The following is a 144179-nucleotide window of genomic DNA, read 5'->3' as shown; positions in this document are numbered from 1 at the left end:
TTCTCTCTGCTTCCGTGCAGCTCCCAAACCACACGCAGAGGCAATAAGATAAACTGCTCTCAATGGAACTACGATAATGTTGGTGTAATGAATCTATCTGCACCCAGTCTTACAGCTATGTTTTGACAGATGGTGATCTAGCAGGCATGCTAGGTCACAATGACCTTATCAGCAGGCCGGTTTGAGCCGGCAGAAGCCAAGAGAAGAAACCTGCTGAGTCAGCATGACAGTGCACAGCCTTGATTGGCTAGTAGGACTATAAGTAGACTGTGTGTGGACCACACAGGTCTCTCTTTGAGAGTTGGTGTGTAGGCGGAGCATTTTGTCTGTTGGAGTAAGATATTGGACTGCACTAGTGAGCACTTATTGTATATATCTGTAAATACACTATTTTGGCACTAGTTGCAGGTGTCTGGCTGATTTCTTTCCTGGAGCCCTGTGTTGGGCAGGTCACCACGCTCACTCTGCTAACTCCCGCACCGACAGGGTTATGGGCCCAGCACGCTTCCGCTGCGCGGAGGAGCACCGTGAGAGTTGAGCCGACCGAGAGTTTGGAAAGAGCCGGAGGCGAGGAACGCCGGTTGAAAGACAAAGCAGCACCAGCTATCTCGTTTTGAGAGCCAGAGGGATGACGGCAGCCAGCTGTGTGGAGGAGTCGGCATCATGGCTCAGCAGCAGCTCGCAGTGGCCGTTGAGAAGCTCAATTCAGCCAACTACGCGGTGTGGAGCCTGAGAATGGAACACTACCTCAAGCGTGAAGGGCAATGGCTGTTTGTGAGTAATCCCCCTGCAGCGTTATCTCCTGCCGAGACTGTGTTAGCCGATAAGGCACTGGCAAACATCGTGCTGGCTATAGGAGATGACCAGCTAGTATATGTGCGAGGGAAGGACACTCCCAAGGCTGCCTGGGACGCGCTCAGTGGGGTTCATGTTAGTACCACTGCTGGCTCCCTCATGGCCTTGGCTAGGAAAATGTTTCGCACTGTTATGCCAGCTGGAGGGTGTGTGAAAGACCACATCAAGAAGCTAACGGACTGTTTCGTTGAGCTTGAGGCCAGAGGCAAGACTGTAGCTCCAGATGACAGAGTTTACATTTTGCTGTCATCGTTGCTGCCTGAGTTTACTCCCCTGATAACTTCCCTGGAGACAGTGGACGTAGCGACCCTGACAATGGAGTACGTCTGTGCCCACCTGCTTGATTTCCAAGAGAGGATTGTGGCAGTGAGCTGTCCGGGGGTGTCGGCCCAGGAGCGTGCGGCTATCGGCTCGTCCGGGAAGACAGCCAACAGAGAGCCAGCTTTTGCTGCTGGCAGACGGCCAAAGGCTGAGAAAGAGGAGCCGACTGCAATGGCAGTCCGACGCTGCTATGGCTGTGGGTCGCCACAACACCTGCTTCGAGCTTGCCCAGAGAGGGGGAAGAAGCGGCGTGGATGGAGGCAGCGAGAGCGGAGGACCACCAGCCCGTGTGAGGAAGGAGCCCGGCTGGTCACGTCTGCAGTAGAGAGCACAGGGTCTGCTTGGATTTTAGACTCTGGGGCAACGAGCCATCTCTGCTGCAAGAAGGAGTTGTTGAACAATGTTGACATTCCTGAACACAGGCATGTTAGATTAGCTAACGGGACCGCGGCCAATGCTACTTGCTCAGGCAATGTGAAGTTTCCTGTGTTAAATTGCACTTTGCAAAATGTATTATGTGTCCCCACACTACAGTCAAACCTGCTAAGTGTGAGCATGTTAATTGACCAGGGATACCAGGTGAGGTTTGAAAGGACCTGCTGTAAAATCCTGGGAGGTGGGGGAAAGGTGCTTGTAACTGGAAAAAGAGAAGGTAAACTATATGTGGTCCAGAATGTATGTGCCCAGGTGGCACAGGTGTCAAATGAGCCTGTGCACAATAAGTGTATACATTTACTGCACCGGAGACTGGGGCACTGCGGGTTTAGAGCGTTGAAAAAAACCCTGGAGTTGGTGCCTAGTCTAAAAGTGAAACCTTGTAAATGTTACTTGGATTGTCAGGTCTGCAAGAAGACCAAAAGCAGGGCATGTGCTGTTTCTAAGCAAAGCACGAGAGAAAGTAAGCGTGCCCTAGAGCTAGTTCACTTAGACGTGATTGGCCCATTGCCAAAAAGTCTGTCGGGGAGGAGGTACTGCTTAGTGGCCACAGACGACCATACGAGGTACTCTTGGGTCTTTGCTATGGTGCATAAATCTGAAGTGTACAAGGTGTTCACAAAATGGGTCAAAGCAGTTGAGAGGCAATTAGGTGTAAACCTCCAGGCTATTCAGACCGACAGAGGTGGGGAATTCTTGTCAAATGAATTGAAATGTTGGCTGGAGAACAAGGGCATTGCCCACCGTTTAGTGAACCCAGCCACGCCCCAAGAAAATGGGAAAGAAAATGGGCTAGCGGAGCGCACAGGAGCTGTGTTGCAAACGATGTACAGCATGCTTGAAGATGCAAGGTTGCCAATTTGTTATTGGGCAGAAGCGATGTATTGTGCTGTGTTTATTCATAATCATACTTGGTATGAACCTGTAAATAATTTGCCCTATAGGTTGCTGTATAACAGGTATCCAGATTTGAAATTCTTGAGAGTCTTTGGGACACAGGCTCGGGTTGGCATCCCCTCCGAGAGCAGCAGGGAGAGGGATGTCCGGGCAGAGAGCCTGACTTTTCTGGGCTACAAGCCAGAGGCCAGGTGTTATCGCTCCTGCGATAAGAGAAAGAAAATAATCCTCAGTCAAACTGCCCAGTTTAACGAGCTGTCCAGCTGGCCTCACTTACACTCTGATAAGAGAGAATTTGTACTCCTGCCAATTACTGATAATGATGCTGGAGTCCTGCCCAGGGTAATTAAGCAGGAACATTCTCCCGACCGGGGGCTGGCAAGCCGAGGGGCAGAGAAAGGTGAGCCCAAAGCTGGCACAGAGCATCAAATGCAAAGTCAGGAGGCAGAACTTGAGAGTCAGGAGGTGCAACCCCTAGATCATCAGGAGGTGAAACCTCTAGATCAACAGGAGGTGGAACTTGAGAGTCAGGAGGTGCCAGGCCAGGAGGTGGGAACAGATCAGCCTGAAGAAGATAAGGCCGGTCCTAGCACAGAGCCACGGGTGTCTGCTAGAACCACAAAAGGCAAACCTCCTGCCAGGTATAAGGTACCCTATGTCACTCTGACAGTTAAACCAGACCCACCTGGGTTTGAAGAAATGCTAAAGGAAAAGGCCAAGAAGTGGAAGGCCTGGGTGGCCGAGTGCGAGGCAAAGAACAGGGAGGCTGAAGCCAAACGCCAGAAGGAACTGGCTGACCAGGACAGTGATGATATTTTCTATCACCCAGACGAGTTCCTGGACTGGTAATGATGAAGGTGTAAATATGCAAATGTATGTTACTGTCTGCATGTGAACATGAAAACTGTGTACAGTGGTTGGGTGTACTGGGTTCAATAGATTAGGAAGTGTGTTGGTGTAATGAATCTATCTGCACCCAGTCTTACAGCTATGTTTTGACAGATGGTGATCTAGCAGGCATGCTAGGTCACAATGACCTTATCAGCAGGCCGGTTTGAGCCGGCAGAAGCCAAGAGAAGAAACCTGCTGAGTCAGCATGACAGTGCACAGCCTTGATTGGCTAGTAGGACTATAAGTAGACTGTGTGTGGACCACACAGGTCTCTCTTTGAGAGTTGGTGTGTAGGCGGAGCATTTTGTCTGTTGGAGTAAGATATTGGACTGCACTAGTGAGCACTTATTGTATATATCTGTAAATACACTATTTTGGCACTAGTTGCAGGTGTCTGGCTGATTTCTTTCCTGGAGCCCTGTGTTGGGCAGGTCACCACGCTCACTCTGCTAACTCCCGCACCGACAGATAAAACGCAACCAGCAGACTCCCTGACAGTTGTAGTGATCTTAAGAGTCTTAAGTAGTATAATCGTTGCTGGGCCTTTTTCTCTAGAGCTAAAGTATTTGCCCCCCATGTTAGATCCTGTTTCATGGTAATTCCCAGAAACTTCCATTCTGTCACCTGTTCTACCATAACACCATCAATAAACAACGGCTGGATGTCCAAACTACTCTTCCTGTAATCCACTATAATTTCCTTCGTCTTATTTATATTAAAAATAAGATTATTTGCTTTACACCAAAGGGACAGCTGTTGAACTTCCCTCCTATACGCAGACTCTGTCCTCTTGCAGTGCCTTTTCAAGTGCTGAAACATCCACTGTGGGGTGCAGCTGTTTTAGGGTTGCAAAGTCCAATTCATGAAATATCTGGGGACTTTGGGGTAGAGCCAGGAGACTTTGGGGGTGAAGTCAGGAGCAAGGGTGTGAAAAGCATATTTGAATTCCAACGGGAGTTCTAGCCATCACATTTAAAGGGACCGCACATTTTTTAAATGCCTTCCTTCCATTGGAAATAATGAAGAATAGGGGCATCTTCTTTTGGGGCTCATAAAATTGGACTAATCTTTTTGAAACTATTGGGGGATTTCTATTGTACCCCCAACAATATAAAACCCCAAAATCAAAACCTGCAGTAACCAAAACAACCTGCAGTTATCAGAAGGCTAATACATACTCACTAACAAGTTTTAAGACCTCGTAGATAAACTTTATTAGACTTCAAGTTTAGAAAAGCAAACAGTTTATTAGACTCCAAGGTTCTTTTTAGACAGAAGGCTTCAAATGGATGGATAGAAAACAAAACAGGTAAACTTAGTACATCTCAGTTTCTCCTTTAGATAGAAGGCTTAAAATATATGCCTAGAAAACAAAAAAGAAAAAAGCTACACAGTTAGAATTCTGTCAAGCATAAAGCATAACATACAATAAAGCAATAATGAAAAATATGACTTCCCCTATTAGTTACATTTTCCCATTTAAAATCTAAGTACCATTCTATATTAGAGATCTCTAATATAAGAGTTGTTAAACCCATGGCTTGACCATGAAGTCAGTTCAGAGTCTAAGTTCTGATTAGCATGGTATGATCTAACACAGATCTCTCTCTCTCTCTCTCTCTCTCTCTCTCTCTCTCTCTCGGCTTGACTTCGTGAACGAAGATTTAAGAAGGGTGCAGTAGTCCACGTCTGCTGCAGGAGATCTAACACAGCAGAATTCTGGTACAGATCAGCAATTTGTGTTCAGAAATCCACAGCTTTTAGAAGAAGAAGAAGAAGAAGAGATTGGATTTATATCCCGCCCTCCACTCCGAAGAGTCTCAGAGCGGCTCACAATCTCCTTTACCTTCCTCCCACACAACAAACACCCTGTGAGGTGGGTGGGGCTGGAGAGGGCTCTCCCAGCAGCTGCCCTTTCAAGGACAATTTCTGCCAGAGCTATGGCTGACCCAAGGCCATTCCAGCAGGTGGAAGTGGAGGAGTGGGGAATCAAACCCAGTTCTCCCAGATAAGAGTCCACGCACTTAACCACTACACCAAACTGGCTCTTTTAAAGGTTCCAGCGATCTCTTATCAGATCTACTAGGTTACACAGCTGTGGTTCTGATGTCAACAATTTCACAGCCAATTGTAAACAATTTCAGCTAACTCAAAACAATCACGGTTGAGATTGTCCCCAGTTCACTTCTACCTTTCACCCACTTTCTGGGTCTTTGCAAATGACTGCCTCCTCCATCTTGTTTCCTCCTTGCCATATATTTACCATATATGGAACTTCCTGCTTGAAGAGGCAGTTTGAACCTTCACCCAGTTACCTGGAGAGCCGGTTTGGTGTAGTGGTTAAGTGTGCGGACTCTTATCTGGGAGAACTGGGTTTGATTCCCCACTCCTCCACTTGCACCTGCTAGCATGGCTTTGGGTCAGCCATAGCTCTGGCAGAAAGGGCAGCTGCTGTGAGAGCCCTCTCCAGCCCCACCCACCTCACAGGGTGTCTGTTGTGGGGGAGGAAGGTAAAGGAGATTGTGAGCCGCTCTGAGACTCTTCTGAGTGGAGGGCGGGATATAAATCCAATATCTTCTTCTTCTTCTTCTACCTCATCTAGCCCTAATAGAGATGCCCCATGGTGCTGAAAGACTGAGACCTCTAGTGGCCAAATTCCATAACTGCAGCTAATAATCATAGAGAAATATAGAGGCTTCTAAGGTGTTTGAAGAGCTTAGTGCTCATTTCATAAGAGCATGGCTACTTTCAGAAAGAGTTTTTGTAGCCAATTGCATAAAGAGTATGTTTAAGAGTATGTTTAAAATCATAAAGAGGCCCAACCCGAAATAAATTCTGCCACATAAACTTGGAGGATGTTCTGAGAAGAGACATTGAATGCTATGCTGCAAATTTGGTGCCTCTACCTAAAAAAACAGCCCCCCCCCCCAGAGTCCCAGATACCCACAGATCAATTTTCCATTATATCCTATGGGAATTGGTCTCCATAGGGAGTAATGGAGTTCTTAGCAGACATTTCCCTCCCCACCCCCCTGCTTTCTGATGACCCTGAAGTGGGGGGAGGGCCTCCAAACCAGGGGATCCCCTATGCCCACCTGGGGATTGGCAGCCCTAGGCTGTTTAGGCACTTGATAAGGTGAGGGCGGAGGGAGCTCAATGCTGCAGACCCAATCAGGATCATCCCCTTACAGTATTTTTAAATGACTTTAAAATGTTGGTGGCATCTTCATGGCAGCCATGAAGACACCATCATCTCTAGTTTGGCCCTTATTGTGGCTTTATATTATGATGACTGCTTAAAATATTTTTCTGAAAAGCTAAATGAAGATAAAATGCCTAGAACTCAGGCAAGGCCAGATGGAAAAAGGGAGGAAGATCAAGTTATTATTATTTTAAAAGAATTATTGCACTGATTTGATCCATAAAGTTTTGCATATCCTGGGAGATTCATTGAGTCTTTTAGTAGGTCTGGTAGGTCTGCAGTGCAATCCAAAGAACATTCTCCTTTCAATGGGTCCCACTGAATAGACCTGAGTAGGCCCACTAAGAATTGTTTGGTAAACAGGCACTTCAGTATGAGAGCAATCCTAAGCAGGTCTACTCCAAATTCCACTATGGTCTATTCAATAGGGCTTACTCCCAAGAAAGTGTCCTTAGCATTGCACTGTAAGCTATCGGAGTTCCATTTGCTCTTCCAATCAATATTTTTATGGTGGCCTCAGGGCTGGATTAACAATTAGGCAAAGTAGGCACTGGCCTATGGGTCCCCATGCCTTTAGGGGCCCTGGGCCGGCTCCCCCATCCATTTCCCCCCTGTTTGCAGCCCTCCTAGCCTGCACGCACAGCCGGCAACTGAACCACTCTTTGCCTGACTTGCCTCATGTGGCTCCTGGCATTGTTTCCAAGTTTGCCTCTCTCTTCTTCTCCCCCACAGCTTTGTTAAAGGGGATTTTGAGAAGGTGCTTGCAGGCAGCAGTGGGGGCTATGGGTAGCGGGGCGGGTGCTCCAGCTCTGAGATAATTTGTGAGGGGCCCCCCAGGATTTTGATTGCCTAGGAACCAGCTCAGGGTTTAATCCAGCATTGGGTGACCTGATGACTTTGGAAAAGCAACAGTAGTTTCTTCTTGCTACAGAGTAATTTTGATAGGTATCACATATGGAATATTTTCTGCTTCAAAGATTTTTGTACATTTTTAAATTATGTGGCAAACTGTTATTTTGGTCTGATGATGATTTTAAGGCCTGTGCATTTTTAAAATTCATATGTAGACTGAGGCAATTATGCTAAATGTAGGTCAACTACATAAATAGCTACTGTTACCATAGTCAGTTATATTCTGTCCAGAAGGAAAGTTGGATTAAGATCAAAGTAATAACAAATGGATGCTTCCCTGAAGTTTATGCTGACTTGTATAACATGCCTTGTGCCTCAAAACCACTTTTTTTGTTGTTGGTATAAAATATGTTCAGTAGTCAATCTTATTAGTCTGCACACCATGTGGTGTGAATGTTTCATTTACAAAGAATTTAGTGACAATTTGTGTTTTATCCTTCTAACAAGTGTTTTTGATGAGAGAGGTTGCTGAACAAAGTATTCAGCAAGAAGTTGCAGATTTTAAAGCTAAAATTTTGATAGTTGTGTTATATTCAATGTATGAAGTAAAAGCAAGTATCCGTTTCCCATGGACAATCCTCCTGCTTAGAAACTAGCTCTCATTATTTTGTGATGTATGAAGAAAGGCATGCTTGCTAAGCAAAATTTAACCCCCTCCTTCCCAAATAGGAATTCTCTACCAGGGTTTAACCCAGGCTTTAGATTCCATCTTTATGGTTTGTGCAAGAAGGGAGGAAAAAGATATGTGGATGCATCTAGCAACAAACCACCTCCATGAACATTTTAATTTAACTATGATAAGGTAATGGGGGAATTATATCAGATTCAGGAGTAGAATTATGTTATTACTCCAAGGAGGACAATCTAGAAATCAGACCTGGTTGATCATGTTGAAGACATTAGTACTTTATCAAGGAGAATGGAGAAAACAGACTTCTGGGATCTGCTTTGGTGACCAGCTGAACAAGGAACTCTGACTAAGAAATATAAGATGACACTAGAAGATAAGCTATGGACAAATGGGCTGCCTCGGATATAACTTGGACGTAGAAACTAAAGGAACTTAAAAGTTTTTAACTCTGGGGAAGAAGGACTTTGGAATTTGGGTCTTTTAATGTTTTTTTTTTCTCTTTCTCTTTCTTCTTTCCCTGGTGAATAGGAAAATATTGATAGTCTGCCTATTTAGAGAGATTGTTGCTAATGGGGTGAAAATAGGATTAGCGGTGGAAAGCTAGATAACATAATGGCTGCAGAATTTGAACAACTTGATAATTTGGTAGACTTGCTTCAACATGCCTGTAGGAGAAATGTTTTAGATAGAGACTGATAAAGTAATTGACTGCATTTGAGGTACTTTATGCAATTTGCTATGAACAAAGAAAATACATGTGCTTTCTCTGATAGGGTTTTTGCTAAATTAATAACCTAATTTGTGCTTGTTATAACCTAATTTGTGCTTGTAAGTTAATTTAGTAAAATTTGAGGATGAGACAGTCTGATTTGTGTTTAAGAAGAATTGTTTAGTTGTACAATGCTTTACTAGTTTATTAAAAGAATTATGGTATTCTTTTTTTTCTTTGTCCTGGTAAAAGAAGAAAGGAAGGCAACATTTAATGGAGATTTTTATACTTGTAGGTAGAAAGATTAGAGTATTATATTGAGAGGTGGAATCATAACTGATACATTTGTACTGGTATCTGGTTTCTGTTTTTCCCATTCTGTATGTCCCTTTTCCTCTTTCTCCCTTCTTCTATGTATACTCTGCAATGCTTCTGTCTTGTAGTAGTTTAAATCAATAAAACTTTTTTTAAATTCGAGAATGGGGAAAACAGTGGATAATGAATGGACCATTGGAGAACCAAACAGAAGTCCAGCGTCACCATAAAGAGTAACTACATTTATTCCAGCATGAACTTTTGTGGGTCAGAGCTCACTTCTTCAGATGACATGGAAAGAAAGTAAGCATTTCCTCTTGTATTTATCCAGAAAATTACAGAAGATAAAGGGGGAAAGTGGAGGATCTGGCTGGAACCATAAATCAGATGAGATTCTCTGTCAGAGACTTGGATGGCTTAGTGCATCCCATTGCAGCAGACCAGATACAGAGAAAGAGATAGGTCAAGCGAAAGGGAGGGAGGGAAAGCGCGCGAGAGAGAAAGAGAGAATGAAATCCTGTGCTTAAGTCCAACAATGTTATCAGAGAGAGAGTGTTGGTCTGAAAGGTCTTTGAGAGAGGCCTTTGAGAGAGAAGTCATTGGGGCCAGTCCTGACTAGGGATGCCAATTCCAGGTTGGTGGAGTTTCAGGAGGGCAGGGTTTGGGGAAGGGAGAGCCCTCAGCTGAATATAATGCTATAGAGTCCATCTGCCAAAGCAGTTATTTTCTCCAGAGGGAGACAGATCTGTTGTCTGGAGTTCAGTTGTAATACCAGGAGGTCTTCAGGCTCCACCTCAAAGCTGGCTACCCTAGGCCTGGCAGCTCCCTCTGGGTGACTTGATGCCTCCTGATTGGCATGTCTTAACTAGGCTTGACTACTTGCTCCTGTTCAACAGCAGTCCCACTATGACAGCCAGTGGGGCATAGGAGTTAGGGCTTCAGAGTGGGGTTTGCCAGCCCCAGGTTCTTGCTGTAGAAGCTGATTGGGTGATTTCAGACCAGTCACAGACTTTCAGCCTAATCTACCTCACAGGGTTGTTGTGTAGATCAAAAGGGAGAAAGGAGAATGATGTAAGCTGCTTAGGTCCACACTGTGGAGAAAGACTGTACTTCTCTTAGGTAGAGACTGCAGGGAGGGGGGAGGAGATGGAAAGCTGTACTCAAATCAGTTCTCCTTCAGAAAGCAGCTGCCTTGGGTGGGTATGAAGCCAATAAGGGGAGACACTTTCCCAGAGCCTCTTTCTAGAGCCCATTGTATTTTTCTTCACAATGGGCCTTATTCCTAGTATATAATAAATGTCTCAACAATCTTATTACATAGATTTCTCAGTATGATTTTTTTCCCCCTTGCTATTCCTGTTGCAGCTTTCTGAAAAGGACACTGATTTTCTGGCTATGCAAATGAAGAGAAAGGGGGAAATAGAAGGTACCTATGGCTGCTATGGTTGCCAAGAAGGAAGGCATGCCAAATGCAGGCAGTGGGTGGGAGTCCTGGTGTATAAACATGCTGAATGAGGCACCAGGCTTCTGGTGGAGGAGGCACAGAAGGGAAGTGGTGCTCCAAGAATGGCTTGCTGCCCCTGCATGTACCAGAGAGAGGACTAGCACAATGCATCTAACCAACAGATTTTACATCAGGTAAGTGCCATTTTCTCTCTATTTGTATAACATTTTGAAATGAACATGGATTCTTTTTATGAGTAAAGGATTGCAGATAATTGAACAGATATCAGTAGTACCTTCATATTTTCTCCCATCTTTCATTGTTTCGGTACTGTTACCATAGTACTGGAAGGTCTTTCTTTAGTTTATATTTCCAATAATAAAATAGTGTTCTGTTTATGATAATGAAGCTTCTGACAGTACTTGGGCAAACTAGTATGATAGCATAGAACGTTCAGAAATGTTTCCCACTGATTTAAGAACAAAGAAATTGGAATGCTGCAGTCCAGTTTCTGTGTGCACAGAGGAAGTTCTTAGTTTGGCAGAGTTTAAAAACTTCATTTAAAAAACCCCCCAGTGGAATAGTTTAATATGACCAAAGACCAATCAGATAGAATATACATTCTAGATCAGAGGTGTCAAACTCATTTATTATGAGTTATGACATAAATGACACCTTGTCGGGCCAGGCCATGTGTTTCATAAAATGTAATGCCAGGAAGTGGAGATAACAACTTTATAAAGGACACAGAGGTTCTTTCTTTTCTTAAAAGGTTCTTTCTTTGTATCTCTCATGTGTGATTGAGGAAACTGGGCAAAGAAAGCTCTGGCTCTTTCTTTTCTTCCTCAGGGGACCAGGAGGTGGAGAAGCCTCAGCCAATAGGAGGAAGAGGGGCTTGGCTCAGTAGCTCTGCTGTGCGATTGAGAGAGCCTGGCAAATCCAGCTCTTCTTCTCCCCTATTCCTCCCCAAAGGAGGAGCCTCAGCCAATGGAGAAATAGAGGCTTTGCCCTGTAGCTCCTGTGTGACTGAGCAAACCTGGCAATGCAGGCTGTGACGTAGAAGGAAGCAAGAGAGAGGGAGAAGGAAACAGACTTGCTCGCGGACCTGACAAGAGTCCTTTGGGGGCCTGATCTAGCCCCCGGGTCACATGTTTGACACCCCTGTTCTAGAAAAAAAACATACATTCAGAATAGAACATATATGAAATTAACCTCAATTATATGCATTGAGTTTCAGCTTTTTAAGTCTTAGGGTTAAGTACTTCCCCTGATTATTTGCTTCTGGGATCTTATAGCTTGGATAGCAAATTTTGCCACTTTTAGGGTAATTTTTGGTCCCTATCAGCTAAAAAGCTTATCTAAATAAAATTTGATATTTCTTCCTAGAAAGTAATTACAGATTGAAGCTATATAGGCAGCTGTGATACTTTGGTAAAGCCTGCACTCAAACAAAACATGTTCCCTGTGTTATGTATTGAACATAAGTTACCCGGCCGCATGGCGATCGCTGCCAAAGGCGATCCCCTGGGTCCCCGGATGGAGCTCGCCATTCTCCTCGCCCATCAAGATCTGTGGTGGGAAGTTTGACCGACCAGGATTGGCCTGGTCGGAGGAGGGAGGTTGTTCCGGGTACTGTATATAAGCGGGGCCCGGCCCGCGTGTTCCCTCTCTTGTAATGTGCTACTGAATAAACTATGTTGCCTTCAAACCATCTCGGTTCTCAGTACATTACACCCTGGAATGCAGTTTCCCATCTCCACAGATACAGTCTTTCCTCACATGGCTGCCTTGTGTATTTACCCTCCATGACTGCTGACGATAACATATCCATTCTGAGGAGGGTAAATGCTTTCCTATACTCAGTTTTATCCAAATTTTGCAAGTATAACATCTATGTTATTTTATTTAGCTCTCCTATTCCTGGCAAGTAACCTTTTACCTGATTCAATTCATTGATGCCTAGATCGATCGCTCTCCTCAACACTGAGTAAAAATCCTCCAGAAAGTGAGTCCACTTGCGATATATGGGAAAGTCAACTAAAAATCCAGTCCACAAACAGCTTCCCAACACAATCGGGGCATCCAAAAAGCCTGTGAGTGGCTATTTCCTCCAGAAAATAGCTGCAGAGAAAAGCGCAAAAGAGATTGACGCCACAAAAAAAAATGGTGGACAACAACAGGGAAGATATGGAAGCACAGAGCCAGACCACAGTCCTCACAAAGGCTGATCTATCAGAACCTGAGAAAAATCTATTCACCAGAATATTGGCCCTGCCATCCCCTATGCAGGCTCAACTAACAGACATTACACAGACCTTATCTGAAACCCCAAAACAGCGGAAGGTGCTGTTGCTAGCAGAGGCGCTATAAGAGGAAACATGAGCCCTTCATAATGAAAATGACATAGGCAATAAAATTCTCTCTCTGGAAATGGCCACGTGCCAGAACAATCTTAAACTGAGGGGATTTCCTGAATCAGTCCCAGACTAAACTGATTTACAAGACTTTTTATTATTTTGGTTCCAAGCAGAATTAAACCTTGAACCCTCATTTGATCTGACAATAACAAAGACATATAGACTAGTATGACTAAGAGACCCCAATTTCAGTTATATATGGACATCGTAATCACCCACTTGGTTACCAGAGTGTCTGGCGATTCACCTTACACACATCTGCTATAGAACGTGGGTTTATCCACCAGGTTACAAAAGACTTATGTGAACAATCTCAGCGTTACAACTAGCACACTATATCTCCGGAAGAATGCTAGATGGGTTTCTAGCCGCTCCATGCATACACCATCTCAGGTGTTGCAGTGGAAGAAGTTGCGCTGCCAGGAACTGTCCGGGCAAAAGGCTTTCAGCATCGATCACGAAAGCCACTGTGGTAAGCTAACACCACCAGCAACCATCTTTCTGAAATACCAGACTCCATGACAGCAAAGCGAAAGGCTCATGTACTCAACAGCTGTGGCGTTTGCATAAGGCAATCAAGCTTAACTTAAGTACATACCCTGCCAGTTTAAGCTTTTATTCAACGGAAGCCAAGACAATAGATGATGCCAGTATGAAGGTAAAGAAGAGGAAGAACATCTTCAGCTAGAGTCAGACTTCCTTGTATAAATAGAGTGTCACCTTAGGTAACAATTTGGCCCTCTATTGTCATCTTTAGATAAGTTTGATAGCTTGTTAATCACTTCCACCCCAATAACCTCATCCATTCTTTACCCTAATAGTCACCCTGGAGCCTCCCCTTCTGCCCATTGTTACCTGGAAGCCCAATCAGGTAACCAGGGCCAGGTCCGCTCATTGGTCAGGTATGGGTATCCAATCAGGTGCCCCTAATAAACTGGCCATTGGCTACCACACAAGTCCAGCCCTTATGGTCATTGCGGAGCCTCCCTTTTCTCTGAGGTCATGTACCAGCTGACCACCTGTCATCCGCCCCTGCACCTCCTACCCCCTAAGGGCTCAAGGTAGTCCTTATAACCTCTGACCCAACTCCTCACACGTGTGCATCTGACAGTACCCCATACCCCACTGTTAGATACTCCCCCGATTCCTGATCAGTTGAGGGTCCATCTCCCATCTCCTTTTTGTCGTCATTGGAGCCTTCCTTGAAGACTACAATAGGTAATTATTACCCTGTCAATCCTTTTATGTACCCCTTTTATTTTCATTTGGACTGTATGTGTGCTGTGTGACCTTATACTCTTGTATGTTTGTTTTTATTTCATAATAAATCTTTATATTATATTATATTGTCTTGTTATTGGGTAAGTTCCAAAGCAGACACCTTCTGTATAAACAGGTTTTTGATCTCACTAAAAGGCAGATTGCCCTCCACTCTAAATTCCCCAAGATCCTATTTTTAGGACAGTTGCTTAACACTAGGCCCATCAAATAATCCGAAAAGGAAAAGTCCTAGGGACATTGTGACATCTTTTATGGACCTCAGAATTAAACAAGACATATTAAAGGAGTCTCGACAACATGGTTCACTAGCCTATAGTGATTTAAAAATAGAAATATTTCCAAGTGCCCTTGGATCGACACTGCTCAGGCCTACAAATAAACCACACAAAATCACAAATATTAAAACTATACTTAGACAAAACACAATCAGATTATATTAACCAGTATCATAATGCCCCTGTATAAATCGATGGTGCGGTCTCATTTGGAGTACTGTGTGCAGTTCTGGTCGCCGCACCTCAAAAAGGATATTATAGCATTGGAGAAAGTCCAGAGAAGGGCAACTAGAATGATTAAAGGGCTGGAGCACTTTCCCTATGAAGAAAGGTTGAAACGCTTGGGACTCTTTAGCTTGGAGAAATGTCGACTGCGGAGTGACATGATAGAGGTTTACAAGATAATGCATGGGATGGAGAAAGTAGAGAAAGAAGTACTTTTCTCCCTTTCTCACAATACAAGAACTCGTGGGCATTCGATGAAATTGCTGAGCAGAAAGGTTAAAACGGATAAAAGGAAGTACTTCTTCACCCAAAGGGTGATTAACATGTGGAATTCACTGCCACAGGAGGTGGTGGCGGCCACAAGTATAGCCACCTTCAAGAGGGGTTTAGATAAATATATGGAGCACAGGTCCATCAGTGGCTATTAGCCACAGTGTATGTGTGTATATAAAATTTTTTGCCACTGTGTGACACAGAGTGTTGGACTTGATGGGCCGTTGGCCTGATCCAACATGGCTTCTCTTATGTTCTTATGTTCTAACTCTATATATAATTTCCAAAATGTGAAAGAATACTTATCTTACTTAGGAATCAATATCATAAGAACATATGCTGGAAAAACTTGCTGGAAAAACTGCTCTGAAATAGGCACCTATCTTCATTGCTGGATAGAATGCCCAACAATTACTACATTCTGGCGCCAAATTTTAAAGAGAATCCAACAAATCACAGGAACATTCATCCCTCTTATGTCTGAACATATTTTACTAAATTACAGAAATTGACTTAAATTAAGCCCTTGAATGAACAAAAGAATAGCCTTTTTATTACATACTGCGAAATTGTCAATAGTTCAAAGATGGAAATCGGATAAACCACCAGACATAAACCTATGGCACTCAAAGTTATGGCACTTACACATAATGGCGAAAGTTACAGACAACATTAAAACCCAATCCCAACCACAATCTGAGTACACTGATTTCTTTACAATATGGAACTCAATACTTGAATATTTGCAAGACCAAAATGAAATACCAAAAGTGGTAACAGATCTACAGCTTTGGTAAAAATTGCTAGTAATTCATCATTAACAGTAATCATTGATATTGTATTTTTGTAATGTATAATTACTTTTTAAATGTTCTGAATATATATATATATATATATATATATATATATATATATATATATATATATGTATGTATTGTAGTTAGCCCAAGAAGTACTAGAAAATATGTGTTGTAAGGGTAGTATTATCTTACCTTAGCAATTTTATAACACAGTCAACACAGTCAACAAAAATTATTTTTAATCAACAATTTCTTTTACGTATGCAAACACTATATTCATAGATATTACATAACAACATTTGTAAAAATTTAATACTGTTCTTAAGTGAAATAATGAAAACAAAATGTTGCTATTACTCTCATTTATTTTGTTTATTGTAATTTTGAATGAATACAGCAACTGCTATAGCAATACTTGTACTGCTTATTAAAACAATAAAAACATATTTGGAAGACGTGCTAAACTGGTGGGGATGGTCATTAATTTAACCCAGTAGAGGATAGTAGTAATCCACAGTCATGCTTTAATGGTAACGGTACCAGTTTCTAATCAGATAGATAGATTTTGGATACAGGAAGGGACCTGCAATATGTGTCTTAAAATTTTTGATTGCATTTTTTTTTAGTAAATGCCAGTGGGACTGATATGATGTTATATGCAAAAGTGCCCCATAAAGTATTTGGGCAAGAGCCTTTACTTTGAAGACCCTGACTGCACATTCCATTCCCCTGTTGTCCAATAAAATTTCTCTATAGCACCCGCACATGCATTTTTCTGAACCCTGATACACTACCCCTAGATATTTGAAGCAGCAAACCTGTTCTATATAAACAGCATTAATCCTCCATTGATATGTCTTGGATCTATTTGCAAAGGCTAAAACATCTGATTTTTGATAGTTAATTTCAATATGATTGACCTGAGTAAGACGTGGCAATGGTGCGACCGAATGTCCGGCGGTGTAACCGGATGGGCAGGCTGGGCTCACCAACCTCGCCAGCCAAGAGAAGGAAAACTCTAACATCAAACCCGGGCAGATAGAGCTCGTTAATGTATCACCTACCACCTGGAGGACTCGCTGCTGGCGTCCCGGGTTAATGGGCCATGGCAGATGACCCCAAGGTGAAAGTGTGGAGCCAGTACCGCGCACACTGTGCTTCACCTAAAAATTCCTCTGCGCAGGCCTGAAGGGCATATCCACATCCACAACCCACAACACACCAAGTCCTGCAGCGATGGGCAAGGGGCGAAACGGCAGGTGGAAGATGCCACTGGAAGCCGCAGTCCCGATCCTGCATGTAGGAGGTTCAGGGTATTGGTCGCCTGATGCTGACCCGGAGACGAAAGCACCCTGAACGACCAAGCAGCCTTATCTAGGGACAGCACTGCTTGCTCCACACGGAGAGGGGCCTAGAAAAGGTGGCCTAAACAAAGCTCGTCTCCCCCACCCCAGTTGGCTAGCCGCGGTCAACGGGCATCCTTACTTGCGGTCAAAAAATAACAACAAAGAAAAGGCATGCACCTGCCTCACAAAGTGTGCAAAGACTAAAGCTTGCGTGTTGGAACATCAGAACCATGCTTGACACAGTAGACAGTGGTCGCCCTGAACAACGCTCTGCTCTAGTTGCCCACGAACTTCTCAGGTTGAATATTGACATAGCAGCTCTCAGTGAGGTCCGTTTTCCTGAGGAAGGTAGTCTTCAAGAACATGGTGCTGGCTATACCCTCTACTGGTCGGGTAAGTCAAAGGCTGAGAGCCGCCTTTCTGGCATTGGCTTCATGGTCAGGAACTCCATTGCCTCCAAACTTGAAAACCTGCCAACAGGTCACTCAGATCGCATCATGTCCATGCGCCTCCCACTTCAAAACAAGCAGCAGTGTGTATGCCCCAACTCTTCAAGCAGATCCTGCAGAAAAGAACAAGTTCTATGCTGATCTATGCAACCTCGTATGGAAGACCCCTACAGAGGACAAGGTGATCATCCTTGGCGACTTCAATGCCAGAGTAGGTAAAGACTCGGAAGCCTGGAAAGGAGTACTTGGCAAACACGGCATTGGCAACTGCAATGATAACGGGCGCCTCCTGCTAGAATTCTGCATGGAGCACCAGCTCACCATCACCAACACTATCTTTCAGCAGAAGAACAGCCTGAAGACAACCTGGATGCACCCACGGTCCAAGCACTGGCCCATCATATCAGGCTCAGAGTCCCTTGCGTAGTGCAGACGGCCAAGTGCTCCTCACAGACAAGGCATCCATACTGAACCGGTGGTCGGAGTATTTTCAGGCTGTCTTCAGTGCCAACTGCGTAGTTCAAGATTCAGGAATCCACCTCACCCCACTTCAACCAGTGAAAACAGAGTTGGATGAGATCCCCGCCCTAGAAGAGACTGTTAAAGCCATCAAGCAACTGAAAAGTGGCAAGGCAGCGGGAGTTGATGGAATCCCACCAGAGATCTGGAAGCATGGGGGCACAGTACTACATAGCACACTTCACGAAGTACTTGTCACCTGCTGGGAACAAGGCAAACTACCACAGGACTTTCGCGATGCAATCATCATCACTCTACACAAGAACAAAGGAGAAAAGTCAGACTGCTCCAACTACCGGGGGATAACCCTGCTCTCCATCGCAGGCAAAATCCTTGCCAGAATACTCCTGAACAGACTGGTGCCCACCATTGCAGAAGAACTCCTCCCAGAGAGCCAGTGCGGCTTCAGAGCTAACAGGAGCACCACCAACATGGTATTTGTTCTCAGGCAGCTCCAAGAGAAATGCAGGGAACAGAACAAAGGTCTATATGTGACTTTTGTCGACCTTACCAAAGCTTTTGATACCGTTAGCAGGAAAGGCCTGTGGCAAATCTTGGAACGTTTAGGATGTCCCCCTGTCAGAACTTGTAACTTTATTATTGCTAGCTTAATGTAGAACCAGTATAATTGATGGTTGGCAAGTATGCATAGAGTGGACCTGAGCGTTGAACCAGACCGACCCCATATTGTAACCTTTCTTAACCTGAAGTGCCTGAGTAGTAGTTAACCCTGCCCCGATGGTATCCAAAGTATTTGGGGGCTGTAGACTGAATAATGTTGTATCTCTGTACTTTCTCACACTGACACCCTTTGAAGCCGAATCGTGTGGCCTTCAGAGTAAGGAGGCAACGTCTTTGCTGATAGCACTGGTGGGAAGACAGATGTGCCTGTAACGGTGTGAATTAAAGCTTTGTGGGTTGTTTGTTTTACTATATAAAACTGGGCCAGTGCTGGCTCTCGCCATCACTGTTATCTTGTACCTTGTATCTAACAGTTCTTAGTTCTCTCTAATAAAATCCTAGCTTGGAAACTAAGTATGGGATCTGCCTGGAGTTCTTAAGTTCTGACACCCCCCAAGGTTCCTCAGCATGATGATCCAGCTACATGAAGACCAGCGAGGCCAAGTCAGACAATGCAACGACCTCTCGGAGCCCTTCCCAATATGCACAGGTGTAAAGCAAGGCTGCGTTCTCGCGCCAACTCTCTTTACGATCTTCTTTAGCATGATGCTTCAAAGAGCCGCAGTAGATCTAGATGATGACGATGGTGTCTACATCCGCTATCGCACCGATGGCAGCCTGTTCAACCTGAGGCGACTAAAGGCTCACTCCTAGACAATGGAAAAACTCATCCGAGAGCTACTATTTGCTGATGATGCTGCACTCGTCTCCCACTCGGTATCAGCTCTGCAGCATATGACGTCCTGCTTTGCAGAGGCTGCCAAGCTATTCGGCCTAGAAGTTAGTCTGAAGAAGACAGAAGTTCTCCACCAGCCTGCACCCCAGGAAGATTATCACCCTCCCTGCATCACTGTGGGTGAATCAGTACTGAAGACAGTCCAGCAGTTCAGCTACCTGGGGTGCATCATCTCCTCAGATGCCAAGATTGACAAGGAGATTAACAACAGGCTGGCAAAGGCAAACCGTGCATTTGGCCGACTGCACAAAAGAGTGTGGAGCAACAAGCATCTGAAAAAAGGCACAAAGATCAATGTTTACAAAGTGGTTGTGATGACAACCCTCATCTACGGCTCCGAATCGTGGGTTTTATACCGTCATCACCTGCGACTCCTTGAGCGCTTTCATCAGCGCTGCCTTCGCACCATCCTCAACATCCACTGGAGTGACTTTGTCACCAACACTGAAGTCCTCAAGAGGGCGGAGGTTACAAGCATCGAAGCACTGCTGTTGAAGACGCAGCTGCGCTGGGCAGAGCATATTTCTAGGATGGAAAACCACCGCCTTCCCAAGATTGCTCTGTATGGCGAACTTTCCACCGGCCATTGAAATAGAGGGGCACCAAAGAAGAGGTACAAGGACTCCTTGAAGAAATCCCTTGGCACCTGTCGCATCAACCATCACCAGTGGTCTGACCTAGCCTCAGATCGCAAAGCATGGAGGCACACCTTCCACCAGGCTATCTCTTCCTTTGAGAACGCACGCATAGCTGGTCTTGAGGAGATTGAGGAAGATTGAGGAAGAATCGCACTGCTGCAAAAGGAGATTGAGGAAGAATCGCACTGCTACAGCACCAACCCCAAATCAGACTTTTCCCTGCAGCCACTGTGGCCGAATCTGCCTGTCCCGCATTGGTCTTGTCAGCCACCAGCGAGCCTGCAGCAGACGTGGACTACTGCACCCTTCTTAAATCTTCGTTTGCGAAGTCAAGCCGAGAGAGAGAGACCTGAGTTTAATGTGCTAAATTTTCATAGCTCACTTGAGCCCAATGCAGGTCCTGGAAATTATCACCACATCATCTGCATACAACAGTAGAGGAATATGCTTGTCAGCGATCTTGGGGGCATATACCTCAGAGCAGCTTAAGTGTTCCCCCAGGTCATTTATGAAGAGATTAAATAAAGATGGTGCCAAAATACAAGGAAGGGGATGACATCGAGGCCTACCTGAAGAACTTTGAACAGGACTTCATAGACTACAAGGTTCTCAAAGAATAGTACATGGAAAAGCTGAGACCACAGCTGTGTGGAGTCCTGGCTTTCGTGTCTGGCCAGATGGTAGGTAAAGAGAGGACCAATTATAAACTCATCAAACAAAGAGTGCATGAGAGAGTGGGATTCACCAAAGAAGGGGCCCGTAAGCGCTTTAGGGAGATCAGGCTGGAGGGTAAAGAGCCCTACCCACAGCTGATGTATAGGCTGGGAAGAGCCTATAACTTATGGGTAGAGGTTGCTGAGGCCAAGACCATGGATGACATCAAGGCCCTGATGTGCATCAACCAGTTCCTGACTCTTCTGCCAGAGCATATTAGGCACCCCCTGGTGGACAAGAGCCCTTCTACTCTCCAGAAAGCAGGACAGTGGGCTGAACGACTGGCTGAAGCCTACAGAGGGCAGAGGTACGACTTCCATTGGAAGTCTAAGAGGCAGTCTCCTAAGTCTCCTCCCCAGCTCAGGAAGCAGCCTGAAGAAAAAGGGGATAAACAATATAAGATAACCACTGGAAGCAATGAACCTTTACAAAAAGCATGTAAATATGTGTATTTAATGAGATTAAACAAAAACAGAACTAAGGAACACTGAACATCCTTGAAAATTTTCCCGCAATGTCTCTCAACAGTCACAAAGAATGAAAGCCTCTTCAAATAGAACTTAGTGAAGACATGGGGTGAAGTCTTTAATTTCTTAGTGTTCCACTCGTGATGGTGTGGAGAGAATAAGGAACCACTTTTAAAAGGACTCCTCATAGGGGTATCTTACATTTTCATACAAATTAGTTACTTTTTATACATATAGCATTTTTAGGAAACAAGTAATCTTCCTTGCAACTAAATAAGGTAGTTTTTCAGCATACACACTCCATACACCCAGCCTCAGCAGCTGAACACAGCTACGATCTGTCTCTTGCTCTTTGCTTCCTCTTCCCCCCCCCCCATGCTATCTCTGAAGATCTTAAGGAGGCACACCTGACTCCCCTTCCACTGTCCCAACCCCATCACCAATTCTGTGAGGTGGGCCAGGCTGAAAGACTGCCCCAGGGTGACCCAGTTGACAGGGTTCTGACTCAGGAGGAGGAGGAGTCTGATTCAAATCTTCTACCCCCCATTCTCATCCCTGCTGTGTTTCTCACATAAGTGACAGGGATTAGGTGAAGGCCTGACAAAAGAGGCTGTTTCCAAAACCTCCAGGGAGTGTTTTTTATCCTCCTGTGACCCCTTTTGCCTCACAGGCTGAGAACAGGTCAGGAGGGAGAAGGGAGGTTGCTATCCCCCACCCAACCCAACCCTCCATCTGCTTCCAAGCTCCACTGCTGTTCCGATGTGTAATGGCAACAGCTGTGCCCCTTTTCCCCTTTGCTCCTCCACTCATTTCTGAGGCCAGGATGTCTTTCCCCTCAGGGCAGCATGCAAAGACAGCCCAATTGTCTCCTAATCCACACAGTGGCCCTCTTCCTTCTCTCTCCCCTGCTGGGCACTGTCCCTTTCTCAGCCAACCACTGCTCTGTATGCCTGATCTTGCTAACTCCATTAAAGTCATTTGAAAGAATGTGAAACGGTTGGTGCAGTGGTGGCAGGGCCAGCTGTTCCATCCCCCACATGTATTGGCTTCAACAATCCTCACTGAGCTGCAGTTGGAGGAGGTAGGAGGGAAAAATCCACTACGCCTCCTCTTTCTCCGCCTTTGCTGCCATTCCCCCCACAGACTATTTTACCTCAGCTTCTTAGGCCCACCCCCTAGCTATTTCCACTCTATTTCTTGAGAACTTCAACCACATACACCTCACCATGTGCTTTTGATCACCCACTTACCCCCTCCAAGCAGCCTCCTGCCTTCCATGTCTTGCACTAATTGTTTGCAGGATGAATAAGAGCCCTGGACAGGGCGGTTCAGTCCCACACGTTATATGTTTGACACTCCTGCTTTCCTGTGGCATTTCTATTTCCATTTGTTTCAGTCAGGATGTTTATTGGGCTTTTTGTCTGTAAAATGCAGGTTCCCAATGGTTTTAAAATGGAGTATCAATTTGAAATTGAGTGATATGTCAAATTATAACTGAATATACTTGAAATTTCCTTTACTAAGAATATGTGGTATGTGCAAAGAAAGAGAGAAGAAGAATCAGGAGTCTGCTTGAGTGTGAAACTAAGTGAATTTCTCAAGAAATGCTGCCCATGTGACTTACACATTTTGATTGTACATTCATGTAAAGGTATCAGAATGCTGCTGCATTTCAATAAGGGCAGAGATGACTCCATCCATAATCTTGGAGATATCTGTTTGTTTTTTTGCAATAAATCCCAGACATCCACAAAGGTAGCATGCGAGTATTCAAGTGAACTGGATATTGTTTTCTTGATTTCTCCTGAGGCTGAGAATAGATACATTGTTTATTGTGGCATTTCTATCCATCCTGCATTTGAATGTGGGGGCGGGGGTGGGGGGGACATACAAGCACATCATTCACAACATTAGACTGTTCAGTTTCACATAAACTAACCCATGTATCAAGGTCAATAAAGCACATTGGAGTTTGACATCTGAGCAATGCTCTGTACTTTGATAACGTAACTGTTGCTTATATTGTATAGAAACAGATAACTATTTTCTGGAGATGGCCAGATCTTTTGCTCATAGCTGCTTCTTGTCATTGTGGACAAAGCAAGCTATTCCAGTATTAGAGAAATGTACAGCTTGAGTGATATGAACACGGCATTACATAACAAAGGTGTTGCTTGGGTAGTGCATAAAGAAAAGCTGGTGACCCAGAGTAAATCCGGCCACGTTCATGTCTTGTGACTCTCAGACATCTGATGTTTATTCTTTGTGGCTCTTACATTAAGCAAGTTTTGCCATCCCTGATATAATGTCTCATCCAAGATTACCCAAAGTTGAGTAGCCAACACTTTTTGCAAGATTTCACGCAGTAGACTCTAACATAGAGGTACATGTGGTGAAATGACATTCCATCTCAGGTCTCTTTGTAAAAATTTGCAACTCTATGAGGTGAATATTGAATTTCCACCCTGTAAACTCTCAGATGTTAACATCAGATAGTCATTTGAAGAAGCAGATCCTTTTCTGACAGCAGAATGTAGCAGGATATCTATTCATATGTTATAGGAGCTGGCAAAAAGAACAAAAGACTTTCCAGAATCTAATAATTATCCACTAGGTAATAGGAAAGCAGCCTCAAATTCTATAGGAGGATGTCTGTCCTTTATTGGGGAGGGGGAACATGTTAAGGCTATGTCTTGGATACCATTTAAAAACTGATTAAGCCAATGGTGACCCTGTTCCCTGATCTCCAGGTGAAAAGGTTTTGAATGTGAATGACATCAAAATTCTAGGCATTCCCCTCATATTTGCATTTTTCTTCCATCTTGTTCTGATTTTTTTTCCTCTTTGGTGCACTGAATAAAGGCCAAAATAGACATTACAATATCCATGGTCAGACCTGTGGGTGTTGATGGCATTTTGGAGAAGAATTTGGCTAATTAAAAATGTAGTAAGAGTTCATGGTGTGTCAGGCCCAGGCAATCTTTTTTCTTGCCAACACGCTCTTTAAGCATTGAAACAGTCCCCCACCAGCTGTTCTGGCACTTGAAAAGATGCAGATCACCTGGTCCCACCATTTCCCCCCCATAGTCCCTCATGACATTTTTAAATTTCCAAATTCTTCTCAAAAATAGCATTGGCACCCACAGGACCAACAATGCTTTAACATTAAGTTTGGTTCTAGCTTGGTTTTCTGGTGTTATACCCCATGGCAGCTTTTCAGTAGTTTTTCATGGGAAATTAAAAATGCTGATAATTCAGTATGGAATTGATAAATCCATAATCCATAACACAAGTGTGTACACTTAAGACCAATGAATGTGGCCTTAGCATTTTCATTGCAATGGAGAGGAACATCTGGAAATGCTATGCTATTGGAATGTTGCATAAAAATAGAACATACTTAAAAAATAAGAGTATGTTTTTAAAACCACAGTATTCTCCAAAATATTGAAAAACTGCAAATCTGTTTATTATCTTGGAATTTCAGATTTTCTTAAGTCAAATATAGCTATTCCATTCTTTTTACCAATTAATTAATCATATTTTGTGTATATATATTTTTAATCTGACTAATTTTTTAAAAGTAGACATCGTTGATATTAGATGAGGGAATACTAGTGCCAGTCAGCTGTTTGTAGTTGGGATATGGGAGGGATCTTGATGCAGATTTTTGCTGTACTGCCTAAGCGTATCTATTAGTATGACCACCAATTTTCTTATTGGGATTATATGCACATTGCTTGCTACTCTAGCAACTGATAGAGCAAGGAACTGTGGGCACTTATTTTCATGCTAGACTTTTCATTCAGCTAGGTGCCCATGCCTGTAAACCTGTTATTGTTTGGATTGGGATGGGATATGTACTGTCAAAAGATGGAGAGAAAATGTCTCTGCATCCATCTTTCACTGTAATCCTGAACAACTAAAGTTAGTATAATTCTGTTCATGAGCGGACTGTTAGTTTTCTGCTTCAGTTTCTTTTCTTTTTTAAAATTATAAGCAAGTTTCACAAATATGGCCTGAAATATCTCCAAGGTACAGTTGCCAGCTTTCGATACCGTTAGCAGGAAAGGCCTGTGGCAAATCTTGGAACGTTTAGGATGTCCCCCAAGGTTCCTCAGCATGATCATCCAGCTACACGAAGACCAGCGAGGCCAAGTCAGACACTGCAACGACCTCTCAGAGCGCTTCCCAATAGGCACAGGTGTAAAGCAAGGCTGCGTTCTCGCGCCAACTCTCTTTACGATCTTCTTTAGCATGATGCTTCAAAGAGCCGCAGTAGATCTAGATGATGACGACGGTGTATACATCCGCTATCGCACCGATGGCAGCCTGTTCAACCTGAGGCGACTAAAGGCACACTCCAAGACAATGGAAAAACTCATCCGAGAGCTACTGTTTGCTGATGATGCTGCACTCGTCTCCCACTCGGTATCAGCTCTGCAGCATATGACGTCCTGCTTTGCAGAGGCTGCCAAGCTATTCGGCCTAGAAGTTAGTCTGAAGAAGACAGAAGTTCTCCACCAGCCTGCACCCCAGGAAGATTATCACCCCCCCTGCATCACTGTGGGTGAATCAGTTCTGAAGACAGTCCAGCAGTTCAGCTACCTGGGGTGCATCATCTCCTCAGATGCCAAGATCGACAAGGAGATTGACAACAGGCTGGCAAAGGCAAACCGTGCATTTGGCCGACTGCACAAAAGAGTGTGGAGCAACAAGCATCTGAAAAAAGGCACAAAGATCAATGTTTACAAAGCGGTTGTGATGACAACCCTCATCTACGGCTCCGAATCGTGGGTTTTATACCGTCATCACCTGCGACTCCTTGAGCGCTTTCATCAGCGCTGCCTTCGCACCATCCTCAACATCCACTGGAGTGACTTTGTGACCAACACTGAAGTCCTCAAGCGGGCGGAGGTTACCAGCATTGAGGCACTGCTGTTGAAGACGCAGCTGCGCTGGGCAGGGCATATTTCTAGGATGGAAAACCACCGCCTTCCCAAGATTGCCTTGTATGGCGAACTCTCCACCGGTCATCGAAATAGAGGGGCACCGAAGAAGAGGTACAAGGACTCCTTGAAGAAATCCCTTAGCACCTGTCACATCAACCATCACCAGTGGTCTGACCTAGCCTCAGATCGCAAAGCATGGAGGCACACCATCCACCAGGCTGTCTCTTCCTTTGAGAACGCACGCATAGCTGGTCTTGAGGACAAAAGGAGATTGAGGAAGAATCGCACTGCTACAGGACCAACCCTAAATCAGACTTTTCCCTGCAGCCGCTGTGGCCGGACCTGCCTGTCCCACATTGGTCTTGTCAGCCACCAGCGAGCCTGCAGCAAACGTGGACTATTGCACCCTTCTTAAATCTTCGTTCGCGAAGCCAAGCCGAGAGAGAGACAGTTGCCAGCTCTGGGTTGGGAAATGCCTAGAGATTTTGGGGGTGGAGTCTGAGAAGGGTGGGGCATGGAAGGGGAGAGACTTCAGTGGGTATAAATGCCATAGTCTACCTTACAAACTGGTCATTTTCTCCAGGTGAACTGATTTCTGTCACCTGGACAGTTATAATAGCAGGATATCTCCACTACCACCTCCAGCTAATCCTACTTCAAACCCAACCCTCAAGTTATGGTTCAAATACCTGGGTGTGAATTACTGTGTACTGAACTCAAGATAAAATATATAAAGATTTTATTGTGAGACTCAGGGGTTGTTTTGTAGAAAAATAGGTAGTGGAGCTCATCCAGGCATTGTTATACAGGTGCACCTATTCAATGGACAAGTAGATAGGTGGGGAGGAAGAGGGGAACCCTCAGAAAGGTTTAGGAGCTGTGCTCTTGTGAGCTCCTGCTGAATTCAAGGCCTGGTGAAACCTTATGTTTGCATAGAAAACATGACATTGCCCTTTCTCTAATGCTGTGACCTTTGCAGGATATCCTGGTTGTGTGAACCATCAATCTGATTAAAAGCTTCTAATTTGCATTGGCTAGCAATGTTAATGGCCTGTTGCCAGGGATCATTTTGTAGAAAAATAGGTGGTGGAGTTCATCCAGGGATTGTTATGCGGCTGCACATACTACTCAATGGACAATGAGGTAGAACTCTCAGAAGGAGGAAGTGGAACTCTCAAAAAGGTTCAGGAGCTGTGTTCCTGTGAGCTTCCACTGAATCCAAGGCCTGCCTGCTACTCTTGCATGGTCAGATAATGCCAGCCCTTGAAGAAAAGGTAGGTGCTGGTAGTCCTTGTCAAAGACACACAAAATATAACATTATGCATAATCATCATTGAACTTGCACTGGAGAAATTTAATTGAAACAGAATCAAGTTGCACAAGATCACTTTTCCGAGATTGGTACAGTTCCCAGAAGATTTCCTTTCTAACACTGGCAATCTGGAGATCAGAGTCAGCTTTTCTTTTAATTTTATTTTTATTGGTGTGATTTGTAGTCCACCTTCATCACAGAGACTCAAGGAGGATTACACATAGTGACTCAGTACAATCAACAAACTAGGTCATTCAATAACCAGTGCCTGGAACCACCAGAAAGAATAGAAGCATAGCACAAGTATTAACATGGCACATTAAGTGGTACAGAAATAAGATTCTACTTGCAATAAGCTATAGAAAGTAGTTCTTTCTTTCCATCTAAAATTGTTATAGGTACATCACCACCATTTTCAGCAACATAGGGCTATGCAAAATTTAGCTCAAAATGTTTTTCAACTCTACTGGAAATAGATCCCAGTAGGCAGCCATGTTGGTCTGCAGCAATAGAACAAAGCAGTAGACAACTGCACCTTTAAGACCAACTAAGTTTTATTCAGAATGTAAGCTTTCATATGCTCTTAAGCAGACTTCATCAGACAAAATGGGAATGGCAATCAGCAATTCTTAATATAAGTGGGCAGTGAGTTGGTATGTAGAATCATGGGGATGTTTTTAGCAGATTAAAAGAATTACAAATAGGGATCTGTGTTTGTTAGTGTTAGAACAAAGCAGGGCTGAAACAACACTGAAGGGTGATAAAAAGCAGACTGCTGTTGTAGGTGCGAAGTGCCATAAATCTAGGTAACATTCTACTGGAAATAATATGCAAGGCTGAACATGCAAAACTGAGCGCTACAAAAATAGTGGACCAAATATTTGTTGAGTGCATTAAATTGCAGGATTATTTTTTGATACTGGGAAACCTTTGGATTTTCTTGACCTTTCACTGTGGTAAAATTTTCTGCTGTCTGATCTGCAGAAACACCCAAGGAAGTGGTACATTGCCTGGTAACTGCAGTTCAGGCAAATATCTTGTGTTTTAATCTGTCTTTGAAGCCTTTTCCCAAACCTTTCATTCCCCTCCCCCTGTTTCCAATGTGTAAGTGAAAGACAATGTTAGAACAGTTTGTAATATATTGGAATATTATGAGACCCATCCAGAGAAACAACTGGCACTAATTTGTCTGGATGCTGAGAAGGCCTTTGATAATGTTCGCTGGCAATTTATGTTACAATAATTGAAAGGTATGGAATGTGGTGAAAATTTCTTGAGAGCAATAGAATCAATATACTCTTCCCAAAGAACAAAGGTGATGGTGAATGGTGAACTAACAGAAGTAATTGACATTAAAAAGGGTACAAGACAAGGTTGCGCATTGTCATCACTCCTTTTTATCTTATGTTTGGAGATATTGAATAACCTGATAAGAGAAGATTCAAGTATCAAGGGAGCGATGGTAAAAGGTGAACAATACAAATTGAGAACCTTCGCAGATAACCTGGTTTTTATATTAGAGCAACCAATAGATTCAATTGACTGTCTTATAAACAAGATCACTCAATTTGGTTACTGGGCAGGACTGAAGATCATTTACCATAAAACAAAATTTTTGGCAAAGAATATGACGATAGAACAAATTCAATCTCTTCAACAAAAATCAGGGTTTTTGTATGAGAAAAGAATCAAATATTTAGGTGTACTTATCTCAAACAGATGTAGTAGTTTAAAAATGGACAATTATGATAAACTACTCAAAGAAATTAAAAAAGACTTGGAAAAATTGCACGATTTGAATTTATCCTTAACAGGAAGAATAGCCTCAATAAAGATGAATATCCTGCCAAGACTACTATTTCTATTTCAAACTATCCCAGTACTCTTAAATAGTGGGTTTTTTCAAGAATTGAATAAGATGGTTTCTAATTATATTTGGCAAGGCAAAAAACCAAGAATTAAACTAAAGATACTGCAAGATTCCAAATTGAGAGCAGGTATAGGCCTTCCAGATTGGCAATTGTATTATAAAGCTTCTGTGCTCTTGTGGGTAAGAGACTGGATACTATTGAATGATAAGAGACAATTGCTGTTAGAGGGACATGATCTTAATTTGGGCTGGCATATGTACTTATGGTATCAAAGACTTGAAGAACATTCTTATTTTAAGAATCATTGGTTTCGGAAATCTTTGTATCACACATGGTTATGGCTAAAAACGAGAATTTACCAGAAAATTCCAAGATGGGTATCTCCAGTGGAAACATTCACTCATCCAAATCTTCTGAAACCTAACCAGAGTTATAGATATGCTGGGAAAAGATAATCAACTGAAAACCAGAGAAGAGTTAGAAAGCATGGACATTAAAATGAGTTGGTGGTTGAGAATGCAAGTTGAATCTAGGTATGCCAAAGACAAGATGATAGGCTGTAACACAGAGCAATACACATTTGATAAAATCCTTCTAGGTCCTCAAGAAAAGCTAATCTCCAAATTATATGCATACCTACTACAGATGATGCAAGATGAAGTTGTAAAAGATTGTATGGTCCAATGGGCGAAAAACTTGGGAAGGGAATTGAAAACAAATCAGCCAGTATCATAATGCCCCTGTATAAATTGATGGTGCGGCCTCATTTGGAGTACTGTGTAGAATTCTGGTCACCGCACCTCAAAAAAGATATTATAGCATTGGAATTAGTGCAGAAAAGGGCAACTAGAATGATTAAAGGGCTCAAACACTTTGCCTATGAAGAAAGGTTAAAACATTTGGGGCTCTTTAGCTAGGAGAAACGTTGACTGCAGGGTGACATGATAGAGGTTTACAAGATTATGCATGGGATGGAGAAAGTAGAGAAAGAAGTACTTTTCTCCCTTTCTCACAATACAAGAACTCATGGGCATTCAATGAAATTGCTGAGCAGTCAGGTTAAAATGGATAAAAGGAAGTATTTCTTCACCCAAAGGGTGATTAACATGTGGAATTCACTGCCACAGGAGGTGGTGGCGGCTACAAGCAGAGCCAGCTTCAAGAGGGGATTGGATAAAAATATGGAGCAGAGGTCCATCAGTGGCTATTAGCCACAGTGTGTGTGTGTGTGTGTGTGTGTGTATTGGCCACTGTGTGATACAGAGTGTTGGGTGGGCCTTTGGCCTGATCCAACATGGCTTCTCTTATGTTCTTATGGAAACAGCAGAGTTGGACTACTTATCCCAGCTGTTGGCTGGGAAATCTAAGGAAGAAGCAAGAAAACATTGGTTGAAATTCTATGCTTGGTTAGATACTCAAGACTCTTAAGATTCTCTGGTGTGAACTTATATCTCCTTTTTCTTGTACTTTGTACTATAAGATTGCTTTTACTGGAAATGTCGAATTAAACAGGTATTTTAACAAGAAGATTTACAATACAAAATATCAAAATGCTGATGGTGTAAAGCTAAGAGATAATAACTTTATTTTGTACAAACTGAACAAAAATAAGATGTTTTACTCTTTGTTGACCACTTTGTTGGATTTTTTAAATTTGGCAATGAGAGAAGCAAACTAATATGGAACATGAATTCCTGGGACTGATTGTCAGAAGCCTGAGCCAGTCCAGAAAGGTAAAATAGATCAAATTAGAAGTATTTATAAACCTTGGTTTTGGATTGGTTGTTCATTGTGGTAATGGCTATAAATATTTCAGTATATTTGTGTTCATGATGGATAATTTATTTGAATAGTGAAGCCTGAGTCATAAAGAATAAGGGAGCCTGCTGTTATTCAAATGGTGATTTCAGAGTTGCAGAGAAGTTTCGATATTTTACTTTTTGATTATGCACCTCATTTTAGAAAGCAGCTCCCTGTTCTGTGAGAACCACTAAATGCAGAGAGATTTACAAAAGTAAGTGATGTCAAATCACAAATGTCTTATTGAAACCCCAGCAAGGGGCTTTCAAGGCAAGTGAGAAGCGGAGGTGGTTTGCTATTGCCTTCTTCTGCAGAGTCTTCCTTGGTGGTCTCCCGGCTTAACTTCTGTCAAGCTGGGTGTATAACATCCCACATTCCCTCCCCTAGGAGGGTCTACTTCTGAATAAGTACAGTTAGAATCACAGTTCAGTATTTCAGTTAATTTGACTGAATAGCCATATTTATATTATTATTGTTTGTTTAATGATAATAGAAAAGTGAAGAAACTGAACTGTAAGGTCTTCCAGATTTATCATACCACTTGGGTTAAAAATATTCATCAGTTTTACCCAAGTATCATTAATGAAATGTTTGTCTTCCATGATTTATTCTGCTAATTGTATTCCCATTTGGAACCTCTCATTTTGCAGATTTTTATCATTTAGTGATTAAACAAACAATGCTGTCAGCCTAAACAACAGAGTAATTTTTAAAACCAATCTCATATCTAAAACTGTTCTTTCTGAAAGTTATATGTTAGAAAGCAGCTCCCTGTTTTGTGAGTATTCTTTGGCTGTTTCAATTATAATAGGCCAAAAATTATGAGGCAGAAGTCTAAGGCTGACATTAACCATCCCTTTAAATAAAAAAGCTGCTGTGAGCAGAGCCGTTTTTAGCATTTTGTGAGAATCAGTAAGATGACTTTGAGCCTTACTTCATTTCCCATGAAGTTACTGTACGTATTAATGTTATAAACGAAGGTACAGAAATACATCTCCTGTCAGCAAACAAATGGAAACTTAAGCTTGTGCTTTACTTTTTAATGCATGCATTTTTGAAGTGACATCTGGGTATACATATGACATGATCCACCTTGAGCCCATTTATGGGAAAGGGCAGAACATAAGCTTACTAAATAAATAAATTTTAGATGTTACATTCAAATTGGGAATTCAGAAACACAAGAGATTTGCATCTTGACTACCATAAAATATCTAGATTGGTCACAATCAAAGGATTTGAATACTCATATCTGTTAGCATGATAGAAGAGGAAGATCAGTTTCACTGAAGAAGAAACCTAACATGTGGTCTTGGGACAGGGGAGGAGCATTCCATTTGTGGTAAAGAACTGGAGACAGATAGGAAGTCTTTGTTTTAAAGATAAGAAGTCTTTGTTTTCAAGGGTACAACAAGGCATTGGGGCTAACAATAAATTTTGCATTGCAAATTATTATTAATAGATTTTTGTCTTTAAAAAGAAGCACAGAGTTAAAGTTAATTACATTTAGTTAATTGGCAGATTAAATTAATTATTTTAAAGTTGTTATGCTCTGTATTTTAACAGCTTTGCTTGGATTGCAATTTAAAATGGTTGTTTTTCTTTTTAAAGCTGTTTGTTTTGGATTGTCTAACACTTTCTTAGCTACACAAAGCTAAATGAATAACTTGCTGTCTTACTGCTGTCAAAATTATCTCAAGAAATGTACATAAATAAGTTGGGGGTGGAAGAAAGAAGAATTTCATAATGTTTATCTTCCATAATCCTTGATTTTTTTTTCAGCAGATGTCATGTGTTTTGCAATCTTGTCATCTTTGTTAAGACATCCTTTATCTTTTCATTTCATCCTGGAATGAAACTAAGGAATGAAGGAGGAAATTAAAATAGTATAGTGACAGTTTGAAATGAGTTTTTTTTTTAATATAATGAATTATTAAAAAGACATTGTATGATTCTGCCTACTTTGCTACCATTACAGAATAAACACCAATTTCAGAGCAAGACAAGACAAAAATATATTAACTGAAGAGGCAATATGATATGAATGTAAAGGCTCTGAAATGCTGTAGCACAGCAGACTTTAAATATTCTTTACCAATATCTCTGCACAGATACATAACTAGATTTATTTTTTTCAAGCAAATTTTCTCTTTCTCCACAAGAGACCCAAAGTGAGTTTGTCCAGTGGTGGCAATCAAGTAATTCTCTTGCTCCCACTGGTGTTGCTGGCCAGTTACACATGACCCATACTCAGGCAATTGAGGACACAATCTGTAGCATCTGCTCTATCACCATTTTTTTGCCAGTTTGACATCCACAAGTGGATAGGGCTTCAGGCATTAGGGACTAAGTGGCCACAGTTTCCTTTTTGGAAAAGCAGAACCAAAAACCTCTGTAAGTGAAATTAATCTGTGAGATTCCCTGTACCAGTTAAGGAACACCTATAGTCAGTCAAGACCTTTATTGGCATAGATTTTTTAAAAAACGTAATTAAAACAACAAATTTTAAACATACAAAGACAGTCATCCAACCAGTGCTCTAACCTTGTATTCTCTAATCCATACAGCAATAGAGAGGAACCTCACCACTGCAGAGGTAATATGGGGGTGATGTGATAGAAGGAAGGATACAAGTCTCTCTTCTGGGCAGCTGTGTCTATTGAGCAAAGAGGGGCTAATTAAGACCCCGCATTTTGTCATAGAATTTACAACTAAGCAAGATGTGAGAAATCAATTCTGTTCTCCTGCTACTGCATAGACAAATTCTTTAAGGTTGGGACATTCACAAGTCTACCTAAAAGGACTGCTGATTGCTCTCCTATAGAAGCATTTACTCAACCAAATTTATTGGATTTTCAAAAAATATGGAGATACAATTCTCTTCTTTCAGATACAGATGAATTAAAGACAGATGATGAATTAAGCCAACAGGCTAAAATACTAGATTGGTGGATGAAATTACAAATTAAATATAGATTTGTAAAGATAAAGTGATAAGCTTTGCTAAAAAAACAATCACTCCTTGATAAGATAATGTTTGGACCAGAAAACAAATTAATAAATTTTATAATTTTCTCTTAAGCTTAAATATGCAAGATGAGACTGTAAAAGATTGTATGAACAAGTGGGCTCAAAATTTGTGACATAATACAGACTTGAAAGCCTGGGAGAAGGTTTGGAAATGTAATTTAAGAAAGGTGCAGTAGTCCACGTCTGCTGCAGGCTCGCTGGTGGCTGACAAGACCAATGTGGGACAGGCAGATCTGGCCACAGTGGCTGCAGGGAAAAGTCTGATTTGGAGTTGGTGCTGTAGCAGTGCGATTCTTCCTCAATCTCCTTTTGTCCTCAAGACCAGCTATGCGTGCGTCCTCAAAGGAAGAGACAGCCTGGTGGATGGTATGCCTCCATGCTTTGCGATCTGAGGCTAGGTCAGACCACTGGTGATGGTTGATGCGACAGGTGCCAAGGGATTTCTTCAAGGAGTCCTTATACCTCTTCTTTGGTGCCCCTCTATTTCAATGGCCGGTGGAAAGTTCGCCATACAGAGCAATCTTGGGAAGGTGGTGGTTTTCCATCCTCGAAATATGCCCTGCCCAGCGCAGCTGCGTCTTCAACAGCAGTGCCTCAATGCTTGTAACCTCCGCCCTCTTGAGGACTTCAGTATTGGTCACAAAGTCACTCCAGTGGATGTTGAGGATGGTACGAAGGCAGCACTGATGAAAGCGCTCAAGGAGTCGCAGGTGATGATGGTATAAAACCCACGATTCGGAGCTGTAGATGAGGGTTGTCATCACAACCGCTTTGTAAACATTGATCTTTGTGCCTTTGTTGCTCCACACTCTTTTGTGCAGTCGGCCAAATGCACGGTTCGCCTTTACCAGTCTATTGTCAATCTCCTTGTCGATCTTGGTATCTGAGGAGATGATGCACCCCAGGTAGCTGAACTGCTGGACTGTCTTCAGAACTTATTCACCCACAGTGATGCAGGGAGGGTGATAATCTTCCTGGGGTGCAGGCTGGTGGAGAACTTCTGTCTTCTTCAGACTAACTTCTAGGCCGAATAGCTTGGCAGCCTCTGCAAAGCAGGACGTCATATGCTGCAGAGCTGATACCGAATGGGAGACGAGTGCAGCAAACAGTAGCTCGCGGATAAGTTTTTCCATTGTCTTGGAGTGAGCCTTTAGTCGCCTCAGGTTGAACAGGCTGCCATCGGTGCGATAGCGGATGTAGACACCATCGTCATCATCTAGATCTACTGTGGCTCTTTGAAGCATCATGCTAAAGAAGATCGTAAGGAGAGTTGGCGCGAGAACGCAGCCTTGCTTTACACCTGTGCCTATTGGGAAGGGCTCCGAGAGGTTGTTGCAGTGTCTGACTTGGCCTCGCTGGTCTTCATGTAGCTTGATGATCATGCTGAGGAACCTTGGGGGACATCCTAAACATTCCAAGATTTGCCACAGGCCTTTCCTGCTAACGGTATCAAAAGCTTTGGTAAGGTCGACAAAAGTCACATATAGACCCTTGTTCTGTTCCCTGCATTTCTCTTGGAGCTGCCTGAGAACAAATACCATGTCGGTGGTGCTCCTGTTAGCTCTGAAGCCACACTGGCTCTCTGGGAGGAGTTCTTCTGCAATGGTGGGCACCAGTCTGTTCAGGAGTATTCTGGCAAGGATTTTGCCTGCGATGGAGAACAGGGTTATCCCCCGGTAGTTGGAGCAGTCTGACTTTTCCCCTTTGTTCTTGTGTAGAGTGGTGATGATTGCATCGTGAAAGTCCTGTGGTAGTTTGCCTTGTTCTCAGCAGGTGACAAGTACTTTGTGAAGTGTGCTATGTAGTACTGTGCCCCCATGCCTCCAGATCTCTGGTGGGATTCCATCAACTCCCGCTGCCTTGCCACTTTTCAGTTGCTTGATGGCTTTAACAGTCTCTTCTAGGGAGGGGATCTCATCCAACTGTTTTCACTGGTTGAAGTGGGGTGAAGTGGATTGCTGAATCTTGAACTACGCGGTTGGCACTGAAGAGAACCTGAAAATACTCCGATCACCAGTTAAGTATGGATGCCTTGTCTGTGAGGAGAACTTGGCCGTCTGCACTACGCAAGGGACTCTGAGCCTGATATGATGGGCCATATACTGCCTTCAGAGCTTCGTAGAACCCTCTTAAATCACCAGTGTCTGCACACAGCTGGGTTCTCTCTGCAAGCTTGGTCCACCACTCGTTCTGAATGTCTCGAAGCTTGCGCTGGAGGTTGCTACATGCAGCGTGAAAGATTGCTTTTTTCCCGGGACAGGAGGGCTGAGCAAGATGTGCTTGGTAGGCAGATCTCTTTTTCACTAGTAATTCTTGGATCTCTTGATTATTCTCGTCAAACCAGTCCTTGTTCTTCCTTGTGGAGAACCCGAGGACTTCTTCAGAGATCGACAGGATGGTAGTTTTTAGGTGTTCCCAGAGTGCTTCTGGAGAAGGGTCTGTGGGGCAACTGGGGTCCTCAATTCTTGACTGGAGTTTTGCCTGGAAGGCAGCTTTAACTTCGGCTGACTGAAGGCTGCCAACCTGAAGCTTCCTCCGAGGGATACCTCCTCTCCTGGGTGTGGGTTTAAAGTGAAGACGGAGATTGCAGTGTACAAGACGATGATCCGTATGACATTCCGCACTGGGCATTACTTGGGTGTGTAAGACATCTCGAAGGTCTCTCTGGCGCACCAGAATGTAGTCGATAAGGCGCCAGTGCTTGGACCGTGGGTGCATCCAGGTTGTCTTCAGGCTGTTCTTCTGCTGGAAGATAGTGTTGGTGATGGTGAGCTGGTGCTCCATGCAGAATTCTAGCAGGAGGCGCCCGTTATAATTGCAGTTGCCAATGCCGTGTTTGCCAAGTACTCCTTTCCAGGCTTCCGAGTCTTTACCTATTCTGGCATTGAAGTCGCCAAGGATGATCACCTTGTTCTCTGTAGGGGTCTTCCGTACGAGGTTGTGTAGATCAGCATAGAACTTGTTCTTTTCTGCAGGATCTGCTTGAAGGGTTGGGGCATACACACTGAAGAATGTTGCATGTTGCTTGTTTTGAAGTGGGAGGCGCATGGACATGATGCGATCTGAGTGACCTGTTGGCAGGTTTTCGAGTTTGGAGGCAATGGAGTTCCTGACCATGAAGCCAACGCCAGAAAGGCGGCTCTCAGCCTTTGACTTACCTGACCAGTAGAGGGTATAGCCAGCACCATGTTCTTGAAGACTACCTTCCTTAGGGAAACGGTCCTCACTGAGAGCTGCTATGTCAATATTCAACCTGAGAAGTTCGTGGGCAACTAGAGCAGAGCGTTGTTCAGGGCGACCACTGTCTACTGTGTCAAGCATGGTTCTGATGTTCCAACACGCAAGCTTTAGTCTTTGCACACTTTGTGAGGCAGGTGCATGCCTTTTCTTTGTTGTTATTTTTTGACCGCAAGTAAGGATGCCCGTTGACCGCGGCTAGCCAACTGGGGTGGGGGAGACGAGCTTTGTTTAGGCCACCTTTTCTAGGCCCCTCTCCGTGTGGAGCAAGCAGTGCTGTCCCTAGATAAGGCTGCTTGGTCGTTCAGGGTGCTGCCGAAAAATGCTTTTGTCTCCGGGTCAGCATCAGGCGACCAATACCCTGAACCGCCTACATGCAGGATCAGGACTGCGGCTTCCAGTGGCATCTTCCACCTGCCGTTTCGCCCCTTGCCCAACGCTGCAGGACTTGGTATGTTGTGGGTTGTGGATGTGGATATGCCCTTCAGGCCTGCGCAGAGGAATTTTTAGGTGAAGCACAGTGTGCGTGGTACTGGCTCCACCCTTTCACCTTGGGGTCATCTGCCATGGCCCAGTAAGCCGGGATGCCGGCAGCAAGTCCTCCAGGTGGTAGGTGTTACATTAACGAGCTCTATCTGCCCGGGTTTGATGTTAGAGTTTTCCTTCTCTTGGCTGGCGAGGTTGGTGAGCCCAGCCTGCCCATCCGGTTATACCGCCGGACATTCGGTCGCACCATGATGTGGCAAACTCTGTGAGAAACGGGGGGGACCAGCGGAAGGTGTTGCCACGGATGCAGTAATGCAGGAGAGGCCACTGCAGTGACCATCTGCCAGGCATAGTCGGACAGTGACCACGTGGCGTTCACTACACTGGGAGAGCAGAGGCTATGTATTCCGCATACACTTTCCCTGGGGGGGCAGGATACCCAAGAGGGAGCCCACCCCTCCCTCCCCTCCCTCTCAAAAGTAGGGGGGGGGAGAATATGTTCTCTCTGAGGTTACACAGGCTATGCAAGTACATCCCATTTGAACAAGCTTTGGCTAGTCTATTTTGATATGACGATGATGGTGATGATTTTTTTTAATCATGTAATTTATTTAATGAGCTTTTTACTAAGCTGCATGTTTTGATTTTGGTGGTAATTGCTGTAGTTACATTCTTTGAGATTGTATTTGTATAGATTTTGTGTGTGCTGCTTTGAGTGGTGGTAAAAAAGGAGTAAAATGTGCTTATATTGTAGTGATATTATGATGGCAGTTAGTCATATAAATGGCTATTATTGACCAGGGTAACTTAAAATAAACTATGAAGTAGAAGCAATGATGACACACCTTCCACAACTTCACTGCTATTCTTCATGAAAGGTTCACCAATGCAGTGACCAAAACTCTCCATATGTTTAAAGTAGAACTAATTCTCTCTTTTGAAGTGTATAAAACATGTGACAAAAAGATTCTTTATGAGTTGGTTGTACCAGCAGGATCTGATGTACTTTGCATATTTAGAATGGTATGAATGACAGCTTTGTAGACTTATGGCTGTGGAACAGTGGTGAAGCATCTTCTTGGCATGCAGAATGTTCCAGGTTCAATCCCCAAAAACGCCAGTTAAAAGAATATGGTATTAGGTGATGTGAAAGACCTGTGCCTGAGACCTTGGAGAGATGCTGCCAGCAGAGAAAATACTGATCTTAGATGACCAGTCTGACTCAGTATAAGAAAGCTACATGTGTTCAATGTGACCCTAACTGTGAAGAACAGACGGAGCAAATACAGCCACATCAAGCTAGTTGGAATAAAAGTTGCATGATCCTGGCTTTCAAACAACTGAAAGAATACAAATGTGTGCTGGCAAGGAACATGGCATCCCTATCCTAAAATTTGTTTTTCTTCCATTAGCCATTATCCTGAATTATTATCCTATATTTTTCATAATGAATCTTCTATTGAATGAGTTTGCTTGAAGGTCACTGACTGTAATGAATATTCCAATTGGCTAATGCAAGAACGTTAACTGGCATCAAAAAGGCAGATTACTGATAGCAATCAATATCGTCTAAAAGGAGCAACAGTGGGAAACTTATTGCAGCTTTGATTTTTGCATTGGCATCTGATTTTTTTTGGGGGGGGGTATTCTGTTTGAATGTTAATGTTTTCTGAAGATGGTTTCAGACAGGCTGCTCAATTGCTGTGACTCAGTGAAGCAGAATCTACTGAAGAGTTGCTGAGGCAGAACTGAAATCATGGCTTGCTTCAAAGAAACGACAGAGTTGTCAGCTAATTATTTTAACTTTCAAGCTTTCTTTTCTTTAAAAAAGCTCATGTAAGATTCTAAGCCTTTAAAATCTGGTGCCAGATGTTGCATTGCTCATCTAGTTGCTTGATGCCATTGAACACAAATGAAGTCCTGAAGAAGGAAAAAAGATCAACCTGTATCTGTGCAGCAGAATGTGGGTTAAGTTTTCTTTCAACTGGATAAAGACATTTCTACAACAAAAAATAAACTCTACAAATGCCTAATACTGCTTATTGGTGTAAAGCAAATGCTTATTGTATGTGGTAAGTACCAGAAAGAGGAGAGAGTGACTTCTTTTTCAAAAAATCAGTATTTCCTGTTAACTATTAACAACCGCATGTTAAATGTAAGAGCATGATGATGATGACATTGGTACGCTGTGTTAATTGTTGAGGTACTGTTTATATATAGATTCAGAAATTTTATTTGTTTTTTAATCCACTAACATTTGACAAGTTTAGAAGTCTTTAGTATTCAGAATGGTTTCTTGTGGAGTCTCTGTCAAACAGCTCTGTCAAACTTGGGAATACATCCCACTGAACTCAGTGTAACTTACTTTTACTGAGCATAATTACTGAAGTCCATCAGTGGCTATTAGTATAGCCACTGTGTGACACAGAGTGTTGGACTGGATGGGCCATTGGCGTGATCCAATATGGCTTCTCTTATGCTCTTATAGTAGACAATTCAGCTTTCTGCCAGTATGCTCATTCTGGAGTGCTAATAAAATAATGCGTGTGTGTGTGTGAAAACCAGAATGGAAGTTTTATTTGTTTTGCCATTAATTTTAAGATTGAGTTAGAGAACCCTGATTTTATTAGTAAATATATTTTCATGAGGCATATAAATGTTCAAAGATTTGTTCTCTACAAACTACTAGAAAAGCATAATTTCCTGAGCAGTGTTAGTTTAGATACCTGTACTTTGTAAGCATGAAATAACGAACCAGATGGATTCTGTTGGAGGAACTAATATCACGGACAGGTGGTGTGATGAATCCTTTCACACTATACAAAGGGCAATTGATACAATCAGCAGTTTTAAGAGCCTAATGTGGAAGCTAGGATTAATATCAAGTGTTGTTACTTTTATAATGAGACTCAGAAATGCATGGAGCTATTTAATTGGTACAGTTGGTATTTGAGACAGATTAATCTTGTTATATATATAAAAGCTGAGTCCTTTGCTAGAGCATATGCAGTAGAAAACTGGGATATCTCAATAGATATTAGGTAACTTGATTTCCCTCTCTCTTAATAGGTGTCACATGTTGTTACATAATGGAGCTGAACCAGTAAGATAGGGGTGGGGTTAACTGGTAAAAGTCACAGATCCAAATGTCAGACTTAAAAAGTAAATGGAATGGGTCCGTTTGGCAGAACTAAGAGCATATATTCCTGCCTGTGTGTTAAAAATTAATATTTTTACAGATCAATCCAGTGTATGTCTAGACTAAAGTAAGTTCCACCTGCTCTCAGTGAGCATACGATTGCAGCCCCAATCTATCACCCCAGAATTGATGGAATTATAAACTTTAAACATTTAAGAGAGAACCAGCATGGTGTAGTGGTTAAGAGCAGTGGACTCTAATCTGGAGAACTGGGTTTGATTCCCCACTCCTCCACATGAAGCCTGTTGGGTGACCTTAGACCCATCACAGTTCTCTCAGAACTCTTGCAGCCCCACCTACCTCACAAGGTGCCTGTTGTAGGGAGAGGAAGGAAAGGTGATTGTAAGCCACTTTGAGACTCCTTAGGGTAGAGGAAAGCAGAGTATAAAAACCAACTCTTCTTGTTCAACATTTATCTTCAGCAAAATTAAAGGGTAATAGATGAAAAGACAGGAGAACAGGGGCTGCTGATTTTGCTCAGAGTTAGACAAAAATAACATGTGACTCACCAAATAGGTAAAAGCATTACTTAAGTATCACATTTGTATCCCAACTTGCAATGGTCTTTGACTAAAAGCAATGAATACTTTCAACATTTTCATTCTGTTTTTCTAGAGCAACATTCTTCCCAAGAAGTCTGTGAATTTGGAGTTTCATAGCTTCTGAAGGGGGATTTGAATTGCAGCTCTTCTACTTCCAAACCCAATTATTGTACTTCATTAGATATTATACATTATATACTCATGGCAAAGAAATGATATTCTCTGGTTGGAATATGGCCCAACTCTTTATAAAGGAAACTAAAAATACTCTTCTACAGTGGGGTGGTACTGTTTGCTTCACTGGAGGACTGCATGAGTACTGATGGGCTTCACATAGAGCCCCCTAATGGGACAAACAGTACAATTCATGGTCTGGAAATAGTCACAGAGGAGAAGACTGAACCCCATTTCCCCCTCTGAGTTGTGGTCCTGATCCAAATTTGGAGTTCCTGGGAATCAAGTTCCCTCATGTACCTAATGTGTGATTGAGATAAAGTCAGCTCATGGAAACCCAGCCACAACATATTTAAAACCACAGCTTGTAGTTTTGCTCTACATTAGCCTGTCCATTTGCACATGAAATAACTAAGGAACACTCTTCACACTGCTGCATTAGCCACACAAAAGCATTTTTGTCATATCTTGAACCCAGTATATATACTGTTTAACATTCTCTAATCCTTTTGCACCATTTTTGCTTTGGCCAGTGTTTCTTAATGTCTGTCCCTTTTTTTTATTTTCTCACCTGGTCTGCACTAGAACTGAACCTTTTCTTGAATTGTTCCAGCCCTCTGGAAAAACATTTTGTTTTCTTTTAGGAAGGTTTGTAAGTAAAACATTTATCTTTCATGGAGCCTTCTGTACTTTTTATGGTTTTGAATAATTGGTGAATGGAGATGTTGTCTTTATCTGGAATTTGGGTAATATAATTGAGTTCCCAAGTGCCTCCTGGCAACTGACATAAGATGCAGGGTACTTATTATGAGAAAAAGGAAGGCCCAGGCCATGTCACTAGCATTGCATAGGAAGCAATGCTATTATGCTGTGACACTCAGTTATTTAGACAAAAACCTCTATGTAAAAAATAGCTTCTATCATAGAGTTTTTGCCCAAATACCAGACTGTCTCCTGGATGTCACTGGTGTGATGACACCACTTCATGTGCGACACCAGCTATGTGATCTGGACCTTCTTCTTCCTCCTGGAAAGTCCACACTACCAGCCACCTGATCAGTGGTGAGAGGGTCTGGTAGCAGGAGAACCCCGCCACCACTGACCCTGGGAAGCTGGCAACCCTAGAGTATAACATTAACTATGTCGAGCCTTTTGGGGACAGGAAGAGCAATAATGTCTTACATAAACAAATGGGAGTTTAATACTCACATCTTAAAATACGTGTTGTTTACCCTGGCCATGTTTATTCTCCCTCTTTTCTCTCTCTACCTTATCCCACAAAGTACTCTTGTCCCTATTTATCTCCCCTTTTATTTACTTCTTGAGTCATATATGTCTTCTGCTTCCTTTCTCAACTTCTTTTCCACATGATAGGCCTGTCTACACCTAGACAGGAATTTAAGAAGAACAATGTTAGATTTAAGTAGCTAGTGCTTCTCCTTTCTATTAAATGTCCCCTGTACCCGTTATTCAGAAGTAATCAGTGTCTGAACATGGAGTTGCCTTTATTAATAGACACTGATAAGCTAGGGACCCATGAGGATCCCTCCCTCACTTACTCACATGTTCAGACAGCCACTTCTCTTTGGTCTCCTCCTTGCCTGCCCACTTGCAGAGCTGACAGCATGGTGGGCAGTGGAAGTTGCTCCTGCTTCTCCTTCTCTGCCCTGTTCACACAGTGACAGCATTGAGGAGGGCTCATCCTTCTCTCCCTCCCACTTTTCCTGCTGTCCCTCCCACCTGGCTCACATGGTAGTGGATGACTTTTTTGTCCTTCTCCAAAACAATAGTTGAAATCTTAAGATGTAGACGAATAAGAGAATGGATTTATACCCCGCTCTTCCCTCAGAGTCTCAGAGTGACTTACAATCTCCTTTCCTTTCCCTTCCCCACAACAGACACCTTGTCAGGTAGGTGGGGCTGTGAGAGCTCTTGAGAGAACAGATCTGAGATAATTGTGACTGAACAAGGTCACCCAGTTGGCTGCATGTGGAGGAGTGAAAATCAAACCCAGTTCTCCCAGATAAGAATCTGTGCACTTAACCACTACACCAAACTAGCTTTCCCCAAACTGGCTGTCATGTAGCATTGAGAGAGCTCAATGCTACATGTTAATATTTAATTTTTATAACTTATCTCCCATGGGTTTGTAGAAAACATCTCCTCTGTCAATCTGGCCCCATTATTTGAGTTTTTCTAGCTACACAGGGGTCATGTTCAGAATCAGATATATGATAGATTTCCATGTACTATAGTGAACTCCTTATAATTAATTATGACAGTGAAATCTCTGAAGTACTTTTTAAAATTCTATCCATAACTTCTTACTAATCAATTTCACCAAATAACAGTAATTATGAGACAGGGAACATTTCCCCCCACCTCTCTTCTTCAGCACCCTCCTTAAGGTAAGTCAGACTGATTTTCAGTATAGTGTAAGTGATATGAACACACATTTGAACACATATCTTTCCTGAAAACAAGTACAACTAAATAAAGCAAAAGTGTTTTCAGAGTGCTTCCCCCCATATGCAGAATGTTCCCAGCTTTTTTTCTTTAAAAAATGCCCCATTTGCTTCATGCTAATTAAGCTGTGCCAATTCTGTGTTCATTCTGATTGCCCTTCACTGTATTCCTCCCCCCCCCCCCCCGCCCAGCCCTATGACAGCCTTTTAGAGACAGGGTGTCCAAAATGCTACTCAGTTTTCAAAATGTGGATGAACCCTGCATTTCTATAAAATGATTATGGAACTGACAGTTTTATATTTGTAAAAACATGAAACGTATACTTTTTAAGCATTGAATTGATGGATTTAATCATTTATCAGCCAGATCCAATATCCTTTTGGACTGTCACAGTTATTTAAGTCTCTATCAGTGCATATGCGAAGTGAGAATCCTCCTCCCACCATGTGCATCACTTTATGCTTCCTTTAACAGAATTGTATTTTATCATTCATGCCTGTTTGAGAAATCCTTTCAAAGTTCTTCAGCCTGCTTAGTATTTTACCAATCCCAAACCATAGTTATTACACTGCTCTCCCATGCCCCCTCATGCGCCTCATTTCTCAGCTCAGGAACAATGCAAGTGACTTTCATTTCTCTAACAATCCATATATTAAGGGAGTCACAGATTCAGAAAAGTGAGGCAACATGCATGGCTGGTTAGCAGGCTAACTCTAATAAGATCAGAATCTCCACTACCACCTTCAGCATTCATCTCTTGAGTCTAGGAGGAGAAACAACATGGAAGGAGCTTATTTTCTCCCATGCCCATCCTGACCATCAAGGCCATGGGCTTATCCAAGGATTTCACCTATACAGCCTCCAGTCTTCTCACCCCTAGCTACAGTTCCCTGTATTCCTCATCTCAAGCCATTTAATGGCTCCTTAACCCTCTGGAGCAGTTTTCAGACCTTGAACCTATTAGCCAGAGAACCAAGCTCTCAGCACAAGGGGAAATGAAACAAGATGGGCGCCCAGGACCTTAGCTACATTACCACATACACATGAAAGAGGAACAATCATTCATAGCAAGTCTTTGCAATGCAATTGCTCTTTCCTTCCACTGCCATGAATCATAATTCCTTTATCTAAGCTCCTGGACATGCCAGTTCCTGAGCATTTTGTCTCTAGAATTCTGCTTTGAGAAGATTTTGTCTCTTTGAACATTTTGTCTCTTAGAATTGCTCCTTGAGGAAGTTGCTCTTCCCTTTCCCTTCCACCTTTATGGCAGCACAGTGGCTGCCCATGGCAAACTTGGAGTGGGCAAGTGGAGCATCTGGCTGTTGTGAGCCAGGGAATGTGACTGTGGGGGTGAGAAGGATGAGGGAGATTTGCTGAGCATTTCTTGAAGTACCACTTCAGTAGGAGTCATTTCCCCTTTCTCTTTGTTGGGAGAGGGGGTATTTTAGTCATTGGGGAACCTCTCTATCCATCTTTCTTCTCTTACCCCATGCCACCACTGCAGCCTTCCTCCTCTTTGCTTCCTTCCATTGTCCATCATTGTGAGACATGAAGACTGTCCTTGCTAGCTGCCTCCCAGTCCAACTAAATAAAATGCAGTATTAGAATTCCTAGGCTTTCATAGGAATGAGGCTCTTGTAAGAATTTGGGAACCAGGGAGGTTGCCCTGGTAACTGCCTCAGATGTCTCCACCTCTTCAGAACTTACCCAGGAATTGTCATCCATCTTTAATGGTGCTGAATCATCAACACACAGTTGCCCTAAAACCACTGAATGTGCCTTTCCTCAGAGTTACTGCAAATTATGGATATACTGCTTGGGGGTGGGGTGGGGTGGGGGCTACAGGACACACCATGTATATACTATATGTTGCTGTACTCCTGATTTAATACATTTGAATTTTGCCTCTAATCGTTTTTCAAAATTAGAATCAATAATTTTTAAAGCCAAGCTGTTGATCCAAATTTCAAATCAGCTAGTTTCAATTTGTCCTTTCCAATATGTTATTTGTAAATTAAATTATTTTTTCTACTGTCCTTTTAAATGTTCTGTATTATTAGTATAACAAAAGTGATTCCATCCTGATGAGTGGAGTGAAGTCATTCTGCTTCACTGTGCAAAACTAAAGAATAGCTCTTTCCCTCAGCTTGACATGGCTTGTAATTCATGGGGACAGTGATTGCAGATGGCTGATTCAGTGGGTCTTTCTAGAGTCTAGTTTGGATTGTTGCCAGAGAGTCACACCTATCTGCAAGGATGCAAATTGAAATGGTTTTTGCCTAATCTAGGAAGCAGAGATACTTCTTGGGAAGCAAAGATTGATAATATCCCTTTTTTGACATCCTCAGGCATTCAAGCATGTGACAACTTTCAATACAAATCATAGGAACTGGGGGTTCTACAGGACTATCCTACACAACAGAGTGCCATTTATAACTGTAGTTATCACTTCAGTTTCAGGCAACAAAGAACCTCCAAGTGACTTCTAAAATGTTCTCCATGCACTGATGATGAAAAGAAAATTGTAGAATTACACCTTTCACTTTTTTGGAGAATGGATGGAGAGGCCTTCACTTCCACCTTCTTCTATTCTGGGAATATCCCCTCAGAAACTGGCATGACCCTGGAACAGAAAACCACCTTCATCTTTGTGATTTTATTGTTTATTTTCCTAGGAATCCTCATTGTCCGATGTTTCCGGATTCTCTTGGACCCATACAGAAGTATGCCAACCTCTACCTGGGCTGATGGACTTGATGGACTAGAGAAAGGCCAATTTGATTATGCGCTTGCTTAGAGTCAAAGATTCACTTTATTTAGAACCCCTAACATATAAAAAAGCTTATGTTTAATAGTCAAAGAACTCTTCAATTTTTTTAAAGCTGCAAAGCATGCTGAGCATTTAAGAAACCAGTAATTATCTCAATAAAGAAAATAGTACATTTTCATGTACCAAACTGAGCTTCAAAAACAAGGCTTAAAAATATACAATACATACGGCTACCTACAGTTTAAAACAACAGTTTGTTAGTGTTAGGGATATCCAGTTCTCAAAGCTGGTGTGCATTTCCTTGTTCACTGCAAAACCTTTAACAATAATGCCTAAACTAGAAAACATATTTGGGGAGGGATGGTGGCTCAATGGTAGAGTATCTGCTTGGTAAGCAGAAGGTCCCAGGTTCAATCCCCGGCATCTCCAATTAAAAAGGGTCTAGGTAAGTAGGCATGAAAAACCTCAGCTTGAGACCCTGGAGAGCTGCTGCCAGTCTGAGTAGACAATACTGACTTTGATGGACTGAGGGTCTGATTCAGTATAAGGCAGCTTCATATGTTCATTTGGAAATTTTTGCAAAGGTGGTTATCATATATGTTGTCAATGTAAATGCATAAAATAACTGGGAAGAATCTTACATACACACAGACAATAATAAGTTATAGAAACTAGAAAATCTCATTTGTTAAATTTTGTGAGACATCTTTAGTTACATCATCTTTGAATTCTAAATAGGTAAAGCAGATATTTATTAATTCATTTATACCCCATTGTTCTCCCCAATGGGACCCAAAGTAGCTTACAACATTCTTCCTTCCTCCACTTTATTCTCACAACATCCCTGTGAGGTAGGTTAGTCTGTGTGTATGTGACTGGCCCAAGGTCATCCAGCAAGCTTTCACGGCACAGTAGGAATTCAAAGTTCTGTCTCCCAGATCCTCATCCAGCAGTATAATCACTACACCACACCTGCTAACATAACAACAACAAGAAAGCAGATGTTTCCATATACATTCAAGGGGAAAATAGTTTACCTGATTACTTTAACAAGAAATTATTTAGAACAAATGGTTGTGGAAATATTGATGCTGAAAAGCTTTTCTAAAAGTTAATTTTTGTAAGCTTCTGTGCAAAAAAAATATATATATATATATATATATATATATATATATATATATATATATATATATATATATATATATATAATTTGATAGAAGAATAATTACTTGGCCCAATAAAATATTAAAAATACTTTTTTTATTTAATGCTGTGAGACCAAAATGGCCTCAAATGCCTTAATTGTTCTTATTAGACAAAGATCACACTACTTTCAAGAACCACTCAGTCAAATCAGACAAAAGTATCTGCTTTACAGTTCATCCTGTGCCAAGGACACATAAACCATATCCAGTGTCTTTCACTAGATAATCTTAAATCCCTTGCCACACATTTAGCCAATCTACAGGAGACTGGGGACTAGTAGAGACAGCTTTCCTTCACCATGCAAATGGATCCAGTTCACATTGCAATATTTCACATGAGAGGTCTACATGGAGGCCCAAGAAACCATGAGAAGATAATGGGAACCAAACCTATAAGCTAGCACTCAGTTCACACTACACATTATTTGCTTGGTGAATGGGAGCTGCATGTACTTCTCATCCTCCACATCATTACTGTGCCTCCCCACATGAATAAGGGCATGTATCCTTACAGACTAATGTCATTCTGTCCCCATTTTTTGGAATCTCATATCTGGGTTGATACAGTACTGTGTACCAAACCCAAAAACTCTTTGTTTTGATTATTATGGTTTTTTTCTCAAAAAAAAGTGGGATACAGAAGGGGGAAAGGGGTAAGGGAAAATATTAATTCATCAAAGTTATCAAATATTATGAGTAGTTACATACAACTAGTAAAATCAACTGTATTAGAAAAGTACATGTTTTAAATATAGAAGCAGATAATAAATCATTACAATGTTCAGGAATGAATTCTCTCTTTAAACAAACAGACAAAAATATCGTAATATTAGCAAAAGTCTATTAATAATGAAAAAGTTACATCTTTAACAGTTAAGCATATTTCTGCACTAGGTTTGAACAATTCTCTGAATATTATCTTTATCATATTAAGTCTTATTCTTACTAGATATTTAAATAATAGTGGAATACTGAATAAAGAGATCAAATTATCAATATCATCACCTTTGATACAAGACAGATAGTTTCTACAAATGTCAGAGTCAAGAAATGTAACTATTCCCGTAATATGAATAATAGATTTGCCTTTTCTTAATATCTTCTTCATCTGGATTTGTTAAAAAAATTAGAATAATCTTAGTTTTCTTCCTATTGATTTTATAATCTTAAAAAATCCAAGCTTGAACCCAAAACCTCTTTGTTATGATCATTCTATCAGTCAACTTTTATTAAAACACATAAATTCAATACATTTACATAATAAGAAATGGTTGTTTTATTTCCCACCAGATTCAACTGCATCAACGTATTTGGAATTTCATTCCTTCAACCCCTGAAACTTCTGTAGCAGGGGATAAAATGAAGGGAAATGTTCAGCTTGCCTTCTTCCTCTTGATAAAATTATGCAGAAATATTCAGTGAGAATACCAAAAGTATCATAACCCAAAAATAATGAAAATACCAAAGCAAGTCTATAGCAAATTTCATTCGTCAATACCAATAGATAATCACAAGTGCAAAGTCATTAGAAATGTCCACATAAATAACTATTTTTTTCCACTAAACTTGAAAACATATAGAAAAATCCACATAGTAAATTTCTTGCCAAGAAAATCCAACACAAATCCCAAATTGAGGAATGAGGAATGAAAGTCCCTCTTCCTATTGTTGAAATATCCAAAACTTCTGTACTTTACTTTAATGATACTCTTCATACAGCCAATTCAGCTCTGAGAAGTGTCACACTAAGACAAAAGATAAAAGAAATGTATTAATACATGTATCTATATAAATATTTAATAATTTTTAATCTTAATCTACTGAAAAAAAAACCTGGCAACTGCCAGGGTAATATTAAAATCCACCCCTGTTAAAAGAAACCTCAAATTATCAAATTCACACCTGGAGTCCTGGACATAAGGTTTTATCCAGGTATCTCTTGCCACATTAAGCAGGTCACAATCAAATAAACCATGCTGAAGAGTGTCTATTTGGCCAGAACTGCATTGGCACTGTCTCAGAGTAAGGCACCTTGTTTAAGCATCCCAGTAGCTCCCCTGACAAATGGCACTCAATCAAGCCAGCATAAATAATCGTCCGTAGCGTGAAACTGTCAGGAAATCAAAATTAAGCCGCCCTGAGACACCTAGGTGAGAAGGGCGGGGTATAAATCTTAATATAAATAAATAATAAATAAATAAATAAATAAATAAGCTGGAAGAGATCACACACATTAAACAATGCACTCTCCAACCACTTTCAATGCACTTTCCAAATGGATTTTAGTGCGTGAACTGGCAAAATCCAATTGGAAAGTGCACTGAAAGGGGATTGAAAATGCATCATTTAGTGTGTGTGATCACAGCTTTTGTGGCAACATTAGACCTAGTATGGAAGTGAGCACACTCTTCATGCTCTCATCATGGTGCTTCTAGTATCCAATTTGTCCATACAAGATTGTAGAAAGAGCTGCTGAAGACCCTTATTCTTTTAGATCTTAAGGGGAAATTCCTAGAGTCCAGATACAACTTTCAATCAATTTGCTCCATAAACTTTGATAAGAATCTGCTTGCAATTTCCAAAGCTCCTTATATGATAGTCTCATGCCTCACTCTATCCATTATGACCTCCTAATTGTCATCTTATCCCAGCCCTTGGGCCACAGTGGTTAGATTCTGTCCTCTAGGATGTACTAGTTTGAATAGATGTATATCAGCTTGTGAGACAGGATATTGGACTAGAGAGACACTTTCCTATGACAGTAGGACCAGAATAATGTACAAGTTATACAAATCCAGATCATTACAGTAGTGTTTAATGCATTGTCATCCACTGTGTTTCAGAAAACAACATCATTAATAACGTGTTATTAGTGTTTGTTGAAATAAAAAGGTTATACATTTTAACAGATTTATTGGCATGCTTCATGGAAGTGTTAATTTAAATTCAAGAATGCAACATATTCAGGTGCAAGAAAGATAATTTTTAAGATAGTTTGCTTTGTAGAGAAGCTGCATTGTAGAAAACCAAAAATTACATCTATGTTTATTAATACTTGTTCCCCCTCCCACATATTACAGCTCTGTGGGCTAAATTAAAATATAGTTTTTAAAGAGTTGGGTCCAGGTCCCCCCAACCCAGCTTACACAGAGTCACATAGCACCTGCAGGGAACAGCTTATTATTATTATTATTTTAAAAAGGAGAGCCCAAACAGTGCCATGGGGGAGGTCCACATGCAGCAGCAAAACTGGAGGAAGAACTACTTCCAATGCTTTTTTCACACAGGAAAAATGGCTTGGGAGGGAGACAGACCCTTCCTCTCCTGCAGCCCCATTCTGAGTCTGATTGGGCTTTCCTTTTTTTTTTAATTAAAAAAAGAAGAAGTTATACCCTATAGCTGCTGCATGGCTGTGGGGAACACAAAATTGTAATGTTTAATTTGGCCCTGCAATGCAGGATAAAACCAAGTGTTTCATTGTTCTGTTTTATATTGGTAACCAAAGCAGGGATTTACTGCACAGTTTGTCTCTCTTCCATTCTTTTATTTCCATTCTATATATTTTTTTTCAGCTCTGTGGCCTTGTTTATACACATATACTGTATGCATCACTTGGTTATTGAGCAGCAGATAGCTGTTTGGTGGTTGAATTTATGAACTGGCTATGTTGAAAAACACTATGTCTGAAATTATATGGAATCTCCATATGTGATAATGTGTCTGAAATGATATTTTTGTAGGTAAGCCCTCACTCAGTGGTGCAGTTGTCAAATGGTAAACATGAATTGGTGTGCCAGCTCTTTGCCTTCTTTTACAGAAAGAATCTGCACAAAGGTTAGACTTTCCTAGATTTTATTGGACTCTAAGTATAGGGTCATCTATCCAGCTATTAGATTAGCCATAGGTTATATTCAGGGTTGAAGTCTATTAGGAGACTTATTACCCTAACATTAAGGTAGGGGTGGCCAACGGTAGCTCTCCAGATGTTTTTTGCCTACAACTCCCATCAGCCCCAGCCATTGGCCATGCTAGCTGGGGCTGATGAGAGTTGTAGGCAAAAAACATCTGAAGAGCTACCGTTGGCCACCCCTGGGCTACATTATTCAGTTAGTTTCTTCACTAGGGATTTTTGACAAAAACAATTTCACACCTGCTACCAGCTACACTGGTAGAATATCTTGTTAAGACACTCTTAGTATCTATTAGACCTGCCAGAGAGTGTTCTATTAAAATGCACTAAAACCAACAATCTGTATCCAATAATGTGGCTCAGGATGCTGATATTTATATCTCTTGCTTTGCTGTGAACAGTATGTGTGCCACCAAACCAATCTGGTTTGGGCAGCACTAATATCTTTTTTGGGATGGGGGACTAAATACTCTGTCCCTTTCTCCCTTCCCAGTAGTGTGTGATTCCTGCCCCATATTTGCTACAAATAAAATAGATCTTCAATAATTTGTAGTATGGAAACATCTCTAAAAAGGAATCATGTCCACCAACTATTTTTTACCCAGGCACTGCTAGATTTTATTAGCAATCCTTGCCCGGCCTTTAACCAAACCAGATTCTAAGCTCTTTTACTCATGTCTGTGCCTGCAACTCAGAAAAATGTCCCTATCCTTGAATGTAATGTCCCAGGCTTTGAACTGCAGTGGTTCAGAACTCAAGATGTCTAAGTAATTTCATGGTAGTCTACTCAGACTCAGTTCTCACAGAAATAATCTAAGACAGAAATGGGCCTCACATGCTGGAATTCTCTCATGAGGAGGATTTCTACGGACTCAGAAAACTAGCAAGGCATGGACAAGGTTTCACTCAATCTTTTCTTCTCTACAGGCTCTTTTTCTGTGTACTTTTCTTTTCTTTTTTAAATTGAGGCATATTCAGTCATGTAAACTCTCACCTGTCATCTGCATATACTGTTCACAAGATTACAACCTCCATGAGAGCTAGGCCATAGAATTAGTTGTGTCCAGCTGAAATTTGTTATTCTAGTGTGCTTCCATTCCAGGGCAAACAATTGGCTTAAAATCTGTCTTTCCCAATGGAACTGATGCTGAGGCATCAGTAGGGTGAAATGACACTCTGGTAAGCAGTGGTCATTTTGTAGAAAAATAGGTAGTGGAGCTCATCCAGGGATTATTATGCAGCTGCACATACTATTCAATGGACAAGGAGGTGGAACTCTCAAAAGGAGAAGGTGAAACTCTTAGAAAGGTTCAGGAGCTGTGCTCCTGTGAATTTGAGGCCTGCTGGTAAGACATAACTTAGCCTGCATGCTGTTAACAGTGAAACGACTAATTGTGAATTACTGAGCTGAAAATCATAAGGAGCCATAAAGCTTCACTATTGAGTGGTCTCTTGTTACAAAAAGCCCACAAATGGCATTGTCCTGGGCAAGTGTCTTCAGTGCAAAAGCACTCTTATGTAGCGCAGGTAACAACTTGCGTAGGAATGGTTTATTGTTTTGTTTGTTTTAATTTCTTTGCTGTTATGCGACATAAAGAGGACATTGAAGTGCAATTCCCCTTTGTCTGATAACAAAGATGTGTGGTTAACTATCTGTAGGCTTGGTATTGAATCTGGCTATTAAAAGTATGAGTTTTCATCAGAATGGGAACTGTTCGCTCTGGCAGATTTCAGCAGCCGGATGGGGAATGAAACTCTCTCCTCACACCTTCCCTTGCTCTAACTTCTTCTAGTGGAGTTTGGAAAAGAGAAAAATATGCTTCACATACAGGAGCACAACAACAAAAGGTCATCATAACCTTGTTCTTCAAATAGTATATCTTCATCTGGTATTTAAAAAGGCACTCATTGAATCACATGGCAAGTAATTAGAATATAGTAAAATTAGGATTTCAGTCCCACTCATTACATTTTGCAGAATTCTAGCCTTCTATCCCCAAAATTTCTAGCATTTCACCAAGGTTTCAATGAATACTACTGAAAGTGGCACATACACCAAGGTTACCCAACATAAGAGAAGCCATGTTGGATCAGGCCAATGGCCCATCCAGTCCAACACTCTGTGTCACATAGTGGCCAAAGTATCTATCTATCTATCTATCTATCTATCTATCTATCTATCTATCTATCTATCTATCTATCTATCTATCTATCTATCTATCTATCTATCTATCTATCTATCTATCTATCTATCTATCTATCTACACTGTGGCTAATAGCCAATGATGTACCTCTGCTCCATATTTTTATCCAATCCCCTCTTGAAGCTGGCTATGCTTGTAGCCGCCACCACCTGTGGCAGTGAATTCCATATGTTAATCACCCTTTGGGTGAAGAAGTACTTCCTTTTATCCGTTTTAACCTGACTGCTCAGCAATTTCATTGAATGCCCACAAGTTCTTGTATTGTGAGAAAGGGAGAAAAGTATTTCTCTCTCTACCTTCTCCATCCCATGCATAATCTTGTAAACCTCTATCATGTCACCCCGCAGTCGACGTTTCTCCAAGCTAAAGAGCCCCAAGCGTTTTAACCTTTCTTCATAGGGAAAGTGTTCCAAACCTTTAATCATTCTAGTTGCCCTTTTCTGGACTTTTTTCAACGCTATAATATCCTTTTTGAGGTACGGTGACCAGAATTGTACACAGTATTCCAAATGAGACCGCACCATCGATTTATACAGGGACATTATGATACTGGCTGATTTGTTTTCAATTCCCTTCCTAATAATTCCCAACATGGTGTTGGCCTTTTTTATTGCAATTGCACACTGTCTTGCCATTTTTAGTGAGCTATCTACTACAACCCCAAGATCTCTCTCTTGGTCAGTCTCTGCCAGTTCACACCGCATCAACTTGTATTTGTAGCTGGGATTCTTGGCCCCAATGGGCATTACTTTGCACTTGGCCACATTGAACCTCATCTGCCATGTTGACGCCCACTCACCCAGCCTCAACAGATCCCTTTGGAGTGCCTCACAATCCTCTCTGGTTCTCACCCCCCTGAACAATTTAGTGTCATCTGCAAACTTAGCCACTTCACTGCTTACTCACAACTCCAAATCATTTATGAACAAGTTAAAGAGCATGGGACCCAGTACTGAGCCCTGTGGCACGCCACTGCTTACCGTCCTGCACTGTCAAGACTGCCCATTTATACTCACTCTCTGCTTGCTATTAATTAGCCAGTTTTTGATCCACAAGAAGACCTGTCCTTTTACTCCATGACTCTCGAGCTTACTAAGGAGCCTTTGATGAGGAACTTTATCAAAAGCTTTCTGGAAGTCAAGGTAAACAACATCTATTGGGTCCACTTTGTCCACATGTTTCTTCACCCCCTCAAAGAACTATAACAGGTTTGTGAGGCAAGATCTTCCCTTAGAGAACTCATGCTGAATATTCCTCAATAACTTGTGTTCATCAATGTGGCTACTCATTCTGTCCTTGATAATGGTTTCTACCAACTTTCCCGGTATTGAAGTCAGACTGACTGGCCTGTAATTTCCTGGATCTACTCTGTAACCCTTTTTAAAGATGGGGGTGACATTTGCTACCTTCCAGTCCTCAGCAACGGAGGCAGATTTCAATGAAAGTTTACATATTTTTGTCAGGAGATGCACAAGTTCAACTTTGAGTTCTTTCAGAACTCTTGGATGTATGCCATCCAGATTTTGTGACTTATTAGTTTTTAATTTGTCAATCAGTTGTAGGACCTCCTCTCTTGTCACCTCAATCTGACTCAGGTCTTTCAACACCCCTTCCAAAATTAGTGGTTCTGGAGTGGGCAAAACACTTCTCAGCTTCACAGTGAAGACAGGCAAAAAATGCATTCAGCTCCACAGCCATTTCCTTATCCTCCTTCAGTAATCCTTTTACCCCTTGGTCATCCAAGGGCACCACTGCCTCCCTTTCTGGTTTCCTTCTTCTAATATATTTGAAGAAATTTTTATTGTTAGTGTTTATGTTTTTTGCAATATGCTCCTCATAGTCCCTTTTTGCCTGCCTGATCACAGTCTTGCATTTGATTTGCCACAGCCTGTGTTCCCTTTTATTAATCTCACTTGGACTAGCTTTCCACCGCTTAAAGGAATCCTTCTTACCTTTTACAGCTTCCATTACTTTGTTTGTTAACCATACAGGCCTTGTCTTATACCTGTTTGTGCCTTTCCTAACTTGTGGTATATATTTTATCTGAGCTTCTAGGATTGTAGTTTTAAATAACCTCCAAGCTTCCACAAGGGTTTTGACCATATTTACCTTTCCTTTCAGTTTCCTCTTCACATGCCTCTTCATCTCAGAGAATTTACCCCTTTTAAAGTTAAACATGGTTGTGCTGGTCTTTTGGGGCAACTTCCTATTTATACAAACAGTGAAATCAATAACGTTATGGTCACTGCTCCCAAGAGGTGTGATCACTTTTACATCTCTCATCAAGTCTTGGGCATTACTTAGGACCAAATCCACGGTCTCCCCTCCCCTGGTAGGTTCTGTGATCATCTGCTCCATAGCACAGTCATTGAGAGCATCTAGAAACTCAATCTCTTTCTCTCAACCTGAACACATATTGACCCAATCAATCTACAAGCAGTTAAAATCACCAATTATGACACAGTTTTTATGTTTGCCACTATCTTTAATCCTTCCATCTTATTATACTCGTCCTCTATCTTTTGATTTGGTGGGCGATAACAGACTCCCATAGTTAAATTTCCTTTTGGGCCCTCTATTTCGACCCAAAGCATTTCTAGAAGGGAATCTAATTCTCTGACCTCAGTCTTACTGGACTGTATATCCTCTCTGACATACAGAGCCACCCCACCTCCAACCCTTCCCTCCTTATCCTTCCGATATAACTTACGTATATCCAGGAATCACCGCGTCCCATTGATTCTCCTCATTCCACCAAGTTTCTGAAATTCCCACAATGTTTGTTTTCTCCCAAGATGTGCATGGAGTTAAAACTATTTTAATATTAACACATGAAGATTTCCAACTGATTCTGTGAATGGTTAGGTAATGAACAGGACTCACTGCCATGATCACATTCCCTCCATTATTAAAGATCTGAATAAGGTCCCTACTAGCTTAATGTGACCTTTTGTTTCATTAATACCTATCTGTATAAGGCCGAGTACTGAAGCCCAATTAGACTGTGAATCACTCTGGAGGCAATTCTGGCTGCAATCCTGAGTGCATTTACTAGAGAGCATTGCATCTGGTGAGCCCTACTTTTGAGTCAGATTGTGTAGGATCAAGCTGTTAGATGTAATACTCTAGTCGTTTACTTTAGTAGTCCTACTGATACCATCAGAGTAAGTGGTGATGGAATGAACTTCCTTCTTGAGAAACCCAGGCCAGGATGAGTAACCTATATGAACATCAGTTACCTTCAATAGCTGTGTAGATGGAGGAATTTTGTTTAGCTGAGCTCTTCAAAACTCTGTGCCACTTTGGCATAGACCATGCCTGCTGAAATGTCCCTTTCTGTGCAGATATTAAAGGTATGGGAATGCAAATATTGAAACTCTCTCTGTCCCTTCAACAGCCATCTGCAGTCCTGGAAGTTAACTAGCCTGTGTTCTACTGCCATATTTTCCCCCTTCCCTTCCTACTTAATGATGTCACTATTGCCTGCTACTTGTTCTAATTTATGCTACAAAACAACCAGAAGGAATGTTTTCATTTTCCCAGTGGAATTTCCTTCCTGGAATGATTTAATTGAATGAATGCATATTTGTTCTTCTTCTTCACTATCTGTACTTGATTTTAAAGAGGTAAACTAAGATACAATCTAATGGTGCCCCCAAAGAAATAAGTCCTGACTAGTAATCATGCAATCAAATGGATGAGAAAGTTCACTCTGAAACTGAGCCAAGGAATACTTCTGCATAAATATTAACATGTGCAAGATTTTTGTGGGTGGGAATTTATGCCTGGGCTCAGCTGAATATAAAGAACTATTCCAGGATTGAATAATGTACTATTACAGAAGAATGCCCTTGGGGCTATGCAGGGTCCCTTTTCCTCCCTATGATCAATCAATCAATCGTTTTATTTATATCCCGCCCTCCCCGCCGAAGCAGGCTCAGGGCAGCTAACAGCATTAGGGTTTGAATATTCATCATGCAGGTTTGAATATTCATTTTTGTTTTACTGTCACCAGTAGTTGGAAACTAATAGCTGGATCCTATACATGTTTATCTGGAAGTAAATCAGAGTTCAGTGAGATTTGCTCACAAGTAGGTGTTTGTAGATTTAGAGCCAAAACCAGGTGTTTTTTTTAAATTCAACACAGAGAGCCTTCAAGAATGAAACACTGAATAGACAATGAACAAAGTAATGTTTTCAGTCCACAAATTAATAGAGCGTGGAGCTTGCCTTTGTATTCTGTCACCAGGATCCAATAGCAGAACATTGAGTCTCACGACATATGATACTACTCTGTTGGAAATGTCTGCAATGTACCAAACTTGGTGACAGAAAGTGCTGTGAAATCGCAGCAAATTTATTGTGACCCCCCCACACAAAAGGTTTTCAAAGCAAGAGATGAATAGCGGTAGTTTGCTGTTGCCTGCCTCTGTATAGCAACCCTGGACTAGGGATGAGCACAAACTGACTCATGAACTAAAGTTTGTGTCAAAGCTTGGTCAATTTGTGGTTCATGAACTGATTCATGGCAGGTAAATCAGCAAAGAATTTCCATTAACTTTCAAGCAGTTCATGGAGGTTGTGAGGGATTGTGAGCTAATACATTTACAGACAGGCTGTCTCCACATACAAAAAGTTTACCCAACTTCAAAGCAACAGCCTGGTACAGTTTGGTGTAGAGAGAGCCAGTTTGGTGCAGTGGTTAAGTGCGCATAACCACTCTTATCTAGGAGAACCGGGTTTGATTCCCCACTTCTCCACTTGCAGCTGCTGGAATGTCCTTGAGTCAGTCATAGCTCTCGTAGGAGTTGTCCTTGAAAGGGCAGCTGCTGTGAGAACACTCTCAGCCCCACCCACCTCACAGGGTGTCTTTTGTGGGGGAAGGAGATAAAGGAGATTGTAAGCCCCTCTGAGACTCTGATTCAGAGAGAAGGATGGGATATAAATCTGCGGTCTTCTTCTAGAACTCTCCAGCCTTGGCAATACTGTTGTTAGTTTCAAACTAATTATGTCAGTTTCATTTTCTTGCACAGAGCTTGCAAAATCCCACCCCCTTTACTTGGATTTGTGACTTTGTGCTTGGAGATCAGTCCTTTTAAGCTTGCCATGTCAGTGGCACCCAGTTCTGTTCGGCTTTGTAATGGCCACTGGCTATACACAATAATTTTTTGACTGACTGACAGTTCTGCTAGGCACTTTGTGAGTGCACTGATACTTCTGGGCACTCTGTGCTTGTACTGGTTCTGCTGAGCTTGCAAAAATGCCCTCCATTTCAGCCTCTACTGCAGAGATTCTCTAGTTTGACCTTAATCCTGTTGGGATTAAACTTGAACTACCACAGTGGAGATGATTCTGCTAGATACATTGCACTGGTTCTGCTGGGCTTACAAACATGTGCCCCCTCAGTTTCTACTGCAGAGATTTTCTGGGACTTTCATTTTGTTCTGCTGGGCTTCTATTGTTCTTGCTCTCCCCCCCTTCCCTCTCCATTGGAAACAATGTAGGATTGGGCATCTTTTTTGGGTGACTGTAACTCACTCATAAATCCAATCCTCCTCAGACTTGTAGGGCAGATAGAGAAGAGTCAGCCAGAGATTCCATGTGAGATTGGTGACTCTAGCTTGTACAGGATCCATTCTATAGACCCTTGAACCTCCTGAACCTTTACCTGTCATTTCCTCAGAAAGCATTTTCATGGGGTCATCTTCTTTGGAGGCAATAACTTGGATCCCATAAATCCACTTCTCACCATACTTGGAGGGCAGGTAAAGGAGAGTCAGCTGGAGATCCCCTGTTTGGTGTCTCCAGCACACTAGGGGCTGTTCTACCATGTCACAAACTAAACTGGCTTATTTAGCCCCTAAAAGTTTGTGGTTTCTAGTTCATGAACTATGCACAACATAAACCACAAACCTACATTTTTTCTGGTTCATGCCCATTAAAGAAGCAGTGGTTGTAGTGCTCTTGAATAAAACCATCTCTGGATCCATTAGATCCGTCTAATTACAGCCCATTTTCAAATCTACAATTTCTGGGCAAGGTAGTTGAGAGTGGTAGCTGAGCACCTCCAGGGTTTCCTAGAGGACACATTGGTGCTAGATCTGTTCCAGTCAAGCTTCCACCCTGGCTGCCCTGATGGATGAACTTCATGGACAAACCACAGCAAACCAGCATGGCATCTGGCTCAGATAGATCCCTTGCTTTTATGTTCTCTGGCCATGCACAGAAAATTTTCAAAATGTGAAAATCCCCTGTGATTTGGCCAAAGAGCAGTGCACTGTGGCCATATTGGCCATATTGCCCATCTCTCCCTCCCCCCCCCCTTACAGTTAGGTAGCTGGCTGGCTGCTAACAGCTGGCAACACAGAACAGCCTTGCAAAGTTGCAACTTGCAACATAGCTGCAATGCAATGCGCTGCAATAATGAGCTGTACAGCTTCCTCCGCGCCCCAATTGCCCTGATTGACAGGGCAAGGAGTGGGAGAGAGGCAGGAATGGCAGGAAACAGCCTGGAAGGAAAGGGAAGTGCTTCCCACCCCCACCCTCTTGTGTTTGGGGGGGGCGGGGGCTTCTAGTCCCACTGGTGGACCTCTTGATGGCACTTGGTTTATTTTGGCCACTGTGTGACACAGAGTGTTGGACTGGATGGGCCATTGGCCTGATCCAACATGGCTTCTCTTATGTTCTTATGTGTTACTAGAGGTTATTGTAAGTTTTTCAGTTCTAGGAAGGTTGCTTTTTCAAGGGAAGACTGGTTGGTCTTGAAGATTTTTGAGTGTTCAGTGTGTACTGCTAGTGCTGTTATTTAGAAGTTTATAAAGTTTTGATTTTCAGAGGGTTGCTTTTTCAGGGGCAAGCTGGTTGTTCTTGATTTTTGAGTGTTCAATAGATGCTTCTGGGTTTTTATATTTTAGTTAGGGCTATTATTAGCCTTTTTAAAATAATTAGGATCTGAGACAGAACATTCTTTGAGTAACATTGTTGGCATGGGGCTTTAGGACTTCATCTTTAATACCCCCCAACCCCCTCCCCAACCAAAGCTGCATGCTGAAATTACAGCTACACACATAAATTGACTGTTCTTCACCCTAGAGACTGAAAGAGATAGATTGGGATGGTGTCAAACAGGAACCAGAAGCACTCAAGGGAAAAGCATAATGTGGCTGTGGGTTGGCTGTTTCTTTCTTCTTTGTAGAGATGGGAGGTGGGAGAGGGGAGAGCCTGTGATGAAGTGCAGCCATGCAGCACCTGGGCTTAGGCTCCTCCACTGAGGCAGCCAGTGATAGCTGGTGTGTCCTGCTGCTGAGAAGGATCAGAATGCAGTGCAGAGACACCTCCTTCCCCTCACTTTCTGAGGCCTTCCCTGGGGAAATGGCATGTATGGTTGCTTTAAGGGCTGGGGAAGATGTGCCACCCCACGAATGCACTGAATTGTGTTGCTGGGCATTGTACTGGTCCTGCCCTCCTTGAACCCCACCCCACCCCTTGGAGTACCAGTCTGTGCATGAGTTACATACAACTAGTAAAATCAACTGTTGTCAAAATATATTGATTTTTTTTCTAAAACAATTCGTAGTCCAGATTCCATCTTATATTAAGGACAGTAAGGATTTTATTTTGAAAGTAGAAGGACTGAATGTCCGAGAAGATGCTTGTTTGTTGACCTTGAATGTTACATCATTGTATACCTCTATTCCTTTGGACGAAGCTAGAATAATAGTTGAGGAGTGCTTAGAACCTAGATCTGAGTTGCACCCTCCAATGTATTTCCTCATGAAACTGTTAGATCTGGTCTTTGAAAAAAATTACTTCAGATTTTTTTCAAGTCAAACATTTGCTGAATAAAGAACTAGAATGGAAATCGTTTGAAAGTGCGAATAAACCTGGAAAATATTTGGCCTGGCAATTGAAGAAAAAGAAAGAAAATAAAACTATTAATAAAATTATGGCAAATGGAAAAGAAATAGTAGATCAAGAAGGCATCAAAAGAGAATTTTTTAAATATTATGCAAATTTATTTAAAGGTGTGAAAATTAGGAAAGAAAAAATGGAAGAGTATCTACGGAATATTCAAGTGGCACCTTTGACTGAGTACATGAAAAAGATTTTAAATGACCCAATAGAGAAAATTGAAATTGAAGCGGCAATAAAAGCAATGAAAGAAGGTAAGGCTCCTGGGCCAGATGGATTTACATCTAAATTTTACAAAACCCTTAAAGATGAGATAACACCCAAACTGATGAAATTGTTAAATACGATAAGAGAAAAAGGAAAAATTCCAAATACTTGGAGGGAAGCTGTAATTTCTTTGATCTCTAAAGAATACAAAGATGCCACAAATGTAAAGAACTGCAGACAATGACTATAAGATCTATACAAGAATTTTGGCAGAACGATTGAAGCAATATTTGATTAACTTTATAAAAAAAGACCAAGCCGGATTTCTTCCTAAAAGACAAATAAGAGACAATGTAAGAGCTGTTATTAATGTTGTGGAATACTATGAGAAACATCCAGAAAAGGAAGCGGCCTTATTTTTTGTAGACACAGAAAAGGCCTTTGATAATTTGAGTTGGGACTTTATGTTTGCAGTAATGGAAAGAATAAATTTAGGGGAACATCTTATAAAAATGATGAAAGCAATATATACGGAACAAGAAGCAAAATTGTGTATAAATGCAGATCTTACAAAAGAATTGAAGGTAAGCAAAGGTACAAGACAAGATGTCCGTTATCACCATTGTTGTTTATAATGATTCTTGAAATTTTATTACAACAAATACAAAATGTTAAAGAAATAGAAGGATTAAAAATCAGAGGATTCTCTTATAAATATAAAGCCTTCGCAGTTGATATTGTGTTCATAATAGAGAATCCGATCCAAGTGTCACCATTGCTGTTAGCTAAGATAACAGAATATGGAGAGTTAGCAGGACTATATATAAATAAAGAGAAATCAAAATTTTTATGCAAAAATATGCAACCAAACAGAATTAAAGAACTGCAAAATGTGACGGGTTGTGAAGTCACCACTAAAGTTAAATATCTTGGATTAGAGATAACCATGAAGAATATTGACTTATTCAAAAATAATTATGAAAAATTATGGTGTAAGATGGACAAAGATTTGATGAAATGGAATAGACTTAATCTATCCTTATTGGGCAGGATAGCTGCAATTAAGATGAATATTTTGCCAAGAATAATGTATTTGTTCCAAACTATCCCAATTGTGAAGGATACCAAACAATTTAATAAATGGCAAAGGAAGATTTCTGATTTTGTATGGGCCGGAAAGAAACCAAGGATTAAGATGAAGATTTTAATAGATGCCAAAGAGAGAGGTGGTTTTCAGCTCCCGGATTTAAGATTGTATCATGATGCGGTTTGTTTGACATGGATCAAAGATTGGATAATGCTGTTAGATAAAAAACCTCTATGGTTAGAAGCTCATGGGAATAAATTCGGCTGGCACGCGTATTTGTGTTATGGGAAGAATAAGATGGATGGTTTTTTTCTCTCACCATTATATCAGAAATAGTTTATTAAACACTTGGATAAAATATAAGAAATATGGTGACGAGAGAAAACCGCTCTGGATAGTGCCAGCAGAAGTAATAAAAATAACATCTGAATCTGATGAAGAAAGAGCGATGTCATATAATCAACTGCTCAAGATTCAGGGAGGCAAAATTGAATTAAAATCTGCAGAAGAGTTAAACAATAAGTACGACTGGTTTCAAATGCAACAAATCAAAAGCTTGATGGAAAACGATATTAAATTGGATGGAATTAGACATGAGCAAACAGAACTGGAAAGGGTCCTGCTTGGAGATAATGAAAAATTAATATCGAAAGTATATAAATTATTATTGAAATGGTCTACAGAAAAAGAAGTAGTAAAGTCTCAAATGGTCAAATGTGAATAGAGAAATACAAATGGTCAATATGAATAGAGAAATACAAATGGATACGTGGGAGCACCTTTGGAAGAGCTTGATGAAGATCTCAACTTGTCAGAGTATTAAAGAGAACTGTTTTAAGATGATGTATAGGTGGTATATGACTCCGAAAAAGCTGGCTAGGATGAGTAAGAAAATGTCGGATAGATGTTGGAAATGTAGAAAACACGAATGTTCCTTTTTTCACACGTGGTGGACTTGTGAAAAAGCAAAAGAATTTTGGAAGATGATACAACAAGAAATCTCCAAAATTTTGGGTTATGACTTTAAGAAAACGGCAGAGACTTAAGAACATAAGAGAAGCCATGTTGGATCAGGCCAACGGCCCATCAAGTCCAACCCTCTGTGTCACACAGTGGCAAAAAATGTTATATACACACATACACTGTGGCTAATAGCCACTGATGGACCTGTGCTCCATATTTTTATCTAAACCCCTCTTGAAGGTGGCTATACTTGTGGCCGCCACCACCTCCTGTGGCAGTGAGTTCCACATGTTAATCACCCTTTGGGTGAAGAAGTACTTCCTTTTATCCATTTTAACCTGTCTGCTCAGCAATTTCATCGAATGCCCATGAGTTCTTGTATTGTGAGAAAGGGAGAAAAGTACTTCTTTCTCCACTTTCTCCATTCCATGCATTATCTTGTAAACCTCTATCATGTCACCCCGCAGTCGACGTTTCTCCAAGCTAAAGAGTCCCAAGCGTTTCAACCTTTCTTCATAGGGAAAGTGCTCCAGCCCTTTAATCATTCTAGTTGCCCTTCTCTGCACCTTCTCTAATGCTATAATATCCTTTTTGAGGTGCGGCGACCAGAACTGCACACAGTACTCCAAATGAGACCGCACCATCGATTTATACAGGGGCATTATGATACTGGCTGATTTGTTTTCAATTCCCTTCCTAATAATTCCCAGCATGGCGTTGGCCCTTTTTATTGCAAACGCACACTGTCTTGACACTTTCAGTGAGTTATCTATCACGACCCCAAGATCTCTCTCTTGGTCAGTCTCTGCCAGTTCACACCCCATCAACTTGTATTTGTAGCTGGGATTCTTAGCCCCAATGTGCATTACTTTGCACTTGGCCACATTGAACCGCATCTGCCATGTTGACGCCCACTCACCCAGCCTCAGCAGATCCCTTTGGAGTTCCTCACAATCCTCTCTGGTTTTCACCACCCTGAACAATTTAGTGTCATCCGCAAACTTGGCCACTTCACTGCTCACTCCCAACTCTAAATCATTTATGAACAAGTTAAAGAGCATGGGACCCAGTACCGAGCCCTGCGGCACCCCACTGCTTACCGTCCTCCACTGCGAAGACTGCCCATTTATACTCACTCTCTGCTTCCTATTACTCAGCCAGTTTTTGATCCACAAGAGGACCTGTCCTTTTACTCCATGATTCTCAAGCTTTCTAAGGAGCCTTTGATGAGGAACTTTATCAAAAGCTTTCTGGAAGTCAAGGTAAACAACATCTATCGGGTCTCCTTTGTCCACATGTTTGTTCACCCCCTCAAAGAAATGTAACAGGTTAGTGAGGCAAGATCTTCCCTTGCAGAACCCATGCTGAGTCTTCCTCAATAACCCGTGTTCCTCAATGTGCCTACTCATTCTGTCCTTGATAATGGTTTCTACCAACTTTCCCGGTATTGAAGTCAGACTGACTGGCCTGTAATTTCCCGGATCTCCTCTGGAACCTTTTTTAAAGATGGGGGTGACATTTGCTACCTTCCAGTCCTCAGGAACGGAGGCAGATTTCAATGAAAGATTACAGATTTTTGTTAGAAGATCCACAAGTTCAACTTTGAGTTCTTTCAGAACTCTCGGATGTATGCCATCCGGACCCGGTGACTTATTAGTTTTTAATTTGTCTATCAGTTGTAGGACCTCCTCATTTGTCACCTCAATCTGACTCAGGTCTTTCAACACCCCTTCCAAAATTAGTGGTTCTGGGGCGGGCAAAAAGTTCTCATCTTCCACAGTGAAGACGGAGGCAAAAAATTCATTTAGCTTCTCAGCCATTTCCCTATCCTCCTTCAGTAATCCTTTTACCCCATGGTCATCCAAGGGCCCCACTGCCTCCCTGGCTGGTTTCCTACTTCTAATATATTTGAAGAAAGTTTTATTGTTGGTCTTTATGTTTTTTGCAATATGCTCCTCATAGTCCCTTTTTGCCTGCCTGATCACAGTCTTGCATTTGATTTTCCACAGCCTGTGTTCCCTTTTACTAATCTCACTTGGACTGGTTTTCCACCGCTTAAAGGAGTCCTTCTTATCTTTTACAGCTTCCATTACTTTGTTTGTTAACCACGCAGGCCTTTTCTTATGCCTGTTTGTGCCTTTCCTAACTTGTGGTATGTATTTTATCTGAGCTTCTAGGATTATAGTTTTAAATAGCGTCCAAGCTTCCCCAAGGGTTTTGACCGTATGTACCTTTCCTTTCAGGTTCCTCCTCACATGCCTCCTCATCTCAGTGTATTTACCCCTTTTAAAGTTAGGATTGGATTACAATTAGAAAAATTTCCAAAGGAAGACAGGACTTTAATTTGGTATTTGCTCTCAGCTGCTAGGACATTGTATGCGCAGCTGTTGAAACAGAGAAAAATACCAGAGAAATGGGATTGGATTGTGAAAGTTTTATCGTGGAGTGAGATGGACAAATTAACTAAAACTTTAAGAGACTATGATTTAGACATATTCAAAAAGGAGTGGAAGAAATTTAAAGGATATATGGAGAAAGAGTGGAATGTAAAAAGACATTGGACAATTTTTTAGTATTAATGAGAGAAGAAAAATATTGAACTTTGATTGGTTAGCGGTACCTTTATAATTGAATTTAAATTTATAACTTCGGGGAAGTCAAATACTAGCGGGAGGGGGGGTTGAAATATCATATGGGTTAGTATAGAAAAGAGACAATTAAATATTGTAACCATATGTTATTAATAAATTGTTAAAAAGCACCACAAAATTACTTCAGATTTTTGATATGGACTTTTTCTTCCAGACTTGTGGTGTAGCCGTGGGCAGCAATTTGGCTCCATTGGTTGCCAACTTATTTATGGCACACCTGGAGAAGATGTATATTTGTAGTGATTTTAATCCATATTGCAAGAGTATCATTAAATATTTTAGGTTTATTGATGACTTATTTTTAATTGTAGAAAGTCAGGAAGTGATACCATCCTTCTTGGAATGGATTAATGGGGTGCACCCTTCATCAAATTTACAGGCAATTTTGATTGTACAGCCTTGCCTTTTTTGGATTTGACAGTATATAGGGGAGAAGGTAATAGGCTTGCTGTCAGATTATACAAAAAACCATCAGACAGGAGTTCCTTTTTGAATTATCAATCATTCCAACCACCACATCTGAAAAGGAATCTTCCTTATAGCCAATTTGTAAGGATCAAATGCAATTCAACCAGAGAAGATGATTACATTAGAGATCGAGGTATATTGGCCAGTGATTTTGTCCATAGAGGCTATCCAGCTCAGGTGGTTACTGAGGCTGTCATTAAAACTGACGGTATTGATAGAGCACTTCTATTTGGGAAGAAGCAGAAGGGCAGAGATCATCAAATAGTGTGTGCATTTGATTATTCACCAGTTTCTAATAAGATCAGAAATATTATAAATACACATTGGTATATTTTGAGTGAAGCCCCTGGCTATAAGGAAAGACCTCTGATTGGCTTCAGGAAAACAAAAAGTATCAAAGATTTGGTTACACACTCTGTTGTGAGACAGGATAGTGCTTTGGAGTGCGAGATGGTGGTAGGGAACTTTCCCTGTTGGAGATGCAAAGTTTGTCCACTGGCTATGAACACCAAGGAGTTTATACGTTCTGGGAGTGGACTTAAAGTTAGACTGAGACATTTCAGAACCAGTTCCACACGTCATGTGGTCTACGCGATCACTTGTGGGTATGGTAAAGTGTACATAAAAAACATGACTAGACAGATACGTTAGGGTCTTGGAACACTAGTTAGGGTTCATTCACATAATATAGAGGCTCCTCTTATGGAGCACTTTGTTTCCCATCAGCATTCTGAAAATGATATGAGGTTTTGTGTTCTATATAAGTATCAGGGTATGCATAGGACAGCAGATGGTATTCAGAAAGTTTTATTCCGTGAGGAGGCTTTCTGGATTTTCAAAATGAATTCTCTTGAACCCGCGGGACTTAACTCAGCCTTGGATCTTATTTGTTATTTATAGGGGGGCTTAGCTTAGCCGGGGATATTTTTGTTACTTATAATTTTCACAGGATATTTTGTTATTGTGATATAGCTTTAGTAATAGGTATAGTTTGCAAGCTATGAATTTAGTTTTAAGTGTGTTGGTGGTTTCCTCTTCGGTGTTATTTCTTTAAGGTAGAGAGCAGCTGCTGTGTATTAGCATTTATAAGGATGTAAGTTTGTTAGCTATGTTGAGAGTTTCTCCATGTGTAGTGCTGTGAGGCTGTTGCCTGGGCTAGTTGGTGAGTAACTTATATCTGAAAATGTTGTGTAAAGGGCTTTTGACCTGAGATATATTTTGTATATTGTATATTTTGTATATTTGTCGAGATTATTGTGTGCCTCTGTGTTTTTAGATGAGTGGGAGATGCCTCTTCGATAAAAGACTGGGTCAGAAATGGTGATATATGTGCGTCTCCATCAGAGGTTTTCCATTCACCCATTGGTTTATTTTCCCAAGAACTGAAGCCTTGATTTTGGCTGGATTAAAATTCTTATTGAGACATCTATCAATGTTTAAGATCAATATTGGCCACAGGACAGTTGGAGTGCTATTAACTTTCACTGTGGTTCTCTGTTTTGTCTATTCCTTATCTGTGCATGAGTCATGACATATAGAATTATAGGAGGACCAAGTTAGTGATGTGTTATATTATTTGTATGATGATTATTGTGACTTGTTTTATGAAATACTAAATTTTTGCATACAGCATTAATAATTGAAAAAAATAAGAAAAAAGAAAAAACATAGACAATATATATATATATATATATATATATATATATAAGAAATCAAAAAGGGCACTTGCTGCTGGTCATTGTGCTAGTTCTGCTGACCCTGAAACCCACCTCCCCTTGCTTGGATTGTGAGTTTGCACCTGACAGTGGCCTTGCTGGGTTGGGAATGCTCCGCAAATGCACTGGGTTCTGCTGCTGGGCAGCAACATTGGCAGTGCAATAGGTTTAGCTGCTGTAGGGCATGGGCATTAGTTGCACTGGTTCAACTGTCCTGGCAGAAATCCCCCCCACCCCAGAATGCAATTCAGAGATTCTCTGATTTGACCTTAGTCCTTATGTTTTTTTGTTTTCTTTGTTTTAGCAATGCCATAGTGGCATTGGCTCTGCTGGGCACATTGCACTGGTTCTGTTGCTGACTGAAAAAGCACCACTTTTAGGTAAGAGATTCTCTTACTTGACCTTAGTCATTTCCCCCCATAATTGAAACCAATGGAGTTTGAAGGAATGATCAGTCAACACGTGTTTTCTTGAGGAAGCAGAGAGGTCTGACTTTTTCAGCCAACCTTCATTTTATTTATACATCGTGTCCTGAAGCTACATTTTTCCTTAGTACATAGAGCTTAAACAAATAACAGGAAACATCTGTTCAATGGAAGCAGACCATATCTATACTCTTTTACAGGATTCAATACAGTCATCAATTTGTTAATACTGCATGGGTCAGCATAAGGAAGTGAGAATGTGGGTGAACATGGATGTGAGATGCCTGTGCCCTTTTGACTTTTCAGACACAATGGGGAACATAGGGCTCCAGGCTGGTGTGCTAGACACATGGTCTCACCCACGTTCCTTTCTGCGGCCTTTGTAGGACCCAGAAACCAAGCAACTTTTTAGGTGCATGATTCCCACAGGAGTTTTCCCAGCCATTGGTTTCAATGGGAGGATGGGGTCCAAGTCCACTCCAATCTTCTTTGGAACTTGGGGGTTCTTTTGGGGAGAGTCTTTGGCAGGTACACTGAAAATTTGGTGCCTCTCCCTCAAACCCCCTTCCCCCCAGTCCATGGGATGTTCTCTAGGTGGTTTTGCTTTTTTTGCAAAGGTGATTTTTAAAGTGAGAGTAAGATTCTCTGACTTAACCTTTCCCACATCGTTGAAATTAATGGCATTTTCCCAGCCATCAATTTCAATGAGGAATAGGGGCACCCTCTTTGGGTGCCCATAGGATTGGACCCCCTGGTCCAATATTTTTGAAACTTGAGGGTTGTTTTGGGGAGAGGCTGCAGCAAATACACAGCAAATTTGGTGCCTCTTCCTCAAACCCCTCCCCCCAGGCCATGGAATGTACTCTATGGGATTTTGCCATTGACTACAATGGCCTATCGGTATAATGGAGCTGGAAAAAATTGGGAATACCAATTTTTTTGGGGGGGAGGGTTTTTCCCTTTACCTGATATGATATTCTGTTTTCCAAGGGAATACTGAAATTTTTTGGAGGGTTTAATAAACCCAAACCTGAATTTTAACTATTTTTTTCTCTGCACATCCCTAGCAGCCTGGCGACCTCATTGCTCATTCCCCCTCATCATCCTGCCCCCCCCCCCCCGATATGACACCTGTAGTCTGGAATTATAGAAATAGCTGGGCACCAATGGAGGAGTTGTAAAATGTTTTAATTATACTTTATCAAGGTTTATAACTTTGTAGTATGTTGTATTACTGATGTAAATTGCGATGATGATGATGATGATGATGATGATGATGATGATGATGATGATGATGATGATGATGATGATGATGATGACGATGACGACGACGACGACGACGACGACGACAATGATGATCCCATTTTGGACTTCCTTGGTAAGTTTCCCAACAAAGCATTAATCAGGGCTGCCTTTGGTTATCTTTCAATTCTGGACAATATTGTGCTAGCCTGAGCTATTCAGGCTAGTACCAAACTTACTAAAAGGAAAAATCTGTTAGGTGATAACAATTGCCAATACTCCCATAGTTTGGTTATCATTATGGTTATGATCCATGGTTGCCTTTCCTGCTGCTTTCAGGCCAGGTGACCCTGCACAAAAGTAACTAGATCCAGGTGAACCTCTTTTCTAATTTGTTTTCTTAATTTTTCTGCATATTTTTATGGAATAAATTTGTATGCCATACTGCTTGTATATAGTAAGTATGCACATACCCAAACATAAGCAACCAACAAAATTAAGGGTTCAAAGTATGTCTTCTAAGGCAGGCCCAATGCTATTATTTCTGTCAGGGCTTTTTTTGTAGAAAAAGTTCAGCAGGAACTCATTTGTATATTAGGCTACTCCCCCTGTTGTCACCATTGTTTCACACAGGGCTTTTTGTAGAAAAAGCCCAGCAGGAACTCATTTGCATATCAAGCTACACCTCCTGATACCAGGCCAGCCAGAACTGTGTTCCTGTGTGTTATTGCTCAAAAAAGGCCCTGATTTCTGTGTTGTAGATGAGGGGAGGCCTTCATTATTTTCAGATATATATCTATGCAAAGATATAGAGAATCAGATCCCAGAAAGGGGACATATGGTCAAATTCAGTTTTCTGCTACATGGTTTCTAATATGATTAAATTCTTGGCTCTTTTTTTATCAAAGCTTTTTTCTGTAGTATACCATACTTGTTCTTATTCTAGTACAACCCTCTGTTCAATGCAGAATCAGTCTAGACCAGGGGTGTCGAATTCATTTGTTATGAGGGCTGAATCTGACATAAATGAGACCTTGTTGGGCTGGGCCATGTTGGACTAAGCCATGTGTGTACCTATTTAAGATGAAATAGCAGAGATATAAGCTTTATGAAGGACAGAGACAAACACAGTTATATATATTGGACAATTCATACTGTAAAAAAAAGTTTTTCCCCCCTAATAGCCAGATGTTACCTTCCCACCCTTAATTTAAAACCATTATTACAAGTCTTCTTCTCTGCTGCTATCAGGAACAACTCCCTGCCCTCCTCTAAGTAACAGCCCTTCAAATACTTAAAGAGAGCAATCGTGTCCCCCCTCAGCCTCCTCTTCTCCAGACTGAACATTTCCAGTCCCTCAGCCTTTCTTTACAGGGCTTGGTCCCTGATCATTCTCATTGCTATCCTTTGTACCTGCTCCATTCTGTCCACATTCTTCTTGAAGTGAGGCCTCCAAAACTACACACAGTACTCCAGGTGCAGCCTGACCAATATAGTATTCATTTGGATGCTATGCCTCAGTTGATACACTCCAAGATTACATTAGCCTTTTTTGTTGCTGAATCACACTGGTTGCTCATATTTAACTTATGTTCCACCAGTACCCCAAGATCTTGTTCCCAGAAGTATACCCCCATCCAGTATGTGTGCTCCTTATTTTTGTTACCCATATGTAGAACTTGGTATTCATCCTTATTAAATTGTTCACATCCATCTACTTTTCCAGGGTGTTCAGATCTCATTGAATTCTGTCTCTATCTTCTGGTGTATTCATTGCTCCTCCCAATTTGGTGTCATCTGCAAATGTAATGAGTAGCCCCTTCACACCGTCATCTAGATCACTGATAAAAATATTGAAAAATACCGGGCCCAAAACTGAGCCCTGTGGCATCTCTTTGGACCCTTTCCTTCATTCAGATGAAATGCCACTGACAACTAAGTGCAGTTCTCCAGCCTAACTATCTTATGGTGGATTCACACTACACTAAATAATGTATTTTACATGTGGATTTTTACTATCTAAGAATAGCAAAAATCTGGATGTAAAATGCATTATTTAGTGTAGTGTGAATGCACCACTAGAGTTTAGTCCACAGTCCTCTAGTTTACCCATCAGAACATCATGGGGAATTCTGTCAAAAGCTTTATTGAAATCCAGGTAAACAACATCAACAACATTCCCTCAATCCAGTAAGTTTGTCACTTGATCAAAGAAGGAAATGTGGTCGGTTTGACACCATTCATGATCAGGCATTTATTTGGCTGCATGCCTGAATATGCATGCAATGCAAACACAAATGCCATTCCTCTGCCTTTTTAATGGAATGTGCATTTAGATATGCATGCAAATGTAAGAATGCAGCCTGAGTGCCTTGAGAAGCAGAAATTTCCTTCTAACCTATCCAGCAGGAGATGAAGAGCAATATGAAGAGCTGCACAAAAATGCTTGAAACAGTAGAAGGAACTAATTGCTCCAATTAGAATGCTCAAATTCCTGATAAATTAGAAAATTCTAGAGGGGGAAATTTTGTGTGACTACATTTCTGAATTATTTCTTACTCTGTGTTCTTAATGGGATCACCTGGCTTGGCTTAAAGCAATAATACTTCTTCCAGGATTCATACTTGCAACAAATTAAAGATACATCCTGACTACATGATACAGAGTCCTTGAATGGGTCACAGTCTTCCATGTGATCTGTCAGATGTATGCTTATGAGTTCTCCACTTGAAACTATTTCCTGGCATGCAGATTTGGATTAGGACCACACACAGGCAGAAGGGGCTTATGCCTCCCTCCATTTTACATACCTGAAATGGCATATTGGGAAAATCTTCATGTACACATGTAATACAAGGTCTCCTATTTACCTGTCCTAGACAGAATTACCGTCCTCAGTCTCTCACCCCTGAGAAACTGAGGAGTGGGAGAAAAATGGCCTCCACATATTGAAGCTCCAGGAATTTCTCTAGCTTCTAAAATAAATGGGAAGCAGCCTATACCATCATCTGGGAGAGTCATATTCTCCCTAAACTTTGTCTTCCCTAGGTACTGCCTCACAAATCTCCAGCATTTGCCAAGCCACTGTTGGAAACCCAGTATATGCAGTACTCACGGAACACCCAGTGGGGCAAAAAAATGTGTCCCTGGGCCCATTTCAGTATTGGAAATAAGTACAGGGAGAAGGCTACAGACCTCTTCTCTGTGCACTATGGTTCTAATTCAAATTGGCTCTCATATACCTAGGAATTGAATTTCCAGGAGGAGACTCACTAGGACATGGCTAATATAATGAACTGGTGTGGGGGGTGATGTGTATTCTTGGTCTCTGTGATACTAACTGATCACAAAAAAGACATGAACATGATTCAGGTCTGAATTCTTTATTTGTGTTGTGAGTGAAATTTTAGTATACAGGTTGACTCAGACTGTAGCATGAAATGTTAAAAGAATCAGCATGTTCTGTTATGAAGAAAAACAAACATGTGATTACCTTTCATGCAGGATGATCACAGAACTGATTTTCTGAGGCATTGGAAAACCAGTGGAGCTGAATGTTCCTCTCTAGCGTCCCCTTCTTTTGTGACATATGTTTGATGTCACCTTTACCTAATGAGTTATGATCACAAATTTCGAGGAAAGATTGTAAAGACCTTTGCCAAGTGAAAAGTATGATTTTGACTGCCAACATCTTTCTTTGAGAGGGCACATGGGGTGGTATGACTGTTTCTTTATCTGATCTCTACCCACAGGACAATAACTTTGGCAGATTCATCCCATGACTCAATGTTTCCATTCAAATAATCTTCAAAAACAGTATATTTTATATATTACAGAGCTGAAAATCATCAATCAAGCAGACCTTCCATTCCAGTAAACAATAAAAAGGTAGGATTTACCTCCAGCATAGTAAATATTGGCTTGCATCATGTGAAGCTGCAATCAAATACACTATTCATTGCGTGATACTAGTGTGGTGACTTCGATGCATACAAACTGATGTGCATCCTTGATTATGCTTATGCTGGGTTTCTCAGATGTGGTAAGTAAGCTCCTCTTAGGGCCTCATCACTATATTCCACATGCAGAAAGGGTCTAGTTTGATGATCAACCCTTCCACTTTATGATTTAGTTTTTAGGATTCTCTTATTCCAACCATGTGGAACTAGCAGTAGGCACATTTCACACATTCTGAATTAGAGCTTCTTTATTGTTTCTTAATGTTTATCTCATATTATATGAAAAAGCTTGTGTAAAATGAGGTTAAATGGGACTCCTGCCTTGTCTCAGTTACCCCTGGTAGTAACAACAACTTTGATGCTCTGTAGTGAGTATATGATTGTCAGTTGGGAAATTCAAAGTCCCTGTGACATCCTTTGTGTGTCTGATCATGTTGTCCACCAGCTCTTATTATATCTCCTCTCTTTATCACTTCTAGCATTAAACAATTGTTTTTTAAAATCTAGCATTTGGGATATGTTGTTGAAGAAAGAGCTATACATTGTATAATAAATCAAATAATAATTCAAAAGCTGCCAATAAATTAATAAATAACCTTCTAATCAAATAATGAAATTAATGGGAGCAATTTACAGAGATGATATTGCTGACTCACAACAATAATTCTGTTCTAATTTTTTAAAACCCCATTTATTTAGCAGTTTGGAGTCAAATGCCTAGAATTGTGTAATTGGCTTGAAAACACATCACTTTATTTTCTGCCAAAATTATCTCTGTTCCCATGAAGTTTATAAAATGCATTCAAATTGATGACTGAAATTCTCACATTCATAAATCTCTTCCAAATAGGCCATTTGTTGCCTTAAGGGTAATTGTATGACTTATATGTTGTTGCTTTCATCTTTGTGTAGAACAAACATGTTATAAAAGGATGTGTACTCAGACTCTAATTAACAAAATGAACCAAATGAAAAAGCCATTTTCATCATTGTTGGTACTACAATGTATTTGCCTGTTCAAATTGATGACAATGTGTAATCTCCATAAACATTGGACATTACTTTTGTAATGTTTAGTGCCTGCACTTTCAAGTTTTCAGTTACACAAGCCAGAACCAAGGAGGGACAGTCAGGGAAGGGGATGGCTCAGTGGATAGTCTAAATGACTGGGTGTCTTCTGCTAAAGTGGTTTGTGATCACAAGTTCATCCGTGCACAGCATCCTGTCAAGCACACTGTCCCAAAAACCTGGAGAAAGGGCTCAAGGTTTTACATAATGTTGCAGAGGGGTACCATTTTTCAACCACTGTAAGACTGTGTTTATGGGTTCTTTAGCAGCTTGCTTTACTATTAACAATTGCTTGCTGCTATACTACTTGCTGCGTTGTGGGACAGGGTGATTTGCTGTAGTGAGTATAAGAATATCATTATTTAGATTATTTCTATTATAAAAGTCTTCAGTTTGTGTGTCCCTGTGTTACTGTGATTTGTTGCAGTGCTCAAAAATAGTGAGTTGTTAGATTTCCAAATTAAATCTTTTTGCCTATTTATTTATCTATCAAATTTATATCCCGCTCTCTCCCCCCTGAATAGGACTTGGGGCAGCTAACAGCATATAAAATACACCCAATAAAAATAATACAAAGATACAATAAATAATCTTCAAAATATAAAATGATTAAAAATTTATCCCTATTAAAATTTATGCACTATCAGAGTAGGATGTGTGGATGGCACAACTGAAACATACCTGTGAGGAACCCGGTCAGAGGCTTTACTCGGGAGGGCGACCACTTTAAATTTCTCCCCGGTCACCTTCCCTCAGTCCCTCAGTCACACTCACAGAAATCCTGTCAGAACTATTAACAATTGGCACCAGACATTTTTAAAGTTAAAAGCCACAAAATATTTATTAAGGAACAAAAGGCAAGAGAGAGGGATGAAATAATATTGATTATGACTACCCACTATTAAAAAGGTAAATCAGTTGGCAGCTGGTTGGCAGAATAATTCAGTTACAGAGAATGTCACGGGCTGGGGCCAGGTCAGGCAAAGTCCAGGGGCAGTCCAAGGTCTGTAGCCGGTGAGCAAAGAGGGTCCAAGGCGCCAAAACCAAATCACAGTCCAGGTATCGCAGGTCAGAGGTTCAGAAGCCGAAGTCAGGGGGTCCAGAAGCCAAAGCCAAAGTCAGGGGGTCCAGAAGCCAAAGTCAAAAGCTGAAGTGGCTGCTGGAACATCAGGTAAGTGACTAGTTGCTTCCACAAAGCCTCCTCCCAAAGCCCACAGCTATATAGCCCTCTGCTGTCTGTTGCCCATTTGGGCTAATTGCTGACTCAGAGGGCAGCCAGGATCCTGCTGAGACTCAAGCACCCTGACTCCTAGAAGGGCCAGAATCCTTTCAAAACTCAGGGAGCATCTTGCTCGTGAGCGTGCCACCCTCCTCCAATCCCTGAGGTCCTGACGAAGGCGGTCACGCACACAAGCCACCCAAGAGGGCGAGGCAGGGGGGCTTGGATCTTCTCCAGCAGGAGGCAGGGGCACTGGTGCAGGTGGCAGGGGCACAGTTTCTTCTGCAGGCTCAGCTTCTTCTGCAGAGTCCCCAGTACCCATGACAGAGAATAGAATCTAATCAGGCTGAGGTAAAATATAACAAAACCTTGGCAGACAATCTTAAAAATAAACAATAAATCAGGCAAGTTTCAGAATCCCACTGGGTTCTACTTCACACAAGCTGTGCCTTCTGGGCACTCAGAGTGCTGTTCCTTCCATTGTTTAACCATAACTTAGGCATATAAATAACGAACTTCAATCACTCTTCCACACACACATAGAGAACTCCTGACTGGTGTTCTCCCTCACAGACCCTTTCACTCTAGCTACCTTCCAGGACTTGCACCCCTCAATTCTGATGCGTCTCAGCCCCACAGCTAGTCCTCTGGTCTGAGTCTTGGGCAACCCTGCTGACCATCAGAATCCAGTTCTCCAAATCAGTGTGTATTTGTGTGATCTTGTTTGTACTTGGAAATTGCCTGATGCACTGGCAAAATCTCCCTCAGAGAGTTTCAAACCATCTGAAAACTCCCTCTTCCAGACAGAGTCCACTCAGCTTTGTTTCCCACAAGAAGCTCAGCCACTCTGGCCGCTCTCAGCCCCTCGTCCAGTTGGTTTTTCAACTGCCCAGCCTAAGCCCACTGACTTCACTTCAGATTGGTATTCTGAAGACTTCTCTCAAAGACCCCCTAGCTAAGACTAAAAATCCTGAGATGATTTTCCACTGAGCAAACCTCCAAAGGATACTTTTCCATTGCTTGGACAATGTTCCAGCCAATCACTGCAAGCCTGTTCCTCAGCTACTCAGGCTAAGGGCCTGAGTCCGTCACAATACCAGCTTTCTGGATGATCACAATCACCCAAAGGCTGGCCAAAAAAGAGCAGCCTTGCATGCTCTGTGTAACCTAGGGAGGTCCTGCAAGGCATCTACCTCTTCAGGCAGCTGGTTCCACAGGATGGGGGCCACTACTGAGAAGGCAGGAGTTGTTGACACAAGGTGGAGAGTTCATGGACCAGGGACCTTCAATAAATGCTGAGATGAAGATCAGAAAAGATGAGAAGGAGCATGTCAGGAGAGGTGGTCCTTAAAGTATGAGTGTCCAAGGCTGTTTAGGGCTTTAAAGGTAAGTACTGTTACCCTAAGCGGTTGTGATTTTATTGGGGGAATTTGCAAGGAAACCTAGACTATGCAAGAGGCAGGTAAGCAGGATCTCAGCCTATGTATACTGGGATTTTTTCCTCAGTAGAACTCTCAAATGAACCAGGCCATGATTAATGAAATGGTTTTTATTAAAGGGAATTAACGGAATAAAATCAAACTTATTAATTGGACAGCACTCTATAAACATACACACAAGTTCAGAAAATAAAGGTGGTAGCTTTATAGCGGCAAAGAAGAGAATTTACTCTATGAAACTATACTTACCTATCCAAAGAACAGAGATGCAAGAAGAAGGATGAGCAAAATGAACCAGCTTTCCACTCAAGGAAAGAGGTATACCCAATCTTGTGTTGGGGGTGTAATTTAATGGATGTAGTGTAGTGGATGTCCAATTGCACACACACGGACAGAGACACACTACTGAACAAAGAGAGGCTTGATTTCCCTTTGGGCATGACATGATTGCTTTTAGAACAATGCTGTGATGGTGTGAATGAAACAACATGCCTTAAGCAAGGAAGCTTCATAACTTTCCCAGCAGTTGCAAATGTAATACAGCATTCATGCAAAAATGTCTGTTGTGTTTGGTGACCTCCAAGAGACAGAATAAGACAACTATCACACAAAGGATTATGAGATTAAAATTACTTTCACTAGGTATTTACTTAGGATAACCAGGTAAGGAAAGGTCAGGTAAGGTATGCAATTGGTTATTTTTTGCCTTTTATGAGAAGCCAGTCTTTGACTCTGATGGGTTTAAAGAGGGAAGGGAGCTGCCAGAAACCAGATCCTTGTACTTTTAGGATCACTTTTTCCAGACAACCCTCTGAGTAATGTTTGATGGCACACATTCCATGTGACTGTTGGGCCTATTTTGATCCTATTTGAAGACCAGGGAAGAGTCTAGGGTAAAAGACCCTGTGAGACTGGATCTTCTGAGGAGGAGCGCAGGGTCTGGGGCATAGCAGTTCCCCCACCCCAGTGAAGTCATCGGGTGTTTTTACATTCAGTTTGATCCAGAGTTTAAGAGTCTTCAAGTTGCCTGCCACTGTTCCGTTTTAATTATTTTCCTTTTATACTCATAGATTTACTCTGCTCATTTTGTGTAGCGAAACTTCTATATTAGCCTTCTGAAAGCGTTTCAATTTTGCTCTTTTCCACCAACCTGCGTTACCATACAGTAACCATTAGGGGGCGACAAGTGTTCTTTTTTTTTTTGAGAACATACATTAGCCATGTCTTCTTGCATACGGGTCACTTTTTTCTGTCAGTGTACTTCATTACTTCGTAGAAGTCATCCAGACAGGAGGGAAACCATGTCCTCTCAACTTCATTTTAAGAGAAGAGCAAGATGTGTTGTACCACATCATCCAGGATGAAAACCATTAATAATGATGTGCGTACTTACTGGTTGAAACATGGATTCTGGGAAGATTTTACTTCGAGTGATCATGCTGAAAGTGATTGGGTCAGTAACTTCAATGTTTCCAGGTAGCTGTTTTTCACCATTGTGGATTCTATTACAAAGTTACTTGATTCTTTGCACTCCTCTACTCAAACTGGCATCCACTTTCCTGGGTGTGCTGTTGTGGTCTTTCACATTACCTTGTGCTTGATTATTTGTAACCAGAGCCTCTGGGGATTGAGCCAGATGGCTCCCACATGCCGAAGGGACACTATACCATTGAGCAATGGTTACTTGGTACTGGATCACAGCTGTGTACATCCTCTGGCCTGCCTCTTATCCTTAGCAGGATGGTTGCTATCCTTAGCAACTGTCCTGCCTCTTATCCTTAGCAACCGTTCATTTATCTTGGTCCTGCACATTTGAGTGATGTTCCAAAAACCTTCACTATCATCAAAGGTCAAGCTCTGCTGGACCAAGATAAATGAACAGTTGCTAAGGATAAGAGGCAGGACTAAGCAATAAAATTCTGGGGGCATGACTGTCTGAACTGCTGGGCAAGTTAGTTTTCTTGGGCCTGACCAATGTTCCCTCTATGATGATTTAGTGTGAGCTAGCTCACAGATCAGTAATGGTTAGTCATTGTGTAGTAACCCTGGACTTCCTTTGGGGTCTCTCCCACCCAAGTACTAACCAGAGCTGATCATGCTTAGCTTCTGAGATCTAACAAGATTGTGCTAGCCTGGGACATCTGGGTCAGAGCAGAGACAAGCAGGTATGGTTTTTCATTGCTTGCCTCTTTGAAGCAACCCTGGACTTCTTTGGTGCTTTACCATGCAATGATTAACCAAGACTACCCTGCTTAAAGTACAAGATCTGATGAGGTCAGGGTAGCCTGAACATGCAGGAAACTCAAAAATACCTCCCTCCGAAATCACAGGATCCTCATTGCAGTCAGATGTTAATCTAGCCTCTGTTTTAAAACCTCCAAGGAAGGAGAGCCCACCACCTCCCGAGGAGCCTGTTCCACGGAGGAACCGCTGTAATTGCCAGGAAGCTCTTTCTAATTTCCCTAATGTTTTAAAGTAAAACTTGAAAGCCAGGCTCTCAAAGTTAAACAGTTCAGTTACTGTGCTTGTTACAAACAAGGCAGGGGAGGGATTGTGAGGCCAATGTGTTGTAGTGCTTAAAATAGTCCCAGCCAGCCTAGATTTCAATTTTTTTATTGAATTTCAGTATAAAAAGAGGGAAAATAGTGCAGGAATACAGAAGCAGGAAAGAAAAAAGAAAAGATAAACCAGCAGAAAAAAAGAGAAGCAGTAAATAACTATTAAATTTCTACCTTGCAAACCTCATGTATAGTTTCCCTACCTGTAAGTTTAAAATTTTAACTCAATGCAACCGTAACATCCTACAGTCTTATTCTTTTGTTATATATATTTTAACTGTTTATTACTTATGATATAAATCTAAACTATTCATTTATTACCAACATTGAGAGAAGCAAAACAAGTCAGCCACTAAATGAAACCCTCTGTAATCTGAAATCCTTAGCAATAAGTACTAACTTTGTCACCAAAAACAATAATAATAAGCAGAGAAGATGGCCATAGTCTTTTATCCTTAATACTTCCTTAATTTTTTCAAAAATAAGAGAGGAAAGATAAGAATAACAAAAAGCCAAAATAAAACTTAGCATAGCATAGTTTATCTATTTTGATATCAACAGAATCTGTTGTTAAAATAAAACAAAAAGCCCATGTAAAAATAACCAGGAGCAGATCTTTCAAATATTTCAAGTACCTGTGGCATCTACTTTTATAATTTGACCCAAGCTAATTGCTTATCTGAATTAAGTATTTGAATATTTAGTTTCATTAGGTTTTGGAGACTATATCTCCCATTTCCATAATCTTTTAAAAAACTGAAAAGAAAGAGAAAATAGTCAACAGTTTAATATGCAATGGCAACATCATTTCCCATACTTATTGTTGCATATATATTTTCCAAATAAAAAGTCATATATTCTTTATAATTCACTCTCTATTAAATTGCTCTATTTGCCTTTGTAGAATAAAAGGGAGAAAATCCTTAAATAAAAATGGCCTCCTCTCTCACCCTTATTTATTTTTACCACTGGTAAAAATCATACACCTATATAACTTTCCCTCTGTTAATTACTCTATTTAGCTCTGGGAACATGCAATCTGTAGCACCAAAAACAAATAGAGAAAAGACATTTGAATTCTAAAAGTCTCATTGCCATTTCAAAGCCACACATCTCAATAGATCTCGATTGTCCCTTTCAAGCCGCTTAAAGTTAGCACGACAAGTCCCTTTTATTAATTCCATGTTAACTGGTTAGACGATAGAACAACAGTTTATAATCTCTTCTTTCTGAATGCTTTCCAAAAATTGGATTTCTTAAAGTAGTTTGCCTTTTCTCCCTTTGGTGCATTTTATTAAAGCCGATGAAGTCTCCAAACTGTCACTCCCTCCTGTAGAGATTTTAATCTAATTTCTGTCTTTTCTTTATAGCTATGCAAGATGTCTCCATTTTGGTTTCTTTCAGCTTCTTTCCCTCCGGGTGATTTCCAACTTCTCCCATCTTCATACACAACTCTGGGATCCTGTCTTTGCTCCGCTCATGTAAATTTTCTGTTTCGCTGTGTTTTAAAATAAAAATCTCCACCTTATCCTGTATTAGCTCTGCTAATCATCTGAATTCCTGCTTTAAGGAAGATATGTCAACCATAATATCTTTTTTATCATGCGTTTCAGATTTAGACTCCATCTTCTCTGCAGTTTAGCTCAGACTGGAAAAAAAACAAAGTTAAAAGCCAGTTCCAAGTAATCTACCTTTCTAATTCGCCTCCAGCTCTGTGCTTTTCTCTTACAGTCCAGTTGTAATCAATTCAATACAAATCAAATATCACAAGTATTCCTTTTGAAAATATGTCAGACTTTTATTCAGACCATATTAAGGTAAAATAATATTCTCATTGTAGCTTATTTCATTGTGAGCCAAATCTGTTTGAATTTCATACTCAGTCCCATTTGCATTCTTTTTTTGTTTAAACCAATTTTATTATACTGCAATATATTGTAATAATACTTATAAAAATAATACATATACATTACATTTTTCTCCTACCTCCCCCCTTTTCATGACTCCGACGGTGTATTTTAATTAAATTGCTAAAAATAAAAGGTAATTTTATCAGTTAAAGAATCTTCATTTAAAAAATTCTTAAAACAAGAAGAAAAAAAAGGAAAGAAAAAAACCATATAAGTATAATCCATCATCATTATAATTCTTTAGTCCTTATAAAAAAAATTGAAAAAAAAATATGTTCACATAGTCTCGCTTTTTGACTGCAGTCCATTTATTATTCCTCTAAAGTTCAACCATTGTCAAAAATCACCAGATATCCTTTAACCTTCCATTGTTTTTCAACATATTTTTGAAATGTTCCCCACTCATTTTTAAACTTCTCTAGATCATATTGTTTTAAGATTCTTGTAAGCTTGACCATTTCACTCCAATGCATAACTTTTAAAGTCCAGTCCCACTTTTCTGGTATTTTATCTTGCTTCCACATCTGCACATATAATGTCCGTGCAGCTGAAAGCATGTACCAAATTATCATTCTATCTTGTTTCGGAAATTTTTCCAGTTTACAATCTTGTAGTACTGCTTTCTCCTGCATTTTTTTATAGTGGAATCCACTGTATCAATTCTTGAGTCTTGGTCTTTCACCTTTTCTTCAACCTCCTGCACTTTCTTTAATGCTGCTTGGGAGTCTTTCCTGAGATCCTCAATTTCTTTTTTGATTTCTTTCTTAACCGCCTCTGCACTGGATCAATATCTTTTTTTAATTCCTTCTTACTCTCTGTTATTGAATCATTTATTACTTTTGCCAATCTTGCCTCCATGGCTTCTATTGCCTCCTGCCATTTAGACATTTTTTCTTCTTCAAGTGACCTAGCCCTCGTACGAATCTATTTTGCTCCTGATTTATGCACGGACATCACTGCCTGCCCTTTGCTAAAATAGGCTCTGAAGTTGACATCACCAAATTGAATTTCAATTACACAGTCTTATAGATTAGAGCATGCCCTTTTAGATTAGCCCAAAATCGTCATTCTCAGAAGCTCCTAAATTGAGATATTATTTTTTTAAAGTTTTATTTTCTTCAAAATGGTGTCCACAACTTTTCTGCCCCTTTAAAAAAAAAATTCCTTTTTCTCCTGGAGTGCTCCAAAATTAGTTCAAAGCATATACTCCACTAGATTTCACCTTTTAATGATGATATCTGCTGGCTCCACTATTTTTTAAAGTCCCGTTTTCTTTTAATTTTTTTAATTAAATTTTTGACCTTCTTTTAATGGCCACCAGTACTTCTCTATGATTTATGGTCCTAGAGAGAGCTAGGAGGCTTGCAGTTTTCCCTTCTCTTAATGGCTACTTCCTTCCTTTCTTGCCACGAAGTCTTGTTTACGATGGTTAAGAAGTCTCACGAGCTTTCTATGATGCCATTTCCTGTGACGTCCATCAAGTCAGCAGTACTGTTTCAGAGGGGGTTGTCTGACCCGACCACAGTATTCAAAACATAAGTTGTTTTCCCTCTTTTAACCTTGTTTCTCAAATTTCCTTAGTCCCAAATTTACCCCCTCCTTTATCTTCTTTACTTTAAGGTAACGTGTTTGGATCCAGACCTTTGTCTTTATTTCAAATAAGTCTTATTTTAGTCCCAGATAAAAACCTTTTACCTTTAAAGTTGCTATCCTTTTGAACACCATTCTCTTCAAAGATAGATGTTAAACAGTTCCAAAGAAGCTTTGAATCCTGGTGAATTTATGTCAATTTAATGACCTCAGAAGTCCTCTGTGGACATTGGAATGCAATGCTTCTCCAGGGACTCTTCAAAGCCAAAAAGGAACCCCACTGGAATTCCTCGTCAGCCAAAGTAAATCCCCTCAGAATTTAATATGCATGTCTTGGCCTTCTCCCTGCCTGGGAGAAGTAGGCAGCAGGAGTCAGGATCGCCTTCTCTGCCCAGAACAGAGGCTCTGGTCTGCTCCTCTCCTGAGAAGCAGCTCAATCCTCCATTACCCAAACCTGGAAGCCAGTCCCATTTGCATTTTTAATGGTTGCTAGATTTGTTCATTGTCTTTCAGAAGCCGCCCTTGGGGAAAAAGGGAGGAGGGATATCCTCCCTTTTGCCTTTTCCTTTTGAACAGTCCTAGTTGGCATTATAACAAAAGATCACTTAGTTGGTCATAGTAAAGAGAAAGACTTACTTGCAGGATAACATTTCAATGTTTAAGGTAGAAGAATGCTGTAGTAAAAGCTTGTTAGAAAAGAAAAAGCAGTTGGGTATTCATCTCTTTCTGCTATCATAGCTGCTGCGACGGTAGAGCTTCAGGGCAAACAGAAGAAACAGAGATCAGCCGCCACTGTTTTTCTGCCTTCTGTCAAGCCCTTTGCTATCAGAAGACTCCTCCAAAGTCTTTCTGGGGACACCACAGCTGTGGCATCCCTCCAATCACCTGGTTCGGGGGGGCCAACAACAGCGAGCAACGCGGACCCCCACCGATCTTGAGATGCCAAACCCTGGAAACTCCAGCTTAGAATCTGGTAGACTTGAGTTGGAATACTGGTTCTACTATGATGGTGGCTCCCTGGGTGATCTTGGGGCCACTATGATGCTCTCAGCCTCTATGCCCCACCCTTAATGGAAACTAATCTCTCTGGCTGTAATTCTGAGTGATCAGCAGACTTAACCTATAGTTTGACCCCAATGATTCCCCAGGGAAACGACGACTTCCATTTGTTCCTGTCCCGCTGCTGTCTAGTCAATGAGATTTATGTGGCTCTTCTGTACAGTAAAAGTTATTTTATTTACAACTTACTCTCCCACATCGATTTAGTATAGTAGGGTGCCTGGAAAGGACAGAATTTCCAAATACTATGCCCAGCTCTTCACGCCTCCACTTCCCTATTCCAATTTCCCGTTAAGCACCCAAGCACCAGCTCTTACTCAACCTTTTTTGCGGTCCCAAATGCACCCGTTTCCCCTTCCCCTGTCCTTGCACTTCCCACCTTTGTCAATTTCAATGGCTTGCTATGCGCCAAACACCAGCCCTGTCTTCAACAGGCATTCCTCCCCTCCTCCTCTCCCCCTTTCCAGGAAGAGCAATTCTGAATGAACCACAAGACTGAAGGAAGGGCAACTACTTGGGAAGCAAGGACAGCTGTGAAGGGGGGGTGGTGGAAGGGGGAGGGGAGGAAGGAGTGATGAGGACAGGGAGAGGTTTTGGCTCATGGCGAGCTGTTGAAATTTACAGGCAGTGGCAAGGGCATGGGGTGTGTGTGGGGGAAGTAGTGAGCATACAATTTTAATAAGGCAGAACTCTATCAGAACTATTCTACTCCAGAGCATTTCCTGAAAGAACTCTGTAAGTCCCACCGCCCTTACAGGGTGTCTGTTTTGGGGAGGGAAATGGAGGGAGATTGGAAGTCGCTATGATGCTGAAGTCAAGGATGGGGTAGAAATGCAATCTTCTGCTACCACTACTCCTTACTTCTACTGCAGGGAATTTAAAAGATAGGTGAGCACTCAGTAAGAACAGAATTGCAACGCCCCCCTTCCTCCATGCCGCTGTCCAGAAAAGTTTTTGGATGTGTTAATACTGTTTAATAGATAAAGTGTCCCCAAAAGTAGTCATGCCCTGTCATGGAAGCTCTTTGGGTCACCCGGGGACAGTCGAGGATAAAAAAGATATTATGTAAATTCTGTAAGATGTTTTGGGTCAAATCTTAGGGGAGAAAGGCAGCGTATAAAAATATAAATAAAATTTAAAAACCCAAAACTATGTATCCAGGAAGACTTCTCAGCCTCAAGTTTTTTCCTCACAACAATCCTGCGAGGTAGCCGAGGCTGTGTTTGTGCAACTCCTCACACCCTATCAGCATCCATCATGTTAGTCAAATGTGGTTAGCTGTTAGTCAAATGTGGTTCTCCAATCTCTCTCCTCAGAGCGACTTCTGTGGTTCTCTCCTCTGTTTTATCCTCACAACAACCCTGCAAGGTAGCTGGTAGAATGGGGGGACTAAGGAAAGGGAAGTTGGGATAAAGAACATGTGGTGATGCTCTACTCATTCCTTTGTTTTTATCTGATGTACACAATTACATTTCAGGCCATGACCCGTGACCAAAAGTTATTTCCTTGAAAATACACATATCGTGTAATTTTCGTTAATTGCCATCTATGTATGTTGTGTGACAGCTTCTCCCCACTAAACACCATTGGGGAGAGAGAGAGAAGACATGGAAGAATTATTGCAAGGGTGAAATAGCAGCAGGCAATAAATTTTATGATGGTTGAATTATGGCGGATGTTTTGAAAACTAATCCTCAGACAGTAGTATTAAAAGTTCGTGTGCAGAGACAGACACCGCAAAGTTAGCAAAGAGAGGTGGATGATGTGTCTTTGACACATGCTAAGACACACCACGAGCCCCTCCATTGCCTTGCCTGCTGCTTGCCATTGTATGGAGGTGATTGATCTGATGAGAGAGGTGAAACTGACAGAGGAAGACCAAAAGAGAAGTTTGGCATAACTCTATATATTGCTCCCAAATAAATAAGCAAATTTGGAGACTGTTACGTGAAACTTCAAAGTAACAGCAACCAATTGGCTGTAAAGGAAGGAGAGAAGGAGGGAATGTTTTCTGTGGCCATATGTGAGTGGGGTGAGGGTCTCTGAACAAATGGCAGCCGGAATATCAGTGCTTAGTTAAAGGATGTATACGATTGCTTGGAAATCATATCAACACTGTAAAAGCAATATAAATTTAAATTACAAGATGAGAGAGCAATGATATGTAAAAATTTGCATATGAGCACTTCTTCACCAACAGTAATTTGCATGAGAACTGGCAGAACTTAGTCGGTTCTCATGCAAATTACTGTTGGCGAAGAAGTGATCAATGTGACGCCAAAACAAATTTCCAATTAAAAAAATATTGAGAACACAAACGCTATAAACTTTTTTGTAATTACAATTGGAGAATCAAATTTTCAGTGAAATATTGGAGTGCAAACTCTAGATAGGGAAATTTGTGGGCGAAAGGATTTTAGATAAAAAGCAGGCAGCAGATTTTTTCCTCGTAAACAGCAAAAAGCCACCTGCTGGGCCACCTTAGTAAATGCACCTTATGGCTTTTGGAGGGACGGGGAGGAGTCTTTTAAAATGCATGAAAACTTCTACAATACAAGTTTGAAATGCCTGTAGAGAAAGGACCGGACCAAAACTGGATTTGAAAAAAAATGTCGTATCAGCAGCGCCAGAACCCATCTCACCAAAACAAATGTAGATGCTCCAGGCAGCAATGATGCAAAACAGTTGTGAGAATGTTATGTAATGTAAAAGTTGAGTTTCCAATGAGGAGATAGAGAGTCACAAACTGTCAGTGTAAAAACACCCATCATGACTCAGTCAGGTGGGTTCACTCCATTCAAATGACAATGGGTGTTTTCGCACTGACCTTAATCGGCAGCGACGTCCCTCTTCACCGCGCAGGATCTGCGCGGACTTCGCACCAATTGCTGCGGAGCACCCGGAAGGGACTTTGCGGCTCTTCCGGGTGCTCCGCAGCAATTGGTGCGAAATCCGCGCAGATCCTGCGCGGTGAAGAGGGACGTCGCTGCCGATTAAGGTCAGTGCGAAAACGCCCAATATCTTCCAGACAGAGAGAAGTGTGAGATGTATATAAGAACAAGACTAAAGGTAAAAAGGTATTTGGCAAGAGATCACAAACTATAAAAATGTGTATAAACCAATAAAAAGAAAAAAATGTTTTGGATGCATAATACGTTGTGAGTTGTCCTCCATGGATCTCTGCTTAATTTTTTAAAAAATAAAAATCAAACAATCTAATAACCAACAAAGCAAAACCAAAATCATTTTATTTTAATTTCCCTCGAGTTCTATCCAACAGTTGTAGGAAGAATTTAAGAGAGAATCATAGGGTTGGAAGGGACCGCCAGGGTCATCTAGTCCAGCTGCCTGCACAATACAGGAAATTCACAAATCTCTCCCTCCCCACACAGACACATACATCCCCAATGACCCCTGCTCCATGCCCAGAAGATGGCATGAACCTCCAGGACCCCTTTCCAAACTGGCCTGGAGAAAATTGCTGATATACCTCTAAGTGTCAATCAGTATTTCTCTGGGCCCGTAAGAAAGGACCACAAGAACAAAGCACTGATGCAACCCTTCCTGCCTCCCCTCTCATAATCTGCCTAATTCACAGAATCAGCATTGCTGTCAGATGGCCATCTAGCCGCTGTTTAAAAACTTCCAAGGAAGGAGAGCTCACCACCTCCCGAAGAAGCCTTTTCAACTGAGGGGACTGCTCTATAAAGAAGATCTTCCTAATGTTTAGCGGGAAACTGTTTTGATTTAATTTCAACCCATTGGTTCTGGCACAACCTTCTGGGGCAACAGAAAACAATTCTGCACTATTTTCTATATGACATTCTTGAAAATGGTGACCATATCACTTCTCAGTCATCTCCTCTCCAGGCTAAACATAATCAACTCCTTCAATCTTTCCTCATAGGACTTGCTCTCCAGACCCCTCACCATCTTTGTTGCCCTCCTCTGGACATGTTCCAGCTTATCTCTATCCTTCTTAAAGTATGATGCCCCAAACTGAACAACATACTCTAGTTGAGCAGAGCAGAGAAAAGTGATACCATCATTTTGCATGATCTGGACAGTATACATTTTTTGATAGAACCCGAAACTGCATTTGCCTTTTTAGCTACCACATCACACTGCTGATTCATGTTCAGTGTAGGGTCCACTAAGACCCTTAGATCCTTTTCACACTTTCTACTGCCAAGACAAGTCTCCCTCATTCTATAATTATGCATTGAATTTTTCCTACTTAAATGCAGATCTTTACATTTATCCCCTTTAAAATTCATTTTATTTTTTAGCCCAGTTTTCAGCCTACCAAGATCATCCTGCATCCTGACTCTGTCTTCTACTGCAGGGGTCCCCAACCACCGGACTGTGGACCAATACCAATCCATGACCTGCTAGCAACTGTGCCACCGAGTGAGGCAGAAGTGCCACATCGCCCCTGCCTTCCCGGGACCTGACTGCACAAAAGAGGCAGTGCAGCCTAGCTCCGAGGCAGGGATGCAGACTCTTACGCCAACCCAGGAACTTTGCAGAGGAGGCAGTCTCAGAGCAAGACCACATCACCTCCTTTATTACCTCCTCCTAAGCAAAAGAGAATTGGAGACTTTTACTCTGCACAAATTCCAACCTCCAATCATTTTGAGATTCTGGCTGACTATAATGATGATTTAAATAAACCAACTTTAAATGAATCAGCCTTAACCAAACAAAAAGTTGGTGATTCACATCCAGTAATTAATAACAGCAGTAAGCCTGAGGGGGCAGTGCAGAGTCCTCTAAGCAGCACTGAGTGCAGCAATTCTAATGACCCATCTGATTTGATCAGCCTTGTTGCTATAACAGTTGAGCACATCTATAATCAACTAAAACTGCTGCATAGCAAAATTGATCATGCCAGTAAGCAGATCTCTTACTTTGGAAAGAGACTCCAGGAACTGGGAGAGATGGAATCTCCAAAAAGCCCCTTTTTGGATAGTTATCCCAAGACTGCCTTTCCAAAGCAAGTAACAAAGTCAACAACAGGTTACAAATTAAAATCTTCATCCGATGAGCGAGAGCAACTTTATAAACTCATCCTCACCCCAAACTAAATCTGTTTAACCATCTGCAACTACAAGGGGAGGGGCCCTTTGTGGAACTCTATGCAACTATCCAAAAGACATCTAAGAACTTTATTCCCAGGGGAAACGGCTTGGATTGATCTACATGAGATAGATTTCTTTGATGCTTGTTCCCAGTCACAGAGGGTGCTTTTATCATTTTGGTCAGCGCAGATTCCTCAGCTTCTGTTGCGATCAAAAAAATATCTCTCATCCAAAGGAATCTTCCCTACGCGCATCTTTAAGAATGGAATCATTCTACCCCTGATTCATCGAAAGAAATATCTAGACCTACAGGATAACTCTTCAATAGTTGCAGATAGATCAGCTGACATCTTGAATGCAAACACTTCATCCGCCACAGCAAATTTGTCACCTCAATCTTACCCTCTTAATGAATCTATGGAGGTTCTTTCTGCAACCAACATCTTGGAAGACAATATTAGAGATCAGTTCCAATCCCTTCAGTCTTATGATCAACAAGACATTTTAAAAAGACTAGACTTGTTGAAAGAAAACCTCTTATTGAAGCAGAGTGCGCAGCAAAAGAGCTCTCCTGGGTCTTCTTCTATCGAGTTGAGAGAGCTTCAAGATGTGCCTTTGATTGACCTAGATCAACAAGATCCTCCTCACTCTTCAATTTCCATTTGCCCTCCTTTAACAAACTTGAATGTGGATAATACGGTATCTACTTTCCCATCTGAGATTTCACTAACCACTTACCCCCAACCTGAAATCAGGTGGCCTTCGGAGAGGCTGGTCGTTGCTGAAATCCATCCAGCGCCCACCATGTCTATGGACAATTCCATCAATCCTAAGGATAATTTCATCTGGCCAAGCCTTTGTGAATTTAGCAAAAATATTTCTAGGGGCCTTGAAAATGAAGGTATGATTTTTGTTTCTTCCTGCTTGCCAAACCAATTTTCCCAAGATGACTGACTGAGATCCTCTTCATTGTCTTCAATTCCAAATACTTCTCCATTATCAGACATTAAGATCATCTTGTGAAACGTGGCTGGTTGGTGAAATAAATCCAAAGATGCGGAATTTATTAGTTACCTTAAGAACTTTGATGTCATCCTACTCCAAGAGACTTGGTCCCAAAGTCTGATTCATCTTGAAGGTTATAAGTCCTATTCGCTCCCAGCCTTTAGAACCAACTGAAGAGGCCATTTTCAAATGGGTTTGTCTATATTTGTGTCTCTTCTTCATAATTCTGTAGGCATCGCTCTACAGGCTGGAAGCGTTATGGAACAAGCTATCAAGCTTGTTTATGGGACTCTTTCTATGATTTTGGTAAACATATATATCCCTCCTGCCCTAGATAAATTGGCCCTTTTACATCATTGGGAACGTTTGAATGTAATTGTGAGTGAATTGGAAACCAAATTTCCCTCTTTTGAAATAATAATAGCAGGAGATTTTAATGCAAGAGTGGGCAATGATAATAAAATCTTTTTTAAGGCCCTTAACCTCAATCTAGATGATACCTTATCACCTTTTTTTCCCTATAGGAGGCAATATAAAGATAGCTATTCAAATTTGGCAGGCATTTACTTTGCCAAATTTTGTATCCAACACAATAGGGTCTGGTTAAATGGTTTGGAAAGATTTTCTCATTCGGGGAATTTTACATTAATTTCTAAGAAAGGTTGCAGTATAATTGATTATATTACTGTCCCTTTCTCACTAGAATTTTATATAAAAGATTTCTGTATAGGTGATCTCATTATTAGTTATCACCTTCCACTTATCTTGACCCTTCATACAGAGTCTTCCCCAGACTCTTCCCTTAATCCCTCTATACACTTGTTGGAATCTACGTCCTTACCAAAAATCTGCTGGAATAGTCAGACTAAACAAGCAGCTCAATTACTTTTAAATTCTCATTCCCTTTTGAATCTTAGAAGGTTTTAACCACCACAACGAATTCTTCAGTACTAACAATAGCCTATGATTCTCTAGTATCTAACATTCTTAGTTCACTAAATGTTAAACCTAAAAATGTAAAAAAGGAAAGAAACATAAAATCTCTGCAGCTCTGGTTTGATGAAGTATGTAGAGCCATTAAAACTCTGTTGCGCAACACCTAAAGATGTTACCGCAACTCTGGGGCTTTGTCTTTACCATCAGAGTACTTTGATCTTAAAAATCAGCTGTCCCAGGTTATTATAAGCAAAAAGAATGATTATGCTAAACTTCAAAAGGGAGGAGCTATACCAGGCCATAATCTTAAAGAACTCTAAAAAATTCTGGTCTATTGTATCAGGTGCCCATAGAGTTGATGCCTCTTCTATGTCTGCTATTTCCCCCAATGTCTGGTATTTCTTCTCTATGTTCTCCCAAAGTAAACTATACACTTCTAGACCTTTCAAACTTTCTCAGGTAGATCTTCCGTAGTGGCCCTCTGTGACTTCTGATGACATTAAAAGATCTAATTTTGCAATTGAAATCAGGTAAAGCTGCAGGACCAGATGTTATTCCCTCTGAAATCCTAAAGTTAGATCCAGAATGGTGGGCTACTCCGCTCGCATCTCTCTTTACTAGTATTGGCAGAACAGGCATAATTCCTAAAGCCTGGCTTAATGCAATAGTGGTTCCAATTTATAAAAAAGGAGATCCCGCCATTCCAAATAATTACAGACTGATTAGTCTCCTATCCACCATTGGTAAATTATATTCTAAGTATCTGCTGAGGAAACTTGAACAATGGATGACACGAGAAAAAATTCTTGGTCCAGAACAGCTGGTTTTTGTAAAGGCAAAACTACTCTCGATCATTGTAATACTTTGTCCCATCTAATTTCCAAATACACTATTGGGAAAAAGATGAAATTGTATGTAGCTTTTTTATACTTAAAGGGAGCATTTGATTCAATTGACAGAGACCTGTTGTGGGACAAACTGGAACAAACAAGTATTGATAAAAGACTCCTTACGCTCATTAAAAAAGTATATACTTTCAACTTTTGTCAAGTCAAATGCTCTTTATCAGGCAATCTTACGTCAAAAATCCCGTTAAGAAAGGGGGTTAAACAAGGTTGTGTGTTGGCTCCCTTTTTGTTTAACCTCTTTCTTAATGATCTTGCTCCCTTTTTGTCAGATACTGACCATCATGGTACAAAACTTGGTGCCAGACATGTTCCCGTACTGTTATATGCGGACAATACAGACTTACTATCTTGTTCCAGAATTGGATTAAAGCGTTTGCTTGTTCTCTGTATCACCTTCCTTAACAACAATAAGCTCCTATTGAACTATGACAAATCTAAAATTGTTGTTTTTTCCAAATCTTGGAAACCAACTAGATCAATAGGCGGCAAAGAGATAGAACAAGTAAAATACTACAAATACTTAGGAATTCATTTTCAATATAACACACTTTGGACTAATCATTGTAACTGTATAATTAAGTCAGTCAATGTTAGCGTTGCAGCTATCCAGCACTTCTTTTACAGCAGAGGCAATCAGTTTATCCTAGCCGTGCTAAAAATCTTTAAGGCTAAAGTGATACCACAGCTTTTATATGGGGTCCCAGTGTGGATCACAGCCTTGGATAATGACATTGAAGGTGTCCAATCAAAATTCCGACGGAAAATTCTGGGATTCCCAAAGTGCGTACCATGTGCAGTTTTGTGTTTAGAAACAGGGACGAATCTTGTGGAAACACAAGCATGGCTAATGTCACTTAAATACTGACTACAGCTACATTTCCACTCTGACTCAGAAAGCCTTTTATATCAACTGCTCTCAGAATCTAATTTGTCAAATTGGCTAGTATTTATTGAGAGGAAAATTAAATCTATGGGCACTAATTTAGATCCGCTTTTTATGCTATCCTTAAAAGATGCATTTTTGAAACTTAAGCTCAGAATTCTAGATATTGAAATGCAAACGTTATATAGCCTGGCCAACATCTTGCTCCCCGCTGAATTTCGAACTTCCTCTCTCAGTAGGGAAATTAGCGTCATACTTCTTCTCTCTACAAGCTCCACAGCAACAGTGTGCGTTCTTGTTAACGAGATGTAATGCATTACCATCTGCTATCCTATTTGGTAGATTTAACAGGATTGAGTACTCTAATAGACACTGTCTTTGTAATCCCAAGTGTACTGAAACTATTTTCCATGTATTATTGAACTGTCCTCTTTATGATGATATTCGTTGTATATACCTGAAAGATATCTTAGCAGATATGTTGGCCTGTGCTGATTCAGGCAAAGTCCACAAACTTTTAAATGACACTTGCTCTGAGGTAACTTTAATGGTGGCTAGATTTCTTCAACAGGCCATGGAAATACGACAGAGAATGGTTCTGGAATGACCACATTTTATTTGTTTTAATTATTTAATTTGGCTAAACTCGACTCATATATTTTACTTATTTTATGTATATTAGCTCCCTATGCACTCTATAAACTAGGATTTTATATTATTTATATTGCTATTTTACTGCTAAATCTGTTTTATGCCAGCTGATCAGCTGATCAAGAGGGTGTCAAGCATGGTAAAACTTAATGGTGATCTATAGTTTTAGGGCCCTCCATAAAGCTGGTCTGTAAAACATCATGGAGGGCCAATGTAACATGGCTCTGTTATTCTCTCCCCCCCTCCTGCTTTATGGCTTTGTGTAGTGGAATAGGAAACGGAAGTAGTAATGAGATGAGAAGAAGTGACACCTTCCCATACATTCCTGCATGGGAGTATAGACCATCTGGGAAAGCAAGGACGAGATACTGATAACGTAGTGAGAATGTAGACGTTTATGATAGTTTATGCACCGGCTGGCATTCCTCACCCCTTCGCGTGAGAACCCTTTGAAGTGTGTGTTAAAAGAAGTGTATCAATGTATTGTTGGTATCACTCTCAAGGTCCTGTACCAGGAGAGCATCTCAATTTAGCAATAAATGTAGTTTTGTATCCACGTGACTCGTTCTTTTGAAAATTGCATGCTTGACATTTTGAGAGTGATCCTAGAGAAAGTTTAACAGCCCTGGCAAATTTGTAACTGGATGGCTGAAAAGATTCCAGAGAGCAGTGAACTTCTAGAACCTGAAGAAGGTGCGAGAGCAACGACACCGCCGTGGCACTTGCTAGACGCGTGGAGAGTCACGGGGAGAGATTCCCCTCTCCACATCCAACAACTCCTGGTCACTCCTCATCAGTGGCAACCACGCACGTCCACAACCACGATGGACAAGGCGCAACCGCGCAGAGACACTATCCTGACCAGACACATGCGTAAGGTGAGAATGGTAATGGGAGCGGACAAGAAGTATGAGCCGGGGGAGGAATGCGGAGCCGTCGCTACCACACAAGCGGAGGTGGAAGCACTCCTATTAGAGGTGGAGGGAGAAGGATCCCAAGAGCCATCGGGCCCTGGTGAAGAGGAAGACAACGGGGCACGAGAGTTTCACCTAATGGTGAGAAAGGAGGTCGAAGAGGTCGGCAAGGGGTTGCGGGACAAGATGCAAGCGACGGCCATGCTCATGGCCAGAGAATTCAAGAAGCAGGTTGATCGCATCCTGAGACTGACAGACCCAAGGGGAATCCCACAACCACCCACGGCTAGTCCTTCGGCGATCCCACCTAAGGGGCAACCAGCGAGGGCACCCCTTCCTCAAGAAGGGCCCTGAGGAAGAGAGCGGGACGCCACATTTGATGGGGACCCGGAGGAGGTGGAATATTTCACCATACAAGGCAACAGCTACATGCACTACTGGGGAAACACCTTCCCCAATGAATTCAGCCGTGTCGACTACCTCGGGTCGAAGCTAAGGGAGCGGCTAAGCGCTGGTACATGAGCTTATACGAGGCAATGAGCCCGGAATTGGATGATGTGATCACTTTTCTCCAGGCGCTATTGAATCAGTACAAAGACCCTCTGCAAGAGACTCACATGCTGGCCACCCTGAGGGACATCCAGCAAGGGTCCAAGTCGATTCGTGAGTATGCGGCTGAGTTTTGTTCCAATGCAGCTAAGGTGAGGGGATGGAGTGAGCTGATGAAGATCAAGCACTTCACTCAGAGTCTGAACGTGATCATACTGGATCGGGCCCTGCAACAAGCGAGACTGGCTACCCTAATAGGGTGGATACAACTGGTGGGCGAAGTAGAGACCAACATGAAAAGAGTGGCCCTTCAGCGCCAGCAGCAGAGCGGCAAGGGAGGCAAGGACCAGAAAACCGGGGTGAAGACAGAAGCAAAGAAGACCCAGGTGTGTGGGGGGGGAGTGGGAAAACTCCCGTCTGCCTGCAAGTGCTTTCGCTGTGTGGACCCGAACCACCTGGCTGTCAACTGTCCTAACCCCCCAAGACCAGCGTCAACCATTACGAAGACGAGCACCCCGACGCTGAAGAAATTGACCAGCCGCCCTAAGGGTGCGGCAAAGAGCAGTGCGGCGGCGAGCTCAATCCTGGAGGAGGAGACCATCATCATTGACAAGCTGAGTGAGATGTCTTGGGATGATGAGCCAGCAGGAAACAAGAACGACCTGCTTTAAATGGTGCCAACCAGCAGGTCGCAGAATCACTGGCATCACTCAGGGTGAGAATAATGGGGTCGTTATTTTTTGTTCCAGTGACTTTGCTAAACTGCAAGCCTAGGCGATTTATTCATGTGAAGGCCATGATTGACTTAGGGTGCACGAGGGACATAATCACACGTAAGTTAGTGGACACTTTGGGGCTTCCCACAGCCTCCTTACCCCACCCCATTCAGTTTGAACAGATGGATGGGACAATGATGAAGGGGGAGCCTTGTATCTTGGAAACTCAGTTGGTCCCAGTGGGCATTGAAGATCACGGGACCAAGAGGCCTTTATGATAGCCCCCTCTTCCTCATACGATGTGGTGTTGGGGGTGGGTTGGTTAGTGAAGCATGAGCCAGACATTCGATGGGAGGATCAGACAATAGAGTTCACTGATATGAAATGTCAAACCCATCAGTGGAAAAAGGAGTGGGGGCCCAACCCCTTGCCCAGAAATGAAAAGGTCTGCTTTACAGTGGAGGAAGTTCAAGCAATCCCCAAGGTGTACCAGGACTTGCGGGGGGTGTTCAGTGAGCAGGGGACTGAGGAACTCCCTCCCCATAGAAATACGAACTGCGCCATTGAATTGATTCCAGGGCAGACCTTACCGAAAGCAAAGCTGTATTTGATGGGGTGGGCCGAAAAGATGGAGCTGCACAAATTTCTTGATAAAAACCTAAAAAGGGGCTTCATACGGCCTGCCACGACGCCCCATGCAGTCCCTGTCCTCTTCCGGAAGATGAAGGACGGCTCGCTCAGGCTATGTACTGATTTTCGTGGGATTAATGGGATTTCGACTTCTAATGCATACCCAATACCCCTCATCAAGGACTTACTAAGTACAGTGTCGGAGGGGAAGATTTTTACCAAATTGGACCTAAGGGATGTGTACTTCAGAGTGCGCATAAAAGAGGGGGATGAATGGAAAACAGCCTTCAATACCCCCATGGGACAATTTGAATACCTGGTGATGCCGTTTGGCCTCCAAGGGGCCCCGTGAGTTTTTATGAACTTTATAAATGAAGTGTTGAGAGAGTATTTGTATAAGGGGGTGGTGGTGTACCTGGATGACATCATTATCTATTCTGAGGACCTCCAATCTCTTGTGAAATTGGTGCAAAAGGTCCTCAGCACGTTGCAAAAGCATAAACTGTACATTAAGCTGTCTAAATGTGAGTTCCATCGGACCGAACTAGATTATTTGGGCTTCAGGGTGTCCAGAAAGGGATTGGCCATGGGCCCGAGAAAGGTCCAAGTGGTACTAGATTGCCCCCCCCCCCCCGAGGACATGTAGACAGCTCCAATCTTTCCTCGGGTTTGCCAATTTTTACCATAATTTCATAAAGGGGTTCGCCCAGACTATGTTACCCCTTACTGAACTGCCAAAAACTAAAGGGAGGGGCCCCAACGCCAAAAAACCGGAGGCGAAATTCAACTGGACACCTAGGTGTCAGGAGGCATTCACCAAACTTAAGAGACTGTTCACAAGTGAACCCGTTGTGAGCCACCCCAATGAACTAAAGCCCTTCATTGTTCAATGTGACGCCTCCGATATTGCTGTAGGAGCCATCCTCATGCAGAGAGATGAGGAGGGGCAACTGAAACCCTGTGCCTATATTTCCAAAAAATTTTCCCCTGAGCAACGAAGTTGGTCTGTGTGGGATAAAGAGGCATTCACAGTAACTTATGCGCTGAAGACTTGGCAATCATGGCTAGAAGGCGCCAAAGTGCCATTTGTTTTGGACTGATCACAAGAATTTAGAAGCATTCATGGGGCACTGCAAGCTAACTGAAAAGCAGATCAGGTGGGTGGGATTTTTCTTGAAGTTCGATTTCAGTTTGAAACACATCCCAGGAACTAAAAACTTTTTGGCGGACGCCCTTTCACGACTTCCCCAACACAACAGTCAAAGGGAGGAGGTGGTAGATTCCCTCATCTCCCCTGCCCAAGTGGCCGGCATGGTAACTACTCGGGCTAGATCCAAACAAAACCTTCATACTGAGAAGTGGGGAGGGAAACGGCTGACCACAGAAACTGAAAACGAGGGGGAAGATCGGCCAGGTGAAGTTCAGAAAGGGGAGGATAGGTACTGGTACAAGGATGGTAAATTGTATGTTCCCAAAAGCCTCCATGCTGAAGTGTTACGGTTCTGCCATTCCAATAAACTGGTGGGGTATTTTGGGTACGTGAAAACTTTGCATTTGATCAATAGACAATTCTGGTGGCCCTTGTTGAAAAAGGACATATCAGAATTTGTGGCCTCCTGCCCCATATGTTTAATGGCCAAAAGGAGGAAGGAAGCCCCCTGGTGTTAAAACCTTTGGAAACAGCAACATGCTCATGGTCAGTTGTATCTATGGATTTTATAGTAGAGTTACCCGTCGCACAAGGGAAAACCGTAATTTTGGTAGTAGTGGATACGTTTTTGAAACAAGCGCATTTTATCCCTTGTACGCAACTGCCTACGGCCAAAAAACTCGTGTACTTGTGTTTCCACCATATTGTGAAAATCCACTCGTTCCCCGACAAGATAATAGCGACCGTGGCCTGCAATTCGTTGCCAACTTTTGGCGGGAGTTTTGCAAGCTAATGGGGATAGAACAGGGCTTGAGCTCGGCCTACCACCCCCAGACAGATGGCCAGACGTAACAAGTGAATGCGCTCCTAGAGAAGTATTTATGGTGCTATGTGAATCACCAACAATCCAACTGGGTGGATTTGCTGCCGTTCGCTGAGTATGGGTATAATAACAGTGTTCACAGCTCAACCAAGGCTTCGCCCTTCCAGATAGTAAATGGGTACTAAGGCAAGCCTGCCCTGTCACTGCCGCAGTGAGAGGGATCTGGAACCCCCATGACGTTTGAACAATGGTGGGGAAAGTTAGGGAAAAGCTGGAAGCTCATACAGGAGAACTTAGAGGTGGCCAAGGAAGCTTATAAGAAACAATATGACAAATCACACATTCCCGTTTGGGATTTCAAGGTGGGGGATACAGTGTTTGTATTGACCAAAAACTTGCCACTGAACCAACCTTCCAAGAAGCTGGCCTATTGGTACTTGGGGCCATTCAAGATCAAGCGGGTGATCAATAAAGTGACTGTAGAGCTGGAGTTACCCAAACTGTTTAGTAAAATACACTCTGTCTTTCATTGCAGTCTTCTGAGCAGAGACCCAGGTGGTACCCCTTGGCACCCTCGACCACCAGCTCCACAACCTATCCAGATTGGGAATCAGAGTCATCATGAAGTGCAAGAAATTTTAGATGCTAAAATTAAACGTAGAGAGTTGTATTATTTGATCAGGTGGAAACGCTTCCCTGTCAGCCAAAATGAATGGGTGGCAGAGCACAATGTATTGGCCCCGGATTTAATTGCCAAATTTTACAAGGCGTTTCCACATAAGCCCCGACGTTGATTAAAGGGGGGCAGTATGTCAAGCATGGTAAAAATTAATGGTGATCTATAGTTTTAGGGCCCTCCATAAAGCTGGTCTGTAAAATATCATGGAGGGCCAATGTAACATGGCTCTGTTATTCTACCCCCTTGCTTTATGGCTTTGTGTAGTGGAATAGGAAATGAAACTAGTAGTGAGATGAGAAGAAGTGACACCCTCCCATACATTCCTGCATGGGAGTATAGACCATCTGGGAAAGCAAGGATGAGATACTGATAACGTAGTGAGAATGTAGACGTTTATGATAGTTTATGCGCCGGCTGGCATTCCTCACCCCTTCGCATGAGAACCCTTTGAAGTGTGTGTTAAAAGAAGTGTATCAATGTATTGTTGGTATCACTCTCAAGGTCCTGTACCAGGAGAGCATCTCGATTTAGCAATAAACGTAGTTTTGTATCCACGTGACTCGTTCTTTTGAAAATCGCATGCTTGACACAGGGGTCTTTAAATGGGAGGGGGAGGCAGATTGGCCTTCTGGCCCCTGGCTATCTAGTGGGGAGGCAGCAGAAACAGCCCCAGTCTCCCCCCCCATTTAAAGACCCCCATGGGGGCAGGGATAAGGCATGGGCAGGCGGGGGGGATAGTCTAGTATATTGCAAAAAACATAAAGACCAACAATAAAACTTTCTTCAAATATATTAGAAGTAGGAAACCAGCCAGGGAGGCAGTGGGGCCCTTGGATGACCATGGGGTAAAAGGATTACTGAAGGAGGATAGGGAAATGGCTGAAAAGCTAAATGAATTTTTTGCCTCCGTCTTCACTGTAGAAGACGAGAACTTTTTGCCCGCCCCAGAACCACTAATTTTGGAAGGGGTGTTGAAAGACCTGAGTCAGATTGAGGTGACAAATGAGGAGGTCCTACAACTGATAGACAAATTAAAAACTAATAAGTCACCGGGTCCGGATGGCATACATCCGAGAGTTCTGAAGGAACTCAAAGTTGAACTTGTGGATCTTCTAACAAAAATCTGTAATCTTTCATTGAAATCTGCCTCCGTTCCTGAGGACTGGAAGGTAGCAAATGTCACCCCCATCTTTAAAAAAGGTTCCAGAGGAGATCCGGGAAACTACAGGCCAGTCAGTCTGACTTCAATACCGGGAAAGTTGGTAGAAACCATTATCAAGGACAGAATGAGTAGGCACATTGATGAACACGGGTTATTGAGGAAGACTCAGCATGGGTTCTGCAAGGGAAGATCTTGCCTCACTAACCTGTTGCATTTCTTTGAGGGGGTGAACAAACATGTGGACAAAGGAGACCCGATAGATGTTGTTTACCTTGACTTCCAGAAAGCTTTTGATAAAGTTCCTCATCAAAGGCTCCTTAGAAAGCTTGAGAATCATGGAGTAAAAGGACAGGTCCTCTTGTGGATCAAAAACTGGCTGAGTAATAGGAAGCAGAGAGTGAGTATAAATGGGCAGTCTTCGCAGTGGAGGACGGTAAGCAGTGGGGTGCCGCAGGGCTCGGTACTCGGTCCCATGCTTTTTAACTTGTTCATAAATGATTTAGAGTTCGGAGTGAGCAGTGAAGTGGCCAAGTTTGCGGATGACACTAAATTGTTCAGGGTGGTGAGAACCAGAGAGGATTGTGAGGAACTCCAAAGGGATCTGTTGAGGCTGGGTGAGTGGGCGTCAACGTGGCAGATGCGGTTCAATGTGGCCAAGTGCAAAGTAATGCACATTGGGGCTAAGAATCCCAGCTACAAATACAAGTTGATGGGGTGTGAACTGGCAGAGACTGATCAAGAGAGAGATCTTGGGGTCATGATAGATAACTCACTGAAAGTGTCAAGACAGTGTGTGTTTGCAATAAAAAAGGCCAATGCCATGCTGGGAATTATTAGGAAGGGAATTGAAAACAAATCAGCCAGTATCATAATGCCCCTGTATAAATCGATGGTGCGGTCTCATTTGGAGTACTGTGTGCAGTTCTGGTCGCCGCACCTCAAAAAGGATATTATAGCTTTAGAGAAGGTGCAGAGAAGGGCAACTAGAATGATTAAAGGGCTGGAGCACTTTCCCTATGAAGAAAGGTTGAAACGCTTGGGACTCTTTAGCTTGGAGAAACGTCGACTGCGGGGTGACATGATAGAGGTTTACAAGATAATGCATGGAATGGAGAAAGTAGAGAAAGAAGTACTTTTCTCCCTTTCTCACAATACAAGAACTCGTGGGCATTCGATGAAATTGCTGAGCAGACAGGTTAAGACGGATAAAAGGAAGTACTTCTTCACCCAAAGGGTGATTAACATGTGGAATTCACTGCCACAGGAGGTGGTGGCGGCCACAAGTATAGCCACCTTCAAGAGGGGTTTAGATAAAAATATGGAGCACAGGTCCATCAGTGGCTATTAGCCACAGTGTATGGAGCACAGGTCCACCAGTGGCTATTAGCCACAGTGTATGTGTGTATATAACATTTTTTGCCACTGTGTGACACAGAGTGTTGGACTTGATGGGCCGTTGGCCTGATCCAACATGGCTTCTCTTATGTTCTCTTATGTTCTTATGTCTGGGGCAGCAAACCTCCCACTGGTCCCTGGAAAAATGGTCTTTGATGAAACTGGTCCCTGGTGCCAAAAAGGTTGGGAGCCACTGTTCTACTGTATTTGCTACATCTCCCAGTTTAGTATCATCTGCAAATTTAATAAGTATTCCCATTCATCCAAATTATTTATAAAGATGTTGAACAAACACATCCCAGGACAGATGCTTGAGGCACTTTACTTGCCACTCCAAGAGGATTAGGAACCGTTAACAAGCAGTCTCTGGGTGCAATCTGTCAACCAGTTTCAGATCTATCTAACCGTAATAGGATCCAAACCACATTTTACCAACTTGTCAACAAGAATTTTATGTAGAATCTTATCAAAAGCCTTTGCTCCCCAAGGACGGAATAAAGAGTCAGACACAGAGTATTGGTATAAAATTGGGCCACTTTATTCAATATTCTAATAAACAGCAAGGGTACCCCACCAGCGACCGCTCCCCTGCCATTAACAGGTGAGAGACCCAGCCCCCCCGCCACAGCTGAGTGTTACTCAGCTCCGTCCTGGCAGGCCCAGCAGGGAGGCACAAACCAGAGGGCCCAAACCCAGATGAACGTCTCACCAGAAAGGCACCCTCTAGCCGAGCGTCCTGGACAGTCTGCATTCTCCAAACCCAGGTCTTCAAACCCAAAGGCTGATCATGCCAGACCCCAAATTCCCCCAAAGGGGGATGCTTCACAGTCCTCCCCTAGCTGCATAGTGCCCTAAACCCCTCAAACCTGCCACTACTAAGGCCAAGTCTCTACTTAGGGCTTAGCGCCCACCAGGAGGCCCAAAGCCACCCGCAACCCTTGCTGCAAATCTCTCAGGAAAAGCATATTAAACCTTTTCCGAGAGATGGACCCCATCCCCTCTGTAGAGGTCAGGAAATTTCAACAAAATGTTCAGATGGGGCAAATAGTGGCCCAACCCCTTTTCCAGCACCTTCCTGATCTCCTTATTAGCCTTATACCAGGCCCTTTCTACAGCTGCAGGGTCCCAAGCACAACGCCACACCAGGTGGGGCAGCATGGCTGACCAAATTATGGTGGTCCCAGGCCATCACTCCCGAATGTGCTGGAAATAACCCTGGGCCTGCCAAACTAAGGCCTTGCCCTTTAAGAGTCCCAGATCATTACCTCACAGGTGAACAATTAAAACCTGAGGAGGAGGACCCACACAATCTTTAAACAACAAAGGCAGTAGGCCCAGCCACTGAAGGCCCCGGCACCCCCACCATTCGATACACACATGCTGGCTGAGTCCCAGCTGAGAGCCAACCGCAGTTCTCCAAGCCTGATGAGCAGCCCAAAACACGTGGCTATGGCCGCATAGGAGAACCCCGCTCCTCTGGCCAGGAAAAACAGCATCTAAAGAGAAAAAACAGTTAAACAAGAACAGAACCAACAATAAACAGACACCAAGTCACTAACAGCCTAATAAAAGGTCGCAAGTAAGCCTTATAAGCCGAGGAACGTCACCTGCCCAATCTCTGAATGGAAGTGGAAGGATACCCCATGACAGCCACTGTTGAGGCTGCCCCAATTCTAAAGGAGTGGGTCCCAAACTGCACCCCAGACAACCCCAACTCACCCAAAGCCCGTGACTTTACTGCCCAAAACTGATGCTTCGTCAACGGGCTACCATTCGAATGTATAAACAAAAACCCCTCCATGGGCCCCCTAACTGCCAAATAAGCAGCCAACACAGTAACTGGACACAGCTCAAGCTCTGAACAAATACCCAACTCGAGCACCGTACCTTTCTGCAACTGATCCATCTTAGAGCGACGGACAGTGATGACTGCCTTACCCGCAAATAGCTGCAGATCCCTTAACAACAGAGCCTTACCAGAAACATCGTTTCTAGACTGTGCCACCAGCTCACTTACTCTAAGAGCCCCCCCAAAAAAAGCTAACAAAGATGCAGTATGAAACAAACATGCTTCAAATGATGAAGCACACACCACGTCCCAAACCCTCTTCAAACCCTGCAGAATCAAAGGAGACACAGGATTCTGTGTATCAACCCTGGGACCGGCCTCTCTGGCCCACCCCTCCAGCTTCTTTCGAATAGGAAAGTCAGCTGTTTCTTCACTATAACCCAGCACCTTACTGACAAAAGCCAATGCAGACGGGCGCCCCCTAATGGATCACACTGCCAATCCCTTACCTCGCAGAGAAACACAGTAATGGAGCAACTGCTCCACCGGGAGGGGCCAAACGATGCAATACCCTACCTCAGCCCTAAAGTCTTCAAACTGCCACACAGCCCGTTCGTAAGACTTCCTGGTACTGGGCGCAATGGCTAAACTTATCGCTCTGCAGGCCTCGGCTCTCCAATCAGCCATAGTTCCTGGGGCATTGGCACTGGCTCTCTGTCGGCATCTGGGGCCAGCTGACGAAACCTCTCCATCTGTTTACGAGATAGAGCATCAGCCACCCCATTACTCACCCCAGGAACATGCTTGGCTAAAAACAAAATGTTAAGCTGCAAACAGTGAAGAGTGAAGGCCCTCACCAATCTCATAACCCGGCCAGATTTGGATGAAAGGGAATTAATGACGTGGACCACTGCCATATTATCACACCAAAAATGAACAGTGTCATTGCCTATATCCTTCCCCCACAGCCAAACCGTGACTAAAATAGGAAAGAACTCAAGAATTGTAAGATCTCGGTTCACACCAACCTTTACCCAGGAGTCAGGCCAACTATGCGCGCACCAATGTCCACGGAAATAGACTCCAAAACCCAAGGAATCAGCAGCATCAGACATTACCTGAAGCTCAGCTTCGAGCTTCATGTCGTCCCTCCAAAAAGAGACTCCATTAAAGGACTCCAAAAATTCCTGCCAAACCCTCAAATCATTGCTCATGATGCAGGTGACCCTAGTTCTATGCTGCGGCAAGTGTAACCCTGCCATAGCATCGCACAGCCTTCTAAGAAAAGCCCTCCCAGGAGCAACCACTTTGCAAGTAAAGTTGAGGTGCCCAACTAGCTGCTGCAACTCCAACAAAATAACCTTCCTTTTAAGAAGAAAGGTAGAAATCCTAGCCCTCAGCTCCACTATTTTCTGAAGAGGCACCCTAGACAACTGCACAATAGTGTCAATCTCAATCCCCAAAAAGTTCAACCTCTGGGTCAGACCTTCAGTTTTCTCAGGCGCTAAAGGAACCCCAAGCTCCACTGCCAGCTCAACAAAGCCAGACAGCAACTGCCCACAATGCCCAGTCCCCTCGGGACCCACACAAAGGTAGTCATACAAATAATGAACAACATCCTGCAAACCCACTTTCTCCCGCACAGCCCATTCAAAAAATGTGCTGAAATGCTCGAAAGCCAAACATGACACAGAGCAGCTCATTGTCAATGCTCTATCCATGTAAAATTGACCCTCAAAAGAAAACCCTAGAAGTTCAAAATCATCGGGATGGACAGGTAAAAGGCGAAACGCAGACTTAATGTCGCTTTTTGCCAATTCTGCCCCCACCCCGCAATGCCTCACCACGGCAATAGCCTGGTCAAAGCTGGTGTACCTAACAGAGCATAAGTGCTCCGGGATCCCATCATTCACGGACTTCCCCTTAGGAAAAGACAAATGGTGAATCAAACGAAATTCATCAGGCACCTTTTTAGGCACCACCCCCAAAGGTGAGACTCTAAGAGTACTCACTGGAGGATGTGGAAAAGGACCCAGCATCCTTCCCTCAGCCAGCTCTTTTGCAATCTTGTCCCTAACGACCTGCTCCAAGCCCTGAACTGACTTAAGGTTTCCTGATATAAATGGAACTCGAGGACCCTGAAAAGGGATCCTAAACCCAACTTTAAAACCTTCTAACAAATACAAACTATCAACCCTTCGAGGGTACCTCGACAGCCACTGCTCAAGAGGTCCCACCCTTATCGGGCTGGGCCCCTTTCTTAGCTGGAAAGGCACCTCCACTCCCGCCAGGCTTCTTCGTATTTTTACGCCCACAGGCTCTAGGGCAGTTGTCAAATGAGTGGGAACGACCACACATGGGGCACTCGTGCTTGAACTGGCACGCCTTCCTATTACATACCCCAAGGGATCCAAATTCCCAGCAGAGCATGCGGGGTTCAACCGCCTGCCCCGCTGCACTGTGGGGAGAGCCTGATGAACCAGCAGCGGATGTGGATGACCTACTCACCAAGTGACAACTATCAGAGCAATCACCCAGATTAGGCCTAGCCGGGGACATAACCTGCAGTCAAAGCTGCTGATGGATCCAATCCCACTGAAGAGACAGATTCAGGGCAGCCCTCATCCTAAATTCCTGGTCATATTGTAACCAGGCTGGTCCACTAAAGGCCGTATAGCCTTTATAAATTATGTCCAAATACTGGAACAGGGATGCTGCCCGCCACGCCTGCGCCCTCGCAATCACCCCGGCATAAATACAGAGCCCAAGAAGCCAATTAGCCCAGGTCATGTCCACCTTCCGTTTTTTCAATTTTTCCTTCTCTTTCTCATCCAATTCTTCTTTGTCTTTTTTCTCAACCTCCCGAAAGAGAAGATAAATAAATATCCACATACTCCCCTTTTAATATTTTTTCCCTAGTAGCGGGAAGCAAGTGGTTCCCCAGCGGCAAGGCAACCTCCCCAAATGGCAGAGCAGCAAAAGGCACCATCCCATATGTTGAGGGTGCCCCCATAAAGGAACCAGCCATGCCAGGATGCCCTGCGCCCGGGTACACACTAGGAACGCCTTGCCCACATGGCCAAGCCCAATTCTGAAACACGCCCAACGCAGAGGAGGCAGGCACCCCCGAGCTTGACATGGAAGCGCCCCGCTTGGCCGCCGAAGCAGGCCCCCATGCTTCCCATGGCCAAACTTGCCCAGGCCCCGCCTGTAAATTATCACCCAACCTACCTCTGAATCCAGCAGGAACCAATGGCAAACCGACCCCCGATGCTCCAGCCGCCGCCATCAAACCCACCTCCGGACTGCAAAGGCCAGTGTCCCTGCCAGGCACAACTCCACCAGACCTGCCCTCAAGAATAGACAGCCTGGTGAGAATACTCGCCTGCTTACCCTTCTTAGATTGCCTCACACCATCCTCCCCACCTGGAGAAAGGATGCCCGCTGCCTGTTCCAATGCTCTCAATCCACAAGCAATATTGGAATCAACCACCATATCACCCTCCTTATCAGAAGAGGATAACAGCGGTGGTGGCCTTTTCGCAGGAGCCTTGGGTGCCTTAGGCGCTGGCTTTTTTCCTTTGGGCTTGCCCGACCCTTTTCCACCAGCCATCTAAATAGCAAGCACAAAACCACAAAATGGCCTCCTGCAGCTCCACTTTAAAATGGCTTCCCCCTGGAAGAAGAAAGGGAACTCAAAATGGCCACAAAAGCCTCTGCTGCACACCAATGTCTCCAGTAGGAGAAAAATGGGGGGGAGGGGGAGGCTCTCCAAAATGGTCACCTGCCAACCTCAAGGGCAATAATAAAAAAACCCAGGTTGCCCCACAGGCCCACCCCTCAAAAATTAAAAGGGGAAAGACCAATCCCTGGGCTCCACAACCCCTGCCCCAGCAGACCCCAAACCCTAGGCAGACTCAGCCAACAAGAAGGACAACGCCATGTCCTCCACCGCTTCCAATGCCGCCGCCAGCCTGCCGCACTGCAGCCGACTCTCCAGCCAACGCTTCACCCGCCACTGCCCAGTCGACTGCCCCAACAAACCCTGACGTCCCACCAAAAACAAAGGAAAAGCCTCAGCCTCAGCTGATCATCTGCCAAGATGAAGGAGCCGACGAGGAGCGCCTTTTTCTCTGCGTGCCGAAACAGGCGCCCCCTGACTCTTCCCATCCAGGGAAGCAAACTCTGCTCATGCAGCCTAGCAGCTACGCTGCAGTCTGCAAGCATAAGATACTATTGAACTAATACATATGTTACTGACCTTGCCCAGTTCCTCAGGACCTGCAAGACCACTCTCTTCCAGTTGGCTTTCAACTGACACTGAGCCTGTACTGTAGGGAAATTGAAGAAATACTGTTGCCATTGAAATTAATACAACATCAAAGAGGTGAGCACCAAATCATTTTTTGACTATTTTAATTATTGAATGTGAAATTTTATAATACTGTATGGATTTAAATTGTTTGTTGTGGTTTTATGCTGTGAGCCATCCTGAGCCTGGGATATAAATCAAATAAAGTATAAGTAAAGTATGTTGGACTTAAGCAAGTGCTCCAATGTTGGCCTACTGATCTTAGGTACAGCTTCACTAATAATTAACTGCATGTCAAACCCTACAAGTTCATATGGTATTATATTTCATAGAATTATATTTCATAGAATCACTGACAGTTTGATGATTTGGTATAAAACTTTTCCAGGTATAGACACAAGTTGATGGGTTGGTAGTTACCTGGATCCTCCTTTTCCCCCTTCTTGAAGATGGGGACAACATTTGCCTGCCTGTAATCTTCTGGCATCTCACCTGTTCTCCAAGAATTCTCTAAAATAATGGACAGAGGCTCAGAAATTATGTCCTCAAGTTCTTTTAGTACTCTTGGGTGCAGTTCATCTGGCCTCAAGTTGGGGCTCTCCCGGCCCCAACGATTGATGGTCTGGAATGCGCCGGTCTGGCATGGGATGTGGGGGAGGGGTTGGAGATTTGGCTGGTGTACCGTCCGCCTAACGCATCGGCCAGCGCCTTACCAGCTCTGATGGGGGCCGTGGCAGGGTGAGCATTGGAGTTCCCAAGGCTTATGGTCTTGGGTGACTTCAATGTCCATGCGGATGACATCGCCTCAAATCAGATGCTGGACCTAGTGTCTTCCATGGCGACACTGGGACTCTCCCAATTTGTTACCACTCCCACGCATCAGGCCGGCCACACATTAGACCTGATCTTTGCGTCCAGGATTCTGGTGGACGATATCGCTGCAGAAGCGGTACTATGGTCAGATCACCTGGCTCTCAAGGCTTGTGTGGGTGCGCCGCCCCGACCCTGTATGGGCAGCGAGCCTATTTTGGCTCGCCCGTGGAGCCTGATGGACCCTGAGCGGTTCCAAATGGCTCTGCGGGATCCCTGGCCCCCTAGCGATTCCCTTGATGACCTGGTAGAGGCCTGGCATGACAGGCTATCTAAGGCCATCAACGAAATCGCTCCCCGGCGTCCTCTGCGCCCCCGTAATAGGCTGGCTCAGTGGTACACCTTGGAGTTGCGCCAGCTGAAACAGGGACTCAGACGACTAGAGAGGCGGTGGCGGCATACTCGTGACGAAGCGATGAGAACATCCTACAGAACGTTTATGAAGTCTTATGAGATGGCAGTCAAAGCCGCAAAGAAAGACTACTTTGCGACTAGGATTGCATCTGCAAATTCACGCCCAGCACAATTATTTAAGATAGTTGAGAATTTGACCACTCTGCCTCAAGGCAGTCCAAATATGAGGGAATTGGAAATAGGCTGTGAGGCTTTTGCGAAATTTTTTGCAGATAAAATCTCGTCGCTCCGCCAGGACTTTCCCGCCACATTAGATGCAGTACAAGAACCCGAGGCTCCATGCCTGTCCTCTGGTCTTACCTTGGACCACTTTGACACACTCAGCCTAGGGGAAGTCGACGGAATTCTCTCTACTGTGTGCCCTACAACTTGCGATCTTGACCCATGTCCCTCCTGGCTAATTAAATCTTGCCAAAGGGAACTTAGATATCCTGTACGGGATATCATAAATAGATCCCTCTTGAAAGGGCAATTCCCAACATCATTGAAAGAGGCTATGGTCCGCCCCCTCCTAAAAAAAAAGTACAGCAGACCCGTCCGAATTGGCGAATTACCGACCGGTCTCGAACTTACCATTTTTAGGTAAAGTTATTGAGAGGGCAGTGGTGCTACAGTTACAGAGTTTTTTGGATGACACTTCCGCCTTAGACCCCTGCCAGTCCGGCTTTCATCCAGGCCATGGGACGGAGACAGTGCTGGTCGCCTTGGTGGATGATCTCCAGCGGCATCTGGATCGAGGCGGTGTGGCGGTGCTGATGTTGTTAGACCTGTCGGCTGCGTTCGACATGGTCGACCATCGGTTACTGACCCGCCAGCTCGCCGACGCAGGGATTAGGGGGTCGGCCTTACAGTGGCTCTCCTCCTTCCTTGATGGTCGGGGACAAAGGGTGGCAATTGGGGGAGAGCTGTCCCGGAGGCACCCACTAGTGTGTGGAGTGCCACAAGGGGCAGTCCTCTCTCCGATGTTGTTTAACATCTACATGCGCCCCCTTGCCCAGATTGCTCAGAGGTTTGGGCTTGGGTGCCATCAATATGCAGATGACACCCAGCTCTATCTACTAATGGATGGCTGACCTGACTGTGTCCCAGAAAACCTGGACCTTGCATTGCAGGCCGTGGCTGGCTGGCTCAGGCTGAGTGGGCTGAAGTTGAATCCAGCGAAGACAGAGGTCCTTTGCTTGGGTTGCGGTGCTCCGGGAGGGGAAATTCCCTTGCCAGCTCTTGACGGTGTGCCGCTGAAAGCGGCCCACAGGGTCAGGAGCTTGAGGGTTCTTCTGGAGCCTTCATTATCAATGGAAGCACAGATAGCGGCCACTGCCAAGTCCGCATTTTTTCATCTTCGGCGGGCAAGGCAGTTGGCCCCCTTCCTGGAGCGCCGGGACCTGCAACGGTGATTCATGCTACGGTCACCTCGAGACTGGATTACTGCAATGCCCTCTACATGGGGCTGCCCTTGTGCCGAACTTGGCGGTTGCAGCTGGTGCAGAACGCGGCGGCTAGGCTGCTATTGGGGCTCTCAAGATGGGAGCACATGCGGCCAGGGCTGCGCGAACTGCACTGGCTGCCAGTGGTCTACCGAGTTCGTTACAGGGTGCTGGTCATGACCTTTAAAGCCCTATATGGCCGAGGGCCTGCCTACCTGAGGGACCATCTCTCCCCATATGAGCCCCAGAGAGCACTGAGGTCAGCTGGTAAGCACCAGCTGAATATCCCTGGGCCAAGGGAGGCCAGATTGAAGACCACCCGGGATCGGGCCTTTTCCATTGCGGCCCCACTGCTGTGGAATCAACTCCCGGAGGAGGTACGGGCCCTGCGATGTTTAGACCAATTTCGCAGGGCCTGTAAGACATACCTCTTCAAAATAGCCTTCGCCCATACCGAGCTAAGATAATGTCGCTGTGTATGTTTTCTTTTTCTTCCCACTGAACTTATGAAGACCTATTTAGCACCTTAATGTTAATTTTAATGTAACTATATATTGATTTATGATGATTTTATTGCTATGTATGATTTTATTGTATTGTATTGCATTTATACGTTGTGAGCCGCCCTGAGCCTGCTTGTGCGGGGAGGGCGGGATACAAATAAAAAGTATTATTATAAGTACTTGGTTTCATTTAAAGAAACCAGGTGTTTATACACTACCCCTATGCTGATCCTAGGCTGCAACTCCCTTCCCTCATCATATGTTCTGTTTTTGCCACGTTGAGCACCATTTCCCTCACACGAGAAAACTGAGGAAAATTAGGAATTGAGCAGTTCTGCCCTCTCTTCATCACCAGTTACACTTTCACTTTCCAGCCCTCGCAATGGCCCCTACCTTCTCTCCACTCTTTTTCTTACTTTGTACATAAGAAAAGAACCCCCTTTTTTGTTGTTTTTAGGATCTCTCATTAATTTGGCTGATGAAAGAATATAATACTTTAAAAACACATTTAAAACATTTATTTATTTAATTTAAAACATTTCTATGCTGCCTTTCCACCTCAATAGGGTCCTAAGGTGATGATCATCAGGGCATTAAAACATTTACCTTGCAATCCTGAGAGCACTTTCCTGGGCATAAACCCCATTGAATAGAATTCAGAGTAGGCCTGCTTCAGATTGCTCTCTTAAAACATTAAAACAACATTTACAATGTGTATGTAAGAAAATTAACAATGCAATTAAAATATATAAACATACAAACACAACAAATTTTGGGTTGCATCCTACTATAATTCAATTTTGTTCTCTATTTATAATCTAGATTCGGCAATGAACAATTTGGAATTAAGGAAGCCACAGAAAGCAAAAACGTAAAGAGGTTAACCAGTTTAGAGCTATAAACAAGCATGTTTTTAAAATCATCTTGCTGAGATGGCATGTGGGTTTAGGTCTTAAATTCCAAGTTCATTTCAGGCTTAATAAACACATCAAAGAAACTATTGTTGGATATTTTCGTAAGTGTTACTGAAGGGCTTCAGACAGAAGTCTGTGCATCTCTCTATTTCCACATTTACTTACAAATTGTAAAAGCATGTTTTTGTCTTAGCTGCAGCACCCAGGCCAATTGTTGAGTCAGAATTTCAGAGGCGGCCCAGAGGCGGAACACTCATACACCAATCAAAACTCCATATTCTTCCACTCACACTAGCAGCTAAACAGCAAACACAGAAAAGTCCACTCATTGCTGGCCAAGAAATGAAAACTACCCCATGCTGATAGTTATAAGTGCAAACTTTATCCAGAACCTCAATGTTCCCAGAGTTTGGCTTCTTATGAATATATTTTACGTCATCACTATATATTTAAAGGACTTGGTATTCCATAATCAGACCACATTTTCAAGAAAAGCTTAGGACACAATGTGGCAGAAAATTAAAGCCACTGTTCAACATTTCAAAATAATGCAGCTTATAATACAAATAACATTTGCTAAACCTTACTGTTCATTGTACAGTACATCATCTTCCCTCTTCTAAATTCAAAAATCAACAACTGCCTGTACAGGTGGCCTCCCTGTTATGGGACCTTGTGTCCCTACCTTTCTGCCTGTTGAGATCAGGAAAGCTTCCACTCTCTGGGCTTTTCACAAACAAATGATGCAAAACTGAATTCTTCAAGAGTGCCTTTCTGTGCAAGCAATAGACTTGCACTGTACTAAATACGAACATAAGAGAAGCCATGTTGGATCAGGCCAATGGCCCATCCAGTCCAACACTCTGTGTCACACAGTGGCCAAAAAAAAATTATACACACACACACACATATATGTACACACTGTGGCTAATAGCCACTGATGGACTTCTGCTCCATATTTTTATCTAACCCCCTCTTGAAGGTGGCCATGCTTGTGGCCGCCACCACCTCCTGTGGCAGTGAATTCCACATGTTAATCACCCTTTGGGTGAAGAAGTACTTTCTTTTATCCATTTTAACCTGACTGCTCAGCAATTTCATCGAATGCCCACGAGTGCTTGTATTGTGAGAAAGGGAGAAAAGGACTTCTTTCTCTACTTTCTCCATCCCATGCATTATCTTGTAAACCTCTATCATGTCACCCCACAGTCAATGTTTCTCCAAGCTAAAGAGCACCAAGCGTTTTAACCTTTCTTCATAGGGAAAGTGTTCCAACCCTTTAATCATTCTAGTTGCCCTTTTCTGCACTTTTTCCAATGCTATATTGTCCTTTTTGAGGTGCGGTGACCAGAATTGCACACAGTATTCCAAATGAGACCGCACCATCAGTTTATATAGGGGCATTATGATACTGGCTGATTTGTTTTCAATTCCCTTCCTAATAATTCCCAGCATGGTCTTGGCCTTTTTTATTGCAATCGCACACTGTCTTGACATTTTCAGTGAGTTATCTACCATGACCCCAAGATCTCTCTCTTGATCAGTCTCTGCCAGTTCACACCGCATCAACTTGTATTTGTAGCTGGGATTCTTGGCCCCAATGGGCATTACTTTGCACTTGGCCACATTGAACCTCATCTGCCACGTTGACGTCCACTCACCCAGCCTCAACAGATCCCTTTGGAGTGCCTCACAATCCTCTCTGGTTCTCACCACCCTGAACAATTTAGTGTCATCTGCAAACCTGGCCACTTCACTGCTCACTCCCAACTCCAAATAATTTATGAACAAGTTAAAGAGCATGGAACCCAGTACCGAGCCCTGCGGCACACCACTGCTTACCGTCCTCCACTGCAAAGACTGCCCATTTATACTCACTCTCTGCTTCCTATTAATTAGCCAGTTTTTGATCCACAAGAGGACCTGTCCTTTTACTCCGTGGTCGTTTTCGCACTTAGCGTTTGCTCCCCTTATTCCTCGGCGCAATTATGTCCGGATCATTTTCCTCATTTTCGCACATTGCCTCTTTAGTGGAGTCGCTTTCCATGAAGCCCCGGCTCAAATCGTTTTTGCACTAGCATCGACTTGAGTTCGATGCCCTGTCAATCATTTTTTTTTAAAGCGCAAGTCTAATTGCGTAACAACGTAACAATGTAACAACGTAACAACGTAAACCGCATCACGTGTGCCGCTTCTGCTTATGGAGTGGCTGCAGCTGTAGTATCCTCCACAGCCCTTTATGTATTAACAGAAGCATTCACAGTGGAGAATCCCAGCACTAGATTCCCCCCCCCAACACAAATTCCAGAGTTGCGTGTGTGTGTGTGTGTATGTGGCAGCTTCTTCCTTTCCCAGCCTCGCTCCCTCCCGGGTGGTGAAGCTGGGATTTCCTCCGCGCTCTTCCCCCTCCCCGGCTGGCGCTTGCAGCCGCAACGGGGACCTGACTGACTCCTGCTGCCAGAGCTCCCCCCCCGCCCCATTCTCTCCTTCCCCTTCTGTGGCGTGTGTGAAGAGCGACCTCGCGTCTATTTTCCGGAGTTGCGATATATCGCAATAACGAAGAGAGAGAAATCGAGGGGTTTTTGTGTGTGTGTGTGTGTGGCAGCTTCTTCCCTTCCCAGCCTCGATCCCTCCCGGGTGGTGAAGCTGGGATTTCCTCCGCGCTCTTCCCCCTCCCCGGCTGGCGCTTGCAGCCGCAACGGGGACCTGACTGACTCCTGCTGCCAGAGCTCCCCCCCCGCCCCATTCTCTCCTTCCCCTTCTGTGGCGCGTGTGAAGAGCGAGCTCGCATCTGTTTTCTAACCGAGCGGAATGTAGCCAGGGAGGAGAATGCAGGACTCCAACTTCCCATTTTATACATGGCGATTTTGTGCAGGTCCAGAAATGCTGGTGGCACAGCTGAGGGAGGCATTGCCTTTTTAAAACACACACACATTAATGCTTTGGCCCACGCCGGCACTAGATTTCCCCCCCCCCAACAATGTATAATGTATAATGCAATTTCGAAGTTGCGAAATAACGCAACAGTGGAAAAGCAACCTCACATACCCGCCGCTTCAGGAGGGGTTTTTTTTCCTATTTGTTAATTTCGAAATATCGCTATTACGCAAGAAAGATGAAGTTTTTTTTAAAAAATGGCTGTGCGGGCACTTTTGGGAAGCGCCGCGAACGGCTGATGATTGGCCAAGGGGGTGGATGGGGTGGGAGGACGGAAAGGGAGAGGGTGACGCCCACAAAGCAGTCGATCCGGCGTGGATGGATTTCCCACAGCAAACTCCGAGGAGTGGATCCGGTGTGGATCCGGAGGTTTTCAAAAACTCCGGAAGGAGGTGGATCTAGATACTCCGGCGTGAAACCCCTGCAGCACCGGAGCAACAGCTGCGAAAACCAGGAAAAGATCCGGAGGTAAATGGGGTGCTACGCCGGAGTAAACGCTAGTACGAAAACGGCCCATGACTCTCAAGCTTTCTAAGGAGCCTTTGATGAGGAACTTTATCAAAAGCTTTCTGGAAGTCAATGATTCACAAAATGATTCACAAATCTGCTTCGAAAAATTATTAGGGACTATAATCTATAACACTGTGTTTGGCTTGTTGAAACAAAGATCCTGCTATGGAATTCTGCATTATTTAATGAAATGTTAACACTTACACTTGGTCTGTTGGTCTGGTGCATGAAAGTAAAGCAAGCACCAGGTGAACCTCAAGGGAAAGGATGTCCCATATGTGTGGTGCTACTTGTGACTCCAGCAACTTACAGTCGTGTATTATGACCTTTTCTTGAATTTTTAGCAAGGCAGAGGCCTGTGTATCCACTTTCATCTCTACCTCTTTCATTTTATTTTGAGTCTCTTCCTTAAAACTCTCTATCTCCTTCCTAAGGTCTCCAACTTCTTTTTTAATATCTTTTTTTATTGCCAAATGCAATTTGTCCATAGCTTTTAACATTTTTGCCTCCAGAGCGTCAAATTGAGACTGCATCTTGTCAAATGATTGGGCTCTTGCACGTGTTATTCTTTCTACTGACATATAAAAAATCACCAAACCTTTACTATGGGAAGAATAAAATGGATGGTTTTTTCTCTCACCACTATGTCAGAAATACATTACTAAATACTTGGATAAAATACAAGAAATACGGGGACGAGAGAAAACCACTATGGATAGTGCCAGCAGAAGTAATAAAAATAACAGCTGATTCTGAAGAAAAAAGAGAAATGTCATATAACCAACTGCTTAAGATTCAAGGAGATAAAATTGAATTAAAAATCTCAGAAGAGTTAAATAACAATTATGACTGGTTTCAAATGCAACAAATTAAAAGTTTGATGGAAAACGACATAAAATCAGAGGGAATTAGACGAGAACAAACAGAACTGGAAAGGGTCCTGTTAGGTGACAATGAAAAATTGATATCAAAAGTATATAAGTTATTATTGAAATGGTCTACAGAAGAAGAAGTAGTAAAGTCTCAAATGGTCAAATGGGCAATTAATGTGAATAGAGAAATACAAATGGAAACATGGGAGCACCTCTGGAAGAACTCAATGAAGATATCAACTTGTCAAAGCATTAAGGAGAACTGTTTTAAAATGATGTATAGGTGGTATATGACTCCGAAAAAATTGGCTAAGATAAGTAAGAAAATGTCGGATAGAAGTTGGAAATGTAAAAAACATGAAGGTTCTTTCTTCCATATGTGGTGGACATGTGAAAAAGCGAAAGAATTCTGGAAGATGATACAACAAGAAATCACCAAAATTTTGGGTTATGATTTTAAGAAAATTGCAGAGACGTTTTTACTTGGATTACAATTAGAAAAATACCCAAAAGAAGATAGGACTTTAATTTGGTACCTGTTATCAGCTGCTAGGACTTTGTACGCGCAGCTTTGGAAGCAAGAAAAAATACCAGAGAAATGGGAATGGACCATGAAAGTTTTATCGTGGTGTGAAATGGACAAATTAACCAGAACACTAAGAGACTATGATCTAGAGATATTCAAAAGGGAGTGGAGAAAATTTAAAGGATATATGGAGAAAACTTGGAAAGTAAAGAAATATTGGACAATTTTTTAGTTGTAAGAATATATATATGGAACTTTGAGCAGTCAGAAGTGCCTTTAGTATGGATTTGAACTTATAACCTCGGGGAAGTCAACATTGGAGGGAGGGGGGATGGAAATGTCATATGGGTTAATGTGAAAAAAGGAAAAAAAAATTAAGAAATAGATAAGTTTTGTAACCATATGCTACCAATAAATGGTTTAAAACCATATGTGTGGTGCTACCACAGAAAATGCCCTGTCTCTAGTTTTCACCTACCTCATCTCTGATCTGAAGGCTGAGGCAATGAAAGCAGAACTTAAGATGTTGATCTTAATTGGCAGGCTGGATAGGATGAGAGGAGACAGTCCTTCACGTACCCTGACCCCAAGCCATTTAGGGCCTTAAAAGAAAAAAAAACAGCACTTAGAATTGTGTCCAGAAATAGATGGGTACCCAATGCAGATATTTTGACATGGGAATGATACAATTTCTGTAATCAATCCCTGGCAATCAGCTGCCTGCCACAATTTGTACCAATAGAAGTTTCTGGACCATTTTCAAAGACAGCCACACATAGAGCATGTTACTGTAATCTAATTAGAAGTATGTCCAGATCATGCTTTACAAGGAACAGTTATGGCTGGCATACAAGCCAAAACTGATTTAAAAAGTGCTACATGACACAGAGGAGACCTGACCCTCCAGTTATAGGCCAGGATTCAGTAGTACTCCCAAGCTATGAACCTGTTCCTTCAGGGAGAGGTTGACTCTTCATTTCTGTTGTGCGCATCTTGGTACCCACTTGGTTCACTTCTGTTGTGTGCATCTTGGTACCCACTACATTAAAACTTACCAAACAGCTTTTCCATTGACCAGTAGCATCTTAGTTTTGTCTGGACTGAACTTCAGTTTACTGGCCCTCATCCATCCCATTACCTTCTCAAGGAACCTATTCAGGACTGGCTCAGCTGTTAAGGAGAAACAGAGCTGTGTATCATCCACATATAGATGACACCTTCCTCCAGATTGCTTGGCAATCTCTTCCAGTAGTTTCATGTAGATGTTAGCATGGAAGACAAGATGGAACCCTGCATGACCCCATAGAATACATGCCATGGAGCCAGGCAGCGGTCCCCCGACTACCTTCTGGAATCTGTTTTTCATGTAAGAGTGGAACTACCAATGCATGGTGCCCTCCAACGCAGCCAGCTTTTCCAGAAGGATTCCAGGATCAATGGTATCAAAAGGCACAGAGAATAATTTGGAATGTGTTTGTAATGTACTGGAAACCCAGACGGTTGGAAGGCAACATTCTTTATTGTGAGCACATTACAAGAGAGAGAGCACGCGGGCCGGGCCCCGCTTATATACATTGCCCGGAACTGCCCCCCTGGATTGACCCGGCCAATCCTGGTCCATCCAAACTTCCCGCCACAGGTCTTGGTGGGCGGGGTGAATGGCGAGCTACATCTGGGGACCCTGGGGTCGTCTTCAGTAGGGCTCACCATGCGGTACACTTTAAAGTCAATACATAACACTCCTCCCCCCTTAGCTCAGGACACATAATCCCTCAAGTAAGCTGGAGCCGTGCGCACCCTGGTCAACCTTCGGGGGGACCCTTGTGGGGTTGGCGCGGCCACCGGCTCTGTCGGGGGGCCGGCTGCTGTGGCGGATGGGGCGGTGGTTTCCCCACGTGGGGAAACCGCCGGCCTATGGCTGCTCCCGTCCTCTTGCCCGGTCGGGGCTCTGGCTGTGTGTTCGTCCCTTTCGCTTCGGTGTGGCTCCGCTTCCCGCTCGGCTGGAGCGGGCGGTGGAGCCGTTCATTGGGCAGGTGTGGCGGTGAGCTCTTTTCCGTCCTGTATGGCCCCTGGTAACTCTGGTAGGGTGCGGCGGCGCATTTGGTCGATGTGCCTCCGCAAGATTCAGCCCTTTTCAGTGGCTACGTCGTAGTGCCGGGACCCTAGGACTTGCAGCAGCCTTCCCGCTACCCACTCGGGGCCCTGAGCATAGTTCGTCGCGTACACCGGGTCTCCCGCAAAGAACCCCCTGGCCGCTTCCCTGATCTCGGGGGACTCGCGGATGTCCGAGGCCCGGTCGGGGTGCAGCCTATCCAGTCTAGTGATAAGCTTGCGCCCCATTAGTAATTCCGCCAGGCTTACCCCTGTAACGAGATTGGGGGTTATCCTATGGTCGAACAGGAAGGCAGCTAAACGGTGGTCCCAGTCTCCTTGCACTATGCGGCCCAAGGCTTCCTTTGTGGTGCGCACCATTCTCTCCGCTTGGCCGTTTGTGGCCGGGTGGAATGGTACGGACCGTATGTGTCGGATTAAGTACCTCTGTAGGAACTCCTGGAATTCCCTGGAGGTAAAGGCGGTCCCGTTGTCCGAGACGATGGTGTCCGGGATTCCGTGCGTGCACAGGACCCTGCGCAGCGCCTGGATTGCCACTGCCATGGAGGTGGACGCCACCAGAATGACTTCCAGCCACTTGGTGTACGCATCCACCAAGATGAAGAAGGTTTGCCCCTGGAAGGGCCCCGCGAAGTCGACATGAAGTCTCGACTACGGTTTCCTGTTGGTCTCCCAGCATTGCGTGGGGGCGCTTGGTGGTTCGGGTCGGGATTCTTGGCACGCTCTACACTTCCTGACCCATCCCTCTATCTCCTCGTCCATCCCCGGCCACCATACATAGCTACGTGCTAAGGCCTTCATCCTAACAATCCCTGGATGGGTTTCATGGAGGGACTCTAGCACTTGCCTCTGTAGTGGGGGGGGGGACCACCACCCTGCTGCCCCATAGAAGACACCCCTTGTGGGCAGCTAGTTCCTCCTTTCGCATTGTGAATGCCCTGAACTCTTATCCCAGTTTTCCCACTGGCCAACCCCTTACCACCCAGTCGAGAACGCGTGTGAGTATCTTGTCTCGCCCTGTGGCTTTCGCTACCTCCACTGCATGTAGGGGCCGCTCCGGGAGCGTTTCTATGAGCATCACATGGTGGGCGGGTGCTGGATCAGGGCCCTGGTGGGCAACGGTAGGCGGCTGAGCGCGTCAGTATGGCCCATCGCCTTGCCCGGCCGGTGGACTAGGGTGTACGTGTAGGAATTTAGGAACTGGTTCCACCGTAGCACGCGCTGTGATAAAATCTGAGGCGTTTGGCGGTCTGGGGCTAAGAGGCCCAGGAGCGGTTTGTGATCTGAGGCTATGGTGAACCGTCGCCCGTACAAGTAATTGTTGAACTTGTGTACCCCCGCCACGATCGCTAGAGCCTCTTTGTCAATCTGGGCATAATTCTGCTCTGCGGCGGTTAGGGTCCTAGAATAGTATGCCACCGGCACCTCCCTCCCGTCCGGGAGTTGGTGCCCCAGGACTGCTCCCACCCCATACGGTGAAGTGTCGCAAGCAAGGACCACGGGTAGGCTCTCATCAAAATGGTGGAGCACTTCATTCGAGATCAGTAGCTCCTTTACCGCTTTGAACTCAGCGTCCTGTGCCCTCCCCCAGACCCATGGTGCGTTTTTGTCCAGGAGTCTGTGGAGGGGTTCTGCTATGGCGGCCTTGTGGGGCAGGAACGAGTGATAGAAATTTAACAACCCCAAAAAACTCTGTAGTTCCACCTTATTTGTGGGGGTGGGGGCCTCCACAATGGCGGTGGCTTTGTCGGGTGTGGCGTGGATCCCTGTAGCGTCCACCGCAAACCCCAAGAACTCTACCCTGGGCACCCCCAGGGAGCACTTCTCCTGCTTCACTTTCAGACCGGCCTCTTGGAAATGGCAAAGTACTTCCCGCAGCTGGTTGCTGAATTCTTCTGCATCTGGGGCGGCGATCAGAACATCGTCGAAGAATGGCTGTACCCCGGGGATCCCTTTAAGGAGAGAATCCATCAGACTCTGGAATACCCCCGGGGCCACACTCACCCCAAACTGCAACCTCCGTACCTTGAACGCCCCCCGGTTGGTGACTATGGTCAGTGCCTCGGCCGTGGCGGCGTCCACGGGCAGTTGCTGGTACGCCTGGGCCAAGTCCAGTTTCCCAAAGACCTTGGACCCTGCTAACGCAGCCAGAACGTGGCTGATGACTGGGACCGGATAGGGATTGTCCTGAAGTGCCTTGTTTATAGTGCACTTATAATCCACGCAAATGCGCACCTCCCCGTTTGGCTTTACCGGGGTCACAATTGGGGTTTCCCATGCGGCATATGACACGGGCTCCAGCACCCCCTGGGCCGTGAGGCGGTCCAGCTCGGCCTCTATTTTGGGCTTCAAGGCAAACGGGACCCGCCTGGCCTTCAACCTTATGGGGCGCACAAGGGGATCGAGGGGTAAGGATATGGGGGGCCCCTTGTAGCAACCCAGGGCCCTGTCGAACACCTCTGGAAACTCCTTACACACCTTTTCAAATCTCCCCACCCCCAGCTGCTGTACCCCCACGATTTTTATTCCTAGTGGCCGGAACCACGCAAGACCCAAAAGAATGGTGAGCTGTCGCTTGACCACCAGTAAATCAAGTTTGCCCCTAAACCCATTTTATTCCACCCCCACTGTTGCCCAACCCAGGACTTGAACTTGGTTCCTTTGAAAGTCCCGAAGCACGAAGTCTGCCGGCTGCAGACTGGGCCGGCCAAGTGGGCACAGTTTCCTTAAAGATTCCTCTGAGATTATCGAAATGGAGGATCCCGAGTCCAGTTCCATCAGGCAGGGCTTGCCCTCGATCCTGACAGAGACCTTGACCTTGCGGGGGGTCTCATTGGGCAAGTTCATTACCTGGACGCTTGTTGATGCTATCGCGTAGTCACCGGTCGACTCCTGGTTTGTTGACTGGCGGCGGCGGGGTGGTCTGGCTCGGCAGGCCCTCGCGATGTGACCCATCTTGCCGCAGCTCCTGCAGACCACGTTGCGGTAGGGGCAGTCTCTTCGCTCGTGGGGGTCGCCGCAGCTGGCGCACTTGGTCGCGGGCGGTCTCTCCGTCGTTCGGGGTCGCTGGGTCGCTCGTGGGCCCGTCCCTGCTTGGCGGCGCAGCTGGAGTGCCTTTTCTTCCTCCGGTCCACTGGGGTCCATCTCTCCCTGGTGGACGGCATCAGTTCTTGTTTTGGGAAGGGTCCTCGTGGACCACTCAAACGCTACAGCCTCGTTGAAGGCGCTCTGGAGGGTGAGCTCTTCCCTCACGAACAGCTTCTGTTGCAGCCTCTCGTCTCGCAGGCCCCATGTGAAACGATCTGCCAGGGTCTCCTCCAGCTGTGCGAAGCCGCAGTTGCCCGCGATTTGGCGGAGAGCTGCCAGGTAGTCGGCAGCCGTCTCTCCCGCTGCCTGGTCCCTCTGGTGGAAGAGGAACTGGTGGGCCACCCGTGAGGGCTGTGGCAAGAAGTGCCCAGTGAGGAGTCTGACTATTTCCTCATAGGACTTCTCCGTGATCTTCGCGGGGGCCGAGAGACCCTTAGCGATCCGGAACGTGGCCGCCCCGCAGACACTCAGGAGAACGTCCCTCTTTAGGCAGTCTTCTGTTATTCTGTTGGCCCGCAGGTTGCACTTGACCCGCTCTGTGTATGTCTCCCATTCCTCCAGATTGGCGGGGTTGAACTCCTCGATCCAGCCCGTTGTTCTGCTCTGGTTAGCCATGGTGGCTGCGGCGGCGGCGGTGGTCGCTGACGGGTTGCCTTCGCAGTCTCTGAGGGATCCATGTAGCCCTGTTTAGATTTCCCGGGCTAGCATCCCACCTTCGTCGCCACTGTAATGTACTGGAAACCCAGACGGTTGGAAGGCAACATTCTTTATTGTGAGCACATTACAAGAGAGAGAGCACGCGGGCCGGGCCCCGCTTATATACATTGCCCGGAACTGCCCCCCTGGATTGACCCGGCCAATCCTGGTCCATCCAAACTTCCCACCACAGGTCTTGGTGGGGGGGTGAATGGCGAGCTACATCCGGGGACCCTGGGGTCGCCTTCAGTAGGGCTCGCCATGCAGTACACTTTAAAGTCAATACATAACAGTGTTCCCCCACCATTCTCCCAGCAAAGGTTATTAGTCAGGGTGATCAAGCCAGTTCTGTCCCAAACTGAGGCCTGAATCCAGTTTATATCAATTTGTAACTTTAAAACAAATTGAATTATAAATCCAACTCTGAAAATGATACACTCCTAAATTAATTAAATGGTAGCCCTAATTTAGCCCAGGGTAGCTTAGTCTCATTAGATCTTGGAACCTAAGCAGGGCCAGCCTTTGCAAGTATTTGGATGGGAGATCTCCAAGGAATACCAGGGGCATGACAAGAGGCAGGAAATTGCAAACCTCGTCTGAAAGTTTCTTGCATTGAAAACTCTATGGGGTCATAATAAATCATCTGTCACTTAATGGGGGAAAAGGGTTAAACAATAGTAAAAAATTCACTACTTCATTAGTTTATATCAAGGTAATCAACAAAGGAGCAGTGTACTACATCAATCAACGAGAGATGTATCTTCTGAGTGCAGCAAGTAGTTTTGACAATTTTATAGTTATTTTCAATCATCATTGTAGTTTCTGAGTCCTGTTCAAGACACTGGTTCTTACCTTTTAATGCCCTGAACACACACAGTCTTAAAGAATTCTTTCCAGTGTGAACTAGTATGCCAGCGTCATTCCTCCTGGTTCTGCCTCAATTAGATCACAGGCCTTTTAAGCAGTGGCTCCTTCCCCCTGAAATAGACTTCATGAGGAAGTAAAGCGCACAACTCTGTCTGTATCCAGGAAATGCTGCAAAATATTATTATCTAGGAATACATTTGATGAATACTTACGGCTTTCACTGCCAGGCTAAGCAAATGTTTCAGGGAGTAAGCCCAACTGAATAGACCTGCATAGGATTGCTATCTTTGGCTCATAGATACACTAATGTTTTCACTCTTAGCATTTTACATTTTATAAGTAGGCTATATCTAGATTTGTCTAATTTTGTCATTTGTGCAGTGCCTTAAATCCTCTTCTAGGGATAAATTCAGTATGTAAATATTTTAATTAATAAACAGTGACTTGACACACAAAAATCAATAGGTGAAATTTAGTTCCTTTTGTTTCTTTTTGTACTCATTGATTCATGAATCTTGAGCTGCAAAAGACACTTTTTTAAATGTAAGGGCTAAAAGGACTGAGACGAATTTTGCAATCACTAGAATGTTCTTGGGATCCTTATCATTGAGCAAAAGAGCCAGGTTTTCTGGAGTGAAATTTAGTTCCCACAATGAAGACAAATGGTAGAGGCATCAGGTTTTTAAAAGCTGGTAACCTTATTTTTCACATTAACAGCATCGCCAGGTATCCAAAACCTCCTACTTAATTGATTTCTTTATTGACTTCATACAGCTGGGCACAGACACCAAGCTATAAGCTCATTGGTTAGAGCCAAACTATGGGGGATCCATGTATATATAGGAGATGGGATTTTCTTTATGTCAACAGGATAGAACCATGTTTAATCTTCCAACCAGTGAATTCCACTTTCTGTAAAAATCAGGCCACACCACCTTTACATTTAAACATGTATCACCATGGTAGTCACATCTGGTTGGTCCTTAGAAACTACATGAAAAAAATCACAAAGGTCTAAAAAGCACAAATATAATGAAAGAAGAAATGTTATTATTCTAGTTCATTTTGGCTAGCAATGAAAATAACAACACATTAAAATGGTGCCTTCTTTCATCCAAATGCAGAAGAATATGGTCAATCTTACTTTTAGCAGCTTGGCAGCACATTATGAGCACCAAATCTAGACAGTAAAACTTATCACATCAATGCTAATAACACAGTGTCTGTCACATTAGCATATATATAGCAGTCAACACAGTCCCATCTGTGGATACTTAAATCTGCAATGGAGATCTGGGGCCATGGAGACAGAAAACAGAATTTCCTGAAAATTTAGGATGTGCAGAAAATCTGTAACTTTTAAAAAATTGGATAGGGAGTTAAATTCTTTCCAAATGGAGAAATGTTGTCTTTGCATGTGCACACAACACACCTCCATTTGCCTGGATTCTTCTATGCTCAGCTAGCAGTTGAAGAAATCCTGAAGAAAGGCAGGAGAAGAGGAGTGAGAAACACCTCTGCTGCATGAGCCTCAAAGATTGCAGTGATGGGAGCAGATGAAGGAGCCATCACCACCCCCAGCACCATGTGAACTGTGGAAGATTGGCAATGCAAACAGGCAGGAGAGGAAGGAGTTTCTGTGACTCCCATCTGTGAGCCATAGAAGAATTGGCAATGAAATGCATATGGGGAGAGGAGCAGGAAGAGTTGGAACTGCCACTACTGCTGCTGTTTTACCTGTGGAGGTGGTGGTGATGCAAACAGGTAAACAAGGAAGCTGTAGGGGTCAGGAATGCTGGCACACAAGAAGGAAAGAGCTGCTGCTGCTTCCCCTCAGCCACCACTGTGTGAAGGAGCAATGATGCAGACTGGCTGGCAAGTCAGGGACTGGGAGCCAATGAGCAGGCAGCCCAACAATTCCCCCTCCCCTATGAGTCTTAGGTGTCTCAACTTGTAGATTCTAATAGAATGCCTTTGTTTTTATTGTTCCATTTAACTCTATCCATAAAGTGTGATATATTTGGAGTGTATGTGTGAATATTCCCTTTTTTGTTAATATAAAATGAAGTATGTGAAAGATTTATGCGATCTGAAGAGAAACCAGAGTATAAATGAAATATGCTATTCAGCTATTTTTGCAAGATGATTAAACCTGCTTTGTAGATCTATGTCAGAACAAAAGAAGAATTTAGATCAGATCCAAATGAAGATGGATCAAAATTGATAGTATTTTAATGAGTGTGGATTATCAGATTTCTTCCACTGCATTGTGAACATTCTCTTTTGATTAAAAAAAAATGAAATAATTGTTGTTTTCCCTAGTCAGCATAATCAAATCTTAGGGCAAAGTTGCCAGGCAAGAATCCAATATTTGGCCAAGCATGTGAATTCTTTGCTATTTTATTTAATTAGTACATTTTTATTCCACCAAAGAACTCAAGGTGGCAAATACAATTCTCTCCTTCTTCCTATTACCCTCATAACAACCCTGTGATGTAGGTTACAGAGAGTGAATGACTGACTCAGTATCATCCAGTGAGCTCCATGGCAGAGTAGGAATCCACACTAACCACTTCTCCAGACTGAATCCTTTATACTGAGATCAGTATATACTGATCTCAGTATAAAGGGCACTGAATCCTTTATACTGCGATCCATATGAGAAGTTTGCATATTGCATTATTTAATTAATATTTGTACTTTTGCCCATCTGACTCTATGAAGCTGTTACAAGATCACTGCCACAATGAATGGAGCTCTGGGTTTGGGAGGCATACTGTTGCCAGTTTCTGACCAGCCTCATGAAGGTCCTAGAAGCACAGTCACATTTTCATTGCACTTGAATACAGCAGAGAGGTAAGTAACATGCACAACAGTGAGGAGGCCCAAAACTAAGCTTCCCAATCCCCAGGTCCCAGCAGGGGATCCCCCGGTTTTACAGGTTTTCCCCCTCCCCAGCCAGCTGGCCAGCGGGGGAAGCCCCACCCCCATAGCCATTATACACCTCCATGAACAATTCCCATAGGGAATTATGGGGAATTGATCCGCGGGTATTGGGGGCTCTGGGGGAGGCTGTTTTTTGAGGTAGAGGTGCCAAATTTTCAGTATAGCATCTAGTACCTCTCCCCAAAATACCCCCCAAGTTTCAAAAGGATTGGACCAGGGGGTCCAATTCTACAAGCCTCAAAAGAAGGTGCCCCTATCCTTCATTATTTTCTAAGGAAGGAAGGCATTTTAAAAGGTGTGCTGTCCCTTTAAATGTGATGGTCAGAACTCACTTGGAGTTCAATTCTGCATGTCACACCCTTGCTCCTGGCTTCACCCCCAATGTCTCCTGGCTCCACCCCCAAAGTCTCCTGGCTCCACCCCCAAACCCCCAGATATTTATTGAATTGGACTTGGCAACCCTACCCAAAATGCTTTGAAGCATGGTGCTCGTCTTGTTGTGAGCTGATCAATCTTTTGCTCTTTTTGTCTTGATGGTAGTCAAGTCCCCTGCTTCTCTGATGTGAAACTTATAACTCAGTTTTTAATCGATTATCGATTTTTTAATCAATTTTTTATTCGATTATCTACTTGGTCCAACCTATTCCATAGCCCATGACTGAACTAGTTAAAAAGGAAATTTAAAAGAAGCCATATAGTTTAACTAACTTCTGTCTCAAGTAATAAAAAAACATCAGTCTGAGCCAAAAATAGATTCCTTGAATTTTCAATTTAAACACTGAGTGTATATTTTGGAAAGGAAACAGCAAGGAGGTGGAAAAAAATCCAAGCAGACCTATTAATTTTTAAAAGTACATTGACCTTGATTTGCTTCAGCTTATAACATGGACCATTTAAATATATTTTAAATGCAGCATGCAAAATAGCAGATCTGTAAACAGTGACAAATGTGCAGATCATATCCAGAGGCCAAGTTTCAGGTGCCCCTGCCAGCTGAGGCAAGACAGGTGACAACCTGAGAAAAGGCCTTCTCAGTCATGCGCTCCTTAGGAAGATTTGTCTGTTGCCCTCTATTGTTGTCTTTCCTCTATCTCATGAAGACATGTTGCTTTGTTTGGCATTCCCTCAATAACTCTTACTAGTCGTCCTACTTGTTTCTGTATTTTTATGTTTGTGGGAATCTCTTCTCCCAGTCTGTTGGCTTGCATGCCCTTTAGAATGTTGACAGGATCCTGACAGCTGTAAAGTCAACTACCTGCTCCTTGGATCCTTGTCCCTCATAGCTACTAAAATCATGCCACAAAGTGGTAAGTGGCCCTTTGAGACAGATTGTTAATTTGTCTCTCTCAAAGAGCTGTTTCCCCAAATTCCTTAAGGAGATGATTAAACCTTTGCTAAAGAAACCCTTCTTAGGAGTTGGCCAGTTACCACTCAGGGTCTAATCTACCTTTTCTGGGGAAGGTAATTGAGCAAGCAGTAGCTGAGCAGCTCCAGGTTTTCCTGGATCAGACACCTGTCCTGGACCCTTTTGGGAGACAGCACTAGTTGCTTTAGTTGACAGTCTCTGTTAACATCTGGGAAAAGGCATGCAGGCCCTGTTGACAGGAGTGGCACTGGAATTTTTGCCCCCACAGGCCACCCGCACAGCTGCGCCCCCTCCTCATGTGAGGTCTGAGCGAGGCTGCATTTCTTTTCGTCTGCCTGGATGTCGGGCGGGGGAAAGGGCCCTGGGATTTCCCTGCCTCACTCAGAGACTGTTTCCTCTTTGCAGGGGAGAGCTTCAGAGCAACTCCATGCCTCCTCCTCCCTCCGCCTGGCTGCTGGATGGGGAAAAGGGCCTTGGGACTGCCCTGCCTCGCTCTGACGCTGTTTCCCCTTGCAGTCTCCCCTGCAAGGGGAAACAGCCTCAGAGCGCGGCAGGGCAGTTCTGGGTCCCTTTCCCCTGCCCGGCAGCTGGGAGGAGGAGACACAGCATTACTCTGAAGGTCTTCCCAGGGGAGAGCTTCAGAGCAACGCTATGCCTCCTCCTCCCTCCCCCCAGCTGCTAGGCCGGGGAAAGGGCCATGGGACTGCCATGCTTTGCTATGAAGCTGTCTCCCTTTGCAGGGGGGGCAGCTTCAAAGTGACGGCGACCCTTGGTGCTCGCTGTAAGAAGAACACTGCTGCCGACCGGGCCAACGCTGAGGTGGAAGTGGGGCGCGGCCGCAGGCTGGCGTGCGGGAGGAGCCTGACCAACGCCGGAGAAAGGAGTGCAACACAGGCCGGTGCAGCGAAAACACGAACGGTGAGCAGATTGTGCGGTGCAGCCAATGGCTGCTGCAGACGGAGGCCGGGGAGCCCCTTGGGGGGGTTGTGAGTGGGCGGAGTGGTGGATAGGTCCCAGGGTGTTGGCCTCGGTGAGCATCCCAATCTTCGTCCCTCGCCCCTCCCCTTATCTTTTCATCTTTTCACCCTGCGGACGCCAACGAAGCGCGGCTGGGCCGGTAGCTGGGAGCTCTCCCAACTGCGAAGCTCTGTACGGGGCTCGGATGCCGGGAGGCCCAGAGTGTGTGAGAGAGCCACGGAACAGCTGGAGGTGGTGCCGACGGGGCTATAGCCTCCTAGCCGAAGCTGCAAGGATCCAACCAAACAGCTGGGAGGGAACGGGGAAGGTTTCACACCCCCCCCCCGGGCCACCTAAGCTGTGAGTACCACCCGCACTTTAAGAACTGCATTCGCACTTTAAGAACATTACAGACATCTGCAAGCACTGGCACTTTAACTTTAACCTTACAACAGCACCTTAAGAAAAATATCCTAATCTACCTCTTTAATTCAGTATCCTGGACTCCTACTCTATTGGAAAGAAGATCTTATTAAGAACTTAAGAAGATCTTAAGAAGAACTAATTGGAACTATTATTTAATTTAATTAGAGATTATGTAATTGATTAGTAATTGGATTTTATTATGTATTTATATATTTAAATGCATATTTATCTATTTATTTATTTATGTTAGCACAGTAAGTTGGGACATAGGAATGGGGGGATTTTATTAATGTGCTAAGAAAGAAAGTAACTAATTTTTGACTAATCAATTAGAGGGAGAATTAGGGTGGGTTTTGATATTAATTAAATTTGATCAAATTATAGTGAGTCAGATAACCAGGGGACTGAAGGTGGAGGGTGGGCTAAAGATTTAAGCTGTAAACTGAGACAATCCAGCAAGGTGGGTGAGGCCATCCTACTACTATTAATAAGATCATACCGGGGCATAGGTGTGGATGCCTGGCCAGGGGATTCCAGTGCTCCTGGGGAGGGGAAGGTATGACGGTGGGAATAGACAGAAGTGCAAGGGAAGGAGGTGGAGACAAAGCAGTGCTCGGCCCCCTTCCAGGCTACTTCCCATCCCAATGGTGACAAGTAGTGGGGCCAAGAGGAATTGCCCACTCCTGTCATTGGTGTTATGCAACGCCAGGTCCATAAATAATAAGACTGAGATCCTCAGGGAATTCCTGCTTCGGCAGGATGTGGACCTGGCTTGAGTGACCGAAACCTGGGTGCGAGAGGGGGAGACAGTGGCTCTCTCCCAGATGACCCCCCCCCGGGTTACTCAATCTTTCACCAATCACGGACCAGTGGGCAGGGGAGGGGTGGCGTTATTCATATGGGAGGGTTACTCCTTCCGGGCTCTCCCGGCCCCAACGATCGATGGTATTGAATGTGCTGGTCTGGCGTGGGATGTCGGAGAGGGGTTGGCGATCTGGCTGGTGTAGCGTCCGCCTAACGCACCAGCCAGCGCCTTACCATCCCTGATGGAGGCAGTGGCGGGCTTGGCGTTGGAGTACCCAGAGCTTATGGTCCTGGATGACTTCAATGTCCATGCTGACGATGCGGCCTCCAATCGGGCAATGGAACTAGTGTCTTCCATGGTGACACTGGGACTCTCTCAATTTCTTACAACTTCTATGCATCAGGCAGGGCACATGCTAGATTTGATCTTTGTGTCTGGGATTTGAGTGAATGATATCGCAGTGGAGGCGGTACCATGGTCGGATCACCTAGCCCTCAATGTCGATGCGCTTAGAGTCCAAGAGGGTGATTCTTAGCGACGCAAGAATGAAGGTTGTACACAGTAGCTGTAAAACCACTATATACATTTATTTACACACCAATCACTCTTCTCTCCGACAGTATGCTCTGCTGCAACTCCAACTCCATTAACCCACACACACCATAGTAACTCTGTACACTTATACATAGACCAGCCAATCAGCATCTTGCTGTGTCATGCTGACTGAGCTTCTGGCTGATGCAATACCTCTGGCACCCAGCCACCTGCTGTCATCTAGATCATCTAGCTTCCAGATCTAGTTTCATTTTTACAGCATGTGCTATAAGCTGTCACTTCTCTTATATACAAGCAACACTCAAGGCCTGTATGGAGATGCTGCTTCAACTCTGTATGGGCGGAGAGCCTATTTTGGCTTGCCCGCGGAGCCTGATGGACCCGGAACGGTTCCAAATGGCCCTACGGGATCCCTGGCGACTCCCTTGATGTCCTGGTTGATGCCTGGCATGATCGGCTATCCAGAGCAATCAACGAGATCGCACCCCGACGCCCTCTGCGCCCTTGTGTGAGGCTGGCCCCATGATATACCTTGGAGCTACGTCAGCTGAAACAAGGGCTCAGACGACTAGAGAGGCAGTGGCGGCGCACTTGTGATGAAGAGACGAGAACATCCTATAGAACGTTTATGAGGTCTTATGAGATGGCAGTCAAGGCCATGAAGAAAGATTACTTCGCGGCCAGGATTGCTTCTGTAAATTCGCGCCCGGCACAATTGTTTAGAATAATTGGACATTTAACTACACTGCCTCAAGGCAGACCAAATGTTAGAGAATTAGAAATAGGCTGTGAGGCTTTTGTGAATTTTTTTGCAGATAAAATCACGTTGCTCCGCCAGGACTTGCCCATTACTTTGGATACAGTACATGAACTGGAGGCTCTGTGCCTGTCTTCTGTTTTAGTTCTGGATCACTTCGACCCACTCAGCCTGGAGGAAGTTGACGGAATTCTCTCCTCTGCACGCCCAACAACTTGCGATCTGGACCCGTGCCCCTCTTGGCTAATTAAATCTTGCCTGAGGGAGCTTAGATGTCCTTTACGGGAAATCATAAATAGATCCCTCCAGGTGGTGCGTTTTCCAACACCCTTGAAAGAGGCTATAGTCCACCCCCTCCTGAAAAAAAGTTCAGCAGATCCGTCCAAATTGGCAAATTACCGACCAGTCTCTAATTTACCGTTTTTAGGTAAAATTATCAAGAGGGCAGTGGCGCTGCAGTTGCAGGGTTTTCTGGTTGACACTTCCATCCTAGACCCTTGCCAGTCCGGCTTTTGTCCAGGTCACGGGACGGAGACAGTGCTGGTTGCCTTGGCAGATGACCTCCAGCGGCATCTAGATCGAGGTGGTGTGGCAGTGCTGATGCTGTTAGATCTGTCGGCTGCATTCAACACGGTCGACTATCGGCTACTGATCCGCCGCCTCGCCGATGTAGGGGTTAGGGGGTCGGCTTTACAATGGCTCTCCTCCTTCCTCGAGGGTTGGGGACAAAGGGTGGAAATCAGGGGTTAGCTGTCCCAGAGGCGCACACTAGATTGTGGGGCGCCTCAGGGAACAGTTCTCTCACCGATGCTATTTAATATCTATATGCGCCCCCTTGCCCAGATTGCCCGGAGGCATGGGCTTGGGTGTCACCAATATGCAGATGACACCCAGCTCTATCTGCTAATGGATGGCCGGCCTGACTGAGTGGGTTGAAGTTGAAGTTGAATCCAGCAAAGACAGAAGTCCTTTGCATGGGTTGGGGCGCTTTGGGGAGGGAAATACCTCTCCCAGTTTTTGACCAGGTCAAGAGCTTGGGAGTTCTACTGGAGCCTTCACTATCAATGGAGGCCCAGATAGCAGCCACTGCCAAGTCAGCCTTTTTTCACCTAAGGCGGGCAAGGCAGTTGGCCCCCTTCCTAGAGCGTCAGGACCTAGCAACAGTGATTCATGCAATGGTCACCTCGAGATTGGATTACTGTAATGCCCTCTACATAGGGCTGCCTCTGTGCCAAACCCGGAAGCTGCAGCTGGTGTAGAACGCGGCAGCTAGGCTGTTATTGGGGCTCCCAAAATGGGAGCACATACAGCCAGGGCTGCGTGGACTGCACTGGTTTCCAGTTACATACCGGATTCATTACAACATGCTGGTTATTACCTTTAAAGCCCTATATGGCCGAGGACCTACCTACCTGAGGGACTGTCTTTCCCCATATGAACCCCAAAGAGCACTGAGTCAGCAGGGAAGAACCAACTGACCATCCCCGGGCTGAAGGAGGCAAAATTACAGAGCACTCGCATGCGGGCCTTCTTTATTGTAGCTCCACACCTATGGAACCAGCTCCCGGAAGAAGTGCGGGCCCTGCGGGACTTTGAACAGTTTCACAGGGCCTGCAAGACCATCCTCTTTGGGATGGCCTTCACCGATTAAAAAGATAGAGCGACTTGCCTAAGTGACTTTCACCATCTGTTGAAATAGCACCAGAACGTTAATTTTAGTAATTTTAGAATCTTAATTAAACTGTTAAACTAGCTATTGCTTTTAAATATTTATTGTATAATTTACTGTATTTGATTTGATGTTGTTAGCCGCCCTGAGCCTGCTTCGGCGGGGAGGGTGGGATATAAATAAAATGATTGATTGATTGAAGTGAGGCTGCTCTCCTCCGAGCCTGGCTAGGAAGCCAGGCTCGGAGGAGAGTACAAACTGGGGCGCAGTTCCACCGCTCTCAGCTTCCAGGGTCTGCAACTAGGGAAGCTGAGAGTGGCAGAGCAGTGGGAGAGGGTGCCTGAAGGTGCCCTGTAGGCAAGGTGGTGCCCGAGGCCACCGCCTACCTCGCCAACTCCCACGTGTTGGCTCTGCCTGTTGATCTATCAGCAGACTTCAATACAGTTGACCACTTGGTCTTGATTGACTGCCTTGCCTCCCTGGGAGTAAAGGGCATTGCCCTTAATTGGTTCTCCTTGTTCCTCCTGGGACACTCTCAGAGGGTGGCTATTGAGGAGGAGAGTTCTTCCCAACAAGACCTGAATTGTGTAGTCCCACAGGGTTCAATTCTCTTTCTGATACAGAGCTACCAGCTGTGACAAGCCTGCAGCTCATCTTCTTGCTTGCTAGTTTAGAACTGATTTCCTGAGGTTCTTCTCCTGAAGAATCCTCACTGTTGCTGAGTCCTGGCTGACCTACAATACTTCTGCTGGATAAGCAGCCAAAGGCAGGGTTCTTGGCACTATCCCAGTGCCCAGACACAGTAGAAAAAATGTAGGAGGTGGTCAAGGTAGAGAGACAGCAGAAGTTTCATGCAGAGGTGACTGGATGACACGCATGATGATGATGAGGATATTCCAGTGTATAGGAGAATTTGTAAGGGAGTGGCAAGGATGCATCAAAAGACACAGCAGCTGGGGGCCCACCCCCTCCCTGGGGGCAACTCTATAATTACCAATACTCCTTATCCTCAGGTGGGATGCTCCCATGAGACCCTGTGGACCTGTTGCCCAGAACCCTGACCCAGCCCTGGAAGTCAGGAAAAGCTGGATTTGTGTGATGCTGAGAGAGTCTGGTCCAGAAAGCCAACCAGTCCAACACCTGAAACAGGTAAGGGGACCTCTCTCAAGGAGTAACCAGTGTGGAGGGCCATGGACTGCCTTCTCTGTGTTTTCATGGGCTTGCTGCTGTGTGCTCTTCCTGTTTCTAGGTCTGTGTTCTATCACATTTTCCACAGATGTGGTGGGCCACTAAAGGGCCCTGGCCCCCAGGAAGTGCATGTCAAGGGCAGCCTCCATGGTGCTCCAGTCCCTGAGCATTGTGGAAACCCCAGACCCATCAACTGAGGATAGGCCTGCGCAAGACCAGACTCAGTGTCCTCAGATTGTAGTGGCCCAGCCCATCTGGACAAAGGGGAAGAGAGAGGTACCAGTGATGGTGCAGGAAAACCAGGGACAGGAACATTGGCTGTTGGTGCCCTGGTGGTGGGGGGGACATGGTTCCTTGCCAGGTCCTCAGGCATGGGGTATGCCATCAGCAAAGGCCATCCCTCCCAGCCTCTCCTCTATGTGGGCTGTGATTGAGTGTGAGTGTCTAGAGAGCAGGCAAGAGTGGCAGGAAACTGTTGGAAGAGGCAACCAATGGATAGAGGGGCTGTTAGCATTTGTCACCATGGCTGCAGGAACCTGGAGGGGCTTCTCACCATCACAAGGAAAATGGGTGAGGGTCAGGGGCACATAGAAAGGATGCTTGGGAAGCTCTCAGCATCCTTGCATACCTCTCCTGGACCTGCACCCCACCAGCCTCGCAGCTGCTCCTCTCACATGGAGGTGATATGGGGTGGGGATACTCTCAGCAACATGCCTACCCAGGTGGACAGTGATCCACCAGTGAACAGTGGCAGCCACACAGTGGTGCCCCTGTGAGCTGTAGATGCCATGGAGGTCAGGAGTGCCCAGTGGATACTAATGGCATGGTGCTCTCACTGCTGACAAATGGATGGGAGGTTGTCTCTTTAAAAATGCACCCTGGATGGGAGGTGGTCTCTTTAAAAAGAGGTGTGTCTTGGGCATGTGTGATGCTTCCCTGGGCTATCTCCTGCCACTGTTGTTCAGTTGACTTGGCCATCTGTGCTGGCCACTCTCTTTAGTCCTATCAGGTTTGTCATGCTGTCTCCACATGACAACTACCCTGGGGCAGGCCACAGTCACAGAAAAGCCACAGACAACCCCACACCACAGCCTACTAAGACTGCCTGCACACCTCTTTCCCCTTCTCTGCTGCCATGTAGCTTCCTCCTTAGCAAGGTGACTAGCCCCATGGTAGCACCATGGCTGGCTGCTGTGGCCATAGTCCAGCCCAGGATTGCTCTGCCCATAGTTACTTGCTAGAGTCAAATAGAAACTTTGTTTAATGATCATCAAGGGCAAGAAAAGAAAAATATATTGTTCCATATATGTTAATGTCTCTCTGTAAGTTCAAATATAATGGCATTGTAGAGTATTTGAACTGAAACATATTTTGAACAGTGGGGTATTCTTTCATAAAATCCCACAAAGGTGTGTGAGTCTAAAAAGATGCATTACATAAAATTTCTGTTAGGGGGGAGATATGAAGCAACTTTAGGAAATACTGATTATGACTCTTTATGGTAACAAAATACACAGGTACAGCCCTCCCCGAAAATAACAGTGGCAGGAGCCCAGGCCACCGTAGACCCCAGCGACCCTGCCACTCAACCACAGCCCACTTGCTCAGTCCCAACTGGGAACTGACTGGAGATCTCCTGGCATAATGGGTGGCCCAAAATACCATACTGTGCCCGCAGATGAGGATCCGCAGCCTCTCCTGATGAGACACATCACCTGGAAGGAGAAAACAGTCAACCAGAAATTAACTTGCCAACGGGACATAACACTAAACAAATTTGCCCCTGACCCCATCAGGCAAACACCAGCGGGTGAACATAGGCTCAGTAAGCTGCCGAATGCCAACAGCCCACCCGTTGGATAGCCATGCCAGGATAGCCCATTGCTGCTGCTGTTGACGCGGCACCAATCCAAAAGTAGTGGGTACCAAACTTAAACCTCCCCAACTCCAACTTGTCTAGCGCCCGTGCCGTAACAGCCCGAAACTGATACTTAGTAAGTGGGGACCCGCTCTTATGGCAGAATAGTGGCTGAATACGTGACAGCAGCACCAGCTCGCTGACCTTTAGGGTCCCAAAAAAGGCCGTCAGTACTGCTGTGTGGAACGGTGCAATTTCGTAATCTGCACTATTTCGTAATCTGCACTACCTCGGGCCAAACATGGCCCAGCCCACTAAGCATAGAGGGGGATATGGGTTGACGGGCATCCACCCGAACCCCGTGTGCCCGTGACCATCCCTCGAGCATCTTTTCCACTCTGAAATCCCCAATAGCTTCGGGAAACCCCTGCGCCTTGCTAATAAAAGCTAAGGCTGCCAACTGTCCCTGAATAGATTTAACCATTAACCCCCTGGCCTTCTGGGGCACACAAAACTGCATCAGGTGGGAGACTGGAATGGGCCAGCTATCCCCTAGTTCCGCCGTATTTCTAAATACCCTAAACTGTAAAGCTGCTCGCTCATACGCTTTCCATGTACTCGGGGCCAATGCTAACAGAATTGTCCTACTAGTTTCGGGCTGCCAAGCTGCCACAGGTCCTGGGACATCCTCACCAGCCGTGGGTCGGCCTCCAGAGTCAACTGGTGAAAGTGTTCCATCTGTCGGCGAGACAGAGCGTCCGCCACCCCGTTACAAACTCCAGGAATGTGTTTTGCTAAAAACAACTTGTTTAAATGAAGGCAGCGTAGCGTGAAGGCCCTAACCAGGTTCATTACTGGTACCGACCTGGAGGACAACGAGTTGATGATGTGAACCACCGCCAAGTTGTCACACCAGAAGTGCACCACTTGGTTGGCCAGCTGGTCTCCCCAGAGCCATACTGCCATGGCAATGAAGAAAAATTCCAGAAATGTTATTCCTCCAAAGGCCACTAGCCAGCCAATCCTTGGGCCACTGCTCAGTGCACCAGTGCCCCCGGAACAAAACCCCAAAGCCTGTAAAACCCACGGCATCCAAGGATATCTGAAGGTCGGCTTCCACTTTCATGTCCTCCCTCCAAAAAGAAATCCCATTGAAAGATTCCTAGAATTCTTCCCAAACCTCCAAATTGCCTCGCATGCTTGCTGTTATTCACACCCTATGATGGGGAAGGCGCAGGGACCCCATGGCATCACATAGATGCCGAAGGAATACCCTGCCCATTGCGACAACTCTGCAGGCAAAATTGAGATGCCCCACAAGCTTCTGTAGCTCCAACAGCGACACCTTATGTTTACATTTAAGAGCTGCAAGCCGCACCCTGAGCTGTCGGATTTTTTCCTCTGGCAGCCGAAAAGCTTGCTGAAAGGCATCCAACTCGATGCCCAAAAATGTCAGCTGTGTAGATGGGCCCTCAGTCTTTTCATGTGCCAGTGGCACCCTGAGCTTGTCTGCCAGCTCCATAAAAAGCTCCAATAGTTTGGCACAATGCCCGGTCCCTGCCGCACCCACGAACAGAAAATCATCCAAGTAATGAACTGTCTCCTGGCACCCGGATCTAGCCTGCAGCAGCCATTCCAGAAAGGAACTGAACCGCTCAAAGGCTGCACAGGAGATCAAGCACCCCCTTGGTAGGGCTCTATCCATATAATATTTCCCCTCAGACTTAAACCCCAACAACTCAAAATCCTCAGGGTGTACTGGTAACAGATGGAAAGCTGACTTAATGTCGCATTTGGCCATTTGACCAAACCCCCGCACCACTTTGACCGCTTGGTCAAAGGAAGTGTATCTAACTGAGCAGTGGTGGTCAGGAATTGTATCATTCAACGACCCAGCTCTGGGATATGAGAGGTGATGAATAAGCCAGTATTCACCAGCTGCCTTTTTAGGCACCACTCCCAATGGGGAGATCCGTAAGCATGGAACTGGGGGAACATCAAAAGGACCAATGATTCGCCCCTCTGCACATTCCTTGGCTATCTTGGCCCTGACCACATGTTCCAGCCCTACTATGGAACAAGGGTTGGAAGCCCTACAGGGCACCCTAGGCCCCTGAAATGGGATCCAGAACCCCAAGATGAACCCCTCCCATAAGTAGACTCTGTCAGTGATCCTGGGATAACCCTCTAGGAACCACCTAAGAACTTACAGTCGAATGGGACTGGGACCCCTTGCCAGGTCTGCAGCCTGCAGCAAAGCCTTGCTGATAATTGCCACCTTCCCCGGGGCGCTTTGCCCCCCCTTTTTGCCTGGCTTTGCTGCAGGCTGAAAAAGCGTGTGACCCGCCGCATAACGGGCACTCATGTTTAAATTTGCACGCTTTTTGTGAGCACACTCCCTGAGATGTGAACTCCCAGTATAGCAGTTGGGGTTGAACCAGCTGGCCCGCTGATGAGCAGGCTACAGAGGCACCTGGCTGTTTATGAACTAAGTGACCGCTGTCGGCCCTATCCCCAGAATTGGGTTTTGTCGAGGACGTCAGCTGCAGCCATAGCTGCTGGTTGATTTGGTCCCACGGCAGCGCAGGGTTAATTGCTGCCCTCATCCCAAAGGCCTCATTGTATTGTAACCAGGCAGCACCTAAAAAATCAGTATATGTCCTGTACATAATGTCACAATACTGAAACAAAGGTGCAGCCCTGCATGGCTGTGCCCTGGCAATGACTCCCGCATATCACAATACAAGAACTCGTGGGCATTCGATGAAATTGCTGAGCAGAAAGGTTAAAATGGATAAAAGGAAGTACTTCTTCACCCAAAGGGTGATTAACTTGTGGAATTCACTGCCACAGGAGGTGGTGGCGGCCACAAGTATAGCCACCTTCAAGAAGGGTTTAGATAAATATATGGAGCACAGGTCCATCAGTGGCTATTAGCCACAGTGTATGTGTGTATATAAAATTTTTTGCCACTGTGTGACATAGAGTGTTGGACTTGATGGGCCGTTGGCCTGATCCAACATAGCTTCTCTTATGTTCTTATGTTATGTTCTTATATATAAGGAAACCTGGCAGCCAGTTGGCCCAGGTCCGATCCACCATCCTGCGCTTAAGCTTCTCCTTTTCATCCATTTCCTCCTTATTCTTCTTCTCCACCTTTCTATAAAGGAGACTGAATACATCGATGCATTCCCCCCTCAAAAATTTTTCCTGCATCGTGGGGGTCAAATGGTCCTCTAAGGGCACTGCAGTATTCCCAAAGGGGAGGGCCTGGAAAGGAACTGACCCATAGGGATTTGGAGGATAGCTCCACGGATTCCATTGGGCACTAGGCCACCCCATGTGCCTTCCCCAAGGGAGAACCCCTGGCGATGCCAAAGGTGCGGAAGTCCCCTGGGAGAACTCAACCCCACCAAGGCGGCAGGCGGCTAGCCCCAGCTGACTGGGTTATCCTGGACCCACCCTATAGGGGAACACCCTGTAGCCTACGCCGGTCTGGGCTGGGTAGGGAATACCCACTGGCCCACCTGTTCCATTGGTGCAGTAACCTGAGGTACCAGAGGGCCCTGGCAATACACCGTGGCCCCATGGACTCCATGGCCAAGCCTGAGAATGTTGTGGCAGTGACATTTTACCTTCAGTCCCTGATGGTGTCACCGCCACTGGTTGGACCGGCTGTTGACATTCATCTGCCACCTCCTGCTCCTCGCTATTGTTGCCTGGCATCACATGCTTGCTTGTCCCGGCCTCCTGGCTTCAGTCGGATGCAGCCCTTGAGCCACTGGCCTCCTGTAGTGCAGAAAGTCTAGCCAGTACCTCCCCCTCAAATGTGAAGGCTCCCGACTGCCCAGAGGCACTGCGGCGCCCAGACCAAACTGTAGGTGCTCCAGCCACACCCCTTTCCTTCTCCAAGGCACCCAATCGATCAATTATTGCCTGACACATCTGGCCCTCATCCTCCAGCTCCTCCCCCAAAGCAACCAGGTGGGCCTGCTTTCTAGAGTCTTTAGCAGGCTGTTTGCCCTTAGAACGGCCTTGCCCCTTCTTAGGCCCCATTGCCTACACTCAGTCGGGCTGCCCCCCAAAACAAAAGAAGTGCGTTGGGGTGGGTGGGGTGGTTGAATTCACTCGGCCCTCCCTGAACCGCCACCCACTCCTCACCTGTGGTGGTGATGGGGTGTGTGTGACCCAGTGCAGAAGTAACGCACAGCCTGAGGCCTCTCCACCTGACTGCTGCCCTGCCAACTTCCTCGCTTCAATTGCCAGTGCACCCTGTGGCAATCACCCAACCCACCCCGAAGTCCTGCACCCCCAACTCTGGAGGGCCCACTGCTTCACTGGCAGCTACAAACTGCCTAGTTCACTGCCGCCCCCACTGGGGCCTGCCGGCACTGTCTGTCCCCTCTGGTGGCCCGAGCTGCCGGCGTTAGCTGCCCCTTCCCGAGGTCAGCCATCCTCGCCACACTCTAGGCCCTGCCGCACCACACCGCCGAAAAGGCCACCACCTCCAACGCTCCCAGCCACGGACGCAAGATGTGCCTCCAACCTGGTCGAGAGCCGCAAAGAACTGTGCTGCTTGGGCGGGGGCAGGGCTAATATATAGCCCCGACGCTCTGCCCACCACCATTCCCCGGATGCCTGAGAAGCTCTGCAGCCTCCCGATCCTTCCGGGGAGGCAAAAAATGGCCCCGCAGCATGTAGCCACTTTCGCAGCCTGGCCAGGGCGGGGCCTACAGTCAAAAACCTTCACATTTCCTTTGACTTCCCAGAAAACATATAACATTGCAAAGGGGGTGTGGTGGAAAGTGACAGATATTAAATCTAAAAATGAGAAAGCCATATTCATCAAGACAATATGTGATAATTTAATTTGCTAGCATATCCAGCATCCAGGATATGTGTGTTTATATATATGAGTAAAATAATTACCCTACCTAGGTTAGCAAAAAATGTTGGATTGTAAGTAAAAATCTAATCTTCCTGGTGTGCTACTTTTCTGTATGTGGGGAGGTTTTCTACTGTTAGAGCATTCAAGAATGTGATTTCCCCAACAGCAGTCTGAAGTGATTCCACTTTATCATATGACAAGGCAATAAATGAGAGGACATGAAAGTGTTCCAAACCATGAATGCTACTTAAAATGCAGAGAACAACCATTAATTTCATTAATTTATTTGACTAATGATTAAGATATTTGCAAAGTCATCATAAGAAATGCACACTTCCCTGAAGCATACTGAAGGGAATTAGCTCTATTAAAACTCATTGAAGATAATAGAAAGATCCTCTATTATTTCCAGCATGCTTTGGCTTGTATCCTAAAAATAAATGGCATGTTGCTTTAACAAATGTTAGAAAATGATTTATTATTTGGTTCATTGTTCAAATGAGCAGATGAACTTGATGTGCATGACCATAAATAAACTCTGTGCCCATCCATTAAAAAAAATGATTGAGTGCATGCCACAGACAAGCTACATAGCTGATGCAAACAAGGCTGGGAACTTTTCACATTAGGTCCAAGTTCAGTACATGTCTACCCATTTAAAGATTTAAGAAAATCATATTGTGTCTCCATTCAAACAAATTTAGTTGTGCCCATTGTAAGATCAGACTGCTTTCTCACATGATAAGACTGCCTTTCTTGTGACTGTGGTCTCCAGTTATTAAAAATCTCATAGTTTAAAGGGGAAAAAACCATTTTGATTTTTTTGTGTTGAGACTTATTACTTATAAGTCTCTGTGTGCCTCTGCCTGTCTGCCCACGAATCTAGTGGATACTGCAGTCAGTTTTTGGGGATTACTTTGCAAATAGATGCTGTTGACTGCATAGGAACAAAAAGCAGGCAATGATATATATCCAGTGTTGGTTATTTAAAGGATGTTTCCATCTGCACAGGCATAAAGAAGGGATGAACTGCTTGACAGGTAGGTCACTTTAACAATCACATCCTGGGGGATATGTACCTCTTCTCTGGTAAGCAGAAAGATATTGTCAAGTTTGCGATTTGTTATTTCCTTAAAGTTATTACTGAGGTACTTCATAGCCCTGTACCATGTGTCTACTTTGCAGGTATAAAGCTGTTTGGATGGGAATCAAGACAAATTTTGACCAAAACAGTCAAGGCAAGCTGATCACCATCCATATGTATAAGAGGATGTCAGTCAAGATAGGTTTGTCTGGTGATTGTATTCATGTATAAGTTCTCAGTGGGCCTACTTATTGCACTGAAACATAGGCTTTAAGATGCTTTGTTGTTTCCAAAGCTTATTTG

The 144179-nt window shown here is 43.7% G+C and overlaps 1 pseudogene; it reads left to right on the top strand.

The window, feature by feature from the left end:
- Positions 1–47009: 47009 nt before the first annotated feature.
- On the top strand, positions 47010–47402 carry LOC132590501 (cortexin-3-like; annotated as a pseudogene).
- The last annotated feature ends 96777 nt before the right edge of the window (positions 47403–144179 follow it).

Source organism: Heteronotia binoei, unplaced genomic scaffold (genome assembly GCF_032191835.1).
Source record: "Heteronotia binoei isolate CCM8104 ecotype False Entrance Well unplaced genomic scaffold, APGP_CSIRO_Hbin_v1 ptg000055l___fragment_3, whole genome shotgun sequence".
In the NCBI taxonomy this organism is placed as follows: domain Eukaryota; kingdom Metazoa; phylum Chordata; class Lepidosauria; order Squamata; family Gekkonidae; genus Heteronotia; species Heteronotia binoei.
Note: the sequence above shows the minus strand (reverse complement) of the source record. Positions and strands in the feature narration are given on the sequence as shown.